General features: G+C 44.9%; 2 protein-coding genes across 2 annotated transcripts; both read left to right on the top strand.

Moving 5' to 3' along the window:
* The first annotated feature begins 35026 nt into the window (after positions 1–35026).
* LOC141049578 (aquaporin-2-like) lies at positions 35027–42243 on the top strand. The gene is made up of 4 exons (XM_073546143.1): positions 35027–35399; positions 35799–35963; positions 39922–40002; positions 41194–42243. The coding sequence occupies exons 1-4, from the start codon at positions 35031–35033 to the stop codon at positions 41413–41415; spliced, it is 837 nt and encodes a 278-aa protein (XP_073402244.1). The 5' UTR covers positions 35027–35030; the 3' UTR covers positions 41416–42243.
* Positions 42244–67653: 25410 nt separating this feature from the next.
* LOC141049577 (aquaporin-2-like) lies at positions 67654–125071 on the top strand. Its single transcript, XM_073546141.1, has 4 exons — positions 67654–68187; positions 94224–94388; positions 115851–115931; positions 124682–125071. Exons 1-4 carry the CDS (start codon positions 67825–67827, stop codon positions 124880–124882), a joined length of 810 nt encoding a protein of 269 aa, XP_073402242.1. The 5' UTR covers positions 67654–67824; the 3' UTR covers positions 124883–125071.
* The last annotated feature ends 19108 nt before the right edge of the window (positions 125072–144179 follow it).

Raw genomic sequence — 144179 nt, 5'->3', positions numbered from 1 at the left:
CTTTTTAAAATCATCCAAATAACCCTGATCAAAAGTTCACATACCATGGTAATTTAGGCCTGATGACATGCACAGAAGTTGATACAAATGGGTTTGATTGGCTACTAAAGGTAACATCCTCACCTGTGACGTGTTTGCTTGTAATCAGTGTGTGTGCATAAAAGCTCAGTGAGTTTCTGGGATCCAGACAGACGCTTGCATCTTTCATCCAGCCACTGGCATTTCTGGATTGTGAGTCATGGGGAAAGCAAAAGAATTGTCAATGGATCTTTGGGAAAAGGTCGTTGAACTGTATAAAACAGGAAAGGGATACAAAAAGATATCCAAGGAATTGACAATGCCAGTCAGCAATGTTCAAATTTTGATTAACAAATGGAAAATCAGAGGCTCTGTAAAAATAAAACCATGGTCAGGTAAACCAACAAAAATTTTGTCCACAACTGCCAGAAAAATTGTTTGGGATGCAAATAAAAATCCACAAATAACACCAGCTGAAATACTGGACTCTCTGAAAACTAGCAGTGTGGCTGTTTCAAGATTCACAATAAGGAGGCTCTTGAAGAAAAATGGAATATATGGTCAAGTCGCCAGAAGAAAGCCATTACTGCACAAATGCCAAAAGGTATCTAGCCTACCATATGCAAAACAGCACATAGACAAGTCTCAAAACTTCTAGAACAAGGTAATTTGGAGTGATGAGACCAAAATTGAACTTTTTGGCCACAACCATAAACGATACATTTGGAGAGTGAACAAGGCCTATGATGAAAGGAAGACCATTCCTACTGTAAAGCATAGAGGTGGATTGCTGATGTTTTGGGGATGTGTAAGCTGCAAGGGCACAGGAAACTTGGTCAAAGTTGAAGGAAAAATGAATGCAGCATGCTATCAGCAAATACTGGAGGCAAATTTGCAATCATCAGCCCAGAAGCCACGCACTTGAATGTTCCAACATGACAACACAAGGCCAAGTCGACCTGTCATTGGCTACAGCAGAACAAAGTGAAGGTTCTGGAATGGCCAGCTCAGTCTTTTGACCTCAATATCATTGAATCACTCTGGGGAGATCTCAAGTGCTCAGTGTTAAGCGTTGGGTTCTTGCCTCTGCACAGCAGGAATCCCGAGCCTTGCCATCTGCAGTCTCCCTTTCCTCTCCAGCCGCAGAGGAGCCTGCTCAGCAAAAATGTCGTTATCGGCGTCTTGCTCAGTCTACTACTGTTGGCTTGGTTATTGCTGCTAATCAAGGTTCAGCTATAGTAACCTGCAATAGCCAGCATCGAGCAGCTCCTGGAGCTAAAGTCCTTCTTTCGGTCCACTGAGCATGCCCGTGGGAAGTCCTCTCATTGGAGTTCTGAGGTCAAATGCTCAGGTCCTATTGCTGCTCCCATTGGACCACTAGGAAGGTCCGGGAAGGATGCTGCTATAAAAGAGCCGCATGGCCATGCGCTAGTATAGACTCTTATGGTATTGTGTGTGAGTGATGATGGATGCATGTATCTGGTGACTGACTCATTAGGACTCCCCTCCCTTAGATATGTATGGTTTAGGGTTTTTAGAGTCAGAGACAGTGCCTTGTAGTGGCTGAGTCTAGTGCCACAGTGCTCTCAGGTCACAGCACCTCTCTGAGCGCCATATGGTGCTATCCTACCTAAGGCACTACCGCACCACGTGTACAGCAGCTCCCGTTTGAGCGGCGCCGTGCGCAACTAAAGCGCTTTCCTGTCCTAAGTTTAGGCTGGCTAGTGGCGTCCGCCAGAGCTGCGCTGTACATACCTAGTGCGGTACGCGTCTTTCTGCTGCAGCCTGTGACAGCTAACAGGGCACAGCGTCCATAGTGTCTTTCCCTGGCGCCACATTAGTGGCTCAGTGCGCAAGTGGGTCTTGGAGGACTCAATCCCCGTGTCCTTGGGGCTGAGTCCTGTGACCGCATCACTTGCGCTCATCTTAGGTTACAGTGGCCCTGTGAAGTAACAGGGTTCACCTCTTTACACCGGGTCAGTGGTCACCCGCCAGTGTTCATTTAGTTCTCCTCCATTACCGAGCAGCAGTATTCCATCTCTGCACTGTGGATTCCGGGTTGCGATCGCACTTTATTATATTTTATATTTATTGCGATCTGCAACCCTAACAGTATACTAGCACCAGAGTCTGGCTCTAATGGCAGACAAGCAGCGACTTGATGCGTGCATCTGACAGCTGGAGGGCAGGTTGGCGCCTCTTGAGCGTCCAGCCTCAGCTGCGGATCTTACCGCGGTCACACTCCAGGCAGCCACTCTCCCGTGTGTCCACTGCCATCCCTGTCCTGACTTTGTCTCACCTCCCACTGCCCGAGAAGTTCTCGGGCGATAGTGCGTCATGTAGGGTTTCGTGAGCCAGTGCACTATACAGTTAGAGTTGCTGGCTGCACGATTCCCCTCCGAGCGGGCTAAAGTGGGATTTATCATTTCCCTCTTGTCGGGCAGGGCTTTGGAGTGGGCCACACTGCTGTGGGAGCATGGTGATCATGTGGTGCAGAGTGCCACTCAGTTCTTGGCCACTCTGAAGCAGGTCTTCTTGGGACCGCGAGTCATCCATGACACTCCGCTCCGGCTGCTGGCATTATCGCAGGGCTCGTCCTTGGTCAGCCACTTCGCCATCCAGTTCAGGACGCTGGCCTCTGACTTAGAGTGGCCAGATAAGGTCCTCATTCCGGCATTCTGGAGAGGTTTGGCTGACCATGTGAAGGACGCCCTAGCCACCAGGAAGGTTCCCGACATACTGGGGAAGCTCATCACTGTCTCCACCCGTATTGACCTTCGCTTTACCGAGCGAAGGCTGGAACGGTCCCAGTGTAGGCAGAGGTTTAGGTTAACACCTAGTTTTGCTAAACCTCTTCCGATCGGGTGTCTGAGCCTCAGGGGGCCATGGGGTCTTCTTGTGCAGGATCCAGGTCCCAGTCCGCTCGAGTACCTGTGGTCTGTCCGGTTTGCCAGCAGTCTGGTCACCTTGCCAACCGGTGCCCACATCGGCCGGGAAACCGCTCGCCTCTAGTGGTCATAGGAGGGGGCTCACTAGAATCAGCAGCGTTTTCCTCCAAGCTGACCTTTAAAGGAACGCTTGAGGCTGGTTCTTCCACTATGGCGGTGGAAGTTTGCGTGGACTCCGGAGCGGAAGGCAATTTCATGTCTTCAGCATTCACTCAACGGCACGCAATACCCCTGGTTATGATGGCCAAACCAGTTATCGTCAGGGTGGTGAACGGCGCGACTTTACCCTCGCAAATTACCCACCAGACCACCCCGTTGAGACTCTCGGTGTCTCCGTCTCATCAGGAGATGATAGCCCTCCTCGTCATGCCCGATGGTATCGATCAGGTCCTCTTAGGGGTTCCCTGGTTGAGGTTCCATTCTCCCCATATAGAGTGGTCCTTGGGGAGGATTCTCGGTTGGGGTAAAGCTTGTGAGGGTAGATGTCAGAGGCAGTGCGTTCAGGTTGCTTCCACCGAAGTCCCAGCAGATCTTTCCTCCCTCCCCAAACACTATCAACAGTATGCAGATGTGTTCTCCAAAAGAGCAGCGGACATTCTTCCGCCCCATCGCCCCTACGACTGTCCCATTGACCTCTTGCCTGGTGCTGAGCCTCCTCATGGTCGAGTATATCCCCTTTCTCTCCCGGAGACAGAGGTCATGTCTTAATATATCAGGGAGAATCTGGAAAGGGGGTTCATTAGGAAGTCGGTGTAACCTGCTGGGGCAGGATTCTTCTTAGTCCAGAAGAAGAACGGAGAACTATGTCCCTGCATCGATTACAGGGGTCTTAACGCCATCACCGTTAAGAATAAATACCTTCTACCCCTGATGTCGGAGCTGTTTGATAGGCTAAGGGGAGCGAGAGTGTTTACCAAACTCGATCTGCGGGGGGCTTACAACCTGATTCACATCCGTGAGGGGGACGAATGGAAGACAGCATTTAATATCAGGGATGGGCACTATGAATACCTGGTGATGCCCTTCGGGCTCTGTAATGCTCCGGCTGTCTTCCAAGACTTTGTGAATAATATCTCCTGGGATTTGCTCACCACCTTGGTAGTAGTCTATCTGGATGATATTCTCATCTACTCTCCAGATATCGTCTCCCACCAGAGAGATGTTCGCAAAGTTTTCGACCTCCTGCGGGCAAACTCCCTCTATGCCAAGTTGGAGAAGTGTGTGTTTGAGCAGGAGTCCTTGCCTTTTCTGGGCTATATTATCTCCACCCAGGGATTGGCTATGGATCCTGCCAAGCTACAGGCAGTGATGGGTTGACAGGAGCCCCATTCTCTCAATGCGATACAGCGCTTTATGGGGTTCATAAACTACTATCGCCAATTCATCCCCCACTTCTCGACTTTGGTAGCCCCCTTGGTGGCCCTCACCAAGAAGGGCGCAAATCCCAAGTTGTGGTCGGTGCCTGTCTCCAAGGTCTTCTCCTCCATTAAGTCCCATTTCGCTAGCGCTCCCATTCTACATTGCCCCGATGTAGAGAAGCCCTTCATACTGGAGGTGGACGCCTCTTCCGTAGGTGCTGTAGCGGTCCTTTTCCAGAAAGATACGCAAGGTCGGAAGCAGCCATGCTTCTTTTTCTCCAAGACCTTCACACCGGCAAAGAGGAATTATTCCATCGGGGACAGGGAGTTGCTAGCGATGAAGCCTTTTCGGAGTGGAGACACCTCCTGGAGGGGGCTCGCCACCCTTTCCAGGTGTTCACCGACCACAAGAACTTGGTGTATTTGCAAACGGCCCAGCGGCTGAACTCTCACCAGGCCAGATGGTCCCTGTTCTTCTCCCAGTTTCACTTTACCATACATTTTCTCTGCGGGGAGAAGAACGTCCGCACCGATGCTCTTTCTCACTCCGTGGTGTCATCGGAGGAGGAGCCTCCGCTGATTGTCCCATCCGAGAGCCTGAGGATCGTGGCTCCGGTCGCCCTTGAGTCAGTTCCTCTGGTCAAGAAATTTGTCCCTGCCCATCTGCGACCGGAGGTCCTCTCTTGGGCTCACTCATCCAGGATGAGTGGACATTTTGGGACAAAACGGACCTCTGATCTTCTGGCGAGGACGTACTGGTGGCCGCATATGGTCCGTGACTTTAGGGACTATATTCAGGCATGCGTCTCTTGCGCCCAGAATAAGTCTCCTCGGCAGCGGCCCGCTGGGCTACTTTACCCGCTGCCGGTAGCAGACAGGCCCTGGGAGATGGTCGGTATGGACTTTGTGGTGGGACTGCCCAAGTCCAGGGGCAGCACCGTCATTTGGGTTGTCACCGACCATTTCTCCAAGATGGTGCACCTGATACCACTCTCTCGGTTACCTTCTGCACGGGGCCCGGCAGCTTTGTTCATTAAGCACGTTTTCCGCCTGCATGATATGCCTGTTAGGGCTGGTGGAACGCACCAAATAATAAAATAATAGTAAGGTGCATTCGCAGCCCGGGGTCCACCGTGCAGGGGTGGTAAACTGTTGCTTAGTAATGGCGGAAGTATAAAGCGGTATACAAAAGGTCACACATGGGTTAACGTCACCCAGTGTGACCAAGGCGAACTCTGCTACCTCACAGAGCTGCACTACCTCAGAACATAAATGCCGGAGCCTGTTTAGCTTACAGAGCTTGGTAATGGAGCGCACAGAATGCGGTTACAGAACTCTGCCCCAAGGACACAGGGTCAGAGTCCCTCTAGACCATCTGAGCATGCGGCGTCACACCCGCAGACGCCACTATAGACGCTGACTATGGTGGAGTGTCGAACACGTGCACCATGGCGTGCAGAGCTACCGGTGGACACTGATGCCAGTCACCTAAGCCTGGGCGCTTAACAGGCTAGGCTGCACAACACATGCGTACCAAGGGTAGGGGTTTCTTAATGAGTCATTCACCAGAGACATTCATACATGCATACAACACTCACTCCTCATAGTCTGGTAATGCAGTCTATAGTAGTGCATGGCCGAGCGGCCATGCGAACCTTTTATAGCAGCATCCTTACTGGACCTTTCTGACCTTCCTGATGGTTCAATCCGAGCTAGAGAAGGACATGAGCATGTGACCTCCGATCTCTAATGAGAGATCGTCCCACGGGCATGCTCAGTGGACCGAAAGGAGGACTTAGTCCCTGGAGTAGCTCGCTGCTGACCAGCATGCGTTGCTATAGTTGGACCAGAGGTGACAGCAGCAACCAAACCCACAGAGCTGGTCTGAGCAGAGTGCCGGGATCGACGAGTCTGCTGAGCAGCCTCCTCTGCGGCCGGAGAGGAATGGGAGACTGCCGAATGCAAGGCTCGGGATTCCTGCTGTGCAGCTACAGGAACCCGACGCCTAACAATGCCAGACAAGATTGTCAGTGACTGGGATCCTCAGTTTGGGTCTCAGTTCTGGAGAGAGCTCTGTAGCCTGCTCAGCATTGAGCTAAATCTCTCTTCGGCCTATTATCCCTAGACGAACAGGTTGGTAGAGGGGGCCAACCAGTCCCTGATCACATATCTGCAACATTTTGTCTAAGCCAGGCAGGATGACTTGGCATCCTTGCTGCCGTGGGCGGAGTTCACTTTGAACAATGCTGTGGCCGACTCCACCGGTCAGACCCCATTCCTCCTTAATTACGGCCAGCATCCGCGCGTTCCTGTGCCCATGCCCGTGTCGTCCACCGACTCTAGGGAGGCAGATTGGGTGGTGGAGGCACGTGACATTTGGGACCGCGCTCAGGATGCCATCCAGGCCTCCAAGGAGAGAAAGAGGTCCTCCGCTGATGCACACCGTCGCCCGCTCCCACCTTTGCTCCCTGCGACTTGGTGAGGCTCTCCTCTCGTAACATCAGTCTGAGGGTTGAGTCCACTAAGTTTGCGCCTCGCTTTATAGGTCCCATCAAGGACCTGGAGCAGGTGAACCCTGTAGTCTAACGTCTGGTCCTTCCTCCACACCTGGGTATCTCTGACACCTTCCATGTGTCCCTCCTTAAGCCAGTTCACATGTCCCGGTTTTAGGAGTCATCTACCGGGACATCAAGCTTGTCCTCAGATGAGTATGAGGTGAACGCCATCATGGCATCATGGGATGTAAGGTGGTGCAGGGCAAAAAATATTATCTAGTGGACTGGAAGGGTCATGGTCCAGAGGATAGGACCTGGGACCTATGGAGAATATTCGTGCTCCCTTGCTCATTGCAGCCTTTGAGCATAGCAAGGCACAGGGGGAGGGGGCACTAGGAAGGGGGGTTATGTTAGGCATCGGGTTCCTGCCTCTGTACAGCAGGAATCCCGAGCTTTGCCGTCTGCTTTCTCCCATTCCTCTCCGGCCGCAGAGGAGCCTGCTCAGCAAAGACGTCGTTATCGGCGTCTTGCTCAGTCTACTACTGTTGACTTGGTTAATGCTGCTAATCAAGGTTCAGCTATAGTAACCTGCAATAACCAGCATCGAGCATCTCCTGGGACTAAGTCCTTCCTTCGGTCCACTGAGCATGCCCGTGGGAAGTCCTCTCATTGGGGGTCTGAGGTTACATGCTCAGGTCCTATTGCTTCTCCCATTGGACCACTAGGATGGTCCCGGAAGGACGCTGCTATAAAAGAGCCACATGGTGGCATGGCCATGCGCAAGTATAGACTCTTATGGTATTGTGTGTGAGTGATGATGGATGCATGTATCTGGTGACTGACTCATTAAGACTCCCCTCCCTTGGATATGTATGGTTTAGGGTTTTTAGAGTCAGAGTCAGCGCTTTGTAGTGGCTGAGTCTAGTGCCACAGTGCTCCCAGGTCACAGCACCTCTCTGAGCGCCAGATGGTGCCATCCTACCTAAGGTACTACCGTACTGCGTGTATAGCAGCTCCCGTTTGAGTGGCACCGTGTGCAACTAAAGCGCTTTCCTGTCCTAAGTTTAGGCTGGCTAGTGGCGTCCGCCAGAGCTGCGCTGTACATACCTAATGTGGTACGCATCTTTCTGCTGCACCCTGTGACAGCTAACAGGGCACAGCGTCCATAGTGTCTTTCCCTGGCACCACTTTAGTGGCTCAGTGCGCAAGTGGATCTAGAAGAACTCAATCCCCATGTCCTTGGGGCTGAGTCCTGTGACCGCATTACTTGCGCTCATCTTAGGTTACAGCAGCCCTATGAAGTAACAGGGCTTCGCCTCTTATACACCGGGTCAGTGTTCATTTAGTTCTCCGCCATTACCGAGCAGCAGCATTCCATCTCTGCACGGTGGACTCCGGGTTGCAATCGCACTTTATTATATTTTATATTTAGTGCGATCCGCAACCCTAACACGCAGTTCATGCTAGACAGCCCAGGAATTTAAAGGAACTGGAGGCTTTTTTGCCAAGAAGAATGGGCAGCTTTACCATTAACAAAATAAAGAACCTCATCCACAAGTGCCACAAAAGACATGTTAGAGGGGCCAATACACAGTATTTAGAAATGGGGTATGTAAACTTTTGATCAGTGTCATTTGGATGTTTTGGGTTGTTATTATGATTTAAAAAGAGAAAACATTTAACAATAAATGGCTTCACCCAACCACTAACCATGAGTGGAGATAAAGTTTTGGTGTTATCATTTATATTCTCTGGAAAAAAGGCCAAAAAAGCAAAAATTCTGCCGGGGTATATAAACTTTTGAGCACAACTGTAGATACATCACTCGAACCACTAGCAGGAAATGAATAATCACCAGAACTATAAACAGTACATGAATAATTCACAAGAACCATTATCAGTACTTGAATACTGTAGTCACTAAAACCATTATACAGTGGCATGGAAAAGTTTGGGCACCACTGGTCAAAATTACTGTTATTGTGAACAGTTAAGCAAGTTGAAGGTGAGATGATCTCTAAAAGGCCTAAAGTTAAAGATGACACATTTCCTTTGTATTTTAGGCAAAAATATATATATGTTCATTTTTTACATTTTAAAAATTACAAAAAGGAAACTGGGCCAATGCAAAAGTTGGGCACCCTGCATGATTAGTACATAGTAACACCCCCTCTTGAAAGTATCACAGCTTGTAAATGCTTTTTTGTAATCAGACAAGAGTCTTTCAATTATTTTTTGAGGGATTGTCATCCATTCACCCTTGGAAGATTCTTCCAGTTCTGTGAGATTCCTGGGTCGTCTTGCATGCACTGCTATTTTGAGGTCTAACCAAAGATTTTCGGTGATGTTCAGATCATAAGACTGTGATGGACACTGTAAAACCTTCAACTTGTGCCTTTTAAGGTAGTCTATTGTGAATTTTGACATGTGTTTAGGATCTATAGAAGCCATCCTCTTTTCAACTGAAACTTTTTTACAGATGGGGTTATATTTGCATCAAGAATTTGTTGAAATTTTGCTTAATTTATTTTTCCTTCTACCCATGAAATGTCCTCCCATTGACTGCAACACAGCCCTAAAGCATGATTGATCCACCCCCATGCTTAGACTCTTAACGACCAGAGTTATTTTTTTTTCTTTTGCATTGTCATTTTTTGCTCCCCTTCTTCACAGACTTTTTTATTTTTTGGTCAAAATGGCCACGTGAGGGATTTCTTTTTGCGGGACGAGTTGTACTTTTGAACAACACCATTGGTTTTAACATATCATGTACTGGAAAACGGGAAACAAATTCTAAGTGCGGTGAAATTGCAAAAATGTGCAATCCCACAGTTGTTTTTTGATTTACGTTTTTATTATGTTCACTAAATGCTAAATCTGACCTGCCATTATGATTCTTCAAGTCATTACGAGTTCTTAGACATCAAACATGTCTAGGTTCCTTTTTATCTAAGTGGTGAAAAGAATTCCAAACTTTGTTAAAAAAAAGAAAAATTGCACCATTTCCCAATACCCATAGCATCTCTATTTTTCTTGATCTCGGATTGGTTGAGGGCTTATTTTTGCGCACTGTGCTGATGTTTTTAATGATACCATTTTGGTGCAGATATGACCTTTTGATCGTCCATTATTGCATCTTGATGCAATGTCGCGGCGACCCAAAAAAAAAATAATTCTGGCATTTTTACTTTTTTCTCACTACACCGTTTAGAGATCAGGTTAATCCTTTTTTTATTGATAGAGCGGGCGATTCTGTATGCGAAAATACCGAATACCGAATATGTGTATGTTTGATTTTTTTTAATTGCTTTATTTTGAATGGGGTGATTTCAATTTTTATATTTTATCTTTTTTATATTTTTTTAAACTTTTTTTTACTTTTGGCATGCTTCAATAGTCTCCATGGGAGACTAGAAGCAGCCATAACCCAATCGGCTCTGCTACATACAAGCGATAATCATATCGTGTGTATATAGCAGAATTACTCACTTGTTACACGCACCGACCACCGGGCGGCGCTCTCAGAAAGCCGACAATGACAACCATAGAAGTCTCCAGGAGACCTCTGGTAGTCATGCCAACCCATCGGTAACCTGAGATCACATGACAGGGATCATCGATGGGAGGATTTCTGGCGCGATTGCCAGAAGCGCATGTTAAATGCCGCTGTCAGCGTTTGATAGTGGCATTTAACGGGTTAATATCCACGGGTAGATCGCGATTCCACCCACGCCAGAGTCCACATCAAAGGGAGGGTGTCCGACATCGGCATACTATTACACCCGATTTCGGAAAGGGGTTAATGGTTGGCAACATGTTGTTTTCCTGAAATTCTGTGCATTTTTTTCTCCACACATACTTTTGATCATTGTGGCCAAAAAGTTGTATTTTAACTTCATCAGTCCATAGAACTTGTTTCCAAAATGCTTCAAGATTGTTTAGATGTTCTTTTTCATACTTCTGATGCTGAGTTTTATGGTGGGAGCCAGGAGAGGTTTTCTCCTGATGACTCTTCCATGAAGGCCATATTTTGCAGGTGTCTCGGAACAGTAGAACAATGTACCACAACTCCAGAGTCTGCTAAATCTTTCTGAAGGTCTTTTGCAGTCAAGCAGGGGTACTCTGGCAATCCTACGAGCAGCTCTCACTGAAATTTTGCTTGGTCTTCCAGATCGTATCTTGACATCCACTGATTCTGTTAACTACCATTTCATAATCACATTTTTAACTTAGGAAAGGGCATTTTGAAAACACTTTGCTATTTTATAGCTTTCTGTTGCTTTGTAGGCCTCCACCATTTTCATTTTCAGAATGCTAGGCAGCTGCTTAGAAGAACCCATGGCTGGTATTTTTTTAGGACAAGGTTAGAGGAGGCTGAGTTATAATTTAGTTGGGAATTTTGCATCACCTGGCATTTCCTAACGATGATAGTGAACAAGCTATAACCCTAACAGGATAATTAAGGTCTGAAACCTTAGTCAAAGTTATCTGAGCACACAAATCTCCCAGGGTGCCCATACTTTTTCTTTTGCCCATCTTCCTTTTTTGCAATTTTTAAAATGTAAAAAATGACAATATGTCAAATGGAGATTGTCACCAAGGACATGGCCTGTATTAAACAAGAGCTGCGAGGGGTGACTGCCAGGGTGGGGGAACTGGAGGAGCGTGTTGGTGCGACGGAGGATAAATTGCCACCAATAACACGGGAGCTGGGAAAAGCCACGCAAAATATTACAATACTGCTGAACAAGGTGGATGATTTAGAGAACCGCTCCCGTAGAAGTAATCTGCGACTGGTGGGGGTTCCGGAGAGGACGGAGGGGACTGACTCACTTGGCTTTTTTGAAAAATGGCTAATGGACACCTTTGGTAAAGATGTTTTGTCCCCATTCTTTACTATTGAGAGAGCACACAGGGTCCCTACGCGTGCCCCCCCGCCGGGAGCACCCCCGCGTCCCATCTTGCTTAAGCTCCTACACTTTAAAGATAGAGATGCTATCCTGCGCAGATCCAGAGACATTAAGGAACTTGCTATTAATGGGAGGAAAGTCTCCATTTTCCCTGATTTTTCCCTGGAGGTGCAGCGTAAAAGGGCGCAATTTATTGAGATTAAAAAACGCCTACGTGACTTACAGGTGACATATTCCATGATGTACCCTGCTAGACTGCGGATTGATGTGAATGGAGAAACGCACTTTTTTGATACGGCGGGAATGGCGCTGTCCTGGCTGGATATTAATGAGAGGTCCATGAGGAGGAAGAATACTTGAAGTTCTCCCTTTTTTCGCCACCAGGTGTTGTTACTCCTTTTTGTCTAGGACGCTATGCTGGTATAATTACTACTGTTCATTCCATTTCGGATTCAGGGCGGGAGCTGACCGGATTGCTGTGGACACTCGTTACAGTGACAAGCTGTGGACCCTTCTCCCTGCATGGACTCTGGGCGAGTTTTCTAGCCCTGATTCTCTCTATTTGAGAGAAATGTGCAAGTTACACTTGTGTTTGGGGGTAGGGGCGCTGTGCACTGGTGTGCAGTGCTCCCTCTCCCTCCTTTGTTTTTTTCGTTTGTTGTTGTATTCCCTAATTGTTCTGTGGGATGTGATGTGCGTCAGCCGTGTCGCCCAATTCATTGTACTGAGGGATGGTGGAGATTGCCTCTCTCCCTCGGGAGTGGAGTATGTTCCGATTTCTCATTTTTTAGTCTGCTCTTATGGCGATATCACTTAATATTGTAGCGTGGAATGTTAGGGGGCTCGGGGATGCAAATAAGAGATGTGCTATATTTACTAATATGCAGAAATTTCTCCCGGCTATCCTGTGTATGTCTGAGACCCACATGGTGAAAGATAATATTCATTGGCTAAGAAAGGGATGGGTTTCACATGAATATCATTCCACGTACTCGACCCATGCGCGGGGTGTCAGTGTGCTGGTGCACAGGTCCATCCCCTTCTCATGTACTAAATCAGTGGTTGACCCTGGGGGCAGATTTGTATGTTTGCTTTGCACGTTATACGGTATACAATTTATTTTGGTTGCCATATACTTCCCCCCTCCCTATTCAGTCGAACCAGTAAAAAGAATCTTGTCTATTTTGGGTTCCTTTCCCCCTGCGCCGACTCTTCTAATAGGAGATTTTAATACATATTTGCATCCCTATTTGGATAAGTTGCATTCGGGAAACATATCAGAGGATGCAGCCTCAACCTCATTTGCTAGAACGTTAGTGGAGCTGGGTATGGTAGATCTTTGGCGTGTCCAAAACCCCACAGCCAGACAGTTTTCCTGCTACTCTAGCTCCCACCACGCTATGTCACGGATAGACCTGGCCATTGGGAATACACTCATGACCCCATATGTACGAGGGGTGGCCTACCTGCCTAGAAGTGTATCTGATCACTCGCCGCTACATGTCACACTTTCATGGGGACACCCCCTCACCCTATCTAGACCTATCTGGAAGCTTAATCCCTTCTGGATCCAGCTTATAGGGGGATCTTTGCATGATGCCATTCTAGAATATTTTCAACTTAATGAGTACTCTGCATCATCACACATAGTCTGGGATTCCATGAAAGCCTATGTCAGGGGCTTATATATTAGAGAAATATGCACACGGAAAAGCCAAAATAGACGCTACACCCAGAGTCTGATCCAGGAGGTGTCTGTTGCGGAGGCTGCGGTGATACTCAACCCGACAGAGGAAACTAAAAAAGCTTTGGAGAAGGCACAGGGGTCGCTCAGGGAAAACCTCATGTCGGCGGCAGCAAATAAACGTTATTTCCTCAAACAAAAATATTTTATAGAGGGGGAGGGAGTAGGACATTTATTGGCCACGGTCATTAGAGCACAGGACGGATCTTCATATATCAATAGGCTAAAAACGGACTCGGGTGGTCCTGTGACAGACAGTGCGGACATAGTGAGTGAGATAAGGAGGTATTATATGCGACTATACACATCAGATTGCAGTCTCACGGAGACTGAGATTGAGCAGTACCTGGATGCTCTCTCTCTCCCTGCATTGGCTGATAGCGATAGGGATTCATTGGATCGGGACATCCTGTTGGAGGAGTTGGAGGAGGCGCTTGGTCAGATGCAAAATGAAAAGGCTCCAGGAATGGATGGCCTGCCTGGCGAGTTTTACAAAACCTATGCACCCTTACTGCTACCTAAGCTACTTAAGGTATTTGAAGAGGCTGAAAGGCAGAGGGTCCTCCCGCCATCTATGAGGGAAGCTTTGATAGTTTTAATATTAAAGCCCGGAAAGGATCCAGAGGTTCCGGATTCATATCGCCCGATTTCCCTATTATCAACAGATGTTAAATTATTGGCCAAGGTACTCGCCAATAGGATGTCCCGAGTTATCTCATCTGTTATACAGAAGGATCAGACGGGATTTATCCCAGGCAGAGCCACATCTATGAACCTTAGGAAACTATACTTGGGGATTCAACATAGTTCTGGGGAGTTGGGGGGAAGAGCAATTTTGTCCTTAGACGCCGCTAAGGCGTTCGATAGTTTGGAGTGGGGTTTTTTGTGGGCGGTACTTCGGAAAATGGGCTTTGGACACAGATTTATAAATTGGGTGAGGCTGTTGTATGGCTCGCCGGTGGCGAAGGTTGGGGCTAATGGCAGGGTCTCTGAGTCTTTTCCTCTTGGGAGAGGTACTAGACAGGGGTGCCCGCTCTCGCCCTTGCTATTTGCTACTGCGGTGGAGCCATTGGCAGTTGCAATTCGGAAGTCCAGAGAAATAATGGGATTCAGATGTGGAACTGTGGAGTTGAGGATATCATTGTACGCGGATGATTTACTTCTATATTTAGATAAGGTACATTCCTCGATTTTGCCGGCAATGGAGGTCATTCGAGAATTTGGGCTGAGGTCTGGTCTTTGGATTAATTGGTCCAAATCAGCTTTAATGCCGATAGACCCTCTCCCGGTGGATTTCTCAGATTTGCAGATACCGGTCCCTGTAGTTCGGAGGTTTAGGTATCTGGGTATAATTGTTAGTCCTGCCCCGAAGGATTTTCGGGCTCTGAATCTGGAGCCCCTGTTGCAGCGATTTAGAGCAAAAGTACATACTTGGTGTCGCCTGCCGTTGTCGAATATTGGTAGATCTAACTTAATCAAAATGGTAATGATGCCACAATTATTATATTTGATACATAATTCTCCGGTGTGGATCTGTAGGGACTTTTTTGCAAAAATAAATACATTATTCCGGGAATTAATTTGGAAGAAAAAACAGGCTAGGATTCGCTTGGAGATACTGCAGCGAGGGAAGGAGGAGGGAGGATTGGCGGTGCCAAATCCATTCATATACTTTATAGCCTCCCAGATGCAACATCTTAAGGGTTGGGGTAGAGACGGGGCGTGTGACAATGGTGGTGATATTGTGAGGGAAGGATAGGTATGGAAATATCCAGGGTGCCGGTTGGAGGTGGGAAGACGGCAGATAAATGGGGCACGATACCCCACGTTGGCTATGATTTTCAAGGTGTGGGATAGGGGTAAGTCTCTTTTGAAGATAAATGGGCCTACGGAATTGTGGCCATTGTGGCGAAATCCGGATTTGCAAGAGATCAAAAAGCTGGTGGGGTTCGGAAGATGGGAAGATAAAGGGATTTATCTGGTGTCACAAATTTTGCAAAATAATACTCTTAAGAGTTTTGAACAATTGAGAACAGAATTTCACCTCCCGCACGTCTTCTTTTATCAGTACTTACAGCTAAGACATGCATTGGAAAAACAGAGAAGGACAAATCCGGTGATAGTGACACATAATCAAACACTACATATGCTACTTACATCTGAGTCTTCTAGGGGACTTATCTCTGAATTATATAAAAGATTATTACCTGCCCATCTGGAGACATATCCACTGACTGCTGCTAAGAATAAGTGGGAACGGGACGTTGGCCCCCTGACGGAGGACCAGTGGTCCGATATTCTAGAACAGGTCCCTAAAATGGCGGTTTCTGAGTGCCAGCGGCTTTCGCAAATATATCTCATTCACAGGGTATATAAAACACCCAGCTTATTATTTAAAATGGGACTTAGGCCCAATACACAATGTGTTAGGTGTGGGCAGGATGATGCCCACTTGATGCATGTTATGTGGGAGTGCGGGCACATTGGGGATTTCTGGAGGCAGACCCTGGGACTCATAGCCCAAGTATACCATATCACAATACGACCGTCACCTCGTCTATGTTTGTTGAATTTGTGGGAGGAGGGGGTTGACCCGGACTCTGCAGTGGCCCTGGGAATAGCACGCATCCTGTATCAGGCAAGAAAGATACTTGCATATCATTGGTTGGATCCTATGCCACCAACATTGTCAGAGCTTAAAAATAAACTAAATAATGTCATCAGATTGGAAAGGGGGGCTTATTTAAAAACAAATGCATTAAGAAAGTTTTACAAAATTTGGCAGCCATGGATGGAGTCACCGGGTCTCCCCTCGGGCGCACTGGTACGGGATGCGATGTTGGACCAGTTGCTGTTGTGCTTGCGATGAGGGGATGCTTGGGGGGTGAAAATAAAGTCTAGTGCCCTTTGTGGCGAAGTAGATTTTGAGTGGCGCGGTGTGAGGGAGCTGGGGTGGATTGGACCTGATATCCGTGGGGGGCGGGGGGGGGGCGAAATATGATGCGGAGTGGCGCGGCTGGCGGGTATGGTTTTCCCGCTGAAATGAGGCACTGATGTATAATTTTGATTTTTGTTTATTTGTGGAGCCATGTTGTTTATAGGCTCAATTTTATGCAAATATCTGTGTTTTGAGATTTCTTCTTTTTATTTATTCTTACACAGGAAGAGTTTTACCCTTTAAATAATATTTGCTCTCAATGTAAATTTTACTAGCTATATAAGATGTCATATTCTTTCTGTATTGATTCCTGAATGTTTAATAAAAAAGATCTGATTCAAAAAAAAAAAAAAAATGACAATATGTATGCTTTTTTTTTTTTTTTACATAAAGTACAAAATAAATGTGTCATCTTTAAAGGGAACCTGTTACGTGTTTGGCCGCTATAAGATACAGTCACTGCATTTCAGGGCTTATCTACAGCGTCCTGTAGTGCTGTAGATAAGCCCCCCCCCCGATCCAACCTACAAGATAAGAAAAATAAGTCTTATTATTCTCACAGGTGTTAGGATTCTACCGCTGCACAGGGTATATCCCAAGCCTTGTTTGCCTCTGCAGTCTCACATTCTGCTCCAGCCACAGTGGAGGCTGCTCAGCAAAGATGTCAGTCTCAGTGTCTTGCTCAGACACGTGCTGTTCGCTTGGTTGCTGCTGGCCTCCTAGCCAAGTCTATGGTAAGCAGCGATAGGCAGCGGCAAACAGGTGCTCTGGAGGCTAAGTTCAGAAATCACCCTACTGAGCATGCTCTCATTGGTGGTCGGTCATCAGCTGCTCTGGTGGTGTGGCTGTTCTGGATTGGTCTACGAGCAAGGTCCTGTCTGACTGGACAAGACTTGAACCTATAAAGGTCCTTCGAGGTGCACACTGGCGCGCTAATGTCATTTCGGTCGTGTCTGTGTGGGTGGAGACTTCGCCGCACTGTCGGCTGTGCAAGGGCCTAGCTTTCCTTAGAGAGGCAGGTTTTTCTTTTGGCTTGGCCTAGCAGCTGTCTCAACAACATGTGCGGTTAGCATGGGTCAATTACGGGGCACAGTCAAACCCATGTGTTTAAACCCTTTTGGTTTCAACTGGGTATTGCACACACCTCATTTAGTACCACTAGGCACCTAGCTGAGCTTGGTGCTCATATTTTTGCACCACTAGGTGGTCAGCTGTATTAGGCTGGTTTCACACTTGCAGATGGAGGTGCTGCGGAGGGCTGAGTACTTCCTCTGTGAAGCTCCGCCCACCGCCACACCTCCTTCGGTCAGCTCCGCCTATGTCTGCATGCGTTCTGCATGTGGCCTAAATACCTACATTTAACATGGGTATGCGTCATTTTGACGGTGCAGCGCCGAACGCAACATGTTGCGCACAGAGAGAACGATCATTGTTTTCATCATTGCTTTCAGCTGTACCTGCATCCAGAATGCAGATAAAGTTGCAAGGCTTATTCTTCCTGACAGGACTGATATAACTGAGTTGAAATTGTTTTCAAAAGTAAGATCTTTGTTCCAATGTGCAGTTGCATACAGTAGTCTCCCAAGATTTTTTATAGCATTCTGGAGAAGAAGCTTCTCCCTTGCGACTGGCATTTCATGTCATGTCGATATAAGACAGGTTTTACTGTTGATATTCATACTTTTGGAACTGTTTCTTTCAACATCTTCAACTAGATCTTTTCCTGTTGTTTTTGTAGTGATTTGTAGTTTTTACATCAAAGTGAATCCAACTCTAAGAGACAAAACACGTCTCCTTCCTGATTGTTATGATTACTGTGTGGTCCCATGATATTTAAATTTGCATATTATCATTTAAACAGATGAATGTGAGACTTTTAGGCATTTGGAAATTACTACCAAGGATGTACCAGATTTCTCGTGGGTCACAGTTCTTTCTTTTTTCACCCCCATGTTCTATGGATAAAGTTTGTCAGCTGCTAATGTAGGGGTAATGTGCCCCATGATCTGTGGGTGAAAATTTTAACTGGACTGGAAGTAGTAAGCCTCAGTCAGTGAGGGCACTGTTACATTTTTCGTTATTCATTTACTTCTTATTTTACCACTAGATGGAGGCCCAAGGTTGTCGCATCGGGAGGGAGGTAATGTCTCGATGGGGGCAGGCTTTGCAGCGCTGAGAATCTCTCCTCTCATGTGCTCACCCACCTGTCCACTCTCTCCTTCCTCATGTGCTGACTTCTCCTATCTGTGCTCTCTACTTTGACCTGTCTACCTCATGTGCCATCCCCCTTGTCTGCTGTCTCTCTCCTTCCTGTACTGTGTTTTCCAATCATGTGCTGTCCCGTTTGAGCTGTCTCCCCCCTGTGCTCTGTCTCTCTCACCCCTGTGTCTGACCGTGTACAGAAAATACCACAGCTCCTGGGCATGGGAGGAAGCAAAAGACAATACTGACATTACAGCAGGACATCGCAGAGGATACATTTTGTGAGATGAAATTGTTTAAAAACAGTCAGTGAAATATTTTACCTCCCGAAATGAATCCTCTGTGATCCCCTGCTGTAATGTCAGTATTGTCTTCTGCTTCCTCCCCTGTCCAGCAGATGTGGTATGCTCCTTACACGGTCAGACACAGACAATTTTTAAAATGAACTTTTGTTCGTGGGAAACCCCTTTAATATGACTGGCTTCCTCTGCCTGTAGACACGTCGCGCATCTGCCGCTGGGATCAGCCGAATGATTCACTGCGCCCGCACGAAATTCCCGCAGGCGCAGTGTGACGGTGTTACGCTGGTAGTACCGCGCAGGAGGCTGCGTGAGTGTGTGAGTATGAATGTGGTGCGTACGGCGTATAGAGTGTCCCAATATGGTGGTCGGTGAACTTCCTCCGCTGGGAATTCTGGGATACGGTGACATCTGGACAGAACAGGAAATGAAAACATTACAAGGCAATTATATAAATAGATATTGCTATGGGGAGAGGAAGGTCCTACCAATAGGGAATGAGGGATGGTCACCACCCTAGCTCAAACCTGAGCCTGTCCCTGCACTGACCTAACACCCTAAGTGGGTCCTTCCCCCCATCACTGTCAAGAACCTTGTCCCTCGCTGTCACCTAGCCTGCCCTGACTAGTGCACTGGCTGGTAAGGGCGCTAGCATCACCACTGCAAATGGTACAACACAGCGGAAAGTGACAAACACGAGAAAGACAAAGAGAAAATACCAAACTTAACTTAATAGCCTACTCTGCTGCAAAGCACAGCAGAAGAAAGGCACTTAGACCAGTAATCCAAGAAACCAGCAGATTCACCACTGCACCAAGAGAGCTCCTTACTCCAGGCTTGGTCAACATACAGTAGATTGCTCTATCACCAACAGTCAGCTGATGCATCATGTGACTATTTAAAGTATGGTGGTGTGGGGAGGAGGACTCCCATAGGGTGACTGGGCCGGAACTAAGGGGACCGCCATCAGGGTTCCTGAAGAAATGACATCGGGGGGGCAACAAAGGGAGAGAGACGACTGAAGGTTGCCGGGCGACTGAGGGCGGGAATAAAAGGAGCAGGGGGCGTGCTCAGGAGGCAGTTGGCAGAGAGGCTGACAAGAGACAAGATTCCATGCTTGACAGAGGAAAACAGTGTAACGGGCGTAGTGGTGTTGAGAGGCCAGCAGGGGTCTGTGAAGAGTAGGCGACCGACTGACCATCAAGTTACGTGTGCCCGACCCCCACCAGGAGCCGCCCGCCATTCACGTTCAGAAACAGCCGAGCTCGCTCTCCCTCACCACGTCACGGCTGGTCCGCGACCCTGAGCCACTACTGTAACTGCGCACCGACAGGCGTCGGCGGCCTGGACACTACCCCCGTGTCTCCACCCACGTCTGCGGCTCTTCCTTCACCGGCCTCAGTGGACACCTTCTCACCGTCGGTACAGCAGAGGCCCACGCCCATCAACAAAGGGACCCTGAGCAAAGGCTGGTCAACGGTCACCTGAGCGACTGCGACATTCCTGCGCACTGGGGCGAGAGCCGACTCAGATTCCTTCAGGGCCTTCCTTCCTGTTGAGCCCCAATGGCACAGATCCCCCAGGGCCTGCTGCACCCCAACAGCACAGATTCTTCAGGGCCTGTTGCACCCCAACAGCACAGATTCTTCAGGGCCTGTTGCGCCCCAACAGCACAGATCCTCCAGGGCCTGTTGTGCCCCAACAGCACAGATTCTTCAGGGCCTGTTGCGCCCCAACAGCACAGATCCTTCAGGACCTGTTGCGCCCCAACAGCACAGATTCTTCAGGGCCTATTGTGCCCCAATGGCAACGATCCTTCAGGGCCTGTCGAGCCCAATCATCCCTGGATATCGAGGCACCAGGGCAGCTGCATCAGCGACCTCTACTCGGCCACGTTTATGTTCCTGAAAGACCCCGGGAAGGATAAGTTTACTATAGGAAATAAGGACCCATAGGTTGGCCATACGTGGCCTATATCACCCGGACAAACCGGGTTAGTTGCATTTATAATAGGAAAATGTTAATATTGTTGGGTCCCTGCGTGGACCGGTTGTTTTTGACCCCTTTTTGTTTGCTCAATATAGCCCAGCGGCTACAATTTATAAAAGTTAATTTTACAAACCACACTTAGTCTCGTGTCTCGTCACTGCATCCTGAGAACCTGCTGTACCCTACACTTGGCGTAGTTGGCAGGATGCAGTCTCTGAGCACAGACAGTGGTGCCCCAGAGCAGGGTAGGGCTGTAAACTCTACAAATAATGAGGGTCCTCATTCCAGCCTTTCATTGGGGGCCATGCTGAACAACCTGCCTAGATTTTCTGGCTCCAATACTATGCTATGGAGCTGGACAGAGCGGATGCGGGGGCTCTTTCGAATGCACCCAATGACCCCTGATCTGGATGCCGAAGTGGCTCTCATGGCACTGAACGGGGAGGTGAGGAGGTCAGTGATGTTAAAACCTCTGGGGCACCGTAATACTTTTGATAAAGTTTTACAGATAGTAGAACAGACCCATGGGGATCCAACTAATGTGGGAGAGTTGAGGACCCGTTTGTTCAGTTGGATGCAGGGAGAGGGGGAGACAATCACTCAGTATATGAATGTCCTCCAGGAATTGCATACAGCCATTGAAAGAAAGGACGGGGTAGGGGTAGGACTTGTTGACATTACCCTACGCGACCTACTGGTGACTGGACTGTGAGATCCATTAATAAAGCAGGCATTATGGGAACAGATCAGAATGAATCCCTGAATAGACTTTTCAGAGGTGGGAAGTCAGGCCCGGGCTCGAGAGCAAGAGCAGGGGATGGCGGTCCCTGTGGGAAAGATACGAGGCGTGGAGGCCTCCGTGAACGCAGTCGAGGAACCTCAGTGGGTGGAGGAGATGAAGCAAGAGTTGAAGAATATTAAGGGCGAGTTGGCCGAAGTAAAGAGAAGAACTGAGACCGGGACTGGACGACCTAGTTTTAGCCCCGGTCCATGGGGATCACGCCCCCCCTACGGGGTGGCCAGTCTGCACAGGCCCGGTGTTATGAGTGTGGAGAACCAGGCCACTTCGCCCGAGAGTGTCCACGGCGTGGGAGATACCCACCCTGGCAGCCATTAAACTAAAGGGCTCTGGGCTGGGGGGACACCGCTCTCAGCCGAAAACCACAGCTAGGGATGGTGGAAGTCCTGAAGGTTTGGCAGCAAAATGTCCGGTGGCTTGGGCAGAAGTGGAGGGCCGGGCTGTCCGGTGCTTGGTGGATACGGGGTCGCAAGTAACCACGATGCCCATAACATACTTTCAACAACATTTCCCGGAGGCAGCAAGACCTCAATGGGGGCCCATGATCAGACTAGTAGCCGCCAATCAACTGCCGATCCCAGTTGCCGGGGTGGTGTGGGTGCTGGTGACGTTGTGCGGTAAATCCCTTGGTCGCAGAGGGGTGGTACTGACTCAAGGACAGACTCATAAACAGCACCCCGTCACCCTAGGCATGAATATTCTGCGAGAGTTTGGCAACCTACTGCTCAAAGATCCTACACAGAAGATTCTGAAGCAGTGGGGTTCTCGCACAGCTCAGGGACAGGTATTTCAGCAGCTGGTGCGAAGAGCGCGGGTACATCAGGACTGCCAGGAAGGCGAGGCTCTGGGCAAGGTCATCGCACCAGCGACTCTCCTGCTTGTGTTACCTCCGGGGCAGACTGTGGTGGCCCTACCAATTCGAGCCCCGATACCCTTGGAGGGCGTGGAAGTACAGGTGGAGCCATGCCATTTGGAGCGCTTACCTCCTGGCATACTGGTGGCCCGTTCCCTGACTATCGTGCAAAAAGGGACCATCCTGGTGCGCTGCGTCAACCTTGAAGACCGAGACACCGTTCTGAAAGCAAGGACTGAACTGGCCAAATTAGAGGAAGTGCTGACAGCTCCTGTGGTTCAATTGCGAGTACACTCTGAGGATCCTTGGGAAGTAACGATTCGAACCCTACAGGCCACCGAAGTCTCGGCTCAGGAGAAGGGTCGAAATATTCTGGAGCAGATGCGAGCTGAGCTTTCCGGGTTAAATTCTGCCCAGCTCTCACAGATAGAAACATTGCTTGGACAGTACCATGAAGTATTTGCTAGTCATGAGGAAGATTTTGGGTGTACTACAGCCATCACTCATGAAATTCCCACAGCAGGAGCGGCCCCTATCCGGGAGCGATACCGACAGATCCCTCCACAACTCTACCAAGAGGTGAAAACTTTGTTGGCCCAGATGTTGCGAAAAGGGGTGATACGGGAAAGCCAAAGCCCCTGGGCGGCTCCAATCGTGTTGGTCCGGAAGAAAGATGGTACATTACGATTCTGTGTGGATTATCGGAAACTGAATGCTTGCACTATTAAAGACTCATACCCACTGCCCCGCATAGAAGAATCCTTGTCCGCCTTGGGGAAGGCAACATATTTTTCGACACTGGACTTGGCCAGTGAGTACTGGCAGGTGCCCATGTCGCAAGAAGATAGAGCCAAGACGGCGTTCATATTGCCTATGGGACTATTTGAGTTCAATCGAATGCCGTTTGGGCTGGCCAACGCCCCCTGGACCTTTCAGCGGTTGATGGAACGGTGTCTGGGAGATCTCAATTTTGAGGCCACGTTTGTTGTGAGCTCATTTTCGGGTTTGCCTCTGGCTTCTGGTGAGGGTTATGGAGCTGCCTGTGCTGACAGAGGAGTAGTGAGTTCTCTATCTGGACTCCCTCTGTTGGTGAACGGAGGCAATGAAGCTGATCTAAATGGCAGAGACCGGCCACCTGAGGAAGAGGACTGCGATTGGACATCAGGAGTTTCTGATTGGATTTAAGGCAGCCGACTCCCTAGTTTCTTGCTGGTGATTTTTCCTGACTATGGCTTCTGGTTTCCAGTTTGGTTCCTGCCTTCCTAAAGCTAAGTTTTCTCTGCTATTATTCATATGAGTTTTGTCTGGTTTACTTAGTTTTTGTGCTCAGCCAGCCCTGGCTGGGACTGGGCTGAATCCCCTTTTTGTCTCTGATCAGTTGATCTCTTTTGCTCTGTCTTCAGAATATACCTGAGTGCTCATATAGTGATTTGAAGTCTAGCGACTTCAGGGCCTTTTTCTATCAGACGTGTTGGACATTTTTTTTTGGCAGGGTTTTTTGCGTGATTGCAGACAGCAGCTTTTCTTTCCTGTCCTTTCTAGTTAGTGAAGGCCCCATCGTTTGCTCAGCCTATCTTTCTATCTGTGTGTGTGTTTTCATCTTGTTTCACCAACAATACATGTTGGGGGCTGTCTATTGCTTTGGGGTCTGCTCTGGGGCAGTTTAGATTTTCCTTTTCTTTATGCTTATTTAGTTCTCCGGCCATGACGAGGCGTCTCGGACCACCGTAGGCACGCTCCATGGCTACTGCTAGTTGTTGTGGATAGGATCAGGGGTCTGCAATCTGCTAGTTACCAACCTCTCCGGTTGTCTGGGCTTAGCTTGCTTTTTGTTTTTTCCTCCTCGGTGACTCATTCATAACACACGTTGATCTACCTGGATGATATAATTTATGCCGCCACATTCGAGGACCACCTAAAGCGGTTGGGGCAGGTACTCAGCCGATTGCAAAAGTACGGGTTGAATGTAGAGCCTCAGACATGCCACCTGTTTCGCTCCCAGATTGAGTATCTGGGTCATGTCGTTTTGGCACAGGGTGTGAGGCCATCCCGGGAATAGGTTGCTGCTATCCAGGAATGGCCGACCCCCGAGACAGTAAAAGATGTGCGGGCTTTTCTGGGGTTGGCCGGATATTACCGTCGCTTCGTAAAGAATTTTGCAAGTCGAGCTCGAGCCCTGCACGACCTGCTAAAGGGGGCTCCCACTGGGGCCAATGGACGAATAATCCAGTGGCAACACCCTCAGGAAGAGGCCTTCCGAGACCTCAAAGCTGCACTCTCGGATGCCCCAGTGTTGGCTTATGCGGAATTCTCACAGCCGTTCATCCTGCACACTGACGGGAGTCTTCACGGGCTGGGGGCTGTGTTGTCACAGGTTAAAGACGGCCGGGAGAGAGTGATCATGTATGGAAGCCGCTCACTCCATGACTCCGAGTGCAACCTGGACAATTACAGCTCCTTCAAGCTCGAGCTCCTTGTGGTGGTGTGGGCCATGACGGAGAGATTCGCAGAGTACCTAGCGGGCTCCGAGGTGGTGGTGCGGACCGACAATAACCCGCTGGCCCATTTGGAAAACGCCAAATTGGGGGCTCTGGAACAGTGGTGGGTGGCCCGGATGGCGAAGTTCAATTATAAGATCATTTACAAAAGAGGGGCCAAAAATGTCCATGCTAACGCCCTCTCCAGGATCCGACATATGACTCCAGGGAAGAATCGATACAAAGAATTAGAAGGAGAGGAGATAGCATTCGCCCTCACGGCTACCATACTTACAACTGCCAATCAAAAAATACCTTCCCCTGAGACCCCAAGGGGCATACTGGAACAATCGTGGGATAAGTGGATACAACAGCAACAAGAAGATAAAGAAGTAGGACTCCTCCGGACGTGGGTCGCTGTGACGGGAGTATTCTCCAGAGCAAGGAGGGACAACAGGCCTGGGAACTATCCAACAGATTTATTGACCAGAAAACAGGAACAACACGAAGGTAATTTGCAGAGTCCCAAAATAAGTCTACAGGAAACTGATTCGGGGGAAGCTCCCGACAATCCTTGTGCCAGATCACAAGACCATAGTCCTTTAAGAGTCCCAGAAATCCACCACGATCACACAGAGGCCGAGGCTTCCTCAGACAGGCTCGTCCTTCTCTTTCAGCATCCAACTCACATCTGACTGAGTTGCTCTGAGTTGCTCTGCTCCTGGATCAGCCCATGTGTGTAGTGGAGGAGGGATCCACTCCTCCTATGCAATGGTTTGGCCCACAGCAAGGCACTTCTGTGTCTAAGAGGATTTGCACTGAAAGTAGTCCTCTGCTTACTAAACAATAGCTAATCTCTCCCAATCTGTTGACCAAGTTAATTACATTATAGTCTCAGGAATGAAGTCAGGTTAGTTACAGCTATTAGAACCAGAGAACAATTACACACATCACATGGCATTGCAAAGCATTGGGGGGAAGGGAAACATGGCTAACACAGCAAATGCAAGCAGAGAACAGTTACGTGGCATATTATACAAATACAGGACAGGGAAAAATATATACATCATGACAATCCCTTCCCCTCCCAATTTGTGTACGTACTAGGGACCTCTACAGGTCACTGGTTAAGTACACACAGGCATGGCTGACAGGACTCAGGGCTCCTCTTGCCTGGACAGTCCATCTGCATTTTGGTGTTGGCTGCCTCTTCTATACTGTATGGTAAAGTTATAGGGCTGCAGAGCCAGGCTCCATCGTAGTAAGCGTCCATTGTTCCCAGAGACTCGGTTCAGCCAGGTGAGGGGATTGTGATCAGTAATGACAGTGAATTCTCGTCCATACAGATACGGCCTTAGTTTCCTAAGGGCCCACACTACAGCCAGACATTCTTTTTCAACAGTTGCATAGGCCACTTCTTGGTCCAGCAGCTTCCTGCTAAGGTAGGCGATGGGGTGTTCGTCCCCAGCTGCATTCACCTGGCTGAGGACAGCTCCCAGTCCATAAGCAGAGGCGTCCGTCTGCACAATGAATCTTCTCTTGTAATCTGGAGCAGCCAGAACAGGGTCACAGACCAGAGCGTCCTTCAGCTGGTGAAAAGCCTCATCACAGGCTGGAGTCCAGATCACCAGCCGGGGCATTGTTTTCTTGGTCAGGTCGGTAAGAGGCTTGGCCACAGTGCTGAAATGAGAAACAAATTTTCGGTAATAACTGGCAGTGCCCAAAAAAGCCATAACTTGTTTCTTAGTTTGGGGTACAGGCCAGTCTCTAATAGCCTGGACTTTGGCAGGTTCAGGACGGAGCTTCCCTCCTCCTACTCTATGCCCTAGGTACTGGACTTCACCCATCCCCAATTGGCATTTATCTGGTCGAATGGTTAGGCCTGCTGCAAGAAGCAGGTCAAGAATAACGGCTACTTGGTTCAGATGTTCCTCCCACGTCTGGCTGAAGATGGCAATATCATCCAAGTAGGCACAAGCAAAGTCACCACATCCCCGGAGGATCTGGTCCACCATTCTCTGGAAGGTGGCCGGGGCATTCTTCATTCCAAAGGGCATATTTAGGAATTCATACAGACCAAAGGGGGTTATAAAAGCGGACCGTTCTCTCCCCTCCTCCGTCAGAGGGATTTGCCAGTATCCCTTACTGAGATCCAAGGTAGTGACATATCGGGATCCAGCCAGTCGGTCTAGAAGTTCGTCAATACGAGGCACTGGGTAAGGATCACTTATGGTATGGTCGTTTAGTCGTCGATAGTCCACACAAAATCGAGTACTCCCATCCTTCTTGGGTACTAACACTACAGGAGAGGCCCAAGGGCTATGGGAGACCTGGATTACCCCAAGCTGTAACATCTCCTCCAGTTCATGCTGCATGGTGTTTCGAACTGATTCTGGTACCCGGTAAGGAGCCTGTTGTATGGGACGGATGCCCTGAGTGTCCACATGATGTTGGGTGGTTCGACCTGGTTGGGATGAGAAAGCAGCACGTCTCTGTTGAAGCACTCCCAGCATCTGGTTTTTCTGTAAGGAATCCAGGTGATCTCCCAGAGGAACCTGTTCCACAGTGGATGGGGCTCTCGCTGCTTCCACGAGATCAGGTAGGGAGTCCTCATCCTCTTGACCGTCCTCTGAAGCTAGCCGACAGCTTGCTATCATTGGAAGGGTCCGGTCATGGTACTCCTTAATCATATTCACATGGACAGTCTTTTGTCTTAGCCCCTGATCATCTAAAGCAAAAGGTAATTGGTGTCATTCAGTTTTCTGAGAACCCGGAAGGGACCCTCCCATGTTGTCTGCATTTATTCTGCCGATGGGGAACAATCATTAAGACCTGTTGTCCTTCTACAAACTCCCGGTAGCGTGCTTTACGGTCATACCATGTCTTCTGTCTGGTTTGAGTCATCCGCTCATGACTCTGGGCAAAACTAGCAAGTTGGGCCAGGGTTTCTCGCAGCTTTAGGACATAAGGGACAACAGGGGCCCCTGTATCGTCAACTTGCCCCTCCCAGTATTCCAGGAGCAGGGTTAAGGGTCCTCGGACCTTTTTTCCATAGAGTAGTTCAAAGGGGGAGAACCCAGTGGACTCCTGGGGAACTTCCCGATAGGCAAACAAGAGATGGGGTAGGTACTTCTCCCAGTTTGAATCTCTGTCAGTGAAGGCCCTCAGCATATTCTTCAGAGTGCCATTGAATCGTTCACAAAGTCCATTTGTTTGGGGATGATACGGGGTCGTGCGGATCGCTCGTACTCCACAGGTGCGCCACAGACACTGGACCAGCTCTGACATGAACTGGGAGCCTTGGTCCGACAAGATCTCACTGGGAAATCCTACTCTGGTGAAAATGGTAACCAGGGCCTCGGCCACCTTGGCTGCAGAAATACTTGACAAGGCCACCGCTTCTGGATATCGGGTGGCATAGTCCACAACAGTGAGAATGTACTGCTTTCCAGATTTACTTGGTTTAGCCAGAGGTCCAATGATATCAACAGCTACTCTTTGAAAGGGTTCTTCTATTATAGGGAGCGGTTGCAGGGGTGCCTTTGGGTGATCTCCGGGTCACCCTCTACGCTGACATATGTCGCAAGTTCGGCAGAAATGCGCCACTGCTTGAGAAATCCCAGGCCAATAGAAAGATTGAGTCAATCGTCTCTCGGTGCAGGTTTTGCCTTGATGGCCAGCAGTAGGAATATCATGAGCAAGGTGTAATAGGGGAATTCTGTATTTCTGAGGAACAATCAGCTGTTTGCTATAAGTCCAGGGCTTATCTAGGGAGTCGGCATTGGTAACCCGATACAGAAGTCCATTTTCTCTGATAATTCTTTCCCCATTCTCCCCTAGCTGCCCTATTTCAGCTCGAGCTCTAAAACTAGCTAGGGTGGGGTCAGTCTCCACTTCTTGTCTAAACTGAACTTTATCCCAGGTAACATTCATATTATCCCCACAAGAAGAATCACTCACCGGCTGTGACGGCGGTTCTGGTGGCCTCATTTCCATGGATGGGTTGTACACGTCCACATTTGCTGCTCTCTTGGCTTGACTTCGGGTTACCGCACCGACAAAGTGGCAATGAAGATTCCCCACATCATTTCCTAGAAGAACGTCTGCAGGGAGGCCGCTCATCACACCGACCACGCATTGTTTGGCCCCAAAGCCATAATCCAGGGTCACACTCGCTCTTGGAATATATCTCTGGGTACCTCCAGCCAATTCAATGGCAATTCCTGGTCCCTTTTGAATTGCTTCTGGTTGAATTACTCGGGGATCGGCTATGGTGAGAAAAGCCCCAGTGTCACGGAAGCCAACAACTTTTTGACCATCCAGCACGACCTCCTGTAGATGTTTGTGCTGAAGATCAGAAGAACAGGTGGCTGGGGCTCGCACCCCATAGACTCCTGGTAGGGGAGCCAAGATATCAGAGTCACTTGGCAAGTCATCAGGCACTGAATCCAGCTCTTCTCCAGGTGAGGGGGTCTGTAGACAATGAACAGGCAAAGGTGGTCTGTAAGTGTTCTGCCTCCATACACCTGGACATTGGAATTGCATATGCCCAGGCTGCCCACATCCATAGCATCTGCGCTCTGGGATTCTTCCTCCACGTCGTAGTCCCGAAGGTGGAGCAGGAGTAATGCAAGGCACAGTCGTCACACGAAGGTCACCATGAGTTGATGGTCTAGTGGGATGGTGAATATTGGAGGCAGAAGGACCAGGGGCCGCCATCGTTGGGGGGCTGGTAGTGTTTTTCTCCCTGAGTAGTAATTTTTTCCACTGAGGTTTGATGGTGAGAGCCTCATCAGCTAGAGCTGCAGCTTCCTCCACTGTTGCTGGTCTCCTTTCACGCACCCATTCCCGGATCTCAGCGGGGCACTTAAAATAAAACTGCTCTTTTAGGATGACCTGCAGGAACGTCTCCCAGGTTATGGCCTCCTCTGCCTCCAGCCAGCGATGACATATATATTTGAGTTTGTGAGCATACATCTTGAAGGACACTTCCTCATCACAGGCTAAAGTACGGAACTGAGTCCTGTAAGTGTCTGGGGTCACAGCATAATGTTCTAGAATAGTCTGTTTAATCTCCGCATACTCACAGTTCCACCGAGGGTCCATAGCTCTATAGGCTGCGGCAGCTCCACCCTCTAAGAGCCCCACAAGATGTCGGACGCGCTCCCTTTCCGGGACTTCCATTAATCGACACTGATGCTCAAAGTCCTGGAAGAAGCCCTCAATGTCATCGGAAGCCTCATTAAACGGCTTGAAGTCTTTGCGGGACACTCTGGGGAGTTCCCTCATGGTGGGTGCTGTGGGTACAGTCTGTCTGGAGCTTCTCGCTGCCTCCAAAGCGTTCTCCCTCTCCAGCATTGCCCTCTCCTCCATCCTGTGCTGCCTCTCCTCGGCTCTGCGCATGACCTCCATCTTATATTCTATGGAGACCTCTTCTCCCAGCAAGGCCATCTCCTCCTCGTACCACACAACCCACTGACTTTTTTGGGCATTTACCTCCGGCTGCCGTCTTTCCTCTCTTTGCTGTGAGGATCCTTCCTCAGCATCATCTTGCAGGCAAACTGCTTCCAAAGCCTCAATCAGCTGCTCCTTGGAGAGTCCCTTGTAGCTGACTCCCAGTTCACGGGCCTTTGTTTGTAGGTTCACCGCAGTCCAGTTCTTGTACTCTGCGGTGCTGGTTCCTGATGTTGATGGGCCGTTCTCCTCCATTCCTTCTGCTCCGATCTCACCGCTGCCAACCAGTTTGTGATGGGAGTATTCTCCAGAGCAAGGAGAGACAACAGGCCTGGGAACTATCCAACAGATTTATTGACCAGAAAACAGGAACAACACGAAGGTAATTTGCAGAGTCCCAAAATAAGTCTACAGGAAACTGATTCGGGGGAAGCTCCCGACAATCCTTGTGCCAGATCACAAGACCATAGTCCTTTAAGAGCCCCAGAAATCCACCACGATCACACAGAGGCCGAGGCTTCCTCAGACAGGCTCGTCCTTCTCTTTCAGCATCCAACTCACATCTGACTGAGTTGCTCTGAGTTGCTCTGCTCCTGGATCAGCCCATGTGTGTAGTGGAGGAGGGTTCCACTCCTCCTATGCAATGGTTTGGCCCACAGCAAGGCACCACTGTGTCTACTAGGATTTGCACTGAAAGTAGTCCTCTGCTTACTAAACAATAGCTAATCTCTCCCAATCTGTTGACCAAGTTAATTACATTATAGTCTCAGGAATGAAGTCAGGTTAGTTACAGCTATTAGAACCAGAGAACAATTACACACATCACATGGCATTGCAAAGCATTGGGGGGAAGGGAAACATGGCTAACACAGCAAATGCAAGCAGAGAACAGTTACGTGGCATATTATACAAATACAGGACAGGGAAACATATATACATCATGACAGTCGCCACTGGCAAATTACCCACTGACTCCCAACAACAAACTTTGACTCCAGACCTTTCACTGATGCTACGACAATGGGAGAGGTTGGTTATACGAAGGGGACTATTGTACTGTAAAATAACATTGAAAACAACCTCAGCGACGGTTTGGCAGGTGGTTACGCCCGGAACCCAACTCCACGAACTGGCTCGAGAGGCCCACGAAAAGGGGCCCACTTCGGGGCTAAAAAGACCTTACAATGGTTGCAACAGAAAGCTTATCACCCACGCTTGCCGGCTGTAGTGGGCGAAATTTGCTGGGACTGCCGCTTATGCGAATTAGCCAAACCGCCCGCTCAGCGAACCTCACCACAGACAATTGTGACCTCAGCGCCCCTTGAGCTCCTGACGGTGGATTACCTGACCATTGGTCCTGCATTCCAGGGATACCAACACTGTCTCGTCATGGTGGATCATTTCACCAAGTTCGCTGTGGTCACACCCACTCGAGATCAGACTGCGGAGTCGGCTGCCTCCGCAATTTGCAGAAACTTCATACAAGTCTACAGCTGTCCACAGCGAATACATTCTGATCAGGGAGCATGCTTTTTAGGAAAAGTTATGGAGGAACTACATCACCTCTTTGGGATTGACAATCTCGGACTACGCCATATCACCCGCAAGGAAATGGGGCCTGTGAACGATTTAATCGGACATTGATTCAAATGTTGCCTACTCTGGAGAGTGACAAGAAAGCCTGTTGGCCCGAATATGTTCCTGAATTAGTATGGGTCTATAACAACCGGGCGCACCGAGTTACTGGCTATACCCCTTACTCCCTGTTGTTTGGATGAGAGGGTAAGGGAATCACGGAGGTGGAGTTGGACCCTGAAGAACCTCAGCCCTGGACCGGAGTGTCGTCTTGGGTCCGAAACCATCGCCACCGGCTGCAAACTCTTCACCGAATCGTACACACAAAGCTCTGAGACTGGGAACACCCAGGAAAGAAGACAACTCCACCTCCCCACCTCCAAAGCGGGGACCGTGTGCTTGTACTAGATCAATGCCCCAAGAACAAACTGGAGCCACGCTGGGAAGAGGGTCCTTATCGGGTTCTACGCCGTATCCATCCGGAAGGACCCATGTACGAAATACGACCCGAGGAGGATGAAACACTGCCCACCCGCATTGTGCATCGTAATATGTTACGCCTATGTATTTCCACCGACCCAAAGCAATCGGAGCCTGGTCCTTCAACCTCTGAACCATCGCCCATGTTTTGGGACCCGGACGACGATGAAGATTTTCCTCCAGAACCCAGAGACCTTCCACTCAATAATGAGCCAGCTGACACAATTATCCCGCCTGCACCAATCAACCCAACACTATCCACCACCCCAGAAGACTCCACCCCAGTCGAACTAAAACTCTCCGAGCGGTCAACAGCCGGCAAACCCCCCGAACGATACGAACAGGACCAGTTCGTATGGCAACGAACATTGATACCCCTACAGACCAATCTCAATAGACTAAGACCCTCGCCCGAGGACTGGCGAGCTTGCAGGGTGGGGGAATGTGGGGAGGAGGACTCCCATAGGGTGACTGGGCCGGAACTAAGGGGACCACCATCAGGGTTGCTGAAGAAACGACATCGGGAGGCAACAAGGGGAGAGAGATGACTGATGGTTGCCAGGCGACTGAGGGTGGGGCAGGGATGAAAGGAGCAGGGGGCGCGCTCAGGAGGCAGTTGGCAGAGAGGCTGACAAGAGACAAGACTCCGTGCTTGACAGAGGAAAACAGTGTAACGGGCGTAGTGGTGTCGAGAGGCCAGCAGAGGTCTGTGAAAGGTAAGCGACCGACTGACCATCAAGTTACGTGTGCCCGACCCCCACCGGGAGCCGCCCGCCATTCACGTTCAGAAACAGCCGGGCTCACTCTCCCTCACCACGTCGCGGCTGGTCCGCAACCCCGAGCCGCTGCTGTAACTGCGCACCGACAGGCGTCGGAGGCCTGGACACTACCCCCCTGTCTCCGCCCACGTCTGCGGCCCTTCCATCACCGTTCTCAGTGGACACCTTCTCACCATCGGCGACAGCAGAGGCCCTCACCCGTCCACAAAGGGACCCTGAGCAAAGGCTGGTCAACGGTCACCTGAGCGACTGCAACATTCCTGCGCACTGGGGACGAGAGCCGACTCAGATTCCTTCAGGGCCTGTTGAGCCCCAACGGCACTGATCCCCCAGGGCCTGCTGCGCCCCAACAGCACAGATTCTTCAGGGCCTGTTGTGCCCCAACAGCACAGATTCTTCAGGGCCTGCTGCGCCCCAACAGCACAGATCCTCCAGGGCCTATTGTGCCCAAACAGCACAGATTCTTCAGGGCCTGTTGCGCCCCAACAGCACAGATCCTTCAGGGCCTGTTGTGCCCCAACAGCACAGATTCTTCAGGGCCTGTGGTGCCCCAACGGCAATGATCCTTCAGGGCCTGTCGAGCCCAATCATCCCTGGATATCGAGGCGCCAGGGCAGCCGCATCAGCGACCTCTACTCGGCCACGTTTATGTTCCTGAAAGACCCCGGGAAGGATAAGTTTACTATAGGAAATAAGGACCCATAAGTTGGCCATACGTGGCCTATATCACCCGGACAAACCGGGTTAGTTGCATTTATAATAGCAAAATGTTAATATTGTTGGGTCCCTGCGTGGACCGGTTGTTTTTGACCCCTTTTTGTTTGCTCAATATAGCCCGGCGGCTACAATTTATAAATGTTAATTTTACAAACCACACTCAGTCTCGTGTCTCGTCACTGCATCCTGAGAACCTGCGGTACCCTACAGTGGGAGTGGTCACCACCACATCAGCTGACCTAGCAACTCTGCAGTTGCAGCAAGGGAGACTAACATTAACCCCTGCTGACCTGAAAGCAAAAAAGCTACATTTAAAATAGTGGAACCAGAGCTGCCACGAATCCAAAAATGAATCGCAACAATCAAGTTCGAGGCCAAGTTCGAACCTAAACCAAGCTTTTTACCCAAGGCTCCTTGAACTCAGAGAACCCGAACAGCCATGGGTCCACTCATGTCTAAACCCCACCATTGTAAAATATATATGATCTATTTTAAAGATACGCCATCTATACTGAAGTGCTGGAATACATTTTTAGCTTCCATTAGGATTTAAAAAAAACACTTTAATTGAAAATTATTGAAAAGTTTGCTGAAAATGGAGATCATATCAAAGTTTAAGTCATTAAAGAATAACTAAATGCAAATTGTAAGGATGATAGAAATCTTCATGTTGCATAGATTAAATGATTACCTTAGTTTTATGCTTGAAGTAGCAGATAGCTGTAATGAGCTTTACTAATGATTGGGAAACTGCTTTCATATTGCAAATTTTAGCATTTCTGATGCTTGATACGCATCTACTCTCAAAAGGACTCAAGGCAAAAGGATATTATGGAGGTCTATTTTTTTTCTTGAATCTGTCTTTATGAAACATAAAGCTCCACCTTCAATTCTTTTTACATTTTAATTGAACTATATAAGCAAAGTTACAACAGCCAGACTTTCTTTTCAGAAGCGAAGGAAACAATTACAAAACATTTTCTTTTTTTTAAGAAATGCTTAGACTTTGGGAGCTTCGTTCCGTGGCCTTTACAAGGGCAGTTTTTGTGGAATTTTTTGCAACCCTTTTATTTGTTATGTTTGGTTTAGGCACATCTTTAAACTGGCCGGGAGCACCTCCGAGTGTTCTTCAAGTGGCCTTAGCTTTTGGCCTTGGCATAGGCACTCTAGTTCAGGCTTTTGGCCATGTAAGTGGTGCCCACATTAACCCAGCTGTCACTCTAGCATTCATGGTGGGCTCTCAGATTTCTTTCCTGCGAGCCGTGTTTTATGTGGGAGCTCAGTTATTGGGTGCCGTGTCTGGGGCAGCGATAATTCAAGGACTCACTCCCATTGAAATCAGAGGGAACCTATCAGTAAATGGGGTAAGAAAGTGAATTTGATGTCCTGGTTTGTGGTGGGGTCAGGAAAAATTTTTGAAAGAGCATACTACAAGCTTGGGGCAACCATAGTGCCTACCACTGACTGTCATGATAACTGTGTATTAGATGACTTGTTGCATTTATGAATTACACTTAGAATGTCGAAAAATAATATCTATGTATTACTATGAACAAAAATTGTAGACAACAAATTATACTTGATTACAAAGACAGTTCTTTGTGAATGATTGTGGTTTCCCTCTTTAGTTTTGATTTGTTGGAAAGTAAAAACCATAGTCATTGCCATTGTCAAAAAACCTAAATGACAACTCATGTTTCCTTTGCTATAATGGGGATATTTTATATTTAAATAAATCTTCTAAATCTTCTGTTCTTTTGCAGTTATTCAACAATACTGATGCTGGGAAAGCTTTTGTTGTTGAGCTTTTTCTAACACTTCAACTAATTCTTTGTATATTTGCATCCACCGACGATCGGAGGACAGATATTGTGGGTTCACCAGCTTTATCTATTGGACTGTCAGTGACATTTGGACACCTCCTTGGTGTAGGTATCGGAGATTGCACATAAGTTGTCTTGCAGGAATTGCTATAAATAATATTGACCTTGGTGAGACACATGTAACGTGTATGCATAAATCTGGAGGTTTTGTAAGAAGTGTCGTAATGCACCAAAATAGAAAACAAAAAAAAAAAATCATTTTTATTATACACGCTTACATCGATTCCTTGCCAAGTTGCAGGGAATAGTCACCTGTGAAATGGTTAAAACCTGTACATTTTCACAATTTCTAAATTTAGAGGGAGTGAAGATCCACTGTGGATAGACTCTGTGTCAAATTTTCTGAAATTTGCAAGTCCTTGTGAATTTCAATAATTTGCAATTTGATCTCCAGACAAAAAAAAAGGTTGGGCGCCATTTCATGCACTGAAGAAAACTGTAGCAGCCAGAGAGCAGGCCAATGCCATCAGGCGTGGCCATACGGGATTTCCCGAAATGCCTTATAGCTATCACATCACATCTAGTGCAGCTAATCAGGGAGGACTATCACAGCCACTATAAAAGGTTAAGACCGGCCAAGCAACACAATTTTAGGACTTCACAGCATAGGGATAGGTTGGACAAAGTGCACAGCTCATTCCACATAGGGATATAAAAAAAATACATTTGATTGTGTACTGCTCTGGCAAAAAAAAGACCACTGAAAAATTTTCTATTTGTCTGATTTTTCACTTTATAGGATATTTTTGAGTAAAATGTAATTTGCTCTTTTATTCTATAAACTACTGACATGTCTTCAAATTTCCAAGCACTATATTTTGCATTTATTTTCAGAAAATGAGAAATGGTCAAAATAACGAAAAAATGCAGTGCTTGCAGACCTCAAATAATGCTAAGAAGACTAGTTCTTAATCATTTAGAAACAACAATACTAATGTTTTAACTCAGGAAGAGTTCAGAAATCAATATTTTGTGGAATAACCATGATTTTTAATTACAGCTTTCATGCGTTTTGGCATGCTTTCCATCAGTGTTTCACACTGCTTCTGGGTGACCTTATGCCACTTCTGGTACAAAAATTTAAGCAGTTCCTCTTTGATGACTTGTGACTATCCATCTTACTCTTGTTTACATTGCAGAGGTTTTCAATGGGGTTCAGGTCTGGAGATTGGGCTGGCAATGACAGGGATTTAATGTGGTGGTACTTCATCCACACAGTGATTGAACTAGCTGTGTGGCATGGTGCATTGTCCTGCTGGGAAAGCCAGTCCTCGGAGTTGGGGAACATTGCCTGAGCAGAAGGAATCAACTGTTTTTCCAGGATAACCTTGTATGCGGCTTGATTCATACGTCCTTCACAAAGATTAACCTTCCCATTCCAGCCTTGCTGAAGCATCTCCAGATCACCACCGATCCTCCACCAAATTTCACGGTGGGTGCAAGACACTGTGCCTTGTATGCCTCTCCAGGTCTCCATCTAACCATTAGATGACCAGGTGTTGGGCAAAGCTGAAAATTAGACTCATCAAAAAAGATTACCTTACTCCAGTCCTCTATGGTCCAATCCTTATGATTTTTGGCAAACTTCAGCCTGGCTCTCCTTTGCTTCTCATTGATGAAAGGCTTTTTCTAGCTTTACATGACTTCATCCCTGCCTCTAGGAGACTGTTATGAACTGTTCTTGCCGTGCACTTCACCCCAGCTGCCATTTGCCATTCCATTTGTAGTTCACTTGATGTCATCCTGCGGTTGCTGACTGACATTCGAAAAAGATGATGTTATCCCAGTCAGTGGAGAGTTGTTTTTGACCTCTGCCAGTCTGTAGCTTCGTTGTCCCCAATGTCTGCTGCTTGACATTGTTGTAATGGACTTCGATCTTAGAAATTTTAAGGATGGAGGTAACATTACGCTCTCTGTGTCACTCTGCTAGTAAAGCCAGAATTGAGCCTTTCTTTTCTGCACTCACTTTTCTTTTCAACTCCTTTGGCATGGTTAAAAGTTATTTTTTCATTCCTACTACTTTTGGGATATTACTAGCACTTATTTTGACATCCAGCTTGTCCTATTGCAAGAGGATTGTGAACACCACAGCTGGGTTATTTATATTTTTCTTCATTAAATAAGATTTGCTTCCTGTGATCACCTAATCAGAAGCACATTAAGTAGAATGAGGTGTACTCTGGTTGGAATTCAGCTGACACTGGAATGGAATGGCTGTCAGACATTTAAAGAAGCTTATTTTTATAAAACTGCACAATGGTCTCTTAATTTTTGCCAGATTTGTATATTACTGCTGTGCTGAAGCACATTGAACGTGGCAGTAATAGCCTTAGTCATAATAAATAAGATTCACATAATAGGGAGGTGATGCACCTGCATAGTCAGTGTGGCTATGATCTGTGATGTGCTGCAGTGACAACACCTTAATAACAACACTTATTTCTATTCTTCACACACAACAAACAAGGAGGAGAGTTTAATACCCCTCTGTCCTAATTTTACTTCTGAAGAAAAATTTGAAAACCTAGGCCTGTGAGACATACAAGCCATAATTTATTTGTATTTTTTAAATACAAAAGAAAAATTTCCTCATTCCAGAAATTGAAATGCAACTTTCTACCTTACAGAATGTATTTTGCTAAAAAAAAACAATACTTTTTTGCACACATCCTTGTTGTAATAGTCCAATAATAGACCAGTACACAACACCAGAGAAGCAGGCAACTGCCCTCCCAAAGGATAATTTTTACTCCTTTTTTAGATTTTAAGAAGCCTAAAAAGTTTGTTAATGCAATGTGCTGTTAAATAAGCTGTTGGTTATCTTCGATTACCATCTGGTTTCCCATTCCCATATAGGTTGAGATCACTTGGACAATAATAAAGCTAAACAGCTCAAAATGGCTTAAGTACAGTCCTACAGACTTCCAATGTGTTGTACACTTATCTTTGGGCAATTAGAGGTTTTACAGTATTGAGATTCATGGCAAATTTATTCATCGCAAATTTAGGCAAAATTCATAGAATCTGGCAAATTTGAATTTTAAAAAAATCTACATATGTTTTTGCACTTAAGTTTTGAAATTTTTGGCCTCTAGAGGGTTGTTGCCTTCCTGCAAATTGCTAGCTGCATAATGATATAAAATCTATCAGTGAGCTTATGTTGACGTGAATTTTGTAACTTTGATATGGTGGGTAGCCATACATCAGCAGAATTTAGATTTATGATATAGATAAAAGAGCTAGAATCTCTCTGTCAGAATGTGCTCACTGACAGATTATCAATTAACTCTATGCAGCCAACAATGTGCAATAAAACAAAAAGCGTGCAAAAGCCAAACGGTGCAATATTTTATTGGAACCCAACTGAGAAAATTGATATTAGCCTAAAATATTTGCATTTAGGTAAAAAAAAAATCGACTCTCAATGTGTCCATATCCACTAAGCTATGGAAGGTAGAATGAGGTGCACATCTTCCTACCTGTGATTCTTTTTCCTTAGCTGGCATCTGTCTGATAGATAAACTTGATGGAAGCAACCTATTACATCTTTTAAGATGAGTTACAAGCAAACTTCACATATATTTCGAGAGGGGGGCTCAGTGGCTGAAACACTGTGGATGATTTTTGTATGGCGTTTTTGTGTAGTAAGGTATAGATGCAGTTTGAAGTGCAGAGGAATTTAAATCAACATTAAAAAATCAGCTATTCCCATTCTTTCACTTTGAAGATCAATCACTTTATCCAACAAAATCTTGATTAAAGAGAGGAATCAATTAAGGAAGATGAGATGTCATGGTCAGTGCAAAAGGGTCAGTTGGGTGAAGTTAACCATTACAAAAAAATCGAATTTCCTAAAAAAAAATTTAAATATTGCAAAGATGAAACCAAAGATAAAGAAATTATGATATTGTTCAAGGTTGCCACATATTATTCTTGGTATATTGTTTTTTATTTGAGTCACACTTTCCATGAATATTTTTAATATGTAATATTATTGTCTTAGATCTATTATACAGGCTGCTCTATGAACCCGGCAAGATCTTTTGCACCAGCAGTAGTTACAGGGATTTTCACTGCCCATTGGGTAAGTTTGCTTTTTTGATTGCTCCATTATGAGACTGAAAGTCTTTTCTGAGTTCCATGCCATGACTATGTACACATGAGATGGGCTGGGTTGTGGGTTTATCCAAATTGATAATTGTTAGGTTATTAATTTTGTAATTATTATGTAACTAAGTAATTACATGTATTAGCCTCTTGCATGATTGCGTAAAGACGGTATTGGCCAAAAGTGTTACCTTCTGGATCAATGTTTGTTTTACCTGTGACGTTTTCCCAGGCCTGTTTCAAGAACAGTTTATTAAGGGAATCATATCATATTTTCATGGTGGCTCATTTATTTATGTTTATCATGGCTTTGTGCCTTGAAAAACGTAAAATAAAGAGCCTATCTTTTTAGTGCAGTTCTTGGAAAGAACAAAATTTGGATGGAATGCTGGGATACTCGATTGAAGCGACATTAGAACAGGAGGCAGAGGTTGCGGTCACTATCAGAGCCTCTGCCCCTCTCTGAAAGGAAGCATAATTATTGACGCTTGTTTCAGGGGCTGGGCTGGACCCTGCGCACTGTCATTGTGCGAAGTGCACAGTCACAGCGCACTCTGTGTTACCGACTCAGATCAGGAGTTATGAGCCAGCAACACAGAGAAGAGTGATGGTCTCTGAACACTAGGTACCCTGACACGGTTCTCTGACAGTGCGCTCTCCTGTGCGCTCGCTGTTGTGGTGATCTGAGCTGGCAACACAGACTGCATTGTGATTGTGCACATTGCACAATGACAGTGTGCAGGGACACAGCAGGGACTAGCCTCGCCCCTGAAACACACGTCACTGCTTCTACATAGAGTAGAGAAAAGAGAAGAATTAACTTGGTAGTAAGGCAAAATGAGCAATTGTAAGTACACAGTGCTATATAATATGATGATTGCAATACATTAAGAGGATACAAACTTTGATGGAAGTGCTTCTTTAATGGAGGTTCAATTAGTGAAGGTGGAAGTAAAAAAAAGATAAACATGTAAGGGGAGATTAGACAAGACTTGAGCAATTGCCCAGAATTAGAAATAAATTATTTTTGTGCAGAAGGACAGAGATGTGGCATTCATTTACATCCCATAGTTATTGCTGCTTCATTACTACAGTTATGTTTACTGCCAACAAAATGCTGGGTTTTTCCTTTCCTTTCCGTAGTTTTTATCATCTATTCTTTTCTCAGGTCTTCTGGCTAGGTCCAATGTTTGGAGCCACCTTAGGATCCTTGATGTATCACTTTATACTGATTCCCAACACTAAGACTTTCTCGGAAAGAATAGCAATCCTCCGAGGAGAGCTTGAACCTGCGGAAGATTGGGAAGAAAGAGATATGCGTAGAAGACAATCAGTAGAATTACACTCACCCCAGACAATAACAAGAAGTGGGATGACTGAAAAAGTCTGACTCACAGTAAAGTGGAAAGAAGAAACTCGAAAGTGGCTAGTTACATTGCTTGAGTGGAAGACATTTGAATTTGTGTCCCATCTGGCCATAAGTATGTTTGACCAGAGTTTGTCATAACATATATAATACATCATTCTGTAGGACATGAAAGCAAGTGCAATGTAGACATCAATTGTATTTCTAGCCGTATTCTAGCAAACACAATGGCCTCAATTTATAATATATTCAACTTACTACCACATGAACTTACAATGTTACAGACAGTGCCTACCTATGGTGTGTGATTGGGGGAAGACCTACCCAATCAGCATGTACGCATCTTGTTAATTATATGCATTGAAGGTATATGTCTGAAATATACCCAGTGCGTATCTCTGAGCTATACCCCTATCTAGCCATATTTCCACCATTGGCCACACTGCTAGATAATTTAAAAAAGTATATTCTGTGGTTTATGTTTTTTGTGGGGACAACAGTATTTGAAAGCACAATCTTCTACGTAAAAATAAAATAAAAAGCCAATGCACCAGGCAACTGTGGCCAAGAATGAAAGAACATTCTTAAGAATGGTGTCCTATGGCTAAATGTGGTATAAACTCTGGTAGCTATTAAAGAGAATAAGTCAGCAGGATTTGCTCAAACTATATATGCAATATATGCACATGTAGCTCTTTCAAAAACAAGTCCAACAATACCTTTGCATGGCCAGTCTGTTCTTCAGTTACTGCTAAATTAGAATTAGAATGGACATAAAAATGAGGCTTATGTGCTTTTGAAAAGTGAAACCTGTTTTCCAGCCTCTGTCACTCCGGCTCTATTTTCCATGCAGCGCTGCCTTCTCCAACTTGCCTGATGGTTCCTTTACTGTAATGTATGACATCATGTAAAGGTACTGGGTGGGGAAAATAAAGCGCATGATGGAGAACAGAACAACAGATCCTTGGAAGGAGCTTCAATGCACCAAAAGAACTTCAGCCTTATTGATATATTTCTTGTAGCACTGATTTCTCAGTAATGGATGAACGGACAAGTCATGTAATGTTGGGCTTTTCTTTCAAAGAGCTACATGCCCAAAAAAATAGTTTGGAGAGTGAACTGCTGCTGACAGATTCCCCTGAAGTTCAGTACAAGTTAACCTGTAGTGTTGGAAAATCAATTCTGCCATAACTAATGTTTAGATTTGTTGACCAGGAGAATTATGGTAGATCCACATTGACTCTCGAAGCATATACCTACTGAACATAAGAATCTTTATATCAGGGAAAACCAAAAAAGTGAGAAATCGCTTCACCATACACAGTAGTCTTACGTGCAGGATAATTGGACAATCAAACCAACAGTAAATACCATGATGAAATCCTGAAATTGATGTGAGAGAATCAATTAAGAGAGTCTCCCTTAGGCTGGTTTCACATTTCCTAAATGAATATATGACTATGGCTGTGGAGTTTGGGTCAGGAGACTCATGGCCAGTCAGAACATTGTGGTCCCTATTTAGACCATGAATGTAGGATGTTTGATACTGGGATTAATATAAGCATAGGGCTGGTTCAGCTGGATAATGCAAAAATGGGGAAAAAAAAGCTTTTAACACCGATCTTGATGAGGGGATGTGCTGCAGTAACATGCTCCTGGTACATTAAGAGGTGCATTAAGAGGTTCTTAAATCTTATTCCAGATGGAGACATCATGAATTTGGTGAGTGGGGGCTGCTACGTTCCCATCATTCCCCAGTTCCACCCAGTTTATTGTAGCTTGGTGAAGATGTGAGAAAATAAAAAATAGCAAAATTTAAGCGCAGTCTTGCATTGTGTCAAAATTTGGCGATTTTTCAAAGGTTCTTATTCTGGCATAAAACCTTTGATGAATTTGGGACAATGTGTTTCAGGACTGGAGGTGTCCCTTTGACAGAAATTTCTAAACGTTACGCAGATTGTAAATGGCTGACAACATGTATTGAGATATTCAGTCCCTCTTTTTAAGTAGCACAATAAAATGTAACCAAATTCTTTACTTTCAACTATTCCTTCTTTTTAAGCATCTTTTATATTCCCTAAAAACACTATTGGATGCAATAAAACACACACTGATCTTCTACGCTGACTTGAAGGTCAATTAAGGTATGCAAACTTGCCGATTTTTCTGATGAACTAAGGCTGGTTTCACATTTGCGTTTTTTAGCGCTGGAAAAAAACGCATATGTGTGCATGCGTTTTTTCCCCTATATTTAACATGGGTGCGCATACCTGCGCGCTGGTAAGCGCATGTATGCGATTTTCATGCGCTGCGTTTTTTTGGGGTGTGCGTTTGTATTTTCCAGACGCAGCATGTTGCATTTTTTGGCCCTGCAAAAAAGCGCATGCGCACATATGCGCACGTTTTGCGCTAAAAATGGCCATTATAGCCTATGGATGCGCATATGTGCGCACTGGCATGCTCATGTATGCGTTTTTTTGCACATGCGTTTTTTTTTGTTAACCATGGAATTTAGGGGTTTGGGTTAAAGTTAGGGTTAGTTAAGGGGGTTTAGGGTTAGGGTTAGGGTCAGGGTCAGGGTTAGGGTTGGGGTTTGGGTCAGGGTTAGGGTTAAGTATGGTTTGGTTATGGGTTAGGGTCAGGGTTAGGGTTAGGGTCAGGGTTAGGGTTAAGTATGGTTTTGTTAAGGGTTAGGGTCAGGGTTAGGGTTAGGGTTAGGGTCAGGGTCAGGGTTAGGGTTAAGTATGGTTTGGTTAAGGGTTAGGGTCAGGGTTAGGGTTAGGGTTAGGGTCAGGGTTAGGGTTAAGTATGGTTTTGTTAAGGGTTAGGGTCAGGGTTAGGGTTAGGGTCAGGGTTAGGGTTAAGTATGGTTTGGTTAAGGGTTAGGGTCAGGGTTAGGGTTAGGGTTAGGGTCAGGGTTAGGGTTAAGTATGGTTTGGTTAAGGGTTAGGGTCAGGGTTAGGGTTAGGGTTAGGGTTAGGGTCAGGGTTAGGGTTAGGGTCAGGGTTAGTGTTAAGTATGGTTTGGTTAAGGGTTAGGGTCAGGGTTAGGGTTAGGGTTAGGGTCAGGGTTAGGGTTAGGGTTAGGGTCAGGGTTAGGGTTAGGGTCAGGGTTAGGGTTAAGTATGGTTTGGTTAAGGGTTAGGGTCAGGGTTAGGGTTAGGGTCAGGGTTAGGGTTAGGGTTAGGGTCAGGGTTAGGGTTAGGGTTAGGGTCAGGGTTAGGGTTAGGGTTAGTTAGGGTTTAGGGTTTGGGTTAGGGTTAAGTATGATTTGGTTAAGGGTTAGGGTCAGGGTTAGGGTTAGGGTTAGGGTCAGGGTTAGGGTTAGTAAAGTCATGGTTTGGGTTAGTGTGAGGGGCCACCTAATGTTGGAAAAAAACGCAAACGCGGTAAAAACGCACTAAAAACGCATACAAACGCATAAAAACGCTGCGTTTTTTTCATGCATGCTCATAAAAATGCTTGAAAAAAACGCAGCAGTTGTATGCTTTTGTATGCGTTTTTTCAATGCGTTTTTTTGCGGGAAAAACGCGCTGCAAAAAAAAGCAAGTGTGAAACTAGCCTAAGAAGGATAATCTGTGCGGCTCTTCACCGTTCTTTTAAAGGCTTTATCCTCCAGATGATCCTTTCAGTCTAGAAGAGCAGATCATTTACATACATGTGTGCTTACTTAAAGCCTGCGCTGTCATTGCTCTGTGAAAACTGTCGTACCCACAATCTTAGTTCTAATTGATTGAAGTCCTATTTTGAAGGGAGTTTTCCAGGATTTAAATACTGAAGGCCTATCATTATATCTTTGCAATACGTCATTAATATTTCATTGATGGTTGTTCAGCCTTCTAAACCCCAGCCTGTCAGCAGAATAAAAATGTATGTAGTTCTGTAGCTCTTGCACTGTATAAATAGTCATATCCCATATTACATATTCTGTAATGCTGTAGATAAGCCCCCGATGTAACCTGAAAGATAAGAAAAACCAGTTAGATTATACACACCCCGGGGTCCGGTCCAATGGGTGTCGCGGTCCGGCGTCTTCCATCTTCTAGCAATGACATCCTCCTTCTTGCTTCTGCTGCAGCTCCTGCGCAGGTGTACTATATCTGCCCTATTGAGGGCAGAGTAAAGTACTGCAGTGAGCAGGCGCCGGACCTCTCTGACCTTTCCCGAGGCCTGCGCACTGCAGGACTTTACTCTGCCCTCAATAGGACAGATATAGTACACCTGCGCAGGAGCAAGAAGGAGGATGTCATCGCTAGAAGATGGGAGGCAACGGACCGGATCGCGACACCCACCGCACCAGACCGCGCCCCCGGTGAGTATAATCTAACTTGTTTTTCTTATCTTTCAGGTTACATCGGGGGCTTATCTACAGCATTACAGAATGCTGTAGATAAGCCCCTTATGGCTGTGGCCGTATCTTGCAGGCCAAAAATGGGGCGACAGATTCCCCTTAACGAGAGCTCCTGCGTGTGGGAGAGCCAGCTGAGATGACTGCTGGCTGAGCAGTTGGCCAAACCATCGTTCGTCCGTAAGATATCTGATGTGTATGGCTTTTGGATGGGCCAACAGGGTTGATTTGGTGGCAAAGCACATTTAGCAACATCTGTCTCAGTCACATGTTCCTTGTTATAATTATATTCAGGAGCAAATACTAACATTTAAGAATTACATGGTTAGAAAATACTAAAATAAATAGGGCTGAATGTATTTCATCAGGTGTGAAATGAGGGAATGATGAGAAGGAGATGGCTTCACTAAATCCTTAATCAAAGTAGTGAGGCAGATTTAGCACAAATGCAATATTTTATGTTTGTTCCACAAACAGATTAAATAGGGGCAATAATATTCCTGTTCAGCTAAAACATCATATTGCTAAATCTTTTCACTGTATTATAAACTGCTAATAAAAATTATCTGAAGAGAAACGATCTCTCCATGGAATGTTCTTGGAGTCATTCCAAAATTCATGGCGGTGATGAAATATAGAAAGAAATGTCTTATCATGATTATGTTTTTATAGCTTACGTTTTATGGCTGTGTAAACTGAAAATCCTCTTATCTTTATTTTATTTATTAATATTACAGGAATAACAAAGTTGTCTTGTTAAGGGGAACCTCATACCGGTTGTAACCCCAGCAACAATTTTATCAATAAGCAATATAGAGAACTATCACCTTAAATTGGTATTAGAAACCTTGATGGTCTCTAATGATGTTTTATATTTGCCTTTTTTCTTTGCATTTTTTTTTAATTTGACTTCTCTATGGTGGAGATATTAGCAATCATTGTATTCAGCACCTAAACAGTTAAATTTCTTTTAAGTTTTTGTCCTTGACTTTAACTTTGATGGCCTTGAAGTGTGAAGTGCTGCAGAATATGTTAGCACTATATATATAAAGATTATTATTATGGCTTATCCTTAGGATAGGTCATCAATCTCTGATCGATAGGGGGTGCACCTATGCCAATCAGCTGTTCCCGGTGTCAGTTACGGAGTTGTACAGAACAGCTCCATCGAGAAAATAGTGGTTGTGGTCGGTTACTGCACATTTACTCACTATGGATTTAAATAATGGGCAGATATGCAGTTCCTAGCTTCAAGCACTATAAGTTAGCTGAGCTATGCGGGGCAGCTCTGGAGCTGAGCAGTTATGCCTACCTCTGACATCGGGAACAGCTGATCATCTAAGGATAGGCCATCAATGGTAAATTCCCAGACAACCCCTTTAAGGCCAAGTCTGCTTTAGCAGAGAGATTTCACTGGGGGCGTGTACTATTTTCTACTTCGGATAAAGAGCTAGCAAATTGTTGTTCATTTTTTGAGTTCTTTCTGCTATCTGAATCTTTCTCTTATAGTTATCTTCTTTAATTTTTGTTAACTGCGGTATCAATATTACAGATAGATAATTATTAAATGCGAGAATGACCTAAAACTTACATACAATTACAATTGTATCCACTACTTGTTAATGTTCAGGTCCAGCCAAATCTTGAATGGAACACCTTTCACTTTTTATATCCATGTACCTCGGTGTGTCTCCTTAAATTTTAGCTCCATCTGGGAACCTCATTTACTACTATTTTGTGGAATTATTCCTATAAACACTAAGTAATTTGTTTGTATGGCATTTTTATTGTGTCCTTTGTGGTTTTTCTAACAAAAAATGATTTTTATTGATGCATTGGAGGTCGTTGTGACTTTATAGTTTTTGTAGGTCATATTTTGTTTTGAGTTCTCTCCTTTCTAAATGATTATTTTGGTCAGAAATATCTTATTTTTTAAGTTTAAAGAGTAACAGTGGTTTTAATTTGTCGTTCATGAATCAATAATACAAGTAAAGATAAGGAACTTTATAATATACAATATCAGAGATTCTGGGCAGATTCTCAGAACACTGAGAAGTAAGATAACAGTTACTTCCCATCAAAGTCTATGAAAAAGGGAGGGGTGAGTAGGGGAGGAGCTAGAAGCAGACAGAGGCAGACACAGAAGCAGACACGGAAGCAGACACAGAGGCAGACACAGAAGAAGACAAAGAAGAAGACACAGAAGCAGACACAGAGGAAGATGTAGAGGAAGACACAGAGGCAGACACACAGTAGACACAGAAGCAGACATAGAAAAAACAGAAGAAGAAAAAGAAGCAGACACAAGCATATACAGACGGGGACAATTCTGGGATGTATTAATAGAAGCATATAGTCTAGATCATGTGAAGTCATTATCCCCCTTTACTCCTCTTTGGTCAGACCTCATCTGGAATACTGTGTCCAATTTTGGGCACCACATTTTAAAAAAAGACATCAACAAACTGGAGCAAGTTGAGAGAAGAGCGACCAGAATGGGGACCGGTCTGCAAACCATGTACTATGTGGAACAGTTACAGAATTTGTGAATGCTTAGCTTGCAAAAAAGAAGACTGAGAGGAGACTTAATAGCTGTCTCCAAATATCTCAAGGGCTGTCACATTGTAGAAGGATTATATTTATTCTAATTTGCACAAGGAAAGACTAGATGCAATAGGATGAAACTGAATGGGAGGAGAAACAGATTAGATATTAGAAAAACTTTTTGGCAGTGGGGGTGATCAATGAGTGGAACAGGCAGCCACCAGAGGTGGTGATTTTTCCTTCAATGGAAGTCTTCAAACAGAGGCTGGACAGTCATCTATCTAGGATGATTTAATGAATCCTGCTTTGAGCAGGGGGTTGGACCAGATGACCTAGGAGGTCCCTTCCAACTCTACCATTCTATGATTCTATGACTTCCCTGTCCCCACAAGGAGGAGGACTCTCCACCTACTCCTTCCTCTCCTCCTTCTCCTAACATTTCAGCATTGTTGATGGTCAAAATTTTAAAACATTTGGCAAAAATCCTGGGAAGCAGATAATGATTGCAACACTGTGAACTGCTGATATGCCAGAAAATGATTCCTGCAGTTATTGCAAACTTTTTAAAACATTTTAAAACAAATAGTGAGGTTGCCTGAAGGCCCTCCCAAATATATCAGAGAGGGCTGCCTGAAGGCCCTTCTAAATGTATGAGTCTGGGATGCCACAGAGGCCTCCCAAATTAATGGTAGAGGGCTGCCTGAAGGCCTGCTCGAATATGTAATATAGGCCACCTATTGGGACAGGCAGGGACAAATCAGAGTCAGTTTTAGGATTCTCTTAGGCTGTTTAGCGTCAATTGGTTATATCTCCTCTGCTCTGTCCATCCTTGTGTGTATAAGGATGCAGTCATAAAAGAAACGTAGCATCCCTGGCCACATGCACTTGTCCAGATGTCTGTCGTAAGGTGGATATTCATGGTGATTGGGTTGGTCCGGGCATGCGTCTTGTTATGAGACACGTGCTGGTGTAAGGCGGGGATGGAACACTGTAAAAAATTGTCTTGGATGTTGACCGATTACTGAGGGACATATGCTGCCATGAAGTTGCAGAAATCCAAAGTGTCCACAAGCCTAATCAGCAAGATTTCAATGGCATTCAGCCTGGAAATGTGCCCATTCAGGGTTTGGGCCTGTGGCTGGGTGGATGGCTGGCTGGTATTTTCTTTGCGTTTCAAGGCCTGGGGCAAGAACAGCTGAATGCTGCACTGGGACAAGGAAGTGGATGTGGTTACTGATGGTGCTTGTGAATGTGTAACGACAGTTGCAGGGCTGTACACATCCACACCTGCATCTTGGACAGGGAATTGGCAAGCACATAGCAGCCTGTGTACTTTCTCCCTCCATCTTCGCCTGATCTACATGCAAACCTTATTTTTTAATTTTAAACAGGGAGCATTTGAGTAGACACAGAAGTGGGATGGTTTACGCTGTTTTTGGCAACATCGCCGTCCACCATCTTTGTTGAATCCTCACAAATGTCATACCTCCATGGCCACTCATCACTTGTTATGTATGGAGGCTGAGCAGAATCCACACTTGCATGTTAGAGCTGGTATTGCTACTACCCACTGCTGTTTACAAAGCCTTTCCAAGTGCATATGTAATGTTTAGTTCCAGCGTGTGGGAAGGTCGCAAACCAGTCACTAAGTTGGCACTTGCAAATGCCAGACAAGTGACAGCTGTAGCTGACCTGTGGAAATGGGCACAACAGTTGGTTGCCTTCTCCATCTACACACCCCACAGCCTCTGATAGCCCTCTAAACATTGAATAAGGGCCTCATGATGACTCTGTGAATATGGTGGAAGAGAAGGAGAAAAAGGAGAAAAAAAAACATGAACCTTAACTGCACAGCAGAGTATCAGATCAGCGATCTGACAGGAGGAAAGGAAGCATGCTGGCACAAGCCACCTTCCCTGTAGGACCTGGAAAGACCCACCAGCCATATGGGTGCTGAGGGTATTCTTGGAGATCATCAGACCAACACAATCTCATCGCGATGTCCTGATGGAAGTACAAAAAAAACTGGAGTCTGAACTGAGAAAGTAAGTTAATGTGTATGCACAATGTAAGTGCATATTAACACATGACCATTACACAGAGAAAACAAAAACAAAAAACACAAATATCCTAAAATAAAATTTTTTAAAATAAACTGAAAATAATGCATAAAGCTAATAATAATAATAAGGGTATTTAGTAAACATAATTTTGATCAAAATAATGTACAAGCCGTCCCGCCACGTCAAGGCAACCCTTGTGGGACAGTCCTAACTCTAGTATTTAAAACCTTTCCACTTGCCAAGTAACGTGAATGCATTATGCATTATTTACAGTTCATTTTTTAATTTTCTATTTAGGTTATTTGTGTTTTTTGTTTTTGTTTTCCCTGATGGAAGTGTGCAGGATGCAACATCAGAGGGGCTAAATGCCTACGATCGGTGCTAGCACCGATCGTGGGCATTGCTGCGAGGTGTCAGCTGTCACAGCTGGCACTCGCACCCGATCGCCATTGTTCTCAGCATGAGGCCGCTTAATCGGTGCGCCATAGAGTACTGCTGTTTGCGGAACGCACCTCCCACAGAGTGTGCTGCATGTTAGCAAGGGGTTGAATTAATCATAGAATCATAGAATGGTAGAGTTGGAAGGGACCTCCTAGGTCATCTGGTCCAACCCCCTGCTCAAAGCAGGATTCACTAAATGTAAGCATCGTTCCTATTCTGCTGTGTTCCGGACTTTGCCCTTACTGTTGCCCTTAAGCCTGGCTTCATTCGGCCATACTGGTTCCTGTGACATCACCGCCTGTTGGTCCCGCCCGCCGGGTTTAAATAGCTTTCCTGGACGTGACTACCTTGCTTGTATATCTCGTCCTGTACCTGATCTGCTAGCTGGGAGTTGCACGCTGTGCTACCTCCTTCCTTCCTTATGAATCCACCTGGATTACCTGCTGCCTAACCGCCGCCTCCTGGACCTTCTGACGGTGTCTGCCTGAAGGCTCCTTCCAGCCCTGCCTCCACCGCTCACCGCTCCTACAGCACTCACGGTATGCGCTGAAGATCTTGACTGCTGTGTGCGTTTCACCTGAGAGACTTATCCCTGCTACCTTTACACATTCAGTATCAATTACCTAGTGACTTTCTCTGCCACTGCACTGTGCTCGAAGATTCCCCTCCCGCAAGGGAGAGGGCTAAGTGACTGTCCTTGCCTGCATTCTTAAGACTGTGTCTGCTTACATCTACATAGTGCTGGTGTGCAACTTGCTATCTACTGGACTGAGTTCTGCTGCTGTTACCACTGCTGTCATTGTCTGGCTCCGCCAGCACCTGTGCTGTTCTGTGCTGCTTGTTTAATACAAACTACTTTCACGTATACCTGTGTCTGTGACTCTATCATCTAGCCACTGTCTTCATAGAAACCTACTATACATCATTACAGGATATACAAGCCACCAATATGGAGACCGCAGGTGTAGAGTCCCTGGAGAAACGTGTAAGCAAGCAGCTTGCTTTGATACGGCAGGATGTGGCAGGCATTAGGACCCAGCTGGACACGCTGGAGCAACGTATCGAACACAACGCCGGGGCAGCAGAGGCACAGTTGCAACGACTGGCAAATCGGATTACGGCGCTGGAACAAGCAGCTCCTCTTCAGGGTGATCGTGTTCTGGCGTTGGAGCAAGCGATTCCTATGCAGCTCGATCGGATTGCTGCTCTGGAACAGGCCCCAGCCGCGCAGGTAGCAGGTGCTGCCCGGGATACTACACCGACCTTCCCGAAGCTTCCACCCTTCCGGTTCGCTGGTGAGAGGGATAAATTCCGAGGATTTTTGAACCAGTGCCGGATCTTCTTTGCTGCTCATGCCCCACAGTTCACTACTGAATGCTCCAAAGTTCTGACTATAGTCATGCTGCTGTCTGGTAAGGCGCTCGCATGGGCCAACCCTTTGATTGAGACCGACGACCCCCTGCTTAACTCTATGGACAATTTCATTGCCGCAATGACGCAGATGTTTGATGACCCGAACCGAGCTAATACTGCTGAGATGACGCTGCTGACCCTTCGGCAGGGGAAGCGTTCGGTGCTGGAGTATGCATTGGACTTCCGTAGATGGGCTTTAGACACCACCTAGAACGGGGCAGCCAAGCAGGCCATCTTCCGCAGGGGATTGTCTACGGCAGTTAAGGATGAACTGGCACGCGGGGACTCGCCCGTGCTTCTTGGGGACTTCATCAATCACTGCATCCGCATTGACAATCGACTCTCCGAGCGCAGACAGGAGCGCTGGTCTGATCTACGGTTTAATAACACTGTTCCGTTCTCTTCTCCCTCCAGAGATGTCACCAGCAGGAGGAATCCCGAGCCCGAACCGATGCAGGTGGATGCCGTACGTAGAAATCCTCCTGATGCCCGCAAGGAGCATCGCTTTAAGGAAAACCTGTGCTTCTACTGCGGGGGGACCGGTCACTTCATCTCCGAGTGTCCAGTCAGGAGACGTAAGACGGCTGCAGCTATCATTGATTGTAACTCCGAGGCGGGGGAGTCCTGCGTCCTAGATCTGAACAATTCGGGGGGCAGAGACAATCAGAGAGACCTGGACTTTGCCGATATGAATTCGCTGGCATCTCTTCCATTGAACGCAGTGGTGATCTCGATGACATCCGTCGTTTCCTCCTACTCCGCTACTAAGAAGAATTCCCACTATTACCTATCCTTGAGGGTCTGCTTCCAGGGTCGGTGTGTCGAGAGCGCCGCCATGTTGGACTCCGGGGCCAGTGGGAACTTCATGGATATCGCGTTTGCAAGGAAGCATGGAATCAGGGCAGTGAAGAGGGAGTCGTCAGTCTTGATGGAGACAGTAGACGGGTCGCCACTTACATCTGGACCGGTAACCATGGAGACTGAGTCGGTGAAGGTATGCATTGGAGAGGAACATGTGGAACATTTGTCCTTTTTACTAATATCTTCTCCTCACTTCCCTATTATCCTGGGGTTACCTTGGCTCCAGGTTCAGAATCCTCGCATCAACTGGGAGACCAGGGAAGTGCAGTTCCCTCCAAGTTCTAACAGCAACCCCGCTATTCCTAAGGTCGCTGCTATCCCCAAGGTAGTAGCTACGACTGAGGGACAATTACCACCGGAGTATCAGGATCTGGCAGAGGTATGTGACAAGAAGAGGGCAGATATGTTACCTCCCCACCGGCCTTATGATTGCCCGATAGAACTGGTATCTGGGGCGGAGATCCCATTCGGGCGTATTTACCCTTTGTCTGGTCCTGAATTAAAGGCCTTGAAGGACTTCATCGACGAGAATCTCGCCAAGGGCTTCATCCGACCGTCTACTTCTCCTGCAGGTGCACCAATCTTCTTCGTGAAGAAAAAGGACGGGGGTCTGCGTCCTTGCATGGACTACCGTGATTTAAACAAGGTAACGGTCATGAATCGGCACCCGCTACCCTTAATCTCTGAACTACTGGAGAGGGTGAAGCAGGCTAAGATATTCACCAAACTGGATCTTCGGGGAGCCTACAATCTCGTGAGAATTCGGTCTGGAGATGAGTGGAAGACGGCCTTCCGCTGTCGTTATGGACACTTCGAGTCACGGGTCATGCCGTTCGGACTACGAAATGCTCCTGCAACCTTTCAGCATTTTGTTAATGACATTTTCCGAGATGTGCTTGATGTATTTATGGTTGTGTATCTCGATGACATTTTAATCTTTTCCAGTGATCTCGAGGAACATCGGCTCCACGTGAGGACAGTGCTGCAACGCCTGCTGCATAACCATCTTTACATCAAATTGGAGAAAAGCGAGTTCCACAGGGCAACAGTGCAGTTCCTCGGTTATGTCATCTCTCCACAGGGTCTCCAGATGGACGATCAAAAGACCAGAGCGATCCAGGAGTGGCCAGCGCCAGGATCGGTGAAAGAAGTTCAGAGGTTTGTGGGATTCGCCAACCTCTATAGGCGCTTCATCCGTAACTTCTCTGAGATTGTGGCACCCATCACCCAACTGACTAAGAAGGGGGTACCGTTCCGGTGGACTCCGCAAGCCCAGGAGGCGTTCACACGGCTGAAGGACAAATTTGTGTCGGCTCCCATCTTAAGACATCCAGACCCAGACCTGAGCTTTACTCTTGAGGTGGACGCATCGGATGTCGCCATCGGCGCAGTATTGTCACAGAGAGGAGGTGAGAAGGCAGTTCTTCATCCTTGTGCCTTTCTTTCTCAGAAGCTATCCCCGGCGCAGAAGAACTATGACGTAGGGAACAAGGAGTTACTGGCGATTGTGACGGCATTCAAGGAGTGGAGACACTTGCTGCTGGGGTCCTCAACTCCGATTACAGTTCTTACCGACCACCGAAACTTGGAATTCATGGAGTCCGTAAGATGTTTGAACCCACGTCAGGCACGTTGGAGCTTGTTTCTAAACCAATTCAACTTCATCATCTCCTACAGGTCGGGGGCACGGAATGGTAAGGCAGATGCGCTATCTAGGATTGCTGCTCCTGAGGAAGTGATTGAGTCGTCTCCTAGTACTGTTGTGTCTCCCGCTCATTTCATCTCTGCAATCCATCATCAGGATCTTCTGTCTGAGATCAAAGCAGCATACGCAGCAGATCCGTTGCTAAGACAACCTACCCCCGAAGTAAGCCTAAAATTCAGTGGAGGAGTGTGGTTACAGGAGAATCGGCTGTATGTACCAGAAGTGACAAGACTTGAAGTCCTCCGACTGATCCATGATTCTAAGATTGGGGGACATCGTGGAATAACGAAGACCCAAGAGTTCCTGGCTCGGTACTTCTGGTGGCCTTCGTACCGGAAGGACGTGGAGGGATACGTGTCATCCTGCGAGGTATGTGCTCGGTTCAAGACGCCTCGTGCGTCACCTTCCGGGTTGTTACAACCCTTGCCTATACCATCTCGTCCCTGGAGATCCATCTCAATGGACTTTATTGTTGAACTACCGGTCTCCAAGGGTAAGAACACCATTCTAGTGGTCGTGGACCGCCTCACTAAGGCAGCACACTTTATCCCTTGCGCTGGATTACCCACAGCAAAACAGACTGCAGACTTGTTGATTCAAGAGGTGGTCCGTCTGCACGGGGTCCCGGATGAGGTGATCTCGGATCGTGGGGTGCAGTTCACGTCTAGGTTCTGGAGGTGTTTCTGCGCGGCTCTGGATATTAGAGTAAGTCTGTCTTCGGCTTACCATCCACAGACCAATGGACAGACGGAACGTACGAATCAGACCCTGGAGCAGTACCTCCGTTGCTACTTAAGTCATCTGCAGGACGATTGGGTAGATCTGCTTCCCCTGGCAGAGTTCACATATAACAACTCGCAGCACTCCTCGACTAAGCAGTCACCGTTCTTTGCTAATCAGGGTTACCACCCAAGCATCTTGCCGCAGTTCCCCAAGGAGGCTGCAGTGCCTGCTGTGTCTGACCATCTTTCCTTCTTACAGCAGAATTTGGAAGCTCTAAAGACCACCTTGACGACAGCGCAGGAGAGGTATAAGAAAGCAGCAGATCGTACCAGGAGGCCGGCTCCGGTGTATAGGGTGGGAGATACGGTCTGGTTGTCTACCAAGAATCTGAGGGGGAGGGCACCGACTGTCAAGCTTGGACAGAAGTTTGTAGGGCCATACAAGATCGTGGCTCTAGTGAATTCGGTAGCGGTGCGTCTGAAATTGCCCCCTGCCTGGAAGGTTCACCTGGTGTTCCATGTTTCCCTACTAAAGCCAGTTGTACCAAATTCCTTCCCAGGGCGTACTTCCTCTCCTCCAGCTCCAGTGCTCGTTGATGGACATGAACAATATGTCATGGAGAAGATTCTGGATTCACGGATCTTCAGAAGGAAGCTGCAATACCTGGTCAAGTGGCAAGGATACTCTGTCGAGGAGAATTCCTGGGAACCGGTGGAGAATATCTGTGCTCCGCGGCTGCTGGAGCAGTTTCATCTAAGGTACCCGGACAAGCCTGGTCGAAGATTGTCCGGAGGACATTCTTTAAGGGGGGAATAATGTAAGCATCGTTCCTATTCTGCTGTGTTCCGGACTTTGCCCTTACTGTTGCCCTTAAGCCTGGCTTCATTCGGCCATACTGGTTCCTGTGACATCACCGCCTGTTGGTCCCGCCCGCCGGGTTTAAATAGCTTTCCTGGACGTGACTACCTTGCTTGTATATCTCGTCCTGTACCTGATCTGCTAGCTGGGAGTTGCACGCTGTGCTACCTCCTTCCTTCCTTCTGAATCCACCTGGATTACCTGCTGCCTAACCGCCGCCTCCTGGACCTTCTGACGGTGTCTGCCTGAAGGCTCCTTCCAGCCCTGCCTCCACCGCTCACCGCTCCTACAGCACTCACGGTATGCGCTGAAGATCTTGACTGCTGTGTGCGTTTCACCTGAGAGACTTATCCCTGCTACCTTTACACATTCAGTATCAATTACCTAGTGACTTTCTCTGCCACTGCACTGTGCTCGAAGATTCCCCTCCCGCAAGGGAGAGGGCTAAGTGACTGTCCTTGCCTGCATTCTTAAGACTGTGTCTGCTTACATCTACATAGTGCTGGTGTGCAACTTGCTATCTACTGGACTGAGTTCTGCTGCTGTTACCACTGCTGTCATTGTCTGGCTCCGCCAGCACCTGTGCTGTTCTGTGCTGCTTGTTTAATACAAACTACTTTCACGTATACCTGTGTCTGTGACTCTATCATCTAGCCACTGTCTTCATAGAAACCTACTATACATCATTACACTAAATCATATCAGACAGATGTCTGTCCAGCCTCTGTTTGAAGACTTCCATTAAAGGAGAACACACCACCTCTGGTGGCAGCCTGTTCCACTCACTGATCACCCTAACTGTCAAAAAGTGCCAGATTTTGATCTGAGGCCTACTCGAGTAGCGGAGAACAAACACACACAGAGACAGGGTATGTATCTGCAGGATGTTCCCCCTTTCCTGATTTAATTAGGTAGCTTATATGCTCATTTGAGTAGGCGGTAACATTACATCATCACATTTCATTGGACAATTGATCATTCAACAGTAAGCATAAATGGTTCCAACCAATCATATTCATATTCGTTAACCAATCAGATTGTACTCGGCTGTTAATTATTAGTATTTGTGTAGACGTGCTGAAAGCTTTAATAGGTCTTGGGTAAATTACACAAGACCCCAATATTATTCTCATTAATCTAGCCTCATGACAGTTATAGCTCCATTAGCCTCATTAACCTGTCTTACTAAGTATTCATGGCCCCAGTATCTACCTAGCATGTGGACGTGTAGTTTCAATGTCCAACTGGGTGCAGTAAACAGTTTATCCATCACGTACAATTTCTTATGAAGAATAAGGTTATAGGTAATCATTATCATGAGACAGCATTTTCATATACAGAGTATGCATGTAAGACCCCAGAAATACATTGATATTAAAAGGACATACAGAATTCCCTGTCAGTCCCCCCTTTTGAGAACAGATATGACTCTACCATTCACATATAGGTACATTCAAAGGCCTAATGCCAGTGTCGGACTTCCTAACCCTTCTTCTGCCGAATTCCCCATAGGGAAAGGGAGATCATATCTAATTCTCAACCTCAAACCATTTGCTCATAATCATTATTGTAAGGTTTCATTGTAATATACATAGTTTTAGTAATAGACGCATCAATCAATCTTTGAAGTAGTCCTCTGATACATGGTATGCAGCAGCATCCACAGGTCACAAGTACTGCTGCTACTACTGCCAGAGAGATGAGGAGGCTGGACACAAGATGACTCCATCTACCGAACCAGGATTCCAACCAGTCCATGAAGGGATTGTTGATACCCGAATTTTCTGCCAATTCTTCGGACAGGGATGTAAGACCCTCCAACGCCTTGGTGATACTCCCATCTGGACTTGTATTATTGGGGATGAAGGTACAGCAAAACGTTCCAAACATCTTGCACACGCCCCCTTTTTCCGCTAGCAACATATCCAAAGCCATCCTATTCTGATGTGTCATTAAAGAAGTTGGGCCTAATTGTTCAGCTATCCCTTTTACTGCATCCCTTGTGTAATTTATAAACCTTTGCTGATTATAATAAATATAATTTATCCAATCCACATTTTTATTAATTGTCACCCACCAAAAGAAAATTGATTCAAAACCTGCTGCTATCTGGTTCCTGGCCTTGTACTCATCCGGTACCCCTCTGGGTACCCCTATATTGTCTATATAAACTCTAGGATCAAAGGACCCAGCAGGTACTGACCTTCTATTTCTGTGTAGGGTTTCAACATTCATTCCACCTCCTTTAATCTCTTCTGATGAAATTATTTTAAATGGCATGAGCACTTGAACTAGAGCACAGCTGCCAACCCAACCTGGTGGCAACCTAGGCCTCAATTTCATATCTCCACATAACCACCATATGTCACTCCTTGCTATAGTTTGGTTTTGAAACCAACTGGCTTTAAAACCTCCTGTATCTGTATTTATTGGGATGGTGTTGTGACAAAACTCTGAAGTTAGATTTCCTACCCATCTTCCTGGTCCTGTTCTCAGGAAGCAAGTGTAGTCACCTGGATATGCATAAACTCTAGGTGGTACCTGATCAATTTTTGCTATTGGATACCGGACTGATAGAGATTGACACAGAACATTATCACTAGGGTCATATGTGGCATTATACAAAGCTAGAATACACTGTAAGTCTACTTGATCCTGTTCTGAATATCTGAGGGGAATAGTCCCTAAATGGGGCCTAGCGGTTGCACATGCAATACAATCAGTTTTGTTATTTTGCTCTGTAGTATACTTCATCCATAGCAACCATTCATTCCTCTCTGTGTAGCCTGTTTCTACGGCTAACTTCTCCTCATAGCCTAATTCTCCAATTCCATCAACATCCAACATTTCTCCTGACCTTTGGGGTTTGTCCTCCTCTTGTTCCTTGTCCTGTGCAGGAACAGCTTTTAACCAAAATGTTCCCTGCTGAACCTGTCTACCTGGGGTATACAGTCCCAATACATAGAGACCTTCATCTCCAAGAGAGGGTTCATCCAGTGTTATAAGGAGAGGATTGCAAGAGAATCTCCAGTCCAAAACCTCTGGATCACAACCCCATTTTGGAATGGGTACAGCAATATTCATCCTCTTGAGGAGAGGCTTTCCTGATGAACTAACACGAGTCATGGCTTCCTCTGGCTTATACCCCCATGAAGTTCCCGTGTTCCAAGCTGCATCTGACCAAGAATTACAGTTCTCATTTCCAGGTCTAGTTACACAGATATATACCACCGCCCCTTCAACTCCTGTTAGATATTTATAATTGGGGTTGCTACTCTTCTTCCCAAATTTAAGATTCCATTGACACTTCACTATCCGACACAAGTCCACCCTAAATGTAGCTGTTGCTGCCTTGGTGTCAAACCACAAGGTTACTGATGTGCTATTCTGAAGTGTCTCGTCCAGTTGTCCTTCTTGCAGTAGAGCTGCCAACATCATCAGGGACAGGACCCATATTCTTCCACTCTAGGACCTCATAGTAGCTTGTGTAGACCGGTCTTCCGTTTAACTCTACGGATGTGGCTTAGCGGGGACCATCAACCAGTGGCTCCAGTGGTCTTCGTGTCTTTTGGTCAGCAACCAATGTCTGGATTAACTAAAATAGAATCAAAAACTTATTTGTACACAAATGGGAGTCCCTTTTGGACTCCGGACCTGCTGCAGGGGTTGTCAAATAGTTACAACATCTATGTGGACAAGAGAGTACCTCAGTTGTGGTAGCTTCTGACATCAGGAAGGCTTCCAGTCCCCTGAAAAGAGATCAACACACACGAGCACATACTTCATACATCTTACCTTGGGCAGCCTGTATGAAGTCAATCTGCAGTCATTGAAACGGATAGGAGGGCCCAGGCGCACGTGTATGTCTATGGCATCTTTCTAGTCTATCTGTGTTGTGCGCATATAATCTATGTTAATGTAAAGCTAAACAGGTGGACCCAGCATCTTTCTTCAGAGCACATAGTTTTTGTCTTCACTCACGTGCGTTGAGTCATGAGCCATCACATGGTGCAAGGATTTTGGCAAACATACCCACTGTCCCACCATCCACGGTTCTGAGCTCCAGCTTCCGACCAGACTTCAGTCTCTTCCCCGGTTGGTGACCGAGTCAGAGCCTGTAAGATACTTAAGTCTAACTGGTTATCTTTAATGCTCACCATGACCAGTGGAGGCGCCTCAGGGGTCTCCCAGTACCTTGGTCTTCTGGCTGATTCCCAGCCACTTTGTTTGCTTCGTGCTCCACGGGTTCCTTCTCATATGTACCCTCACTTCCACTATGGCAACCTCTTCCAGGGCCTGTTGATGTAAGAAAAGACCTTTTCTCCCCATATGGGGCTGCAGTTGTGGGTTCACCTGAAAACAATGACTTGTATATGTGGTGTCTTGCTTACCTTAAAGCCCCCTAAACGCCTCAATGAGTGCCGTCAACTCCACCTCCCCTGTAGAGTTATGAGGGAGGAGTGGTTCTGCTTTCTACTATCTCATGCTGTGTGATCGCCATACAACCAGGTTCTTGGACCTTCCGGAAAGAAAAACTCAAAATCCAGATTAATGAGAGATACCTTTATGGATTAAAAATATTTAAAAATAGCTGACTCTCCTCTCTTCTCCCCCCCTTTGGAAATCACCATATTAATACCGAATAGGGGGCAGAGTGGTGGATTTCCATTACACATATAACGGGATTTCCTCTTTTTTTTTTCTTCTCTCTAACACATACTAAAAGCATTCCTTATCTTTGCTACCTGACAATTGCCTTCCATGGATATCTAACACTGCTTCAAGTCAAAGGCAACGTTGTACCTTGAACCATCTGCCTCTCCTTTTTCTTCTTATCAACATGCATTCTAAAAAAAAAACTTGACATTATGAAAAACTAGCTGTATACCTTCTACAAATACGTATTATGCTATAATGTGAATCCAGTGAGCAAAGCTGCAAGCTGCGCTTCAACCAGGTACGTCTCTGGTTGCCCATTATTTAATGGACATCTGACAAGATTATAATTTTCTATGTCACTTAATGAAATTCCGTCGACCCAGGGAGTTGCAGGAATACCATGCACATTGAGCCTAAACACTTTATACTCTGGAAATCTGTCTGACAGAAATCCAAAACCAGTGAGCTGTTGGATATACCCTCCTGGTATAATTTTGACAATTCTCCAACCTTCAGGAGATATAATCAACATTAATCCAAATGTGCAATTAGGGCACGACATTTTCTCATGGAATATCTGGCACACACACACACGGCAAGCAATACAACAGAATTTCACACATGAGATCATGCACTTCCACTTATCAGCAGAGAGTCTCAAAGGTCATTCACATTCCTTCACACAGATTCAGTAAACTGTTAACTCCTTAAGCTTATTACCTCCTGGTGCTCCTGCTAAAAATCCTATCTATGTTTTCTGGTTGATACTTGACTGTATTGGGGCGAAAAATTCTCCTGGCTTGTCCTAAAATGTAAAATGCCTATGGCTTGCGGACCCGTACTGACTGCACTTCGCTAACTCAATGTACAGGCCGCACCTAGACCATATCTCTCTATCTGCCTCTTTCTCTGGTTGCTATTCACTTATTCTCTTAATATACGCTATTACTGTGTGCCCACATCTCAACAAGTCTACTTCATTATCACTCCTGCTTAGCAATATCTATGCCGACTGTACTACACCAATTCGATACATAGACTGCGTCCCGTTGTTATAAGAGATTCCCGCTCACTGTTTGAACTTGCGTGTCCTAAACTGAAACTGATCAGTTGATAGGCATCAAACCCATGGGAACCTTGATAAGAAGGCTAACTATTTAGTGGTCCGGCCAGACCTCGTGACCCACCTGGTCACCTAACACTAAATCTCTACGTACTCAGTATGAGATGGCACTTCTCTATAGTTATAATAAACCTATATATACCAGAGAGCAAATCCAATTAACTATAGGCAGACTAATATGACCCAAATTTTCTTATTAGCCCAGTAAAAATCTTTTCCCTCAACTAAACCTGCTGAGCCTTGTATACTCAGAGATCTTATTTATCAACCAGAAGACTAAAGCTATCATTAGTATGCAGGCTAATGTAATCCCTACTACCTCAAAGTTCTTTAGCACCATTAGAGGGCAGTTTGTGCGTATCAGACAGAATAGAAGGTGGATAGACCTATCCTGTCTGTAACCGGCGTTTTAATAGTACCTCTAGCACTCTCCAAGAGGACGTACGCAGCCTTCTTTATGCGTATGCCGCCAGAGACGTGTCCTCACATGAATCCTGGCAAGCCAGTTACCATGGAGAGACGCTCCCAAGGGGCAAAAACACAGTAAAGAATTCCTAGTACCCTCAAGGTTGGTTCAATCATTCATGCGCAATCATACGTAGCAGCTTTTAGGTTTCTCCCTCCAGCATACGTATTATGTATCACAAGGATATTCTACGGTTCTTAGCGCTGGTATTTAAGAAGACAGACTATACTGTACCCCAAAAGCCGGTTCAGAGCATGTAGCAGAGGGGAGACACAGAATTTGAAAGAATCAATGGTTCTTACCTTCACCGGTGATTTTGATCTGTGTGTCCTCTAGGCCTTCAGTCTGCGGGTGCCGGATTTCAGGATACTGGGGTCTTCTGTTGTAACCAGCCCACCCAATGAGACGCCAACTGATGAGTTTGTGATTTGATGTTTATCTCTCAATGGGAGATCGATATGCTGGAAGGTTGCCAGATTTTGATCTGAGGCCTACTCGAGTAGCGGAGAACAAACACACACAGAGACAGGGTATGTATCTGCAGGATGTTCCCCCTTTCCTGATTTAATTAGGTAGCTTATATGCTCATTTGAGTAGGCGGTAACATTACATCATCACATTTCATTGGACAATTGATCATTCAACAGTAAGCATAAATGGTTCCAACCAATCATATTCATATTCGTTAACCAATCAGATTGTACTCGGCTGTTAATTATTAGTATTTGTGTAGACGTGCTGAAAGCTTTAATAGGTCTTGGGTAAATTACACAAGACCCCAATATTATTCTCATTAATCTAGCCTCATGACAGTTATAGCTCCATTAGCCTCATTAACCTGTCTTACTAAGTATTCATGGCCCCAGTATCTACCTAGCATGTGGACGTGTAGTTTCAATGTCCAACTGGGTGCAGTAAACAGTTTATCCATCACGTACAATTTCTTATGAAGAATAAGGTTATAGGTAATCATTATCATGAGACAGCATTTTCATATACAGAGTATGCATGTAAGACCCCAGAAATACATTGATATTAAAAGGACATACAGAATTCCGTCAAAAGTTTTTTCTAATATCTAATCTGTGTCTCCTCCCATTCAGTTTCATCCCATTGCTTCTAGTTTTTCCTTGTGCAAATGAGAATAAAGATGATCCTTCTACAATGTGACAGCCCTTGAGATATTTATAGACAGTTATTATGTCTCCTCTCAGTCTTCTTTCATTGCAAGCTAAACATTCCAAAATTCTGTAACCTTTCCTCATAAAGGTACTGTCACACTTAGCGATGTACCAGCGATCCCGACCAGCGATATGACGCGGTCAGGATCGCTGGTACATCGCTAAGTGGTCGCTAGTGAGCTGCCACATAGGCAGATCTCACTAGCGACATCGCTGGGGACGGGGGTCGCTACTTACCTGTCACACCAGGCGATCCTGCGTCCTCCGGCCCGGCTCCACGCGTCGCTCGTCCTCACAGCAGGAAGCGCCGCAGGAAGCTGACGACGAGAAACGGTCCTGAACGTTCTCGCGCGATCAGCGATAACCAGCGGGGGAGCGGGTCGTAGGTAAGTATCAGACACAGAGATATCGCTAGCAATATCGCTATAACGTCACTAGTTATAGCGATATTGCTAGCGATATCTCTTAGTGTGACATGCCCTTAAGACAGGGTTTGCAGACCAGTCACCTTTCTGATCGCTCTTCTCTGAACTTGCTCCAGTTTGTTGATGTCTTTTTTAAAATGTGGTGCCCAAAACTGGACACAGTATTCCAGATGTGGTCTGACCAAAGAGGAGTAGAGGGCAATAATGACTTCATGTAATCTAGACTGTCTGCTTCTGTTAATACATCCCAGAATTGTATATGCCATTTTTACTGCTGAATCACACTGTTGACTCATGTTCAGTCTGTGAGCTATTAGTATACCCAAGTCTTTTTCACATGTGCTATTGCTCACATTACTTATTTATGTAAATATGCAGTCAGAGTAGACCTTTGTTCTCAACTCACTACTCATGGTTTTTCTGCTACAATAACAAGTCTCTTACCGGAGACATTAGCAATAAAGCATTAAATTGTCCATTACTAGGACAACCCATTCTCCATCTTAATGTTTGGTGCTGATAAAATAGAAATTCTTATACTCACCTCCCATGCTGGAGCTGTTCCAGAGGTGACAACACTCAGGTTTCCGGGGCTCTCATGCAGAGTTTATGAAACGTTAGCCCTGTGCCCAATCAGCGCTTGCGTCACTCTCCCCGACTTTGAACAACTCGAACATCAAGAGGAAGTGAGAGAGTGACTGCTGTTTCACTTCCTCTTGATGTTCGATTTGCCCGTAGGCAGGGATAGTAACACCACTGATGATTGGGCGCCGAACTCACGTGTCATAACAGAACTGTAGATAATAAGACATGGACTGCACATCCAAAAATCATATGCTGATCTAATGCCGTGAGGCAAAAAGTTTACAAAACTGAACATGAGGTTCTTATTTTAACATTCTGATCTGACCTTATGAAATCCACTGCCACATCAACACGTGAACCTCTCAATGGTTTCCTAGCCCAAAACATGCAGCGCCGTGCACAAAACACCACCGCAGCATCAATGCACCAGCAGGGTTGGCGACCTGGTGCCTCACAGCACCCATGAGGTCATGAGTCCCCATGACTCACAGGCCAAATCACCCCACAGGAACAACACCATAGCAATAATGGCCACCACACAGCACCAAGAACAGGTGAATAGATGTAAAAAAAAAAAAAAAAAACTTGCGTCATAACAACAGCACAAGAGCCCCGGGAATGCAAATGCCAACACCGCTGGAAAGACACCACTGGAACGGCGCCGGCACAGAAGGTGAGCATACAGTCGGTACAGAAAGTATTGAGACCACTTTAAATTTTTCATTCTTTGCTTCATTGCAGCCATTTGGTAAATTCAAAAAAGTTCATTTTTTTTCTCATTAATGTGTACTCTGCACCCCATCATGACTGAAAAAAAAACAGAAATGTAGAAATTTTTGCAAATTTATTAAAAAAGAAAAACTGAAATATCACATGGTCATAAGTATTCAGATCCTTTGCTCAGACACTCATATTTAAGTCACATGCTGTCCATTTCCTTGTGATCCTCCTTGAGATGGTTCTACTCCTTCATTGGAGTCCAGCTGTGATTAATTAAACTGATAGGACTTGATATGTAAAGGCACACACCTGTCTATATAAGACCTCACAGCTCACAGTGCATGACAGACCAAATGAGAATCATAGTAACATAGCATACGTTAACTTAACCATCGCAACACTTACTGTGCTGGTGGAAATAAAACTCTGGATTTTATATCACTGACACCATTAGGCATAGTGAAACATATCTCCCCTCTATTACATTACCAGTGACTCTGTCAAATATTCCCCCCTCTGCCAAAAGCCGTGGGTTTTGGCATTTTCACTGGCTAAGCATGGGACTCTGGACAGGGCATCTGCGTTCCCATGCAACCTCCCTGGCCTGTGCTCCACATGGTAAATGAATCCTGGAGTGTCAGAAACCACCTAGTTACCTGGGAATTCTTCCCCTTCTTTTACCGCATCCATCTCAGGGGCACATGATCTGATACTAGCCTGAACTTATGGCCTAGCAGGTAGTACCTCAGGGTTTCAATCGTCCATTTCATGGCCAAGCACTCTTTCTCCACGATGGCATAGTTCTTCTCACAGGAGGAGAGTTTCCTACTTAGGTACAGAACTGGAAGTTTCCTGGGACAGCACAGCTCCTAAACACAGCTCCAAACCATGCCCCATTGAGGAGCATAAATAAAAAAAAAACACGTGAATACATGAAATAGAAGATATTGGCGCTAATCAAAATTAGGCTTAAAATACAAAAAATAGACAAAGAATAGGCGCAAATGCAATATCGTATCGATCCCATAGTATTTACACTCATGCTGTTAGCCCATTTCACCATGGTAATCCATTGGCATTGTGCAATAGCTTCTTATGGTGCTGATGAGTGGACAGATGACACAAGCTCACTCTCTCTGTCAAACACTTTAGATGCCACAGCCAATATTGACAGAGGCATCCAAGGAAAAAAATTGCAAGAATTGGATGTAATTCCAACCCTTTACAGTCAGTGAGAACGTTTGTGGCTACAATCTCGTTATCTTATGGGTCAGTAACCATGAGTTATTATGAAGGTTACTGTCAGTGTCAGACTGGGGTGCCAAAGGCCCTCCAGTAACATTGATTTTGAGCGGCCCACTTTTCACCTGCATACAAATATTACCCTTTCCTCATTCACAAATGTACTTATATCTCTAAATAATAATAAGCTAGGTAGTTTAGTTAATGAATGATGATATGCTGATTTTTTTCTGTACAGAGTAAATCAAGTGAATTATGCCAAATGCTATCCATATTGTGGGGTTGGGAGCACAGATCTGCACAGGGGCTCACCGGGGGATTCCCCTGTTACCCTGTGGGCCAGTCCGAGCCTGATTACTGTATTTTTTTTATTTTGAAAGCACCTATGGGGGGGTCAAAAATATAGTGAGTAAACCTCAATGGCCTAAAGGCTTCACAACTGAACCAATTTATCAACTGACAGCATTGAGCTGTCATACATTTACAATTATACAAGTCATTTCCAAAATGCAGACGGTATGAGAACATCTTGATAGTTTGTATATATTGCTGTACTTCCTAACTGGACATTTATTAGTCAGATCCATATTGTAATTGGCTGTAATTGTCACGCTCGTGCTGTCACTCAGCTCATGTCTCATATGAAATAAAATAGAAAATTGAATGGTAACATGGATGAATCACGTAACAACAACAACATTCACTCTGTGGATAATGTCATATTCTGAGAAATCTGCGGCTGCCATTCACTGTAACACTAGTCATCGCAGAATAGCGTAAGGAGAGGATGTAGTTGTATAACGTGGATGTAAGTATTCATTTCTGCGTCTAGCAGAAGAAGAGGTGAGTTATTAGAGCCATATTAATAAAAGAGGAGTGACTGCTGCCTGAAGCTGGAAACTTTTCTGCCTGCAGTAGATGGCAGCTATCATTTTCTGAGGACTGGGTGCCACCCCTCGTAACACTGCAATCTCCCTGCCTTGTATATAATTTGTGCTGGATTCGTGCACCTATCATTTATTGAAATCACAAGAAGACAAACATTTCTTATCTCTCCTGTTTGCACGTTAACCACCCATGATGAAGGAGATGTGCACTGGGCCCTTCACAAGGGCATTTGCCGGAGAACTTATTGGTACTTCCATATTCGTCTTTTTCGGCCTAGGTTCTGCAATGAATTGGCAGTCAGCGCTTCCAACAGTTCTGCAGATCGCCTTCACTTTTGGCCTGGGTATAGGGACCCTTGTTCAAACCTTAGGGCACATTAGTGGTGCCCATCTTAATCCGGCTGTGACGGTGGCTTTCCTGGTATCATCACAAATCTCGCTCTTCCGTGCTGTTTGCTACGTTTGCGCCCAGATGTTAGGAGCAGTGATTGGAGCTGCTTTACTATATGAATTCACCCCTCAAGAAGTCCATGGTAGCTTTGGAGTCAATATGGTAAGTTTTTATATTGATTTTTAACATTAGGGTGACCAAGGTTGGGTAAATATAGCATCATCAAATCTGACATTGGCTAAAAAAGCAGTCATTATTACCGTATCGTCTTTGGTAAATCTTACCTTTATATATATAAGGGCTCCATTAGTGTTAGTAGATAAGACTTGTGTAGTACATTCATTTATTAATATGGATTGATAATATACACATCATTTTGTCTCAATGTTGCTCCCAGGGCATTGGATACTGTTATTTGAATAAATATGACTCTTATATTAAGACTAGTGATGAGCGAGTATACTCGTTGCTCGGGTTTTTCCGAGCATGCTCGGGTGTCCTCCAAGTATTTTGGCGTGCTCGGAGATTTAGTTTTTGGCGTTTCATCTGCATGATTTGCGGCTGCTGGACAGGCTGAATACATGTGAGGAATGCCTGTTTGTTAGGGAATCTCCACATGTATTCAGGATGTCCAGCAGCCACAAATCATGCAGCTGCAGCGACGAAAACTAAATCTCCGAGCACGCCAAAATACTCGGAGGACACCCGAGCAACGAGTATACTCGCTCATCACTAATTAAGACCTGACTCACATCATGCTGTGTTCACACATTCATCACTCCATCAGGTGTTTAGTCTGAATCCCCAAAAAACAGGATTTGGACATGTCCACAAGAGAACAGTAGGCTTCAATTGTGAAATAGAGGTCAAAATATGCAATCTTAGACTCCATTTGAGCTTTTTTGGTCTTTGAAGCCATAAACAGTATAGAGTAGTCTACTGCATTATTGTATCATACTTCAAAGAAGGAAACAGACTAAAAAAAATCTCAGAGTCCAAAGCTACTTGTTCTGGACTTAGTTTGATAATTGAAGGCTATAACTCCGTAATAGGAATGTCGAAATTCTGGTTTACAGAAAGTGAGATGGATCCTCCGACTTAGTAAAGAACATATGGCTAAATCTGACCTATGGATATCCCATGGATAAGATGTTTCTGAATGCATTCTCCATCCAGAATAACCTACATAAATGATGTATGTGTCAATCCACCAGGCGGCTGCAGATCCAGATTGAGGACCAGATTATGATGCATTTTAGGAAGAACACTTGTGGCTAATTACATTTTAGATAGGTGTTGGCTAAAAGCTTGTTTGGCTGAAGGCTATTTCTCCTGACCCCCACACACATACATTCTTGATTGATCAAATCATGCACTTGCTCAGAATGGAGAAAACCCCCGACCAGACGTCTTCCACTATCTGAAAACATAAGTATCTGACATTTTGAAAACCAACCGGCCAATTTGTTTCTTCCCCATTCCAAATCCCATTAGGTTAGGGGAAAGTTGGGGCAGCGGAACACATTAGAAGGTCCTTTGTTCATGCCAAAATTAACAGGTTTGACCAACATTATTCTAACACGCTTGCATACACACTGGTAAAAGTTTGTTTCAGAGTGGCTGCATGGGCATTGAGTCTTATTTTGGTGTACATCTGTCTTATCTATACAACCTGTACAGCTGGGAAATGAGTAGACAAGCAAAACCACAATGAGACACAACAAGAAAACAGATTTGCAAAAATACTCTGCAGTAAAATATATGACAGTAATCAGCAAGTGCTGGATAACAAATACAGGGTATTTAGTCGATACTTTTTTTGCAAAAAAATGTATACCAAGCTGCTTCACCGCATCAAGGTAACCCGTATTGAAACAGTCCCTATCTAATGTATTTAAAACCTGAACATCTGAACAGTGTCTATAATGAACAGGATTCGGACAGGCGCTTCTTAGTATGGGCTTGTGGTGCAAGACAGCTCTTTTGTGCATGCCACACAAGAGAGGGGTGGGGTCTCTCAAACCATGCTAGGCAAGGAAAAAACGGATTAAAAACACATGTAACATGCACATTCTTACCAACTTGTTCACACTTGTGCATGTTACATGTGTTTTTAAGCAAAACCACAATGTAGCCATAGTTCCAAGAATGAGGAGCATATTAGTGTATGGCAGGTACTTGTCTACTTATTAGAAAAATAATAACATTTATTTAGGTAGCATGTTTTAGAGATGCATATATGTTGCAAGTATGGGGTTTAAGAGTCACTTTTGTTAGGGTGCTGAATCAGACAAAATGATTGTCCACATCTACAAGGATTAGCGCATCTGTGAAAATCGGCTTTACTGCAACTCTGTCGTTGTGCAATTCCCTCTACAGGATGTATTTCATTTGCATTGGACATGGGGTCTGATGTGTTAATAGAGATCCCTATATCAGCCTCCATTGCTCTATATGAGGGAAATACGACACTATAAGACAAGGGTCACACCAACGTATTTTTTCCCATCCAAGAGAATCAGGCAAACAATGCTAATCACACTCTGATCATAGTTTAATCTGAGTGTGATCTGTTTTTCTCAGATAAGGAGAAGATGGAATAAAATCACAATCTTCTCCATTCTGTCAGTCTGTGAAAATTGATCTGTGCTCCGATGTCATTCGAGTGCAGTCCGATGTTTTCGGTGGACCCATTAAATTGCATGGCTAAGTGCGATCCGATAATTGGATGTAAATTGAACATACTGCGAGGAAAAAATCAGACATATACACGACCCCATACAGCAACATTGGTCTGAGTGTGATCTGATGGTTTGTCGGATTGCATTTGGACCAAAAAGTTGGTCATGTGCACGAGGGACAAATATTGGTTGAGAGACTGGTGAACAATTTTCAATATTCTTATCAAGTCTGAAGTCTCATTGACTATGTAAAAGGCAAATTTAAAATATATTTCTCAGCATAAAATAGTGATGATATTTTATATTTAGTAGTAAACCTGTGTGTAGAGGAACATTACACTGTATGCTTTTACCAGAATTTGACAAATGTATTTTTAGCCTAGTTAATAATCCCAGCCCATGTACCTCTGATGTGTGTCTGGAGGTTAGAAATAATGTGATTTGCTTCATAACTTAATGTCTGTGAAAATATTGTTAGACTAAGAAAAAAAATAATAAAAAGCTTCACTATAAAAGATAGAAAAGAAACATTGCCAAGAGCACAGTCTGATTATATCTCACGGATTGTAAGACAACACAATTAAATCTTATGTTGCTGCGGAGGATGAAAGACCATTGTTAAATGCTGAAATAAAACGTGAACTATTTAACCATTTTTACAGAAAAGAAGCAAAAATGTCCCTGTACCTAGAAATTCATTCATATTTATCCAAAGGAAGGTGAATCAATACTTTAAGAAAATTGAGAACTAACTGTTTTAATAATTATATAGATTAAAGAGTTTTTATGATTTCAGAAACCCCCGTCCTCTGGCTGCAGTTTTTAAAAAATAATAAAAATGTATATTCGCCCTTAGACCTCAAGTCCTAGTGGGATATGGTGTTCCTTATGAGAACCCTGTTGTCCGGTGTGCAGATGTCCAGGCAAAAAATGTCCCCGTGATGATTTATGCAAAATCCTGGTGTGGGACTTCTAGTATGAACATTGCAGGCAGATTATACCTGAACAGTGTGACCGGCATACCGTGTATTGCTGGAGAGGGAGCCCGTAGTTGCTTTCACCGGCCAGGACAGCGCTCCATTTTATCATACTAGAAGTCCCAGACCAGGATTTTACATAAATCACCAAAGGGACATTTTTTGCCTGGACATCTACTACAGACCAGACGACAGGGTTTCCGTAAGGAACACCATATCCCACTAGGACTTGAGGTCTAAGCGCGAATATACATTTTTATTATCTTTCTTGTCTAATGACAAGTGGGTGGCTATTGCCTTTATTCAGCTGCTAAGACCCTTGTGCTGATTAGCGCTACCGTATATAACTATTTAACACTAGTTTTTAAAAAATCCTTTATTCACCTCTCTCAGGTCCAGAGCTGAGTCTCAGACGTTGAACGCAGTGTCTGTAATTGTCTGCAGCGTTGATGTCACATTGAATGGGGTGCAGCCAATCTGTGAGCTCAGAGGTTCTTAGTGGCCTGTACTGCCTACTCAAGCTGCTGAGCTCACTGATTGGTTGCAGTCCTGTCAAAGTGACATCAGTACTGCGGACAATAATAGACAACAGGAGCGGTGGCAGAGACTCATAACTGGAACGGAAGGGTAAAGATCATTTTAGGTTTTTTTTTTTAATAAATACTGAAACCGAGGGTCAGGACTTTTCTGAAATTGGAGAACTTCTTTAATTATGTGAACATTGATTTGTAGGGCTCTATTACATCTGTAATATAAATCCAGCATAGCACTTACAGACAAATATGTTCACGTATTAGCTTAGCGTAACGGTATCCATTTGGTAAGCAATAGGACACAATACATTGGCATACTTTATTTTCTTTTATTTAAAAAGGCACTGAACACCTTTTTCACTACACCATATGACACTTTACATTGAGCATGGTGATGAAAGACTTGTAGACAGCTGTACGGCCATAAAAACCTTTGCCATGAAGCTTCGGGAGCACAGTTTTGTGCTGAAGCAAAAGGGGGTGGTCAACTACTCCAGCAACCCCTTCTCAATTGCTATATTACACTTTGTAAAATAAAAACAGCCTACATTTACCTTCAGTACCGTGATGTTCTGGTGTAAATGACATCCAGAGGAAGTCAGGGAGCAGCATCAGCTCTGTCCATGACAGAGAGCATAAGGAGCATTGCCTCCTGAGATTCTTTCCACACCTAGCAATATCCTCTTTAGGGCTCATGCAGACGGCCATAGAGTCTTTGATCCGAATGAATCTGGCCGATTAGGCCAATGGCACTCTAATGAAACTGATCAGAGTTTCAACATAGTGTGATCCAGTTCTCTTGGGTGAGAGAATCGAAGAACACTGTGAGAAGGTGGAGAACAAAATTTTGTGGGTGACATGGTGAATCCCTTCTTGTTGCAGCTTTCTATATTTTGATGTGGACTAAAAAGTCCTTTCTACCCTTTCACCATTTTAGTCTGTAGTCTTTCTTGGTAGACTCTCCTCAACAGCCAAAGTTTTCTGTGGAGTCAAAGAGAAACTAATAAACCCAGAGGCTAAATACCTAATAAACCTAAAGACATAATACCTACTACATGTCAGCCTCAAAATTTCAGGTAAAGCCTAGCTGCTTTCTGTTAGCTTCTCTGTGATACCAAATTGAAAAGCATGACAGACAAAAGATAATGGAAGAGTTGAGAAACTGAGAAGGAGAAGTTGAGTAGAATCTCTACCTATCTGGTATCTACCTATTATATCTATCTCTGCAAACACAGTCATATAGTGAAGACTTTCAAATACTGAATATGACTGCCCGCTGGACTCATCTACATACAAATACCAGAGATTTCGATTAATAATATGAAAGGTTTACTGAACATTTTCCCACAAATCCTACAGCTCCATCGACTCTTTAAAGGGAATCTGTCACCACTTTTTTGAGATATCATATAATGATATCATTCAATTGTGTGTCACTTAAGGATTCTCTTAGTACTTTTGCTTCCCCCTGACCCCACACCTTTCATGCATAAATCCCTTTTTTGTATCGGTTCAGATGTATGTAAACTGCCGCTGTCCGGTCCGCTGGGCGGGGCTTATTCAACTGCTCCCCCTCCCTGTGTTGCTCTACGCATTTCTTCTTGTGTAGAGCAAGACAGGGAGGGGGGAGCAGGTGAATAAGCCCCGCCCAGTGGACCGGACAACGGCAGTTTACATACATCTGAACCGATACAAAAAAAAGGGATTTATGCATGAAAGGTGCGGGGTCAGGGGGAAGCAAAAGTACTAAGAGAATCCTTATGTGACACACAATTGAATGATATCATTATATGATATCTCAAAAAAGGTGTGACAGATTCCCTTTAACATCCTGCCTGCAGATCAGACACATGTGTCTTATATGAGATGGCAACCGCAGTAAGTGCCATGGAACACATAAGAAAAACGGAACCAATGAGGGAAAGAATAATGACTCATAGGAAGAGGAATGGTCACGGTATTGCAGCAACACAATTCAGCACAGAAAAGCCTGATGAAGGCACCTGTTATTTGCCGAAGCGCATAGTCTCAATAAAGCGACCATAACTCTACCTATGAGCCGTCATGCTTTTCAGCAGCGCCCAGGGGATCAAAGTTTTTCTTCTATACTCTATTCCAGGTTCCATTTAAGAGAACTTTTGTTCATTATATCCCCTTACCTCTTTATTAAATTTAAAGAGGTATTCCCATCTACAAGATCCTATCCCAATATGTAGTAGGTGTAATAATGATAATTTTAGCAAATACCTCAAATTAGAAATGTAGTATAGTTTTTATGATTCACTATGTCTTATTCCTCATGTGCAGGTATTGGCGGATTTGAGGTATCCATGGTTACAACCACTGTTCTATTGACAGTTAGTTGCGAGTGGTCGTTAGTAACCGTCGATACCTAAGGTCCTGAAATGACTGCACATGAGGAAAGAGACACAACGAATCATAAAAATCATATACTACATTTCTAATGGTAGGCATTTGCCAAAATTATTATTATTAGATCTACTGCATATTGGAATAGTATCTTGGAGATGTAAATACCACTTTAACACAGCATACTGGGATTTCCCAAATTGTTTTCCTGGTCCTGTCATACTTTTCCTTTCATGGATTTGGAGTCCCATACTTTACAAATATAAATGCTCCCTCTGCTTTAATTATGACTTTAGTTCTTCCTAAATTTTTGCTGCAATAGAAATTGGAAAATATGGAAATTATGATTCAATAATTGATATACCTGAAGGTACACCAGAAAGAATTTAAAGATCATAACTACTTTTAATCTTCAGTTTTAACCTAAAACTTTATTTTTACTTCCTTATTGTAGGGTGATTTTCCACATTTGCATCATGACCTCATTCATAACTTTTGCCATGTCACATGTGGAATATTAATTATAGATCTTAATGGGCTGATGCTCGGTATTTAATGATATCTTTGATTTAACTTACTGCAACAACTCCCATTGATGATCACTTAAGTGATAATTGGTTGAATGCAAGAGGGCAATTACCCTTGGAATGATATTCTTACGTACAATTTAACGCATGGACATCATTTGTCACATCAAAGAAAATTACTACTCGTAAATGAGCTTCTATGCTTGTAATACTGAACAAATATGGGTAGATTTGTTATATCTTCCATGAAGGTGCAAATAAACCTGTCTAGAATAGAAAGTAGATCAAGCAAGAATATTGTCCCTTGATTGAAAGGGATTTAGAAACCAAAATATGCAGCCTCATAATCATGCAAGTGTTTAGTAGTAGCATGTTTTCTTTTTTTAACTCTGAATTCTGACATTTTTGGCTTAGAATTTCGATTCTGAGATAGTCACTTTGTTTTTATTTGACCTCAGTTTTAGAATTGTCATCCTTTTTGAGTCATTCATAAAAATATGGTCACCACATTTTTTGTGTCCACCTCAAAAGGAGGACAATACCGAAAGTGAGGTCAGGCAATGCACAAATGACTCCATCTGTTTATTAAATTCAATTGTTTCACCGGTAGATATGCCTGAATCCCATTTTTTATCTGAAGTCCAGACTGAGTCACTGCCATTGGCAAAAATGTGATATAAACTAAGCCTTTTGCTTAGTTTACAAACTCGTGAATATTGGGTTCCAGCGGGTTCTGCCAAACAGTTAAAAAAAGGTTGGCTTGGGTACCAGAACAGTACCCAAACCCCCAACCCAGACCTGCAGCCCCCAGCTGTCTGCTTTAGTTTGGCTAGTTGTCAAAATTTTGGGGGAAACCATGCCATTTTTTATTAATTATTTCTTTAAATAACTTAAAAAAAAATCGGAGTGGGGAACCCTCTATTCTTGATAACAAGCCATGATAAAGTTAACAGCTGAGGGTTGCAGCCTGCAGCTGTCAGTTTTGCCATGCTGGTTATCAAAAATAGAACAGACCCCACATCAGGTGTAGGCTGATTGGAGTCGTACTCTCATCAGCTGAAGCCTCTGTGACCAGTTCATTTCAGCGCTCTGACCGGCGGTAATGCTTTTACCAACAATCAGAGCTGCTGGTTTTTCTTTCTTGTGGGAAACATCAGAAGTTCGTGGTGCCGAACCCAGACAGTAACATGGAGTTCCTGGAGCTATCAGTGTTTGGGGTCTGTGCTTGAACAGTAGTTGTTCAGTTCGGACCCTGAACTTTACTGTTTGGGTGTGGCCATCACTACTGATAACAGAAGCTACTTCTCTAACCTTGACCAAAGTAAGTCGAACAAAGTGATCTTGGCTAATGCTCAGTATATGAATTTAGAAGGAAAAATCAAAGATGAGTTGTACCAGCTAAAATGCAAGCAAAGTGTATGCACTGATAATCTTGAACAGCTCAAGAATTGTACCCGTGTACGGCACAGGCATCTTGCACATAGGGAGCTAGAAGCAATAAAAAAGTTAGTTCAAAAACAACTTTGTGATGGTATTACAGTTGATTTGTGTAATTAGACAATGAAAAGTACTAGCTGACTAAAAGGGAAAATATCCAAAAAATCCTTTCCTAAGAAAAGAACTACAAAATCAGAACAGATTCTGTACTTAATACACACAAATGTTTGTGGATCAATGAGTACTCAAACTGGTGGAAAAAAGAGATGATTATTTTTGATGATTATTCAAGATAATCTAGAAGGTTGGAGGAGTGTTTAAACTAGAGACTGGGGGGAGGGTATTCCTTTTATAGGAGGGGAAGACAGTGCAGATAGAGACCTGGGCACAAACAATGAAATTGGGGGTGGGGGAGGCATTGGGGGTGGGGTTAGAACAGTTAATAATTTCAGAAAGAATAGAGGTACAGAGAGAAACATAAAGTGCATGTATACTAATGCCAGAAGCCTCGCCAACAAAATGGAGGAATTAGAATTAATTTTGTTGGAACATAATTATGACATGGTGGGGATATCTGAGACATGGCTGGACGAGAACCATGACTGGGTGGTTAATTTGCAGGGCTATAGTCTGTTCAGAAATGACCGTACAAATTAGCAAGGGGGAGGCGTGTGTTTATATGCAAAATCATCCTTAAAACCCATCCTGCGTGATAATATATATGAATCTAATGAAAATATAGAGTCCCTGTGGGTGGAGATAAGGGAAGGGGGAAAAATAATAAATTACTGATAGGGGTTTGTTATAAGTCTCCAAAAATAATGGAAGCAACGGAGAATATTCTCGTAAAGCAAATAAAAGAAGCAGCGTCTCAAGGAGAAGTCATTATTATGGGGGACTTCAACTACCCTGAAATACATTGGGGAAACGAAACCTGCAGTTCCAGCAAAGGTAATGGGTTTTTGACAACTATGAGAGACAATTACCTATCACAACTGGTTCAGGACCCAACAAGAGGGGGGGCACTGCTAGACCTAATATTAACCAACAGGCCAGACCGCATATCAAATATAAGGGTTGAGGGTCACTTGGGTAATAGTGATCACAAAATAATAAGTTTTCATGTATCCTTTAATAAGATGTGTGGTTGAGGGGTTACAAGGACACTAAACTTCAGGAAAGCAAATTTCCAATGCATGAGAGATGATCTTGGTGCAATTACAGTAACTGGGACGATATCCTGGGACATAAAAATACACAAAGAAAATGGGAGATGTTTATTAGCATCCTGAATAGGACCTGTGCACAATATAACCAGGGGAAGAGTCTTGAGGAGATCATTTGCATATTCCCAGTGCCTTCTGGGATAAGTGAAGAGTCTCCGCGAGCTCAACGATCACTGGGTTTTGGCCGTTGCAGCTGAAAAGAGAAAATCGGAAAAACCGCGTGCCGATAGGCGCGCGAATTTTGGCTCATCTTTCATCGTTTTTAAGAAATCTCAAGATGGAAGAGGCCAGGAGCCATTTGGTGAGCTGCATTTCTTGCTACATGTTCACAGATTTACCAGTGGAAAAGCCAAACTTCACATGCCACAAATGCAAGCTTGTGTCCCTGTTGGAGGAAAAGTTGCAAAATCTCGAAGAAAGGTTAGCTACGTTGAAGATCATTAAAGAAGGTGAAGAGTTCTTGGACAGAGCAGAATTATCTCTTCATGTTACAGAAAGAGAAGAAATTCGAAGTGCACCTGAAGAAACAGAGGAATGGAGACATGTGACCCAGAGAAGCAGGAGGATCAGGAGGCAGTCAGCACCCATACTGCTCAGGAACCAGTACCAGGCTCTCACGCAGGAAAACGATGAAGAAATACATCAGGATAAGACTTTGCCCACAAACAGCAACCTTGTACGCCCTCAGAGTCCTCCTGGATGGAGAAAGAAAAATGTTGTGAAGAAGAAACGGAGAGTGGTGGTCATGGGGGATTCCCTGTTGAGAGGAACAGAGGCCGCTATCTGCAGACCGGATATAACTTCAAGAGAAATGTGCTGTCTTCCAGGTGCAAAAATTAAAGATGTGTCTGACAGGATATCAGGACTCTTCAGACCTACAGATAACTACCCATTCCTGCTACTACATGTGGGGACAAATGACACCGCAAGGAATGACCTGGAAACCATCTGCAGAGACTTTGAAGACTTAGGCAAGAAAGTGAAAGAACTGGGAGCGCAGGTGGTCTTCTCTTCCATCCTCCCAGTGGATGGCCATGGAACAAGGAGGTGGAATAAGATTCTGCAGGTGAACAACTGGCTACGTCGATGGTGCCGTCAGCAACGATTTGGATTTCTGGATCACGGAGTGAACTACTTATACGATGGACTACTTGCTAGAGATGGGGTGCACCTTACGAAGACTGGAAAACATGTATTTGGAAGTCGCCTTGCTACACTTGTAAGGAGAGCTTTAAACTAGAACAACATGGGAAGGGAAGCAAAAGACCAGAAAAAGCCATACACCTGACAAATGCTATTGAGAACTCTGCTATTAGAAGTGGAAAGGAAGAACAAAGATGAAAGAATCTAATTAATAAAAATATTGGAGAAAGAGAAACCAATCACAAACTAAAATGTTTCTATACTAATGCACAAAGCATGGGCAACAAACAAGGAGAATTGGAACTGCTAACACAGGAAAAGAAATATGATGTCATTGGAATCACTGAAACTTGGTGGGATGATACACATGATTGGAATACAAGACTAGAAGGATACAACTTATTTGCAAGAAACAGACTTGATAAACGAGGAGGGGGTGTCGCATTGTATGTTAGAAACGCATATATCTGCACAGAGATTGAAGATTCAGAGACTGGGAGTTCTGTGGAAACTGTTTGGGTAAGAATACAAGGACAGAACAATGGAAAGGACACCATTGTAGGCATTTACTACAGGCCGCCTGTGCAAGCTGAAGATATGGATGAACTCTTTATGCATCAAATGGCCAAGTTCTCCAAAAAATATGACATAGTTGTCATGGGAGATTTCAACTATCCAGACATTTGTTGGGAATCTCTCTCAGGCAAAACTAACAGGTCAAGGAAATTCTTATCCTCTCTTGCTGACAACTTTATCTTCCAAAAGGTAAGGGAGAAAACAAGGGGAACTGCTACCTTGGATCTAATCCTTATAAACGGAGGAAATGGTTGAGGAGGTAAAAGTGGCTGGGACTCTAGGAGGTAGCGACCATGCTATTTTAGAATTTTGGATAACTAGAGACGGAAGACCTGTGAAGACTCAGACGTCAAGGTTAGATTTCAGAAAGGCAGATTTTAAGGGATTCAGAAAGAGAATTGGAGGGATCCAATTGCTTGATATCCTTAAAGACAAAAATGTCCAGGAAGGATGGGAAATCTTGAAAAATGAAATTCTCAAAGCACAGTTGTTAACAATTCCGAAAAGAGGGAAGAATAGGAAGCATTTAAGGAAACCAGGATGGATGAACACAGAACTTAAGCACATGCTAAAAAGGAAGAAAAAAATGTTTATAAAATGGAAAGAGAGAGGCATATCTAAAGAAGAATATAATGCTGTCTGCAGAACCTGCAGGGCACAAATCAGATTATCTAAAGCTGAAAATGAATTGAGGCTTGCAAGAGATGTCAAAAGCAATAATAAAGGATTTTGGGGATATGTCAAAAGTAAAAGAAAAGTCAAAGATGTTATAGGATTTTTACAGTATGAAAATGATGAAATGGTAAGACAGGATGTTGAGAAGGCCGAACTTTTAAATTCCTATTTTGCATCTGTTTTCTCTCAGAAAGGAAATGTAACATCAACTGTTATTCACTGTCCTATTAAGGGAATAGAAGAATCCAGGATATCTATAAACAGAAAGATAGTGAGGAAACACTTAGCTAACCTAAATGAATTCAAGTCTCCAGGTCCAGATGAATTACACCCCAGAGTACTGAAGGAGATAGCAGAAGAAATTTTTGAACCCCTCTCCATAATCTTTGAAAATTCTTGGAGAACAGGAGAAGTGCCAGAAGACTGGAGAAGAGCAAATGTTGTTCCTATCTTCAAAAAGGGGAAGAAGGTGGACCCAGGCAACTGTAGGCTGGTGAGTCTGACTTCTATACCAGGAAAGATCTTTGAACAAATTATTAAACAACATGTATGTCAATACCTGGATAAGAATGAAGTGATTAAACAGAGTCAGCATGGGTTTGTAACTAATAAGTCATGTCAGACTAACTTAATTTCCTTCTATGACGGTATCACTGATTGGGTGGATCAAGGAAATGCTGTAGATATAGTATATCTTGACTTCAGCAAAGCATTTGACAAAGTCTCTCATACAATCCTTATTGAAAAAATGACTAAGTATGGAATGGACAAGGCAACTGTTAGGTGGATTCATAACTGGCTTAGTGATCGGACCCAAAGAGTGGTCGTAAATGGCTGCACATCCAGTTGGAAGAATGTCTCAAGTGGGGTACCACAGGGCTCTGTCCTGGGCCCTGTATTGTTCAACATCTTTATCAACGATTTAGATGAAGGAATTGAGGGTAAACTGATTAAATTTGCTGATGACACAAAGCTAGGAGGGCTAGCTAATACTAGAGAAGAGAGAGAGAGGATTCAAAAAGATTTAAATAAACTGGAGAAGTGGGCAGCAACTAACAGAATGGTTTTTAACAGGGAGAAATGCAAAGTACTACATCTGGGCAATAAAAATGAAAAAAGCATATATAGAATGGGAGGAATAGGGCTAAGTGACAGCACATGTGAAAAAGACTTGGGTATACTAATAGATCACAGACTGAATATGAGTCAACAGTGTGATGCAGCAGCAAAAAAGGCAAATGCAATTCTAGGATGTATTAACAGAAGCATACAGTCTAGATCACATGGTCATTATTGCCCTCTACTCCTCTTTGGTCAGACCTCATCTGGAATATTGTGTCCAGTTTTGGGCACCACATTTTAAAAAAGACATCAACAAACTGGAGCAAGTTCAGAGAAGAGCGACCAGAATGGTGACCGGTCTGCAAACCCTGTCTTATGAGGAAAGGTTGCAGGATTTGGGAATGTTTAGTTTGCAAAAGAGAAGACTGAGAGGAGACTTAATAGCTGTCTGCAAATATCTAAAGGGCTGTCACATTGTAGAAGGATCAACTTTATTCTCATTTGCACAAGGAAAGACTAGAAGCAATGGGATGAAACTGAATGGGAGGAGACACAGATTAGATATTAGAAAAAACTTTTTGACAGTTAGAGTGATCAATGAGTGGAACAGGCTGCCACGAGAAGTGGTGAGTTCTCCTTCAATGGAAGTCTTCAAACAGAGGCTGGACAGACATCTGACTGGGATGATTTAGCGAATCCTGCTTTGAGCAGGGGGTTGGACCAGATGGCCCAGGAGGTCCCTTCCAACTCTACGATTCTATGATTCTATGATTCTATATACCATATGGGAATAAACATGCTGGAAATAGGAGGAAACCACTATGGCTAAATAGAGCTGTAAGGGGCGCAATAAGTGACAAAAAGAAAGCATTTAGAGAATTAAAGCAAGTAGGTAGTGATGAGGCATTAACTAAATACAGAAGATTAAATAAATTCTGTAAAAAGCAAATCAAGGCAGCAAAGATTGAGACAGAGAGACTCATTGCCAGAGAAAGTAAAAATAATCCCAAAATATTCTTTAACTACATAAATAGTAAGAAACTAAAAAATAATAGTGTAGGCCCTCTTAAAAATAGTCTGGGTGAAATGTGGATGAGGATGAGGAAAAAGCCAATATGCTAAATGACTCCACTTCCAAGAGCCAAATTTGAAGAATTCAGAACCATTATGGGACTAACAGGATAAGTAGCTGTTGAGTGGGGGTGTTGAAATAATTCTTATTATTGTATATATTACAACAGCTACTGTTTGCTATTGTTTGGTAGTGCATGAGTTTCTGTCTCCAGCAATAATGTTATAATGCCAGTAAAGCACTGTTAAAAAAACAAAACAAAACAGGAAGATCCTGCTCACTGTGTGTGTAGCTGAAGCATATTTTACTTTCACTTCGCAATCTGACAGACAAGATGCTGAAATCCTAAGCTATAAGAAGCTGTGTTATCTTTGTTCCTGAATAAATATATATCACTGTTAAACGGCTGAACAGTACAGAGATTAATCTGCTGCCAACAAAACTAAAGTATATTTTTGAGACAAATTTTCAGAATTTTGAATTGTGGATTCACAATCGCAAATGTTTTTTTTTTTTTTTTAAGTCTTAATGTATTTTGGCGGGGGGCAAAATCCAGGAACAGGTTTAAAAAAATTAAAATGAAGATAAAGTAATAACTTATTGCTGGATTCATTTTAATTTTTCCTTTCAAAAGCTGCACCAAAACTGTATAATAAGCAAGTACTGGGATGCAGTAACACAAATGCTGCAGAGCAGGGATTGACTATATTTAATTAATTATCCAAATAGCACTAAACTCATTGCAGGGAGATAGCAGGGAAAAAGGGGTGCAAAAACTAAACTGAATAACGGTTGTTAAACTAAACAGTCTTTTGATAACAGTTCACTTACCGTGGCTCCGCAGCCCGTCACTCTCTGAAGGTCCCATGGGTAGTAGAGTGCTGAAGGTGGTCGGTGTATTGTCTTCAGGCATCCCTGCCTAACACACGGTCCTGCTTCTGGCAGCAGCGGGCAGTCTCCGATTTTGCCCACTGAGCCCCTAGTCCATGTAACTGTGAAGCAATAGGATCAAGCTCTCCACAAGTTTCCACTTGGCGTGTGTCTCTCTGGGTAGCAGCTGTCACCGGAGTGGCTGTGCTGCAATGCTCTGCCCGGCATGCACCTCCCTGGATGTCAGCCGACAAATGGACATCCATACCGCGATGCTCTGTCCATTGCACGCTCCCCTGCGCATCCGCTGGTATGGGTGAGTCTCTCATTCTACCTCCCTGTCTCTGCATGCTGCGGCCTATCGCTCTCCACACTTCAGCTGCGATCCGCCCCTGCTCAGCATTCTGGCAGGAATCCCCCTCCTTTCCTGCGCAGCCCCTTTTAGCTTACTGACCCTGGCCATGCCCCCTTCATCCAGGTTACCGGCTCGCTCCGGCTGTAATTGCATTCCCTCCAGTAACAGGAGGTGCGGCCCCAGCAGTTCCGGACTTCAGCAGCTCGGTTCTCCCTTCTACACTAGCATGGGTGAACGTAGCCCAATAGCTTATGTAGGAAGATGAACTGGGCCAGTGGTACCACTTTCACGTCGGTTAGGGAACTATTGGGGCTGTCACCAGTGTTGCCAGAGGGAAAGATTTCTGACCTGACCCGGACAGACCTTTGCACTTAATTGTAGGGGCATGACAGGGATAAAAAGAGACTGTGTGTGGGAAAGCGGGACACTTGGCGGAAAGACAGAGTGCGCAGCAGGAAAAGGTTGATTCATTCTCCGTGGAGCTACGCAATAATCCAGGCCCACGCTACAGCTCCCCAACCCTTGCACACACTGACCTTGAGTAACTCCTACCCATGTGCCCGCTCACCCCTGTCACAAAGAATTTGTTCTGCACCTTCCCGCTGACTACCGCGGGCGCGCGGCCTAAGTCTGACCAGGTGAATCAGATAGAGCAGGGTCGCTTCACCCCCGCTTCCGCAACTGAACTGAGTCATACTCTGGTGGTGCCACAGACTACTTCCCATCACGTACATTGCCCCAGGAAGGCAAGACTTCGCCTAGGAGAACCAGGATACGCTGCTTCCATCAGGAGAATGTGCCTCAACTCTCTTCAGGATTAGGCCAGAGACTTCATGTGTCACTTGCGGCGCCACCGTAGGCTTACAAGTTTCCCCTGCCTGGAACCACCAGACTGATAAGTTTTACATGTTACATAAGCATTAGTTCTTACCCTGTTACAATACTCAGTTTGTACTCCCCTCTTAATTCTTTCTCTCCCTGCATGGAGCATCCCCTGTAATAAACCCTTTAACTCTTGCTCTGCCTCCTGCTCGTCACTGCATCCCACGTTCTTGAAATTTCTACACTTACCTCTAGTGATCTACTTGAAATAAGATGTACTTCAAACTGTAAATTTTAGCATCAAATCTAAAATAATATAATTTGCAAGAACAGATAGCTTAGGTGACTTGAATATTTTACAGAAATGGAATTACGTGCTCTTTTTCTAACTAACAGTGTCTTGTGATTACAGCAGCAATTACTCTGAGCCAAGGATTCACAGACTTTCATCAGACAAATATTAAAATTGAGAGTCCTCAGTGGTTGATACCTTTTATTGGCTTACTGAAAAGTTGGTAAGAAATGACAAGTTTTTGAGACTACTCAGGTCTCTTCATTAAGCATCATGTAAAGCAAAATCTGAAGAGTCACATATGTATGCACAAAAGTACATAAAATTGTGCAGTTTGACGACTCGAGTTTTAATAATTTTATATCTAAGATATGTTTTATCAGTCTTTTCCTGCTCTCTGCTGTGTAATTGGGGTGTGATCTCAGCAGGGTACTAATAGACAAGAAGGCATGGCAACTATATTATGAGTTAGTTGGCTTGAGACTGATTTTGACTGGACTGAAACTCAAGTAAAAAAGCTTTTAAGGAAATCCTGCCACGAAGTTCCTATGGAAACGGAACTGAGAACCCTTCTTGAACCCTAAAGTCTCACCCTCTTAGCTCAGAATTTTGATCATTAATTAAAAAGCTTTTCAAGGGTTCTGGTAAAATTTTTGAAAAATCTCCTTATTATGCAGAACGTCAGACTATGAATATTATTCAAATATACTCACAGTTTAAAATAGACTGTTTTTCAGTGCCGCGATTAGCCGTGACCACCACTATTTTTCTGCATGGTTGCAGTAGCATGCTCAATCTAATTGTATAGCATGAAATGGGAAAGATGGGGATAGGTGGGAAAGTGTTGAAAGTGCTATGATACAGCAAACTAAAATAAGGTGTCGGCAGTATAGTTTAGTAGGCTCCATTAGCCATACAGCATTATATTTTATGCTAATAGTCCAGTAGACTGAAATAGAAGCAGTATGGCATAATAATCACATATCTGTAATAACTTTAATTCCATAGAAGGGCAATAATATGGCTGTTACGGTAGGTTTTAAGTACTGGAGCTATCTGTTTTATATCCCAAGCATTGTCCACATTGGAGCAACTGTTAGGCTACGTGCACACGCTGCGGATGGGGGTGCGGATTTGGCCACGCGGATTTTGTAAAATCCGCAGGTCAAAAGACCTGCGGTTTATCTGCGGATTATCCTGCGGTTTGGCCCTGCGGTTTCACCATCTCCACAATGGAGGAGATAGGAAACCGCTGCGGAATCCGCAGAAAGAATTGACGTGTCATGTCAATTTAGGTAATCAAAACCGCAGGAAAACCAAGCGGAAAAATCCGCACCGTCTGCACTGCGTTTTTTTATTCCCATAAGGAATAATGGTACTGTATACACCACAGCAAAAACTGCTGCGGACCCGCAGCGGCCAAATCCGCTGCGGAACCACAGCAGAATCCGCAGCGTGTGCACACACCCTTATATGTGGGAATTAATGTCACTAGACAAAAACAGTCTCCAGGAAGAAATACTGTAGATTACAGCTCTCTTCCCCAGAGAGCAATATTTGTGTGTATACCCAATCTAATTTAGGTCATCAGCAGTGGAATAAAGTTGTCATGTATCACTAAATCCTCTAACGATAATGAGATTGCTCTGCTCACCCTATTCCTGGCGATGGCCATTATATTATGGGCAGTTTAAGCCCAATGCTCTAGATCCATCTTAAAGCTTATCTGTCAACAGTTTTTTCCTACCCCAATAAGAAAGCAGCAGAAACCCTTTATTCTAATGATGTGTAATTTACCGGTTTCTTTAGAGAAATTTTTATAAAATCACTGTTTTATCAGCAGGAGATTATCACTAAAGGACTCCTTGACTTGCAGCCATGTAGTCCAATCACACCCCTAACCACTGATTGGCAGCTTTCTGCTTATGCGCAGTGTAACAAACAAATATACTGCTCAAAAAAAATAAAGGGGACAAATTACAGGCTGATCCAACTTTGAATGTTTCCTTTATTTTTTGAGCAGTATATCTATAAAGCATGCATATATATTAGTATTGGCTAGAGACATACTCATATCAGTCTCCCCTTCGATACTTAGAAACAATCAATGGAGTGGATTCCTCCAGTATTAATGCCTAATATGAAAACCAAAGTATTCACAAACTACTCACACTTATATGAAATATATTCAAAACATTTATTGCACCAGTTTAAAATTATATAAAATAACTAAAATAAATGTAAAATCAAGGTCAAACAGACACGAATCAAGGTGGCTCTAGTAAACGGCAGTTCATATATATATATAGAATGGCTGCGATTCCTTGAGAAGCATTTCTTGCAGAAAGCACATTGGGGTGGCTGAGGTGATCTCAGCAGTATGGGTATGCAGTAGCAGTACTCTGTGACACATATACAGTGGGGAAAAAAAGTATTTAGTCAGTCAGCAATAGTGCAAGTTCCACCACTTAAAAAGATGAGAGGCGTCTGTAATTTACATCATAGGTAGACCTCAACTATGGGAGACAAACTGAGAAAAAAAAATCCAGAAAATCACATTGTCTGTTTTTTTTTCATTTTATTTGCATATTATGGTGGAAAATAAGTATTTGGTCAGAAACAAGCAATCAAGATTTCTGGCTCTCACAGACCTGTAACTTCTTCTTTAAGAGTCTCCTCTTTCCTCCACTCATTACCTGTAGTAATGGCACCTGTTTAAACTTGTTATCAGTATAAAAAGACACCTGTGCACACCCTCAAACAGTCTGACTCCAAACTCCACTATGGTGAAGACCAAAGAGCTGTCAAAGGACACCAGAAACAAAATTGTAGCCCTGCACCAGGCTGGGAAGACTGAATCTGCAATAGCCAACCAGCTTGGAGTGAAGAAATCAACTGTGGGAGCAATAATTAGAAAATGGAAGACATACAAGACCACTGATAATCTCACTCGATCTGGTGCTCCACTCAAAATCCCACCTCGTGGGGTCAGAATGATCACAAGAACGGTGAGCAAAAATCCCAGAACCACGCGGGGGGACCTAGTGAATGAACTGCAGAGAGCTGGGACCAATGTAACAAGGCCTACCATAAGTAACACACTACGCCACCATGGACTCAGATCCTGCAGTGCCAGACGTGTCCCACTGCTTAAGCCTGTACATGTCCGGGCCTGTCTGAAGTTTGCTAGAGAGCATTTGGATGATCCAGAGGAGTTTTGGGAGAATGTCCTATGGTCTGATGAAACCAAACTGGAACTGTTTGGTAGAAACACAACTTGTCGTGTTTGGAGGAAAAAGAATACTGAGTTGCATCCATCAAACACCATACCTACTGTAAAGCATGGTGGTGGAAACATCATGCTTTGGGGCTGTTTCTCTGCAAAGGGGCCAGGACGACTGATCCGGGTACATGAAAGAATGAATGGGGCCATGTATCGTGAGATTTTGAGTGCAAACCTCCTTCCATCAGCAAAGGCATTGAAGATGAAACGTGGCTGGGTCTTTAAACATGACAATGATCCAAAGCACACCGCCAGGGCAACGAAGGAGTGGCTTCGTAAGAAGCATTTCAAGGTCCTGGAGTGGCCTAGCCAGTCTCCAGATCTCAACCCTATAGAAAACCTTTGGAGGGAGTTGAAAGTCCGTGTTGCCAAGCGAAAAGCCAAAAACATCACTGCTCTAGAGGAGATCTGCATGGAGGAATGGGCCAACATACCAACAACAGTGTGTGGCAACCTTGTGAAGACTTACAGAAAACGTTTGACCTCTGTCATTGCCAACAAAGGATATATCACAAAGTATTGAGATGAAATTTTGTTTCTGACCAAATACTTATTTTCCACCATAATATGCAAATAAAATGAAAAAAAAAACCAGACAATGTGATTTTCTGGATTTTTTTTTCTCAGTTTGTCTCCCATAGTTGAGGTCTACCTATGATGTAAATTACAGACGCCTCTCATCTTTTTAAGTGGTGGAACTTGCACTATTGCTGACTGACTAAATACTTTTTTTCCCCACTGTATATATATATATATATATATATATATATATATATTGATGCCCCTATGTCTGTAGGCAATTGTGCAGGATTGTTCATTTATATATAGGAGCTATTCTTATCATATGCCAACTGCTAACCTTTCCCTGTACTATAGCCTTCCTCATTACTCGATTCGTCTCTTTTTAAACTTTATTTTTACATTTCTTTTTGTTTTTGTGATGGAGTCAGCTATCACTGAGTCAATTTCTAGAGTGGACCCTCTGGGTCGTGGCACCCACCCACCGAGGGCGAGCTGACCTTGTGAGGAACCACCCCCTATACAGGGAGTGTCAGGGGCAAGACCAAGGGGGTGAGCCACCACGACTGCTGGAACCAGACGGCCGGCTCAAGGAAGACATGAGTGTCTGACGACAAAGGACGTGCAGGAAATAAGACAAGACAAGACGTGGGTTCAAGGTATCTTCATTAAGGCGAACTCAGGGTAACAACAGGTGCAAACGGTGACAACAGACACAGCAAGGTGCGTGCATGGCACGCCAAGGTCCATGGCATGGTACGTGCTAGATGGTATGCCTAGGCACAAGCAAGGCTCAATGGCATCAGACTCCGGACAGCAGGCAACAATCGACAAGATCAGAGCATCAGGCTGTGGACATCAGCTCCGGACATCAGGCCGAAGTCGTCAGGCTTACGATCTCTGGCAGCAATCGGCAGGTTCTGGGCATCCGGCAGGCAAAGCAGGGATCAGGCAAGGAGGCACGACAGAGCTCCAGACATGGTGCATGTTAGGTAACACGCCAAGGTCCAAGGCAAGGTTCCAGGCAGGGTGTGTGCTAGGGGCACACCAGGGTCCAGGGCAAGGTGCAAGGCAAGGTGCATGTGTAGGGGACACGCCAGGTTCAAAGTACAAAACACGGTGCATGTGTAGGGGACACGCCAGGGTTCAAAGTTCAAAGTACAAGACATGGTGCGTATGTAGGGACACGCCAGGGTTCAAAGTTCAAAGTAAAAGACATGGTGCGTGTGTAGGGACACGCCAGGGTACAAGGTCCTGGGCATGCTGGAGGAGCTGCCAGGGTTCAGGCTAAGGTCCTGCACGTGCAGAGGGGTACACCAAGGGTTAGGCTAAAGCAAGGGCCTGCACGTGCTACGAGGCACACCAGGGTTCAGGCTAAGGCAAGAGCCTGTGTGTGCTAGGAGACACGCCAGGGTTCAGGCTAAGGCAAGGGCCTGCGTGTGCTAGGAGACACGCCAGGGTTCAGGCTAAGGTCCTGCGCGTGCTAGAGGCGCACGCCAGGGTTCAGGCTAGGGCAAGGGCCTGTGCGTGCTAGGAAACACGCCAGGATTCAGGCAAGGGCCTGTGCGTGCAAGAGGGCACGACAGGGTACATGGCAAGACCTGCACGTGCAGAGAAGCACGGGGAGGTATGCTAAGGGGAAGGCTAGGGCCTGCACGTGCTATTAGAGAAGCATGCAATGCACAGTGCGGGGCAGCGTGGGTGTAAGGAAGCACAGAGAGCACGGCTGGGGCACTGGCTAGCTGGTCGGGCTGAGGCAAAGACAGACGGGCAAGACTGAGGCGAACCCGGCTGAGGCATAACAGGCGACACAGCTGTCACTGGCCGACGAGCACAGCTGAAGCACAAGCAGGCGGGCATGACTAGGGCGGGCACGGCTGAGGCACAGACAGGAGGCTAGGAAGGCCAGGCACGTGCAAAGGCACGTGCGACCGAGCAGGCCAAGCAGCCATGCAGCGAAGCAACACGATACTCAGGCCCCGACCACAGGAAGGGGCGGTCTGATATAGGGCATTAACACCTGCACTAACGGGTCAGGACCAGGGGAGGACTTCCGGTTCAGATCCTCCAGGATCATAGAGAGGATCACATGGTCGAGTCCTCCAAGACCATAGAGAGGAACATAGGAACATAGGAAAGGTCACATGGTCAGGGTCTCCAGTATCACAGAGAGGATAGCTGGATCAGACTGTGCTGGAACATAGGAAAGGTCACATGATCAGGGTCTCCAGGAACACAGAGAGGACCGCTGCAGGCAGAGCAGAGATGGTTGGTCACACAGCAACGGCGTGTAGCCATGAGGTAAAACACACATGCACACTGGCAATGGCAGGCAGCCATGAGATGAGGCGCGCGTGCACACTGCTCCAGGCATCTTGCAGCACAACAGTCATGAAGTGCGTGTGCACACTGCTGCCAGGGATCTTGCAGCATAAGGCATAACTGGCATGATAGTTCAGTGCACGTGCACACTGCTCCAGGAATCATGCGGCATACCAGACATGTCGGGAATGATAGTTCGGTGCGCGTGCACACTGCTCCAGGGGTCATGCAGCATAACAGACATGGCGGGCATGATAGTTCGGTGCGCGTGCACACTGCTCCAGGGGTCATGCGGCATAACAGACATGGTGGGCATGACAGTCTTTTTTATATCCTTAACCTTGTACAATAATAATGTAGGATATGTTTTATATATGTGTGAGCGGTTTGCGAATAACTTTGATATTCATATATAGGCATTAATTATGCAGAGTGTACACAGAAACCTGCCAAATGCCAATCAGTGGGGTGGGCGGGGTTATACAGAGCTCAGCATTCAGGGAACTGCTAGATCTGTAGCAGAGAATACAGTTTTTTAAATAAAAACTGCAGCACACAGTTGATTTTTTTTTATCAAATCTGCACCAAGTAGACATGTAAGTGATACATCGCTGGAATCAGGATTTCTCCACCTACATCATACTGCTTTGGGTTAGTCAAAACCTGGTGACACTTCCTTTTAAACATGGCTAGTCACATTGTACCCCACATGAATCATATTATCCCACTAGTGTTAGGCTAGTTTCACACTAGCGTTTTGGAGCGCAGCGACGGCCTGCGCACGGCCGCCGCTAAGCACCACCCCTGCCACGCCCCCGCCGGTAGCTCCGCCCACCGGCGCATGACGCTGCATGCGCCCTGCGTCCCCTATCTTTATCACAGGGGGTGCAGGCCGTGCACAGTATGCGTTTGGCGGCGCATGCGTCCTTTTGACGGTGCGCCGACCTGCGCCAAACGCAACCTGCTGCAGTTTGGTTGCGTCGGCGCACCGTCAAAAAGGCACATGCGCCGCCAAACGCATACTGCGCACGGCCTGCGCCCCCTGTGATAAAGATAGGGGACGCAGGGCGCATGCAGCGTCATGCGCCGGTGGGCGGAGCTACCGGCGGGGGCGCGGCAGGGGCGGGGCTTAGCGGCGGCCGTGCGCAGGCCGTCGCTGCGCTCCAAAACGCTAGTGTGAAACTAGCCTTAGCTCTCTAGCTGTTATAGCTCTACCCACAGCTTGTAGCTCTGTTGACTGAAACTGCCCTGATCCTTTAACCCATGATTGGTAGTATGGTCCTGCTGACTCCTTTATTGGGATAAAGACTATGGTGCAACAGAACCTAGTGCATGCAGCTACACAGTATCGACGCAGCTGGTGACGTGACACATTTCCCAATTTTGTTCGTGAACTTTACTAAAAAGCAGATTAATTTATGGAGTCTTTATGCACCCAAACTATGTTTCTCCCTGTCCTTCCCATCGCCATACACTTGGTTCCACACTGTACTTCTTGTCTCCCTGCTCTAGGTGCAGCACTGTTTCTGTTACCCCCTCTGCAGGCAAAACAAATTCTTCTGGCTGCCCCCTGCAGCAAGTGCCTCAGGCTTCTTGTTGTCCCTTTCAAGGTGGAGCAAACCTGTCTGAGGTACAGAATTAAAGGCTAACTGCACTTTTGAGTAGCCTTTCAGAATAAGCTGTACTGTGTGCATACATAAAGAATAACACTATATCTGGCCAGTATATGACTCAAATCTTACATTATAACTAGTTTTCCACTCTGCATGCTCCATTTTTTTAAGTTGCAATCCATGTGCAGCAGTGATCTCTCCCACAACAGCATAGCATACAGAGATGGATTTTTCCTCATCCCTCACTTTTTAGCACAGAGAGACAAGCAACAACAACATAGAGGGCAAAATACTGCAATGTTCAGCTGTCAAGATGTGAATCAGCTATGGGAAGAGGTGAAAGACTTGCTAGAATTTCACCATAATCTTTCTATGTTTCCCTCTACTTGTTTCCTGTCCCTGCTCCTCACTTTTCTTCCTTCCTGTTGTAACGTGCTGCTGCAGTGTAATACAGGGGGTGATGGTGAGGGAAAGAGGTTGCGCACGTGCGCACACACGCACGAGCGCACACACAGCAACAGCACAGGTGTCGCAGGTAATGAAATAGTAGTCGGACTAGCCGAAGTCAGCAACTGTCAGGAGCAGAATACCAAGGGAGAAAGCAAGTGCGTAGTCAGGGACAAGCGAGAAGTCAGGACCTATCGAGAACGTGGTATCAGAAACGTAAGACATAAGACATGGTCAGGGTATAAGCCAGAGTCAAAACCGGTCAGAGAGCGAGGTATCAGAGACGGAAAACAAAAGGCAGAGTCCAGAGATCAGGCCAAGTCATACACAAGTCGGGAAGTCAGAGGCAGAAGGATAACCAGTATAGGGTCAGAGGTTCTAGCCAAGAAGCATGAACTATAGCTGACACTGGCCCGCAGGCTGCAGAGGACAGAAATAGCCCCGCCAGCTCCAGAACGAGGCAGAAGGGATTAACCCCCACATGACCAGTCCAAAGAGAAGACAGCAGAAAACAAACTTTGGACTGGATCATGACACCTGTCCTCTCCATTGAGTGTAATAGGCTAAGTCACATGACTTCTGCAGTCTGTATTTTCGGAACAAGAAGGATTAGAGCTGTTTTTCACAGTGGATGATAGGTTCAGGAGGCAGTGGGGAGAGGTAGAAATGGCTGATAAGTGGAAGAGGATTTCTCTGATAATATATATTACAAAGGTTCTTATATCCTCCTGTTCTATTGACTTATGCAATGTTTGTTGAAAGTGTATTTCCAATTTAACTCATTAAAGAAGTCATCATGCTGATATGAACTGAATATGGATGAAAAGGAAAGTGAATCACTACAATCAGAGAAAACACCACCTGTGAGTCATGGGATTTAATAGCTGTTTAGTCTGCTTCTGACTGCATTGGAACAGAAATGCACTGCAAGTCAAATTATGTCTGCCCAGTCTTACTATAGAACTAGCTGGGCATAGGGGGGAAGCCTAAATTTTGTAAGGAACTTGTGGTAAATTTAATTTGCCACTGGTCTCATTCTACACAGCAAAGCTAAAAAGTAGCTTTGCTGTGTAGATATTTTTTTTTTACATGGAAAAACATAAAATCAGCACTTTTTTTCATATCCAGAAAAGATTAATTTTTAAAAAATGTCAGTCACCTGGAAATGATATTTGCAGTGGAGAATGTATCACTTTACAATGCTAATAAATTATTCCATTTCCATGTAAGAATCAGATACTGCTCTGTCGCGGATAATACAGTAAAAGTTATTAAATAAAAATAATATCTTAATGAAGCTCATTTCTCAAAGAGAAACAGTAAGTAATTTCATCATATCTGACTGCATTTGGGAATTTGAAATGTCATTAAGTTCTTTTTCTGTCTGTTTTCCCAGCCTAGTAATAATGCAACGGAAGGACAGGCTGTGACTGTGGAAATCATCCTGACACTGCAACTAGTGCTCTGCATTTATGCCTCTACTGACGACAGACGGGATGACAATGTGGGGTCACCATCACTTTCCATTGGTCTTTCTGTGGTGGTGGGTCACTTAGTTGGGGTAAGTGCTTTCATTTCATTTGAGTTATCCCCATATTTGTCTTATGCGTTTTCGATAGTAAATAGCTGTGTAGCGCAGCAAAGCTTAGCTACTATAAAGATCTTCAAATCTTATATCTATAGAGCCAGGAGGACATACAGATTTTTTTAAAAAAATGCCTTTTATGAATCTTATAAACTGCAGTAAGAGTCACTGCTGAAGCCTAAACCTCCTTGAATTTTGTTGATAAGTTAATGTGATTTTTAGCGCAATATCGGCGCTTTGAAGTGCTGTCTGGCCTGAAATCCCGGGAATGCTCAGAATCGGGAGAATATAGACCCAAGGAGTGTCTGTTCTGCCCCTGCCCAGATACTGAGCATAACAGAAGCCCTTGCTGTCTTTAAGGGGATGGGAAGTGGATTAGCAAATTGATTGAGAAAACTGTATCAGACCGCTCCCCCCCAGTGCCCCCCCCATGTTTTCTGGGAAAGTAAACCACGTGTTTTGACAATACATGTAAAAATCTTATCAGGACAAGCTGTCCAGCAAGATGACGTGCTTAGTTCAGACCCGGTTTATGATCTAACAAACTCCCTTTAATTCGATTTAATTGTATCTTGTAATTTAAGGGTTTTTTCAAGTGGTCAATACCCCAAAATAAATGTGCTTCATAATAAAAAAGTTAAAAACATGGTTATTTTGTACTATTATGAGGGCAGCCAGCTGTTTTTAGTGCTACCAATAAAAATAATATCAAAACCATCACATGATTTTGTATACATACATTAACATGTTTAAATAAATGTATATGGGTCGCCCTTCCAGGGCTGTGGGGTACTCGGTACCGGGCCCGATGAGCTTCAATAGGAGATGTCACGGCAGCTGTAACCTGGCCCGTGACCCTGGGCGCCCATTGTAAAAGGGGTTGTTTCAGTGTGCTTGTGGTGATGAAAGTTTATAAGTGATTCGTGATGCCGCCTGTGGTGTTCGGCAATGAAGATGTAAGCCGACGCTGCAGACAAATCCTCTGGGACAGATGGTGTGGTGCAGCAGTGATGTTATAGCCCTCCACAGGCAGGGCTGTAGTCCCAGGGCAGAGTAAATGAAGTGACACGTAGATGGTGTCGTGTCAGGTGCAAGGGATGTAGCAGTGCTGGGCAGGTTTGCGCAGGAAAAAGTGGAGGACACCTGGGCATGTAGTTCCAAAGCTTTACTCACAGTCTGTTGTACAAACAGGTGCCTGCCTCCGTGCCGTGTCCTCCGGGTCAGGGACTCAGTCAACCTCCAGGCCAGATGGAATACTCCTTTCCAACACTCCACCAATATGTACCTTTCTGAACGTCTCCTCTTGTAGCGCCTTTAGGTGAAGTACTCCTAGTACTGAGTTACACTGGAGTTCCTCCTCTCTGATGTTCCTATGAACTCTACTTGTACGGCAGACAGCTGTAGCCTGCTTCGGGGACTCCTTGCTACTAAGTCCTGGCTCACTATCCAATTGCTGTTGTGCCCCCAAGTCTTGTGTGGGAATAAACTGGTCTCTACTTCTATTCCTCCGGTGTCTGCTGCAGGACCATTAGTATCCATACAACCTCGGGGGACCGGGCCCCGGCCTTGCGCTTAGAACTTCTAGGAAGGGTTCTCTTCTAACCCACGTCCTCTGTTCTCTTTTACTCCTCACGTTCCGTACTGATCTTCCTCTCTATGGAGAGTCAGGCTTCCAGTCTATGTTGCTCTCTCTCTCTTCCTTTCCCGTGCCAGCACACCCAGGTCACTGGGATCTGCTGCAGCATTTCCATCCATCTATCCCTCTCTCCGGGGATCTTCTCTCCAACTCTCTAACCAACTGACTGACTGACTAATCCTCAACTCTTCCCGCTCTTTGAAATGTAATCTAACTCCACCCACCTCCCAGCACATTTCGTGTTCCAAGCAGGGAGCCACCAATGGGTGCTTTGCTATACTCCAAGCAGGGAGCTGCCGAAGGTGCTTTACTACACTACTTTGTGGTGTGGGGTGCAGGTGTTGGAGCGTGGTCAGGAGTCTCCACCTTACCTGGATGGTGGGATACCACACCTCAGGAGGAGGTGCAGTACCTCTGTGGCGACTGAGCCTCAGGGGCGCCACATATACCTTCTAATGCAAAATCTGTTATAGTAACCATTTTCACCAGCATCTTCTTCTAATATCTACTCCAATTGCTGCTGTTAATTAACATACATGCTATTTGTCAGTCTCTGACAGCAGAGTTTAATTGGCACAATCCTGGCACAATCTAAATTCTGGTGCCCACTGCTTCCCAAGGAGATTGCAAGCTACCGATCAGTGGCCATGGCAGCCATAAGCATGTTGTATATAGAACAAGTGATCAAACGATCAAATTCAAGTCTCCTGAGGGCAATAAAAAAAAAAGTGAAAGGAAAAAAAAAGCTTATAAAAAATGTAAAAAAATAAAAAGTTTGAATCCCACTATTCTTGCCAGTGTAAAAATAACAAAAGAAAATAATAAATAAATATATTTGACTAGATGGTGTCCCGATTCCATCGCAATGGGCATTCTAGAGTCTCTGTTAAAATAAAAAATAGTTATGGGTTGCCCTCCCAGGGCTGTGGGGGTACTCGGTACCAGGCCAGTCTCTCAGAGGGGAATGTCACAGCAGCAGTGACCCGGTCCGTGGCCCTGGGCGCCCATGTAAAAGGGATTAAGTGTTGGAATAAAGTTTATGAGTGAATGATTCGTGACGCCACCTGTGGTGTTCGGCAATGAAGATGTTAAGCCGACGCTGCGGACAGACCCCCTGGAACAGATGGTGTGGTGCAGCTATGATGTTGTGGCCCTCCACAGGTAGGGCAGTAATCCCAGGGCAGTGAGGATAGGTGTTGAAAAAGAGGGTGCAGTGCCTGGCACAGTGATGAAGCAGTGCTGATGGGGTTGCAGGAAGAAGGCAAGGACACAACAGGGTGCAGTTTCTTTACCATTACTTTGCTTGGCAAATGCAGTCCAGGGTCCAGATTACAGATGGCACAGGAGCTGGCTAGCCTGGAAGAAACTTAGGAATCTCTCTATGCAGATGGGTCGTGTAGTCTCCTTCCTAGCGCTTATTTTAAGGTACTTGCAGTACTAAGTTACAATGAAGTTCCACTTGCTTATTCTCTTTAGAACTCCCTCGTATGGCAGACAGCTGTAGCCTTCCTCTTCTGGCTCACACGTCGCTGTTGTGCCTCCGAGTCTTATGTGGGATTAGAGCATTTACAGCTTCCTATTCCTCCGGTTTCTGTTGCAGGACCATCAGTGTCCGTACCTTGGAGACCGGGCTCCAGATCATGCGCTATAGCTGGGAATGAGCCTGAACTCTCTGCTCAATCTCCCATTTCTTCTCCTCCACATCCACACACGTTTCCCTCCTCACACGAACTCCTTCTCTCCCCTCCTGGCCCCCAGAGAGTAGATCCTCTCCCAGGTTTGGTTCAGAGCTCCCTCTGCTGACCTGGAATGGAAAACTGTGCTGTGTGTTGTGGTTAACTGCCAGAGAGATCCTTAATTGCTTCCGAGCATGACATCACACTCCCTAGGAGGAAGGCAATGCCACTGTGGCGACCATGCTCCTGGGGGTGCCACATTCCCCCCTAGTGCAATTCAGTACTCCCAGACTGTAGAGAAAACATGTAAACATATAAACAATTATAAATAAAGCAAGACTTCAAAAATTGAAAAATATTACAAAAACCAAAGCTCAAAAATAGTCCTGATGACGATTAGTCCAAGCGTCAATGTCCATGGTCCAATTCCTGAGCAAGTAGGTAAACTATTTACAAGTAGAGTTTTGACTACACATAGTCCTGTGGTCCAACTGTCCATTGAAACAAAAGAAAATATCCAACAAGTCTTACAGAGTCTCTGTAGGCACAAAACTTGAAACGTTGCATATTTACAGATTAACATTTACAAAACTTATCTATATGCGGAACCTTAGGGGTGGAATACCTTGGGTACTACGGACAGACCTACGTAGCACTGGTGTGGGTAAACTAGGTAGCAACCGTCTGTGAACTCTTAGACTCACCATGGGCATGACAGATTTACCACTGGCAGGACAAAGGTTCTCTAGCTCCACTGCTGGTGTAACATCCGCTGCCTGAACTTCCTGATTTTCAGAGTTCTCTTGAGTCTCTGCTACTTCTCTTGCAGTAGTCTGGGGAAAGATTAGGACAGATACTACAACGGCTTGATCCATTCTTGACCAATTTTCAGGGAATTCTCCGAGTACAGTGCTGACCTTTTCTTCTTTTTCTTCCTCTATGCGTTGAAGGTTGTTTTGTTCTTCCATCTTTTCCTTTAGCTGTTCAGGGCACAGTTTCAGATGATCTCTCGACACTGCTGATGAGGTTTCTCCTCCTTCCTTACTGATAAGGCACACTTTGGTGTTGTCAAAATTTGATGGTAGGACGGTGTAGGGTTCAGCTTCCCATTGGTCATCCAATTTATGCATCCTTCTTTTGCTCTTTAGGACTTGTTCTCCTGGTGACAAGGGAACTGCAGGTGCATGTTGATTGTAGTTCTTCTCTTGTTTTTGTCTTGCCTGCGCTAGACTCTTTTCTACGCACTCTTGTACTCTACGGTACTGCTGCTGCCGCTCTGTATCCCAGTCAGCATCTGGTGATGTTACCTCAGGTGTCAGGACTCCCATATCCAAATCAATAGGCAGCTTGCCAGGCCTCGCTCTCATTAGGTAGGCTGGAGTGCAGTTGGTGGAATTCACAGGAAAGTGATTGTAGAGGTCGACCAGATCTGGCAACTTTTCTGGCCACAGATTCCTCTCTTCCAAAGGCAAGGTCTTCAGTAGATCGATCACAACCTGATTCATCTTTTCACACATGCCATTGGTCTGTGGATGGTACGGTGTTGTCCTGATCTTCTTGCAACCGTACAAGTTACAGAATTCCTGGAACACTTCTGCCTCAAAGGCTGGACCATGATCTGTAAGCACACGCTCGGGATATCCGTGTGGTCGACAAAAGTGCTGTTGGTATGCTCTGGCTGCTGTCCTGGCTGTTAGATCCTTGACAGGCATGACTACCAGGAACCTCGAGTAGTGGTCAATGATGGTAAGAGCATAAACATAGCCTGAACGGCTTGGAACCAGCTTCACATGGTCCAGGGCGACCAACTCGAGTGGTTGTTTGGTTATTATTGGCTGCAAAGGAGCTCGCTGGCTGTTACAGTCCTTTCTGCACAGGTTGCATTGTCCACACTCCCGAAACCAATTTTCAATGGCCTTCCTCATACCAGCCCAGTAGAATCTCTCCCGGAGCAAGGCCTCCAACTTCTTCCATCCAAAGTGTCCAGCTCCATTGTGGTATGCCTCCAATACAATTGATGCCTCCCTCTTTGGGACTACCACTTGCCAGACCAACTCATGAGTGCGGACATTGATACTCCTCCGATACAGCTTTCCCTCATAGATGAACAGCCGGCCTCTCTCCTTCCACAGCTGCTGGGTTTCTTCAGGAGCATCTGGAGCTGGGCGTGAGTCAGCTTGTGACAGTAGCTCCTTTACCAGGCGGACTACGGGGTCGCTATCCTGGGTTTCTGCCCAGTCATGATGAGGCAATGGATTTAGGGTGGCCTCTTTCACGATAGACCGTCTGTTTCTCACTCCTTTGGCACGTTGGGCCGCCATTGGCCGGTGGAAGGCAGGTAACTCTATTTCTTCGAGTGCCTCAGGGTCTTCTCCTGCATATGGCAGATTGGGCATTCTGGATAGCGCATCAGCATTGGCATTCTTGTGCCCCGCTCGGTACTTGATGGTGAATTCATAGTTAGGCAGCCGGGCCATCCATCGCTGCTCCAGTGCGCCTAGTTTTGCAGTTTCCAATTGAGTCAACGGGTTGTTATCCGTGAAGATGGTAAACTTGGCTGAAGCCAGGTAATGCTTGAATCGTTCAGTCACAGCCCAGACTATGGTGAGGAACTCCAGTTTGAAGGAACTGTAGTTTTCAGGGTTCCTTTCAGCGGGACGAAGCTTCCTGCAGGCGTAGGAGATCACTCTTTCTTTGCAATTCTGTACCTGTGACAGTACTGCTCCCAGTCCCACTTTGCTGGCATCAGTATACAGAACAAATGGTTGGTCATAATCTGGGTAGGCCAGAACTTCATTTCCTGTGAGAGCCATCTTCAGTCGAGTGAAAGACCTCTCCAGTTCCTCATTCCATTCAAATGTAGGACTCTTCTTCCTGGCTTTCTTGGGTTGGCCCACCAGAAGATTTTGCATAGGCGTGGCAATTTCAGTGAAGCCTTTGATGAACCTTCGGTAGTAGCCTACCAACCCGAGGAATTGACGTACTTCATGGAGGTTGCTGGGCTTCTGCCAGTCTCGGATGACAGTGACTTTGTCTGGATCCAGTGCCACACCTTCTGCACTCACTACATGACCGAGGTACTGTACCTTGGGCTTCAGGAGGTGGCATTTGGAAGGCTTCACTTTCAGGCCAAAGTTGGACATGGCCTGAAACACCTCAGCCAGGTGCTTCAGATAGTCTTCATGAGTCTTGGAGAAAACAATGACATCATCAAGGTACAACAGGACTGTCTCGAAGTTCTTGTGTCCAAGACAGCACTCCATTAGCCATTGAAATGTCCCAGGGGCGGTGCAGAGCCCGAACAGCATGTACTTGAACTCGCAGAGACCCATTGGGGTAGTAAACGCTGTTTTCTCCTTGTCTGCCTCTGCCACGGGAACCTGCCAATACCCACTAGTGAGATCTAAAGTGGAAAAATAGTTAGCAGTTTTAAGTGCAGCTAGTGACTCCTCAATTCTGGGTAATGGGTAGGCATCCTTATGTGTAATGCTGTTAATTTTTCTGTAATCAACACACATTCTCATGGTACCATCTTTCTTTTTCACAAAGACTATTGGAGCTGCCCAGGGGCTACAACTGTCTCGGATCACCCCAGCTTCCTTCATTTCTCGCAACATACTTTTGGCACATTGATATTGTGTTGGGGGTATAGGCCAGTACCTTTCTTTAACGGGTGGATGATCTCCAGTGGGGATATGGTGTTGAACCCCTTTTGCCTTCCCAAAGTCTAGAGGGTGTTTACTGAATACCCGCTCATACTCCTGAGTCACTCGGTAAACCCCACTCTTTTGGTATGAAGGGGTGGAGTCAGTTCCCACTTGCAGCTGCTGACACCACTCCTCCAGCTGCTTTACAGAGCCATTGTCCTCCACCTGGTCGGATGAGACCAAGGGCTCTGCTGCCTGTATTGCGTTGTTACTGACAGTAAGCAGCTTAGCAACTGTGGCATACCGAGGTATTGTAGCCTTCTCCTCCCCACAATTCAAGAGGAGTACAGGTACTCTCCCTTTGCGAACGTCAACTACCCCTCTGGCTGTCAGGACAGTGGGCCCACTATCAGAGTACACTGGCTCTACCAATGCTTGGTAATCTTTTCCTCTGAGGCCGATGGCTGCCCGACACCAAATTAACATTTCACATCTGGGGGGTATCGCAATGGGGAAAGAATCACTCACTCTGATGGTGCCAATTTCTCCGCCAGACAGTTCTACTTGCTGTCTTTGCATCAGGGCCTTGATCTCCTTCAGGACTCGTTCACTGGAACCAGCAGTCTCAGCCACCTGTTGCAACAAAACAATAACCTCGGCAAGACAATTTTCAATCACATTAGTACCTAAGGTCATCATTGGGTTACATTCTCATCGATCAATGTCTACAACTATCAGACCTTGAGATTTTAACTCTCCTCTCCCCACTTTAATAGTAATCTCTTTACATCCTACTTGCGGCAAAGACTGACCATTGCTGGCAACTACTGTGGGTTCATCACTTGGGCCGTGAGTAAGTTTAGTGTCAGCCCAATACTGCTTGTAAAGGATATATGGCATAGTTGTCACCTCAGAGCCAGTGTCCAGCAAAGTGTTCATGGGGATGCCGTCAATCACCACTGGGAGGACCGGTCGCCCTCCAACATACTTGGCTCGCCAGTTACTTGGGCCTTGTGGTCCTACTCCTGGGGGTTGGCCCTCTGCCCCAGGGGTTGCTCGTTTAAATAACAGAACCTTGCAATGTGGCCTGCCTTGTGGCAGTGATCATAGCGATCATTGTCTCTCCCTCGGCGTGGCGGGATCCTCTTCTTCCTTAGCCATGGGACATCCTCTGGACTGGAGGCCAGCTGGATCTTCTCCTTGGATGACACCTGCAGGGACTGCACAGTTTTTGCAAGTGCAGCCATATTTTTGGTCAGCTCCTGGACCTGAAGATGCAGTTCGGCAGAAGGGTCTTTGTCCAGAGTCTGTGCATCAGCCTCCACCGGGCTGAGAGGGAAAGATGCTGCTTCTTGATGGTATGTGATCGCTGGGCGCCTAGGGGGCGCTGGACGGCTGACATTTGGTTCAAGCAGCACCCGGATAGCCCTGTCTTTGAAGTCTGCAGTCTAGGTCAGGATTCTGTAGGGCTATGATGCGCAGCTGTGCTCTGTGGGTACTGGATAAGAGGCCCTCAATAAATTGCTCCTTTAACAGTCGGTCTCCATCTTTCACACTGTCTGGATCAATCTGCTTGATGGCTCGCAGCGCCTCCTGCAGGTTAAGAGTATAGTCCCGTATACTGTCCTGCACTCCTTGCTTACACCCAAAGAATCTCATCTTTATTTCAGCTGCAATGCGAGTGTCAAAGGTGCTTCTTAGCTTAGCCAGGATCTTTTTAACAGTCTCTTTATCAGTGTCCTGCCAGGCTTTTACTTCCCTTTGCGCTGCACCAGTTAGCTGCCCAATAAGGATGTACACTTTCTGGCTTTCAGACAGAGGATACACCTCAAACAAACTGCACAGTCTCTCTTTAAATTCACTCAGGGTATGTGACTCCCCTGAGTACTGCGGTAGCCAGGCCGCTCCCGGTACATAGGGCATGGACTGCGGCATTATGGGGACTGCTGCGGTGGGCGCTGATTCTTGCGGTGCTCTGGAGGCAGCGCTGGCTGCTGGATGCAGCGGCGCTATGGGTGCCACAGGTGCGCTGGGCCCTGCAGCTTGTGGTGTTGAGGTAGCTATTTAGGGAGGGCTAAATTAACCCTTCACGATTGAGCCAGTGATGTCCAAATTAATCCACAGAGTGTTGCTAGCAACTCAAATGACCACACGGAGACGGGGGTCTCTGTACAGGAGGATCGAGACAGATCACTAAGCCACTTTATTTTAGTCACTTCTTTTATAACATTTTGCTTAATTATGCAAAGTTCTCAACTACCAATAACTTAATTTCTCTTTGTAAGCCAATAATATTGCAAGAAAACCGAAAACTACATATATGTCCGTATCCAAATAGAAAGTAGTATAATGGCATATTCTTCAGAGTTTTACACCCCGCCTCCCTTATCTTGCACCTGATGGGAACAGTCTGGTTTCATGACAGTTTGAACTTTTACCTAATTACAAAATTTATCATACTGTACAGCAACAAAAATGGAGAAACGAAACCTTCAGAGAATGGATAAAACAAAACTTCAGCGTTGACTTTAGTATTAACCCTTCACAGTGGCACTGAGAGGTTTGCAGTGGCGTCCGCCGCTGCGTCTGCTCTTGCTTCAGACATTCTCTTCCCCCCTAGCTAACGGTTGGCCAGGCCCTGGGTTGCGTTGACTTACCGGCTGCCGCTCTGCAGGCTGGATGATCGGGGGATGCTGGGACTGCAAGCCTCACTTCTCACTTCCCACGCACCACTTCACTTTTTCAGCGCTTTTCGGCTGGCTCCGCCCATGACGGCCTGTCCCTTTGGTTTCCCACGCGCGCCAAACAGTGGGATAATGGCGGCGATGGTGACGACAGTCTGTGGCACACAACACAGTCTCTGGCACACAGGACCCAGGGACACCGGGCTCCGTTAATCCTGTTTGTGACGCCAAAATGGGTCTCCCTCCCAGGGCTGTGGGGTACTCGGTACCGAGCCTGTCTCTCAGAGGGGAATGTCACAGCAGCGGTGACCCGGTCTGTGGCCCTGGGCACCCATGTAAAAGGGATTAAGTGATGGAATAAAGTTTATGAGTGAATGATTCGTGACGCCACCTGTGGTGTTCGGCAATGAAGATGTTAAGCCGACGCTGTGGACAGATCCCCTGGGACAGATGGTGTGGTGCAGCTATGATGTTGTGGCCCTTCACAGGTAGGGCAGTAATCCCAGGGCCGTGAGGATAGATGTTGAGGAAGAGGGTGCAGTGCCTGGCACAGGGATGAAGCAGTGCTGACGGGGTTGCAGGAAGAAGGCAAGGACACAACAGGGTGCAGTTTCTTTACCTTTACTTTGCTTGGCAAATGCAGTCCAGGGTCCAGATTACAGATGGCACAGGAGCTGGCTAGCCTGGAAGCAACTTAGGAATCTCTCTATGCAGATGGGTGTAGTCTCCTTCCTAGCGCTTATTTTTAGGTACTTGCAGTACTGTGTTACACTGAAGTTCCACTTGCTTATTCTCTTTAGTACTCCCTCATATGGCAGACAGCTGTAGTCTTCCTCTTCTGGTACACACGTCGCTTACCGTTACAAACAGATGCGCCTGTCACTGATTGGTCGCAGCCTGGTGGCCGCGACAAATTGGAGGCACAGGATTTCAGTTACAGAAACACAGACAGAATAAGACAATTATATAGTAGATAATGCCACACCTGTAAAAGTTCATATATTAATGAATAAAATGAATTAATCCATATGGTGAACAAAGTAAGAATAAAAAAATTGAAACGCCAGAATTGGCGTCGCAGGTCCTGGTCCTGCACCTCCCATCTTCGTACGGCGCCGCCCTCCAGCTTTCTTCATCACTCCCCGGCATTGCGCTCCTGCGCAGGCGTACTTATCTGTCCTGTTGAGGGCAGAGCAAATTGCTGCAGTGCGCAGGCGCTGGGCCTCTCTGACCTTTCCCGGTGCCTGCACACTGCAGTACTTTACTCTTCCCTCAACAAGGCAGAGAAGTATGCCTGCACAGTAGTGCGATGCTGGGGAGCTTTGAAGCAAGCAGGAGGGCATCGTTGCAAGAAATGGGAAGCGCCGGACCCGAATCTGCGACACTCATCGAACCGGACCGTCACCCCCCCTGGTGAGTAAAATAAAAGTTATTTTTCTTATCTTTCATGTCGGAATACTGTAGATAAGCCCTGAAAGGCAGTGGCTGCATCTTATAGCGGCCAGAACAGATGACAGGTTCCCTTTAATTTCTCCATTTTCTCCATAGTCTGAGTCCGCTGACATCTGAGTGCTGTCCAGTGTTTCATGTGCACCAATAGACTTGTATTGGTGCGTTTGATCCAAATTTCAGAGCCACTCATAGAATAGAATGCTGCAATTTTTTCTCTTGAGAAAAAGTAGCAAATCTGCACTGCCCCATAGTATAATATTGTGCCGAGTACTATCTAAGAAAACATAGCAATCGGCCGTGTTCTACGTTCATGTGAGTGAACCCTAAGGTGAAGTCTCTTACGAAATCTTGCTTTTGCTTCAATTTTTCAACTCTTTTTCCTGTAAATTCAAGAGAAACTCCTAGTACTGTGCAATACAATGTGTCAAGTCCTACTGTAATTTTTCAGCTGAATAGCGCGTCCTAATAGCTCAGACTGTGATGTCAGTAACCAAGTATTGACATCAGTAATGGTAAATCACGCACGTCCTAGGAGACCTCGGGCATGCTATTAAACATTCATTAATATTGTGTAATTATTTCTGCATGTCATTGATGACTACATAAAGTATTCTGTCCATGATACATCACACAGTAGGAGATCTGAGCAGATGGATTCCTGGAAGAGAGATGAAAATGTACATGTCAGATCTTCTTTGAAACTGCCATTAACTTTTACAGCCCGTCATAACTTTACATTACGATGCCCAATATTTCTTGCTATTGATGGTATTATTCTAATAAATGCTACTATATTTCTATTTTATGAAGGGGAAACTTAAAAATGTCAGTGTGTAGCTGAGCGTTTGTAATACTTATACTTAGTTAATGATCTTGTTTGTTACCAATCTTTCAAAGAGAATTGAAAAGTAGGCAACCATTAATCCCCCATGCAATTGTCAATTTTTGGTTTTGCAGTTCCTTTTTTTTTCCTGCCCTTTCACCAAGAGTCGAAATTTTTCTACTTTTCCATTGACATAGCCACATGAGGGTTAATTTACATAAAGAAAGCTGTAGTTTTGAATGATGCCTTTCACTTTACCATATAATGTACTGCAAAAGTAGAAAACAATTCCTTGTGCAGTAAAATAGTCAAAAACTACTTATTTCCATTAATTTTTTAAATTTAGAAATACCATCATGACCAGCACGGGGGACCTTGCAATCATGGAAAACCCACGATCCCCTTATGGGGCTCTGGTGGGAGGTTAGAATACCTTGTACTCCTGCATCACACTATAAAAGGCTGCTGTCACAGACTGACAGCGGCATTTAACAGGTTAACGGCAGCATGCTCCACTCCGCTCCATCATAGCTGTTAGTGGCAGAAGATGGCTGAAATGCACAGCCATCATCTACCAGCAAAAATGAAGGTTCAGTTCATGAGCCCACATGAAAGCAAGGGAGCCGACATTGGACGTAGTAATATGTCTAACGTCGGTAAGGAGTTCATTAGTTTTATGCTTTCAAATACCAGACTTTTATGGATGCAGCAATAGCAAATATCTTTATTTTATTTTTTTTCTTTATTTTTAATAGGGTGATTCAAATTTTTATATATTTTTTATATATATTTATTTTTTTGTATTTACTACAGTTTTTTTACTGATCAAGACTAAAGGGGGTTTTACACATAGCGATATCGCTAGCAATATCGTTAAAGCATCACCGCTATGTGTGATACTTACCTCCGACCGACTCCCCCCCGCTGTCTGTCGCTGATCGCGCGAGATCGTGCAGCTCCATTTCTCATCGGGCGCTTCCTGCTGGGCTTCCTGCTGGCGCCGACGAGCGACGCGTGGACGTGGACGGGAGGACGTCAGGATCGCCTCGTCTGAAAGGTAAGTAACGACCGCTGTATCGCTGCTGCATCGCTGTGAGATCTGCCTGTGTGACAGCTCACTAGCGACCATTTAGCGATGTCGTATCGTGGTGCATCGCTAAATGTAAAGGGGGCTTTAGTCACTTGACTAATATACTGCAATACTTTTGTATTGCAGTATTTACAGAAAATAATGTTCTGTGGCTGAGCGTCACAGTAGGACTAAGATGGCAGCTGCAGGAGGCTCTCGACTACTACTATGACAACCCATCACCACCCTGTGATTGCATTGCATCAATGATTGACAGCAACATTTAATGTAAATCTTTAAAGGGAATCTGTCACCCCTTTTTTGAGATATCATATAATGATATCATTCAATTGTGTGTCACATAAGGATTCTCTTAGTACTTTTGCTTCCCCCTGACCCCGCACCTTTCATGCATAAATACCTTTTTTATATCGGTTCAGATGTATGTAAACTGCCGCTGTCCGGTCCGCTGGGCGGGGCTTATTCAACTGCTCCCAATAATACATTAGGTAAATGGGTTTAGGGTTAATACATTGGTTAAAGGAGTTGGCCATTTTATTTTAACAAATATTAACAGGATCTCACTAACAAGTGCAGGAGGTAAGCCTGCCATACTCATATGCAGTGGGGGAAATAAGTATTTGATCCCTTGCTGATTTTGTAAGTTTGCCCACTGACAAAGACATGAACAGTAGGGATGAGCGAGTATACTTGTTAGGATTCGGTACTCGGCGAGTAATGCGGTACTCGCGGTACTCGAATTCTGGCGAGTATTTCACTACTTGCCTCGCAATATTCGGCACAGCCCGCACAGTCCCCGCACAGTACCTGCGCAGCCCAGCACAGTCCCGCACAGGCCAGCACAGTCCCCTCACATCCCAGCACAGTCCCCGCACAGCCCGTCACAGTCTCCGCACAGTGCCTGCACAGCCCAGCACAGTCCCTCACAGGCCAGCACTGTCCCGCACAGGCTGGCACAGTCCCCGCACAGCCCGGCACAGTACCCGCAGAGTACCTGCACAGCCCAGCACAGTCCCGCACAGTACCTGCACAGCCCAGCACAGTCCCGAACAGTCCCCGCACAGCCCAGCACAGTCCAGCTCAGACCAGCACAGTCCCGCACAGACCAGCACAGTCCCGCACAGCCCAGCACAGTCCCACACATCCCGGCACAATTTCCGCACAGCCCAGCACAGTCCCGCACAGCCCAGCACAGTCCCGCACAGCCCGGCACCGTCCCCGCACAGTACCTGCAAAGCCCAGCACAGTCACGCATAGCCAAGCACAGTCCCGCACAGTATTCGCACAGTCCCCGCCCATTACTTGCATTCCCCATAGACTTACATTGGACTCATTACGAGTACCCGAGTATTAGGAGGTACTCGTAACGTGTACAGCGAGTCCAAATACTTCACTACTCGCTCATCCCTAATGAACAGTCTATAATTTTAAGGGTAGGTTAATTTTAACATTGAGAGAATATCAAAAATAAAATCCAAAATATCATATTGTATAAATTATATAAATTTATTTGCATTTTGCAGTGAGAAATTAGTATTTGATCCCCTACCAACCAATAAGAGTTCTGGCTCCTACAGACAAGTTAGACGTTCCTAATCAACTTGTTACCTGCATTTAAGACAGCTGTCTTACATAGTCACCTTTATAAAAGACTCCTGTCCACAGACTCAATTAATCAGTCAGACTCTAACCTCTACAACATGGGCAGGACCAAAGAGCTTTCTAAGGATGTCAGGGACAAAATCATAAAGCTGGAATGGGCTACAAACCCATAAGTAAGACGCTGGTTTTGAAGGAGACAACTGTTGGTGCAATAGTAAGAAAATGGAAGAAATACAAAATGACTGTCAATTGACATCGATCTGAAGCACCTTGTGGGATATTCTTGTTCATGAAGAAGGTGAGAGATTAGCCTAAAACTACATGGGGGAACTTGGTAATGATCTCAAGGCAACTGGGACCACAGTCACTAAGAAAACCATTGCTAACATATTACGCTGTAAAGGTTTAAAATCCTGCAGTGCCCGCAAGGTCCCCCTGCTCAATAAGGTGCATGTGCAGGCCCGTTTGAAGTTTGCAAATGAACACCTGGATGATTCTGTGAGTGATTGATGTGGTCAGATGAGACAAAAATTGAGCTCTTTGGCATTAACTCGCCATGTTTGGAGGAAGAGAAATGCTGCCTATGACCCAAAGAACATCGTCCCCACTGTCAAGCATGGAGATGGAAACATTATGTTTTGGGGGTGTTTCTCTGCTAAGGGCACAGGACTACTTCACTGCATCAATGGGAGAATGGATAGAGCCATGTACCGTAAAATCCTGAGTGACAGTCTCCTTCCCTCCGCCAGGACATTGAAAATGGGTCGTGGCTGGGTCTTCCAGCAAGACAATGACTCAAAACATACAGGCGAGGCAACAAAGGAGTGGCTCAAGAAGAAGCACATTAAGGTCATGGAGTTACCTAGCCAGTTTCCAGACCTTAATCTCATAGAAAACTTATGGAGGGAGTTGAAGCTCCGAGTTGTCAAGCGACAGCCTCAAAATCTTAATAATTTAGAGATGATCTGCAAAGAGGAGTGGAGCAAAATTCCTCCTGACATGTGCGCAAACCTCATCATCAACTACAAAAAACGGCTGACTGCTGTTCTTGCCAATAAGGGTTTTGCAACCAACTATTAAGTCTTGTTTGCAAGAGGGATCAAATACTTATTTCTCACTGCAAAATGCAAATAAATTTATAGAATTTATGCTATGTGATTTTCTGGATTTTATTTTTGATATTATATCTCTCAATGTTAAAATTAACCTGCCCTTAAAAATATAGACTGTTGATGTCTTTGCCAGTGGGCAAACTTACAAAATCAGCAATGGATCAAATAATTATTTTCCCCACTGTATTAGTAAGTGCCCCAAATCATGTCCCCACCTTTTTTTTAAAAATAAAGAAAAACCCTTTAAAGATCATATAATGGTTGATATAACAATTGGATGTACCATCACTTTCTGAATAATGGAGGGTCTACCTAGGAACTCTTTTGTAATGTACACCTTGTCACTAGAGATGAGCGAGTATACTCATTAGCATTCGGTACTCGGGCGAGTAATGCGGTACTCGCGGTACTCGAATCTTAGCGAGTAAATTTCACTACTCGCCTCGCAATATTCGGATCTCCTGCCAGCATGTGTTAGCCAATCACAGTAAAGCCACAGCCTTCTTTGTTGTGGCATTACTGTGATTGGCTGGCCGTGCAGCATTACTGTATCGCTGGAGCCCATGGAGAGCGGTCGCATCAGCTGATGTGGCTGCTCTCCATGGGAGATCGACGTGGGACCCTCGTTATTAATGGGATTACGGCAGAAAGGTGAGTATAGGTTGCTTTTTTATTTTATGATTATTACAGGTGATCGATAGCTTCGGGGAATTAGGTGTGTGCGGTGAGTACGTACTCTATGTTATGTGTTGCATGTTGTGTATGTACTGTATGTTATATATTGTATGTTCTGTATGTCTTTTGGGTTTTTTTTTACATTCACCACATTAGCCAGATGATGGGAATACTACTTTCCCATCATCCGCTAATGCTGTCACTGCAGCGGGCATAGCCGGATTAGACAAGTAGTCCCATCGGACGATGCCCGCACAGGACCCGCACAGCCCCGCACACACACACACAGCCCGACAGACCCCCGCACACATTTTTCACACACACATAGTCTCCGCCCACACACATTCGCTGCCCATTACTCACATTTCCCATAGACTTACATTGGACTTCCTACTTGTTACGAGTACCCGAGTATTAGAAGCTACTCGTAACGAGTACAGCGAGTCTGAGTATTTCACTACTCGCTCATCCCTACTTGTCACCCACTGTGCAGATAATTGTAATATAGCGTGGGGCTGTGTTCCTTTTCCTTACACATCTGGTGGTTGGGATGGCTGACTGGAAATTGGACCACCCTTAAGGGGAAGGGGAATCTTGACTTAGTTTGCGATTAGATAACTACTGTTAAAAACAGATTGGTTAGACAATGTCGGCCTCAGATCTTTGTTTTCCATCATAGAATAGCATCCAATCACAGCACAGCTTATAGCTTATTAAGGCTATGTTCACACTAGGCGTTTTTCCAGCATTTTTAGTCTCCAAAATAACCTGCTCTCTTGGCAGTAAGAAGCTGTAGAAAAAAAGTAGGTTTTGCTTGTTTTTTCTTGCAACTTTGCTGCATCTTTTGCTGTGTTTTGTTCATGCTACATTTGTCTCTTGTGCACACTGATAATGTTTAGTGCAAAAAAATATGATTGTACTTCGCCAGGTTTGGGCACAAAAACCCTGTAAAACCTGATAACTTTGTTTTTTGCATCATTTTTCTACGTTTTTTCACCACCCATTACTTTCAATGGGTGAACAAAGTTGAAAAAAAAACACTGAAAGAAGTGAGCTGCAAAAGCCAGAAAATAATGAGGACAAAAAAAAAACCCAAGCAGTGTGCATGAGATTTCTGAAATCTCATAGACTTTACTTCTGCTGTAAAATGCAGTTGAAAATTTGTATAAAAAAAGCCTAGTGTGGACATAGTCTAAAGCTGTTTTACAAATGAAAGCTGAGCTCTGATTGGTTGCTGTAGGCAGCAAAGACAGTATTTTGTCCAAGAATATGATCAACTGCTTCCTTATATATATCATATTTAGAATAGTTTAGCCAGTAAGTTCGGAAAAAAACATTTTTTTCATAAGGACATCACATGTAGATATATTACAAAAACAGCTTATTAAAGGGAACCTGACAGCTGATATATGGTGCCCGAGCATGTATCAAACACTAGCTGTATAATTTCAGTCTTTGCACAGGGAGAGGCGACCTGTCACTCTCGGGCACAAGACAGGGAGAAGCTCCTTGGGACTCACCTGTCCAGCTAGTCTCCCGTACAGCTCAGTCCCCGGCTGCCATTAATCTATATTTTCTATGAAACTATGAAGTGCTTCAGAGTTAGGCCGGGGTCACACTTGCAACTGCAATGCGAGAAACTGACGCAAGTCTCTCGTATGAATACCCAGCACTGCCGCCAGCACTCGGGACCGGAGTGTGTGGCTGCATGTATTTCTATGCATCTGAACACTCCGGTCCCAAGTGCCAGCGGCAGTGCCGGACATTCATGCGAGATTGTGTGAGCATGCCGGGTAAGGGTGTGTGCACATGGGTCGCCCTCCCAGGGCTGCGGGGTTACTCGGTACCGGACCGGTATCAGCGGGTGGTGTGTCACAGCAGCGGTGACCCGGTCCGTGGCCCTGGGTGCCCAAGTAATGGCGGGGTAATGCTTATGGTGGAATGTAGTTAATGGAATAGTTTGTGACGCCACCTGTGGTGTTCGGCAAGTGAGATGTTAGGCCGACGCTGCAGACAGATCCTCTGGGACAGATGGTGTGGTGCAGCAGTGATGTTATAGCCCTCCACAGGCAGGGCTGTTGTCCCAGGGCAGAATAGGTGAAGTGACATGTGTTGTGGTGGTGTAGTGTCACATGTAGTGTACACGTGGTGTAGTGTCCGGCGCAGGGGATGCAGCAGTGCCAAGCATGCAGATGCAGGAAGGAATGGAGGACACCAGGGCATGTAGTTCCAAAGCTTTACTCACAGTCTGTAGTGCCCGCTTCCGTGCCTTGTCCTCCGGGTCAGGGACTCAGTCAACCTCCAGGCAAGATGGAATGCTCCCTTCCAACACTCCACCAACTTATATACCTTTTCTGAACGTCTCCTCTATAGCGCCTTTAAGTGTGAAGATCTCCTAGTACAGGGCGGCACGGTGGCTCAGTGGTTAGCGCAAGGCTGGGGTCCTGGGTTCGAATCCCACCAAGGACAACATCTGCAAGGAGTTTGTATGTTCTCCTCGTGTTTGCGTGGGTTTCCTCCGGGTACTCCGGTTTCCTCCCACATTCTAAAGACATACTGATAGGGAATTTAGATTGTGAGCCCCATCGGGGACAGTGATGATAATATGTGCAAATTGCAAAGCGCTGCGGAATATGTTAGCGCTATATAAAAATAAAGATTATTATTATTAGTACAGAGTTACACTGGAGTTCCACCTATCAGATGTTCCCAAGAACTCTACTTGTACGGCAGACAGCTGTAGCCTGCTTCGGGGACTCCTTACTCCTGAGTCCCGACTCTCTATCCGTGTTGCTATTGTGCCCCCAAGTCTTAGATGGGAGTAGTGCATTTACAGCCCACTACTCTACTGGTGTCTGCTGCAGGACCATTAGTGTCCATACAACCTCGGGGACCGAGCCCCGGCCTTGCGCTTAGAACTTCTAGGCAGGGTTCTCGCCTAACCCACGTCCTCTGTGCTCCCTCTTCTCCTAGTTCCGTACTTGTCTTTCTTTCCTATGGAAGCTCAGGCTTCAGTTCAATGTCTTTCTCTTTCTTTCCTTTCCTGTGCCAGCAGACCCGGGTCACTCAGGCCTGCTGCAGCACTCCTTCCTCCATCCCTTTTCCAGGGATCTCCTTCCCTCACTCCTCTCCGAGTGACTTTCTCTGACTCTCCTTCAGACTGACCTCTAATCCTAAGCCTTCCCACTCTTTTATGTATTCTCATCTCCACCCACCTCCCAGCACGTTTAGTGTTCCGAGCAGGGAACCACCAAAGGTGCTCTACTTCTCTCTAAGCAAGGAGTCGCAATGTGGTTTTGCTGAACTACTCTATTGTGTGGGGTGCGAGTGTTGGAGTGTGGTCAGGAGTTCCCACCTTACCTGGATGGTGGGGCACCACACCTTAGGAGAAGGTGCAGTACCTCTGTGGCGACTGAGCCTCAGGGGCGCCACACACACTTTGCGGATTCTGCTGCGGATCCGCAGAAGTTTTGGCATTGCGGATCCACAGCAGTTTCTGCTGCGTTGTACAGTAGCATTGTAATTAATGCAAAACAAAAAGCGCTGTGGATATGCTGCGGATTTTTCCGCGTGGAGTTGCAGCGGTTTTAAATCCGCAGCATGTCACTTCTTTGTGCGGAATCCGCAGCAGTATGACACCTGCCCCATGATCAGGTGTCAAAACGCAGGGGAAAACTGAAGGCTAATCTGCAGGTAAAACACAGGTCTTTTGACCTGCGGATATAACTGCGGATTTAACCAAATCCGCAGCAGAATCCGCAATGTGTGCACGCACCCAAACTCGCTGCCAATTTTTCGCACATATTACAGCTGATCATAGGAGATCATCACTGTGGAGCACTTTATACTGCTTTTGACTACCAACATCCTAAATCATTGGGCCAGCCTGCACATTTATGGAGATTGTGCAGCTGCTGGTGTGTAGGGCTGCATAGAGAAGGCTGAGATGGTTTATTACCATTTCTGCCCTCCTGATTACTTTTTACATCACAATAAGCTCTGTGTAGACAGATTAGGAATCAGAAACCATGTTTCCTCCTCCCATTCCAGCAATCATGTAATCACTGGGCGCCAGCTGAGAGTTGCTTGATTTGAGAAGATCCAGATCAGCTCAGCAGTGCACTCAATGGGCTGAATGTGCCCTTTAATTGTAGATAAAATGCCAGGCCCAACTACAGAGGAAAATGGCAATGACAAAATGTATTTAACTCATGAACTGCCCCCAAAGATCTTTTATAACCTTATGGGAAAGGAGATGAAATGTGTAAAATAACTGAAAAAAAATAAATGAATGAAAAATCTGAATTTTTTTTTAGCAGAATTAAAAAAAACACAAGTTAGTCCGAATTGTTATTTCTAGCCTCGCTCCCATCACAAAAAAATAAGTGTCCCATAGATTAAAATGATTGCTTTGGAAAAGGGAGCACAATTTAAATTGTATGTTGTATTTTAGGGATCAGTTGGGTCGCAAATAAAAATATGAAATAGAAACGTATTTCCATTGTTTCTTTACTTTCATCCCCCTCCGAAAAAAATGTAAAAATATAACCACACAAATGGGGGGGGGGGGAATAAGAAAAGAAAATTATATATATACACACACACACACTAAATGTCATTTGACTATCCGAATGTGAGAAATCTTTAAAACTCTTGAAAAATATGACAATGTGCTTGGTCATCAATAGGGAAAAAATGTCCAGATTTTAAACTAGTTAATCCACTTATTGTTGGGGGATTCTTGTATTAATTTAGTGCAAAAGCAGAAAATGCCTTTACGAATTTTGTTAGTCTTAATAACATAAAAGATTTGATTGATATCGGCTTATAAAAGTAAACCATATAACTTTCATCTACTTGCATCACATTATCATGCCATGGGTTACATGTTTATCTATGTGAGTGATGGTAATGGGCTGTTTGTGATAATCTGTTGTAATGATTGAATTGCCACCAACACTTGAAGATAATAACATTAATATATTTCTCACTAGATGATATAATATCCCAATATAAACTGTTCTTTCGTCCTTGACTTTAGATTTACTTCACCGGCTGTTCAATGAATCCCGCTCGCTCATTTGGACCAGCTCTGGTAGTTGGAAATTTCAACACACACTGGGTAAGACAAATAAAGAGACCTCTAAATTGCAGTAAAAACCCTAAAAAGATGACAATAAGTTAAAATTATTGTGTTATTTATGATTATGGATGAAAAAAATGGCGACTGTATTACGTATTTCTCCAATTTGTTGGATATTTCTAAAAAAATAGATGTAAATGATAAAGTAAAGCAAGTTTCTTTTTATTTCTTGCTTTATGTGTTCCAACTCTGTAACAGAACATCAAAATTATTCCACAAATTTATGGTAATGACAGAGAAGTAGTCTGTGTATATTAGTGTATATTAGAGTAAAGCAAAAAGATTCACAAGAGTCTTGTCCCGTGTCCATATCTTACTCCGTTGCAGTTAGACCAGGGCAATGCTCACTTAGCTGATACTTGAATGCTGGCATCCTAAGTGCCTCATTATTACTTAATGATGGCTCGGCTCCACAACATCATGATGTCACAGGAGGTCTATTCACTAACATACTCAGACCCAATCACTATGCCTCATGCGGTATCATGATGATGCAGGTTCTAGTAATCACAAGAGGTGCCTAGGATGCCTGAATACATGTGTTGGTCAAGAGGACTCTATACTGCAGTGGTCCCGCTGCCATGGAGTACCGACGTGGACCAAGGTCTTGCAAATCTTTTTGGTCAATCCTAATGTATGAAAGTGCCAGTTCATCAACATATAGCAAATCGAACCTTGGAGGACGGCCTTTCAAAGTACACGGAGATTTGTATAATAGAGCTGCTGTCAGCTTTTCTTCAGCTCCTTTTGTGCACAGCGCCGCTTACTTTGAAAAGCAGTGAATAAGGTCTCCGATGGGCAAATAATGATAGCCCTATAATCATTTAGAACACATATTGTGATATCGGAGATGACCGGACTGAAGGGCAAGAATAGCAGAATGCCAGACACAATTAGCAAAAGCCATCAAGCTTATTCACACCCTTGAGGGTCGGGTCTACTCTTCACCCACTCCCACTCAAAGGAGGGGACTTTGCAGAGCCCTACCCAGGTGCCAATAGCGGGGTGGCTGCTGGCTGGGCACTGTGATGTCACGTCACGCGACCTAGATACACCGCCTCCAGCGCTGGGCGAATTTAGACAATGACACGTGATAATGGGACATCACATATGACTGGATACACCGCCTCCAGCAGGGCGAATTTCTATCACACACGTGACCCTGGATACACCGCCTTCAGCAGGATGAATTTAACAGAGTAAAGGGGAACACCAGGGAACAGTTACAGTGGTGGGCCCTGCAATAGGGAACGGAGACGTGGCAACCTTCTGCACTCCCCTGAGTCAGTGTCTCTACACTCCTAACGGTCCCTATGCAGGTTCTGCACTTGGCGACGAGCAGGATACCTAGAAACCCTAGCTTGCCCTGCACCTAGCCCTTTCTAGTGAAATGGACGGTGCAGAAACTAATCCCATCACTGCACTGAAACACACAAAAGGAAAGGTACAAACAGGGATAACACCACTTAGCTTTGCTCTGATGCTCTTGCTCCCAGCAACAGAGTCCGACACCCGAATTCAGCTTCCACCTGAAGCTACTACACCAGAGCTCTGACTGAACTGCAAGGAACTCTCTCTAGCTCCTTCCTCCACCAAGGATGGTTGAAATGACCAATATCACCAACAGTGATTGCAACACCTGACACTCTTTTATAGGTCAGAGCCAGAGCAATCACACCAGCTTCATAATCACGTGCACTAAACTAAAGTAACCAGAGTGCAATGACCCTAACAACCACCGGGGGCAAAACTAGAACTGAAACCACCACAGTGCAATGACCCTTAAGGCCACCGGGGGCAAAACTAACTTTAAGCACACAGCTTAAGGAAAAAAAAAAGGTTACTTGTGCATTTATCTGTCACAATCCAGCATGGATCATGACAGGCACACTGGCCACAGTTAAGTCAAACGTACCTATAAACTATACCGATAATAAACCTAGCAAACCAAACTTGGAAGGTGAGGGAGCATAAGCAGGGATGTAGGAACCAGAGGTTACAATACACCAGAGCCAGAGCCAGACTAAAGGAATACTCTCCAAGAACTAACAACTGTACCACTGAAGTGTAACTTAATAATCAACAGTGAGCAAGAGGATATGGTGAGTTTAAATATCCATCTCATGGATCACCTGACCCGCTGTGGTAATGCCCACTCTCCACCCTCTGCCCAGAGAGACAGAGGAAGGAGCTAGGAGGGCGGTGAGAAAGCATCCTCCCACAACATACCTGGAGACTGTCAGGGGTGCTTCAGCAGCACCGCCACCTCGAGTAATAAGGACACAGATAGAGTGCACGTGGAGGACTCTTACCCGCAGCCACGGGAGTCCTGGCGTCTAATGTGTGTAGGAGCAGAGTAGCTTGAGGACCTGTGGGAGGTGGAGCAACGAAGCAGAGCTAGGTGCGCACAGGACCTACGATCATGTGACCGCAGGAGGCGGGGCTTAGTGTCCTACTACTGCAGATGATATAGTTAACTCGCTACAGGAATACTGAAGTAGAGGAGAGGGGAACTCAGGTCAGGCAAGCCAGGAGGTCATACACAGAGCGGGCAGCGAGGTACAGGAGGGATAATCACAGAAAGGTCTATACGTAGCCAGGGGTCATACACAGAGCGGGCAGTGAGGTACTGGAGGTATAATCACAGAAAGGTCAATATGTAGCCAGGGGTCATACACAGAGCAGGCATAGAGGTACAGAGTCAGAATACAAGAGATGTTAACTGTGACAGGACCGAATCAAACACCAAGCAAGCATACAAAGACAGGCATGAAGCACAGACAGAACAGGGTCAGGCACACTCAGCTAGGAGTATAAACGACAGGGGACGGCTCCTCCATGAGGCTATAAGAACCCTCCCCAGATCCATAGAGAAGCTTCCCAGATTAACCTCTGCACCGCTTAACCTGGAGCCTCAGTAAACCATGACAGTACCCCCCTTTCAACGGGGGGCCTCTGGACCCCCAGGTCTCTCAGGATATCGAGCATGGTATGCCTTAACCAGGTGGTCAGCGTGCACCAATCTGGCTGGTACCACGACCGGTCCTCCGGACTGTACCCCTTCCAGTGCACCAAGTATTGTAAAGACCCGCGAACCCATCGGGAATGTACAATGTGTTGCACTTCAAATTCCATATGTCCATCCACCAGTACCGGGGTTGGAAGGGAACCTGGATCCTCCACCACTGCACCTAAAGGTTTAAGCAGAGACCTATGGAAGACATCATGGAGTTTTAATGATGAAGGAAGACGTAAACGATACGCTACCGGGTTATCCACTTCAGTTATCTCATACGGGCCAATGAATTTTGGCCCTAGTTTGGCGGAGGGTAGCCTTAGGCTTATGTGTCGTGTGGAAAGCCACACCTTATCTCCGCACTGTAACGTCTGACCAGAGTCCCTCTTATTATCTGCAAAATATTTATATTTCCCTTGCGCTCTGGAAATATTTAAGCGAACCTTAGACCACAGATCGCTAATCCAATTGATACAATCCTCGGCCCCTGGACAGTTGGAATCCAGACGCAAAAATTCCCCGAAATGGGGGTTTAATCCGTAATTAATAAAAAACGGTGACCTACCAGTAGATTGATTAATTTGATCGTTGAAGGCGAACTCCGCCAACGGTAAGGCATTGCACCAGTCATCCTGTAAAGTGGAAGTGAAACACCGGAGAATCTGCTCAAGCGACTGGTTGGTGCGCTCCGTCTGTCCATTGCTCTCTGGGTGATAAGCTGAGGAAAAAGACAGAGATATTCCCAGCTTTTTGCAAAAGGCCTGCCAAAACTTAGCTACGAATTGTGCTCCCCTGTCGGACACAATGTTCATGGGCACTCCATGAAGATAAACAATCTGGGACAGGAAGTGTCTAGACAGGATTTCTGCTGATGGTAGCTTAGCCATAGGTACAAAGTGTGCTAGTTTGGAGAACCTGTCTACAATTACCCAAACTACAGTGTTACCCTGGGATGGAGGGAGGTTAGTAATGAAGTCCATGGACAAATGAGTCCACGGTCTTCTCGGAATTGGTAAAGGTACCAATTCCCCGGCCGGCCGGCAATGAGAGCTCTTGGAACGGGCACAAACCCCACATGCTGCGACATATTTCTTGATCTCTGCAGACATTAATGACCACCAAAAAACTCTCTTTACTGCTTCGCATGTGGCTGTAATACCTGGGTGAGCACCTAATTTCGAGTCATGGAACTCCCACAGGAGTTTGGTGCGCAGATACTGTGGAACAAACAATTTATGTACAGGTTTGGAGTTTGGAGCTTAAGATTGAGCCCCCACAATATCCTGCTCCAATTCCGATGCCAGTTCCGCAATCACCACCCCAGGTTGAAGAATGGAGGAGGGTGGGTCAGGGGCGGACAGCGGCTCAAAATTACGTGATAACGCATCTGCTTTTAGACCCTCAATGGAAAGTAATAGAAAATTGGAATCTGGAGAAAAAAAGTGACCAGCGGGCCTGCCTGGGCGTTAGTCTTTTAGCAGTTTTAATATACTCCAAATTTTTGTGGTCAGTGATGACCGTGATAGGGTGAGCTGCCCCTTCCAAAAAATGCCTCCACTCTTCAAACACCAATTTGATCGCCAGGAGCTCTCTATTCCCCACATCGTAATTTCTCTCTGCTGGAGAAAATTTTTTTGAGAAATAGGCACAAGGCCTGAGGTTAGTCAGAGTGGCAGGCCCCTGAGACAACACAGCCTCCACCCCCACCTCTGAAGCATCGACCTCCACAATAAATGGCATAGCTGCTTCTCTCGACGGCATTTCCTCTCTTTCTCTTTGACTGAAGTAGTGCCAATTTCCATGGGTACCGGACTGGCATCGAACTCTTTGCTACTCGAAAACAAGGAGGTTTCGGAGTGCATAGCTCCTCTGGCTCTTAGCCGGCGATCCATCCGCACTGCTTGGGTCATGGCCTCCTCCAGAGTGTCAGGAGGGGGATGCAGGGCTAAGGCATCCTGAAGGCGCTCAGACAGGCCTCTACGGAACAGCCCCCGAAGAGCGGCATCATCCCAGGAGACCTCGGCTGCCCACCGGCGGAACTCTGAGCAGAACCACTCTGCTGAGTGCCGACCCTGACGTGCATTCATCACCATATCCTCAGCCATTCGAACCCTGTCTGGTTCGTCATAAATACGACCCAGGGCCTCAAAGAAAGCATCCACAGTCATTTGTTCTGGGGCCATGGAGGCAAGAGAGAATACCCAGGTTTGTGGGGCACCCCGAAGTAAGGAAATAATGACTCCCACCCTCTGAAATTCATCCCCGGAGGATCGGGGTCTCAGGGAAAAAAACAATTTACATTCTTCCCTGAACGCCCTGAATTCTTTTTATCCCCAGAGAAGGGGTCAGGGAGTTTGACAGGAGATTCAGGGGACATAAGGGACATATCTTTAATCTCAGGACCGTGGGCCCCTGCAGCAACAACCCCCTGCACAGTGTCTACTAGCTGCTGCTGGGTATGGGCCATAGAGCGCTGTTCCACATTCATTTTTTGGAACATTTGAGTCAAATGTTTCACTTGATCTGATAGTGCTTGCATGGGATCCATAACACTAATCAGAAAATACCCCAGACAATCTCCTTCCCTTGCAGCACAACACAGAAAAAAAAACTGTACAGGTTGTTTATAATGTCAGGGGTGCTTCAGCAGCACCGCCACCTTCAGTAATAAGGACACAGATAGAGTGCACGTGGAGGATTCTTACCCGCAGCAACGGGAGTCCTGGCGTCTAACGTGGGTAGGAGCAGAGTAGCTTGAGAACCTGCGGGAGGTGGAGCAACGAAGCAGAGCTAGGTGCGCACAGGACCTTCGATCATGTGACCGCAGGGGGCGGGTCTTAACGTCCTACTACTGCAGATGATATAGTAAACTCGCTACAGGAATACTGAAGTAGAGGAGAGGGGGACTCAGGTCAGGCAAGCCAGGAGGACATACACAGGGTGGGCAGCGAGGTACAGGAGGGATAATCACAGAAAGGTCAATACATAGCCAGGGGGTCATACACAGAGCGGGCAGCGAGGTACAGGAGGGATAATCACAGAAAGGTCAATACGTAGCCAGGGGGTCATACACAGAGCGGGCAGCGAGGTACAGGAGGGATAATCACAGAAAGGTCAATACGTAGCCAGGGGGTCATACACAGAGCGGGCAGTGAGGTACAGGAGGGATAATCACAGAAAGGTCAATACGTAGCCAGGGGGTCATACACAGAGCGGGCAGCGAGGTACAGGAGGGATAATCACAGAAAGGTCAATATGTAGCCTGGGGTCATACACAGAACGGGCAAGAGGTACAGAGTCAGAATACAAGAGATGTTAACCGTGACAGGACCGAATCAATCACCAAGCAAGCATACGAAGACAGGCATGAAACAGAGACAGAACAGGGTCAGGCACACTCAGCTAGGAGTATAAACGACAGGGGACGGCTCCTCCATGAGGCTATAAGAACCCTCCCCAGATCCATAGAGAGGCTTCCCAGATTAACCTCTGCACCGCTTAACCTGGAGCCTCAGTAAACCATGATAGAGACATAGTATCACATGTCTCTTGGCAGCAGCTGATGCTGGGGAGCCTGGCATTCTGGGACCCCCGAATAGAGTTAGTGCTGGGACCAATGGTGTTCAGGCTCCCAACAATACCACACCCCCTAAATAAGGCGGGGCTCTGCGCCGACTCTCCCCCATAGGCAAAACCCTACCCCTTCCCGGCTGTCTGACACATAAGCTGACAATCCTATATAACAATACTTTTGCTATGCCCAAATTTTAGATGTCTTAGTAAGTGGTGTAACTTAAAGCTTGTAAGCCCCAATGCAAAGTCTTTACCAGGAACCTCAGCCTCATGGATTATCAGTTGTATTGATCTTTACCTCTTCTCATGTTGGCCCTTTACCTCAAGTTTGAGGACCCATATGCAACAGCAACCCCTACTACAGTTACGCCCTTGGCTGTAGTTCTCTATGCTATATACAGTAACATTGGCTCTGCCACTATGCACCTATCCAGCCAAACGTGCTGCTGACCATATATCTGCTAGTTAGCTAATCTACGTAGCCACTGCATTGTTAGTTTGGTAATTCGTTATATTAAAATGTCATCACCTGCTTGGTTCAGCTTGCGAAGAAGGATTTTGCTTTCTATTGAAATTTTAGATTATAATTACACAACATTAAAAAATTCTGGCTTCTGCATCTTGAGGCAAGTGATTGACTGCTGTGGCCATATGTGATAGATGGCACATCATCATTTCATCAAAGTAAATAGTGACTGGCTGACAGAACTAGAGCAACAACACTGGAATAACAGGGGTGGATTTAACAGATCAATACTTGTTCTTATAATATTTTATTTAATTCAACCTTTTTTGGCAAGTTTAGCCCAATATGGAAAGACCTATTTAACTGTAGCCAAATTTACCTTTAGACAGAATTCTATGCCTATATACTTCAGTAGAGGAAGGAATTCATCTAAGGGGGTTGTCCACTACTTGGACAACCCTTTCCAAATCACAATGTCAGGTGTATAAGCTGTTTTAGCAGTGTCGTCACTGGTCGCAGGAATTACATGACAATGTCACGTTAGCCCAAGGAGAGCTAGTGCCAATATTACTGGAATGGCGTAGACACCGAAGGTGAGTATGAAGGGAGGAACAAGAACAAGAAGGGGTTGTCCTAAAAGGGGACAACCCTTTCCAAAATCACAATGTTCCCCCATTATAAAATAATAACACTCTGTTCTAGTGGTGTCGTCACAGGCCACAGGGATTACATGACATAACAATGTCATGTTAGCCCAAGGAGAGCCAGTGCTGGAATGGCATAGACACTGGAGGTGAGTGTGGGGAGGTTGAACTGACGGACAGGTCTGCCTGTGGAGAAAGGTAAAGGGATAGCGCAGTATAGGCTGCGATACAGAGAAAGGGGTGTCATGTGGTAGTTTGACCATTAGAGGGCAGTGGGGAGTGTAGGAGAAAGTGACTGTGTAACTGCCATGGGTCAAGGTAACTGTCATTGGTCAAAGGTAACTGTCAGGTGATAGTGGGCGGAGCTACCAGGACTGGGAGTATAAAGGCTGAGGGAAGGTTCTGAAAGGTTCAGTCAGCCAGGGGAGCTCACTAGGGAGGAAGATCTGTAGCGAGAAAGACAGCAAAAGCCTTTAGAGAGTAACTGACGGTGAAGACGGTCACGGGGGTGACCCAAAAGGACAGTAGCCGCAGACGGAGATGGTCTGGGGGTACCAAGTGGACGGTGTACTTTGTAGGGTGAAACGCTGTGGTGGAAGTGCCTAGGGCAGCCACGGTGGGAAGAGCCACAAAGGACGCCACCAAGAAGTGAAGGTACCCGGGTGAGCAGGAGAACAGTGAAATTGCTGTGATGAAGTGTTGTGGTCGTCAGAGAGGCGGCCAATAAAATCAGACCTGTTGATGAATATAATTCCTGTCTCTGTCTTGTGTCTGTCGGCGGCAAGCAGTGGGTTACCCCCCATTCCTGTAGGATCACCTTCTCTCGACCTTACTACATGAGTATGAATGTTATTATCAAGGGAGGAACAACAAGGTGTCATCCAAACAGGGGACAATCCCTTTAATACAACATAATGTTTAGCTTTATTTTTTAATAGATGATGCTCTCACAGACAACATTTTATCTTATACCTACATCAGGATAAATCTATATCCATCTATATATATATATATATTTTTATCTCCGCAGATCTTCTGGATTGGACCAATGGTAGGAGCTATCCTAGCTTCCTTAATCTATAATTATGTGCTATGTCCCCAAGAGCAAAGCTTCTCTGAGAAGTTGTCTATACTCCTAGGAAGAATGCCAACCTTGAGAGAAGTAGAAGAAGATTGGGAAGAAAGACAGGAACAGCCCAGGAGAAAATCAATGGAACTTCAGACATTGTAACATTTACTTTATGGGATTGGTGGAAAAAGAACCTTGATGGAACTCTAACTTTTCATATTCTATAGGAAACTATAAGTAAGATAGAGGATAGGTTAAAAAATCTGAAAAATGAAGGAAATACAGTTTTTAGTATAAAATACAGACTTGTGCCAAATCATTGCATCTTCTATAAAGCTTTTGAAGACAGTGTGTGGTGAGAAGATAAGTATGTGCGGACAATATTACTTGCTTATTATCACAGGAATATCGTGTTCAATTTATTAAATCAAAGTAGTTAATAAGATCACCAGTGCAGCTTTTGCATTACTTAAATGCATCTAAAACAACAAATAACAAAAATGCCGAAAATATTTGTCTTCATAAAAAATCTTTTTATTTTGTCTCTATACTTGCTATGCAAATTAGCGTGTCTCCTTGGTAACAGACTACAAATAGTCATGTGTGGTCTGATCCAGAAGCCACGCTCCCTTCTACATTCCCCATACTTTTTGTTAACCCATCAAATGTACGCTAGGAGGAAAGTAAAATTGTAGTTGCTTCGTTATTCATTTTTTGATGCATTAGAGAAACTGAAGAAATTAGAATCTTTGTGACCAAAGAGTTTTCTTAAAATGGATTTACAGTACAGATGAGTGATTTGATGAGAATCAAATTCATGTCAAATTGTAGAACCTGGCAAATTCAAACAATTTTCTCTTTGTGTCATGCATATTATCAAAAAACGTGCACCAACACTTTACACAAAGCAGAAGATTATATGAACCGGAGAAAGGACAAATAAACTCATGTGGGCTTGACGATAATGCTTTGTAGCTATCACATGGTATAGCACAGCCAATCAGCCATTCATAGCCTGTATAAAAGTAGAAGCAGTGAATACAGCTGTCACTTTCTAGTGAATGTGGGTAGGGAGAGGATGTCACAGTTCACACTTTAGCAATAGACAGGAGGAGAGAGCTTTAAAACAGTGAATAAAAATTGCGGCTAGTGTGTTATACTATAGCAGTGAAAATCAGCTACCATTCATTCATCAATAGCCAGATATGTTGGGGTTACTAAAAGGTTGTGTTTGCAATAAAGATCTTGCAAAATGTCCAATACTTTCCTAGGAGATCACATGTGTATCGGGAAATTGGAGGCTTTGGTAATTTCAAAAACTCGACTAAGGAAGCTAATCAGAATTTCAAAAGATCCCTCTTCTGTAATTCACTGTGCTTAATTTACTGGATGCAGCAGTTTTGACACAATCAGAGCTCTTGAATGTAGCATATAGAAGAGCTGAGAAAGCTTCCCCCGCCCATACCAGGCTCTGTAAGTAAATAGTCTGTAGACCGTGAGCTGCTTATCAGAGGAGGGGGTGGAGTCAGACCAGGAGGCAGCTAGTCCCTGCAATGATAATGTCCTGGTGATAAAACCTTCACTGTAAGTAAACCGCAACACAAAGCCTGAGAAATGACACATCATTGAATTCAGCGTTTTAACCCATGCCTCATGCTCAGATTACATTGCAAATACCTTCTGACAGATCCCCTAGGTTAGTAGACTATCTAATTGCCATGCTGCCATTCAAAACTAGAACAATATGCAATGCAAAAAAAGCTAATCCAATAAACTAAGAAAAGGGTGAGTTTGATGTGTTGTAACGGCAATTTGTTAATAAGTTTTGAAAACATAATTGTTTAACATAGCCCAGAATAAAAGTGGTGACATTCCACATCTGGTATCTTGGAGTAAGATCACTACTTATTAATTTCCTTTCTTAACCATGCATTTTTTAAACTATTTTATACCAGTGTTTTTGCTAGATTTTGTAATAATAATAGTTCCTTAGCTTTAAGTTCTTTGTATTCCTATAGTTTGTGGTTCTCCTGCAAAACTCATTTTCTTTCCTGCTGATGTTAGTGAACAAAATCGAAATATTCTGCTCTAGCATTTGAAATATACAAATCCAAAGTTCCATTAAGGGTCAGCTGCTTTATACTGCCCAAACCACAGGCAACTGAATTAGGGGAAACCATAGTCAAAGGTGGGTCGAAGGAGGAGGTAAGTAGTCCTAAGCACAAGTCCCCCATGCGAAGTTAGACTGACAGGTCTCTCTCTCCCTATTTGTATTTGTGTATAGGGAAATTTTCTTCAATCTAGCTGAATGGGCATGGAGAAGTCAGAGTGGACCTGCATTTTGGCTAACATAGAAAAAAATTCAAAAAACTCACACAACAAGATATGGCCTTACCAAAACCCTGTCTGATGACAAATGCACATACAGTATAGCAGGATGCAGCAGGCCTCCACTAATAAAGGCAAGGGGCAGCTCAGGTGCAAACTACTGATAAAAACAATCACCCCACACCTAACAAACCATGGTGGGGTTGGCTGCCTAGTAGGAAAAATGCACATAGATAAGGCTTGCATAGGATGTCAGTCACACATAAAAGTGTGATGCAAAGTGTCTGGCTTGCAACCTATTAATGATGCCCATAATATTATCAGGCGGGCTGCTACAGCACTATAATATGCAACACACAGTGACAGACGCCCCAATAGACAGAAAGAGGCCCGGCTGCATCCTGCAAAAAATTACATGATAAGTGCAAAAAATTAATGCATACAGTGAGTACATTAAATGAGGTATTGGTTAATATTTTGGCCAAAATAGATAGAGCCTGCAAGCCAACGTCAAGGCTCCTCATAATATTGCAGGTCCCTAACACTAATATCAAAACAGCTAACATAGAAAATTTTTTTTAAAAACTCACACAACAAGATATGGCCTTACCAAAACCCTGTCTGATGACAAATGCACATATAGCAGGATGCAGCGGGTCCTCCTTTTCCTACTAGGTAGTCAACCCCACCATGGTTTGTTAGGTGTGGGGTGGTTGTTTTTATCATTAGTTTGCACCTGAGCTGCCCCTTGCCTTTATTAGTGGAGGCCCGCTGCATCCTGCTATATGTGCATTTGTCATCAGACAGGGTTTTAGTAAGGCCATATCTTGTTGTTGGACCTGCATTTTGGACTACTAACCTCCTTGCATTTGAACCTTCAACAATATTTTTCTGGAAGTGCTTTAGGATGTCAGAGAGAAATGCAGGAGCTGGTCTCTGATTCATGCTGCCAGGGGTTAGGGTAGCATAAATTTGCTGACAGTTTCCTTTCAATGATGACAGGCTGTCCTGGACCCATGGCATCACCATAACCCTAAGTCATGATACTGCCATGATTCTACTTATTCCTTTCAATTGATGCTAGCTACATGACAAATATTGGCAACATTTTACCACTAACCAGAAGATTATAAAGTCAATCATTAGTGAAATATTAGCTACTGAAACCTATATATATATATATATATATATATATATATATATATATATCCACAGGGCAGAGCCGGGATTGCACTGGTGATGCACTGTCCTCATTGCTGTTCTGCATAGGCTTGAACCCTCTCAGTCAGATAATGCAGAGTCTGGCTATGGATACAAGTTCAAGAGTGGAAGCGCCATCAGCCACCTCCTCTACATGGATGACATCAAGCTGTATGCAAAAAACGAACAAGACATTGATTCACTGATCTACCTGACAAGGATCTACAGTGAAGACATCAGGATGTCCTTCAGACTGGAGAAGTGCGGCTGGTTGGTAATAAAGAGAGGCAAGGTAGTCAAGACCGATGGAGTGGAATTACCAGCAGGCCATATAGCAGATGTACAGACATGCTACAAGTACCTCAGCATCCCACAGGGATACGGTAACCATGATGAGGAGGCAAGGAAAGCAGCAAGATCCAACAAATACCATCAAAGGGTAAGACAGGTCCTGAAGAGCCAGCTCAATGGGAAGAATAAAATCCGCTCCATTAATACATATGCCCCGCCAGTTATCAGATACCCTGCTGGCATACTGTGCTGGCCAAAAAAAGAGATGGAAGCTGCAGATCTGAAGACACGAAAGCTCCTCACAATGCATGGAGGTCTCCATCCTAAATCTAACACCCAAAGATTGTATACCAATAGAGAGGAGGGTGGTCAAGGCTTCATAAGTGTTGTGAGTTCATTTTCCCCTTCACCTTTGAGGTCTGATGAACTCCCTCTTCTGGTGAAGGAGGGTAGTGAGGCTGATTACAAAGCACCTGAGCAGAATGATGATGACTGGGTGACTGGGATTGCTGACTGGATATAAGGCAGCCGACGCCCTTCTGCCTTGCGGGTGATTACTCTGAGGGATTCTTGGAGACCAGTCTGATTACTGCTCCTCAAAAGCTAAGTTTTCTGCTCTACCTTTTGGATTTGTGTTTTGGTTTTGTTTTGCCTTGTTTTTCAGGATTTCTGCCTCTCCCTGCTGGGTGAGCTGATTTCCTTTTTGCTCTGTCTTCAGATAATACATGAGTACTGATATAGTCTTTTTGAAGCCTAGCGTCTTCAGGGCCTTTTTCTCTATCAGTCTGTTGGCTCTTGTTTTTGAGAGGGTTTTGGCGGATTGCAGACAGCAGCTTTTCTATTCTGTCCTATTTAGTTAGCTTGGGCCCCATCATTTGCTCAGCCTATCTTTCTATCTGTGTGAGTGTTTTTTCATCTTGCTTCACCATCATTATATGTTGGGGGCTGCCTATTGCTTTGGGGTCTGCTCTGGGGCAGTTTAGATTTCCCTTTCTGTCTTTAGGCTATGTAGTTCTCCGGCTGTGATCGAGGGGTCTAGGGCACCATAGGAACCCCCCACGGCTACTGCTAGTTGTTGTTGTTACGTTCAGGGGTCTGCAATCCGATAGCTGCCAACTTCTCTGGTTTTCTGGACTTAGCTAGTATTTCTGTTTTTGCCTCCTACGGTGACTCATTCATAACACATAAGCATCCAAGCCGCCATCACGAATGAAACAAGGAGTATCCAGGAATACATAAGAAAAATGGCACCAAAAGATGAGATGCTGAGAGAAAGCAACAGATCTGGAAGGAAGAACAGGAGCATGAAGCACCATGGCAAGACAAGCCACTGCATGGGATGTATCATCGATAGATAATGGAAGTGGCTGACATGGAGAAATCCCACCAAGGCTGGAGAAAGCTAGATTCCGAGACAGCACAGAGGCACTAATCATAGCGGCACAAGAGCAAGCACTAAGTACCAGATCCATAGAAGCAGGAATCTACCACACAAGACAAGACTCAAGGTGCAGCCTATGAAAAGAAACCTCAGAAACCGTCCAACACATAGTGTCAGGATGCAAAATGCAAGCAGGAACAGCATAAACCGGACTCCACAACCAAGTAGTGGGAATTGTATACAGGAACATCTGCACAGTATGTGGGCTAAGTCACCCTAAGTCCAAGTGGGAAACCCCAGAAAAAGTGGTAAAAAATGAAAGGGCTAAAATCCTGTGAGACTTCAAGATCCAGACGGATAAGCAGCTGTTGGCATTGTGAAGGTAGACAAGGATCAGAAGATAGCAATGATAATATATGTGGCAGTGCCAAGTGACAACAACATCAGAAAGAAGGAATATGAGAAGCTGGAGAAATACCATGGCCTCAAAGGAGAACTGGAGAAGATGTGGAAGGTGAAGGCAACAGTTATTCTAGTAGTAATAGGAACACTTGGAACAGTGACCCCTAGGTTGGGAAAATGGCTACAAGAGATCCCAGGAGCAACATCTGAGCTCTCTGTCCAGAAAAGTGCAATGCTGGGAACAACTAAGATCCTGCGCAGAACCCTCAAACTCCCAGGCCTCTGGTAGAGAACCCAGAAAAGAGGAAGGACAAAAAAAGACCACCCCCATTGAGGGGTGAGAAGGAAGTTTTTATATATATATATATATTTTTTTACTTTCCAGCTCTTTATTATTTATTGTATTTATGTAGTTAAAATACCACTGTATTTTACTTGCTGCAGATCTACCAGTTCTTTGAATGCTGAGCTCTGCATAACCCCTCCCACACCACCGATTGGCAGTTTTCTGTGTACACTGGGCATAGGCAGAAAGTTACCAATCTTTAGTGGGGGTGGACTACCTGGCAGCAGGTTTACTAGTCCTCTAGTGATAATCTTTTGCTAATAAGACAGTGGTTTTATAAAAACAACACTAACAAGCTTAATAAGTGACACATCGCTGGAAACAGGGTCTCTCAAGGAGCAAAAACCTATTGACAGATTCCCTTTAACCCCTTCCTGACAATGGACGTACTATTCCGTCCATGTGCCCTGGGACTTAATGCCCATGGACAGAATAGTATGTCATCATCGATCAACTGTGCTCACGGGGGGAGCACGCCTGATCGCGGCCAGGTGTCAGCTGATTATCACAGCAGACAGCCAGCACTATGTGCCAGGAGTGGTCACGCACCGCTCCCGGCACATTAACCCCCGGCACACTGCGATCAAACATGATTGCAGTGTTCCAGTGGCATAGGGAAGAATCACGCAGGGGGGCTCCCTGCGTGCTTCCCTGAGACTCTGCAGGCCCCCGGATCCAAGATGGCCACTGGGTTTTTCCGGGTCTTGCAGGGAGGTGGCTTCTCAGTGCCTGCTATGGCTGGAAGAGAGCCATGACTGGGCGGTTAATTTACAGGGCTATAGTCTGTTCAGAAATGACCATACAAATAAGCGAGGGGGAGGCGTGTGTTTATATGTAAAATCATCCTTAAAACCCATCCTTCGTGATAATATATATGAATCTAATGAAAATGTAGAGTCTCTGTGGCTGGAGATAAGGGGAGGGGGAAAAATAATAAACTACTGAGAGGGGTTTGTTATAAGTCTCCAAAAATAATGGAAGCAACAGAGATTATCCTCATAAAGCAAATAGATGAAGCTGCGTTCAAGGAGAAGTCATTATTATGGGGGACTTCAACTACCCTGAAATACATTGGGGAACCGAAACCTGCAGTTCCAGCAAAGGTAATGGGTTTTTGACAACTATGAGAGACAATTACCTTTCACAACTGGTTCAGGACCCAACAAGAGGGGGGGCACTGCTAGACCTAATATTAACCAACAGGCCAGACCGCATATCAAATGTAAGGGTTGGAGGTCACTTGGGTAATAGTGATCACAAATTAATACGTTTTCATGTATCCTTTAATAAGATGTGTAGTAAGAGGGACAAGGACTCTAAACTTCAGGAAGGCAAATTTCCAAGGATGAGAGATGATCTTGGTGCAATTAACTGGGATGATATCCAGAGACATAAAAATACACAAAGAAAATGGGAAACGTTTATTAGCATCCTGAATAGGACCTGTGCACAATATATACCGTATGGGAATTAACATGCGAGAAGTAGGAGGAAACCTCTATGGCTAAACAGAGCTGTAAGGGGTGCAATAAGAGATAGAAAGAAAGCATTTAGAGAATTAAAGCAAGTAGGTAGTGATGAGGCATTAACTAAATACAGAAGATTAAATAAATTCTGTAAAATGCAAATCAAGACAGCAAAGATTGAGACAGAGAGACTCATTGCCAGAGAAAGTAAAAATAATCCCAAAATATTCTTTAACCACATAAATGGTAAGAAACTAAAAAATGATCGTGTTGGCCCCTTAAAAATAGTCTGGGTGAAATGGTGGATGAGGATGAGGAAAAAGACAATATGCTAAATGACTTTTTTTCAACAGTATTTACACAAGAAAATCCCATGACGAATAACATGATCAGGGATAAAAATTCTCCGTTAAATGTCACCTGTTTAACCCAGCAGGAAATACGGCAGCGTCTAAAAATCACTAAAATTGACAAATCCCCGGGCCCGGATGGGATACACCCCCGAGTACTGCAAGAATTAAGCAAAGTCATAGATAGACCATTATTTTTAATCTTTAAAGATTCCATAATACCAGGGTCTGTACCACAGGACTGGCGTATAGCAAATGTGGTGCCAATATTCAAAAAGGGGACAAAAACTGAACTTGGAAATTATAGGCCAGTAAGTTTAACCTCAACTGTGGGTAAAATCCTGGAGGGTTTTCTAAGAGATACTATACTGGAGTATCTGTAGAAGAATAACCTCATGACCCAATATCAACATGGGTTTACAAGGGACCGTTCCTGTCAGACTAATCTGATAAGCTTTTATGAAGAGGTAAGTTCCGGACTGGACCAAGGGAATGCAGTGGACATGGTGTACATGGACTTTTCAAAAGCTTTTGATATGGTGCCACACAAAAGGTTGATACATAAAATGAGAACAATGGGGATAGGGGAAAATAAGTGTAGGTGGGTTAAGAGCTGGCTCAGGGATGGGAAACAAAGGGTGGTTACTAATGGAGCACACTCGGACTGGGTCACGGTTAGCAGTGGGGTACCACAGGGGTCAGTTTTGGGCCCGCTTCTTTTTAACATATTTATTAATGACCTTGTAGGGGGCATAGAGAGTAGAATTTCAATATTTGCAGATGACACTAAACTCTGCAGGGTAATCAATACAGAGGAGGACAATTTTATATTACAGGAGGATTTATGTAAACTAGAAGCTTGGGCTGATAAATGGCAAATGAGCTTTAATGGGGATAAATGTAAGGTCATGCACTTGGGTAGAACGAACAAGATGTATAATTATGTGCTTAATTGTAAAACACTGGGCAAAACAGTCACTGAAAAAGACCTGGGTGTGTGGGTGAACAACAAACTCACATTTAGTGGTCAGTGTCAGGCAGCTGCTGCAAAGGCAAATAAAATAATGGGATGCATTAAAAGAGGCATAGATGCTCATGAGGAGAACATAATTTTACCTCTATATAAGTCACTAGTGCGACCACACTTAGAATACTGTGTACAGTTCTGGTCTCCGGTGTATAAGAAAGACATAGCTGAACTGGAGCGGGTGCAGAGAAGAGCGACCAAGGTTATTAGGGAACTAGGGGGTCTGCAATACCAAGACGGGTTATTTCACTTGGGGTTATTTAGTTTGGAGAATCGAAGGCTTAGGGGTGATATTATTACAATGTATAAATATATGCGGGGACAATACCAAGACCTTTCTAATGATCTTTTTACTCTTAGACCTATGACGGGGACAAGGGGGCATCCTCTACGTCTGGAGGAAAGAAGGTTTAAGCATACTCACAGATGCGGATTCTTTACAGTAAGAGCAGTGAGACTATGGAACTCTCTGCCATATGATGTTGTAATGAGTGATTCCCTACTAAAATTTAAGAAGAGACTGGATGTCTTTCATGAAAAGTATAATATTACAGGGTATATACACTAGTTTCCTTAATATTGCGTTGATACAGGGAGCTAGTCTGATTGCCGTATGTGGAGTCGGGAAGGAATTTTTTTCCCGAATGTGAAGCTTACTGTTTGCCACATGGGTTTTTTTTGCCTTCCTCTGGATCAACATGTTAGGGCAAGTTAGGATAGGATATGGGTTGAACTAGATGGACTTAAAGTCTCCCTTCAACCTTAATAACTATGTTACTATGTTACACTGCCTGTCAAATCGCTGATCTGACACAGTGCACTGCATCAGCGATCTGACTTTGCATAGTAATGTCCCACCCTGGGACAATGTAAAAAAGTTAGAAAAAAAAATTAACATGTGTAAAAATAATTTTTAAAAAATTCCAAAATTTAGAAAAAAAAATATTCCCCAATAAATTCATTTCTTTATGTAAATAAAAAAACAAACAATAAAAGTACACATATTTAGTATCACCACGTCTGTAGCGACCCACCCTATAAAACTGCCCCACTAGTTAACCCCTTTAGTGAACCCCTTAAAAAAAGCAAGGCAAAAAACAATGCTTTATCATCATACTGCTGAACAAAAAGGGCAATAACACGCGATCAAAAAGATGGATATAAATAAATATGGTACAGCTGAAAACGTCATCTTGTCCCGCAAAAAATGAGCCACCATACAGCATCAACAGCGAAAAAATAAAATACTTATAGCTCGCAGAATAAAGTGATGCAAAAATAATTATTTTTTACATAAAATTGTTTTTATTGTATAAAAGCGCCAAAACATAAAAAAGACATAAATGAGGTATTGCTGTAACCGTACTGACCCGAAGACTAAAACTGCTTTATCAATTTTACCACATGCAGAACGGTAGAAACGCCCCCCACAAAAAATTTTCATGAAATGCTGGTTTTTGTTCATTCTGCCTCCCTAAATTGTAATAAAAAGCGATCAGAAAATGTCATGTGACTGAAAATGGTATCAATAAAAACGTCAACTAGTCCCGCAAAAAATAAGACCTCACATGACTCTGTGGGCCAAAATATGAAAAAATTATAGCTCTCAAAATGTGGTGATGCAAAAACTATTTTTTGCAATAAAAAAGCATCTTTTAGCGTGTGACAGCTGCCAAACATAAAAATCCGCCATAAATAGTAAGTCAAACCCCCTTTATCACCCCTTAGTTAGTGGAAAATAATAAAATTTAAAAAATGCATTTCTTTACATTTTCCCATTAAGGTTAGGGTTAGGGCTACGGTTAGGGTTAGGGTTGGGATTAGGGTTAGGGGTGTGTTGGGGTTAGGGTTGGAGTTAGAATTGGGTAGTTTCCACTCAATTCCAGCCAATTCTGCGTTGAAAAAGTAAAATGGTGCTCCTTCTCTTCCAAGCTCTGCCATGCACCAAAAAGTGGTTACCCTTTGGAAAATAAAAAATTGGAGCCGAAAATATCATTTTTGTGGAAAAAATATGATTTTTTATTTTTATGGCTCTACATTATAAACTTCTGTGAAGCACTTGGGGGTTCAAAGTTCTCACCACACATCTATGTAAGTTCCTTAGGGGGTCTAGTTTTCAAAATGGGGTCACTTGTGGGGGGCACATCAGGGGGGCACATCAGGGGCTCTCCAAACGTGACATGGCGTCTAATCTCAATTCCAGCCAATATTGTGTTGAAGAAGTCAAACGGCGCTCCTTCCCTTCTGTGCTCTGCCATGCACCTAAACAGTGGTTCCCCCCACATATGGGGAATCAGCATACTCAGGACAAATTGCACAATAACTTTTGGGGTCCAATTTCTCCTGTTACCCTTGGGAAAATGAAAAAAAATGGACCTGAAATTTTTTTTGTGAAAAAAAGTTAAATGTTCCTTTTTTTAAAACATTCAAAAAATTCCTGTGAAGCGCCTGAAGGGTTAATAAACTTCTTGAATGTCGCTTTGAGCACCTTGAGGGAGCAGTTTTTAGATTGGTGTCACTTTTGGGTATTTTCTATCGTATAGACCCCTCAAAGTGACTTCAAATGTGATGTGGTCCCCCCAAAAAAATGGTGTTGTAAAAATGAAAAATCGCTGGTTAACTTTTAACCCTTATAACTTCCTAACAAAAAAAAATTTGGTTTCAAAATTGTGCTGATGTAAAGTAGACATGTGGGAAATGTTACTTATTAAGTATTTTGTGTGCCGTATCTCTGTGATTTAAGGGCATAAAAATTCAAAGTTGAAAAATTGCAAAATTTTCACCAAATTTCTGTTTTTTTCACAAATAAACGCAAGTCATACCAAAGAAATTTTACCACTAGCATGACGTACAATATGTCATGAGAAAACAATGTCAGAATCAGCAGGATCCATGGAAACGCCATATAGTATCTATCATTACTTAGCTACAGTATTCCATCTATGCACGGTGGACCCCAGGCTGCGAATGCACCTCATTATCATTTTATTATTTGGTGCTTTCCGCCAGCCTAACAAATATGTCACGAGAAAACATTCTCAGAATCAGCAGGATCCGTTGAAACGTTGCAGAGTTATTACCTCATAAAGGGACAGTGGTCAGAATTGTAAAAATTGGCCCAGTCATTAACATGTAAACCACCCTTGGGGGTAAATGGGTTAAAGAAGAACAAAGAAAACTTTCACTATGCTGCATGTCACGCTCTTTCTTATGTATTGTAGATAGCTGAACACTTCTATAACTGTTCTTCAAGTAGACTTTAATTAAAAAATGATACAAACTCATAATGCTCGACAAGTCCGGTTCTTGCTCACCTACTCCCTTATGTCCTCTGATTTCTGGTGCCATCCCCAACCTTGTACTTGTACTTAGTGTCTATTAAATATGGCATGATTTAAAAAGAATGTATAAGACCTTATTCATGATCTGTTGTGGCGGTGCAAAGATAATAAATAAAATTAAGATTGAATTAAAAATGCTATGCATATGGAGGGCGATAACCTTTTTTCCTGAGACCAAGAAATTTCAGAGCAATGCAGGCAAAAGCCGTGACCCTAATAAAACACAACCAAATAATGCCCATCATCATACTTAGAGGAACTTGTTATAAATTGTATACAAAGTGTAACTATTTCCAAAAATTGATCTTATCTAGGAGTAGGAAATGCAATTATTTCACTGCCTGACAAAAATGTTTATACTTACAAAGAAAAACATGAAAGCCTAAAATCCATGTTTGATTTATGTGCAGAAAATTTTTTTAAGCTGTGGTGTAATAATTCATTTGTCTACATCTATATGTATTAGTAGATTGGTGTCATAAAATAAAGGAAAGAAACACTGGTGTGATTTTTCATCTTAAACATGGTATGCATCACTTTGGAATGAAAATCTAAATACAAAAATGTCTCAGTTTTACTTGATGTAGTATATTGTCCAAGGAATGGGCAGGACATGCTCTCTTGGTGCTCGAGGCATATTAATATCAATATGATGGCTATTAGATGGACAATAAAGAATATGATGTCCAATTGGACTAGCTTTTTTTTCATGAAAATAAATTGGTACTACACAGGTACAGTACCAAGCACCATAGCTGCCCTGCATCTCATCTGCCTGTGAAATATCTAGCAGCAGCGGCTCTTGCCTTTCCATTTTGCATTTGCTATGCCACCTATGAGAGTCAAATCAGCACCTTCCCCTTTGTTTTAGGTCCATGTGCTCAAAGTTCCCCTTCTTTATCATTCTAGCAATGCTGGTAAACAAGCTACATATAAGCTACAAGAGTGTACTTGTTCCGAGATGGGAGGTGAAAATCGTTTGATGGCCTGAGCCAAGATCAGTAGTGAGCTTTGCAACAGGCTCCCTTTTTCTCTATGTAAAGCCCTGAATTGAAGATGACTTGTAACGAAATGTTTCATGTTGAAGTGGACCAATCATATAATAATGACTGCAGAGTGGAATAGTTTTTTTTTTGTTTTAATCATTTCCTGTCCATTGTGGCGGTATTATCCAGATATAATACACAGCACAGAACTGAGGAGCTGCTAACTCAAGTAAATATATCCACACTTCTGTGCTGTGTAATTTATATTCAGTGCTTAATTAGGCTGTACACTGTTGCTGGTAGGACCTGTGGACTCGGGTCATGTAGCCCTTAAGATATGATCACAAGTCTTCTGCACCTCTATGTTGCTGCTTGCTTATGATTGGTCAGTGTCATGCAAGAGGCAGAAGTACACACCCACAGTGAAATTATCTAATAACACCTCATTTTATGCTAAACATTTCATGGCTAATAGAGGTGAAATAAAAATAATGTTTTATTCTGCACTACAGTAAGGGTGCTTTCACATTGCATTTTGGCTCCTGTTTAGAGGTCCCGTCGGGATTTACATACGAATCACCCCACAAAATTGGATTTGAACATATGCGCCAATGGGGTCATAGACTATAATGGTGCCGACAGAGCAAACGTGCGCTCCGACATGCATAAAATTATGCATGTCAGGGAGCACGTTTGCTCTCTTGGCACCATTATAGTATATGGCCCTGTCGGCACATAAGTCCAAATCTTGTTTTGTGGGGAGGATTGGACATAAGCCCCCGACAAGGCCACTGAATTGGTGCCTAAATGCAATGTAAAAACACACTAAGAATTACATTGTTTAGTTCAGCATAAAAAATTTGGTGAGGTCAAACTTGGCAACTTTTCATGGCAAACCATGCCTTTTACTCAAGTTACTCTATGTGCCTATTAAAGGCCTTTCCATGCCATGTAAATCACCTCCCTGATTTAGAAAACCTCCTAAAATAAAGAAATATTGTTTTCCGGAAGGTGTCAGACAAGTTCATCAAGGCCCTGGAAATTTATAGACTTTAGTGAAAGACCTTTAGGTCTCCCATCATTCCTGTAGCATCATGGAAGGTCCAGAAAAATTGCCAAGTATGCTTTAGGATACATGGATGTCAGGGTATGGGTTTGAAAGTCATACTTAACGGGTTATTCTCAAGTTATCCATCCTATTCCCCTACTGCGACCTTCACAGATCCTGAGAACTGGGGTTGTAAAAAGTCCCATGTGAATGGAGCGGTAGTCAATTATGTACATTGCCACTCTAGTCTATTGTGAAAAGTATAGAAGTACAGGAACACAATAAAGAAAAAGTGGAATAATGATGTAATATAAACAGCCATACTATCGTTGGACAGAAAATGGTTTACAAGTATCACCACACATATATAGGGCCAAAGTATCCGGAGCCCGACGGCAAGGCTAAAATCAATATGTATAGTGTATATCATGATATACATATCACATAATTGCTGTGGAGTATAGCTGCAGCACATCTTATCATTATGGATAATGTATGGTGTGTGTGCATTTTTAGGGAAAAAGGGGTCTGTTGTTCCCTTTTCTTTTCCTTCTGCCTTCCTGTTCAAAAATCTTCGCAAAACTATGTCTGCAACTGCAGACACTTTATACAGAGGAGTGGGAAACGTAGCTCTATCTTTGGGCTGTGTTTTGAGTGTGGAGAGGGGGCAGTAAGCTCGGCTGGAGCATCACCACAAAGCTGGTCCATTCAACATAGAGAAGAAATGTAAAGAAATCTCCAACTACAGGTGATCACTTTTGCTCTGCCAGCATGATAAGCATCTTCACTTTTATTCTTTACTAGCTGAAGAGCCCGGCGCTGCCCGGGCATAGTAACTAACTGTGGTTAGTTATAGCAAATTACTATTATCCTCCATCCCATAGTCCCGTGCCCATATACCCATCATACATATCCTCCATCCCATAGTCCCATGCCCATATACCCAATATACATATCCTCCATCCCATAGTCCCGTGCCCATATACCCATCACACATCCTCCATCCCATAGTCCCATGCCCATATACCCATCACACATCCTCCATCCCATAGTCCCGTGCCCATATACCCATCACACATCCTCCATCCCATAGTCCCGTGCCCATATACCCATCACACATCCTCCATCCCATAGTCCCGTGCCCATATACCCATCACACATCCTCCATCCCATAGTCCCGTGCCCATATACCCATCATACATATCCTCCATCCCATAGTCCCGTGCCCATATACCCATCACACATCCTCCATCCCATAGTCCCATGCCCATATACCCAACATACATATTCTCCATCCCATAGTCCAGTGTCCATATACCCATCACACATCCTCCATCCCACAGTCAACCATTATGACATCATAATGAGTGGCGGGGCCATGGCAACCATTATGACATCATAATGAGGGGTGGGGCTTGATACACACACACTTTTTCCCCATTATGTAGATAGGGGCAAAATTGTTTGGTGAATTGGAACGCGCGGGGTTAAAATTTCGCCTCACAGCATAGCTTAGGACGCTCTCGGGGTCCAGACGTGTGACTGTGCCAAATTTTGTGGCTGTAGCAGCGACGGTTCGGATGCCAATCCCGGACATACATACATACATACACACACCTGAGCTTCATATATTAGATTGATCTTATATTTAATCAGGGTTTATTAAAGAATTTATAATGTTAAATTCTTAATTAAAAAATCTTTAAGAATCACAAGTACAACAGAATTGAAATAATGTAACACAAACTTAGAGAAAAATACGGTAAGTAATTAATAAAGACTCACTTATCATGACAAGAAGTATACCAGAATGACCCCATTCCCAGAAATGCCCCCTACCCAACAAACCAGAACAAATTCGAGAATATGGGAAAACATGAGAGAGAGTTACTAATAAATGTGTAATTCAATGATGGGTGGGCAGAAACATGACAAACTATGCTATAAGTAGCGTTTAGTAGGTCTGAAAAGACTCACTGGGTCCTAAAAGAAAAACCTTTCAGTCTGAGCGTGTACTAATCTGGCATATATCTCCATGATGTTATGGACCATAGGAAATGTACCAGAGTGCATGGTATATGATTTTATATCTTTAAGGGAAATCTGTCACCTGCTATTTGCCACCTAATCTGAGAGAAGCATAAAAGAGAGACAGAGATCCTGATTCCAGTCATGTATCAATTACTGGGCAGCTTAGTGTAGTTTTGATAAAATCACTGTTTCAGCAATAGATTATCACTAGATAACTAGTAAACCTGCCATGTAGTCAAGCATATTCATGAGCTTTGTATAATCCCACCCCCACCAGTGATTGGCACCTTTCTGCCTATACTCAGTGTACACACAAAGCTGCCAATCAGAGGTGGGGGGGGTTATACAGAGCTCAGCAGTGAAGAGAGAGAGCTAGTAAATCTGCAGCAGATGAAATATTGATTGTATCAAAATAACATCAAGTAGCCCAGTAAGTGATACATCGTTACAATCAGGATCTCTGACCTTCCAATATGCTGCTTCCAGATTAGTTAGCCAAAAGCTGATGACAGATTGCCTTTTACTGAAGCCTTAATTAGTGATTCATGTTCCATCATGTTTGTTGTTCACAGAAATATACATCTCTGGAAAAAATTAAGAGACCACGGCATAGTTTTATAAAAATCAGCTTCTCTACATGTCTGACAGCCATTCCATTCCAGTGTCAGTTGAATTCCAACCAGAGTACACCTCATTCTACTTAATGTGCTTCTGATTAGGTGAACACCTGAACCAAATCTTATTTAATGAAGGAAAGTATAAAAAAAACCCCTGCTGTGGGGTTCACAATCCTCTTGCAATAGGACAAGCTGGATGGCAAAAGAAATGCTAGTAATATCCCAAAAGTAATAGGAATGAAAAAATAACTTTTAGCCATGCCAAAGGAGTTGAAAAGAAAAGTCTGGAGTGAGGAAAAGAAAGACTCAATTCTGGCATTACTAGCAGAGGGATACAGTGAGCGTCATGTTGCCTCCATCCTTAAAATTTCTAAGACGGAAGTCCATTATAACAAGGTCAAGCAGCAGACATTGGGGACAACAAAGCTACAGACCGGCAGAGGGCGAAAACGACTCTCCACTGACCGGGATGACCGTCATCTTATTCGAATGTCACTCAGCAACGACAGGATGACATCAAGAGACCTACAAAAGGAATGGCAAATGGCAGCTGGGGTGAAGTCATGGCAAGAACAGGTCGTAACAGGCTCCTGGAGGCAGGGCTCAAGTCATGTAGAGCTAGAAAAAAGCCTTTCATCAAAGATAAGCAAAGGAGAGACAGGCTAAAGTTTGCCAAAGACCATAAGGATTGGACCATAGAGGACTGGAGTAAGGTAATCTTTTCTGACGAGTCTAATTTTCAGCTTTGCCCACACCTGGTCGTCTAATGGTTAGACGGAGACCTGGAGAGGCGTACAAGCCACAGTGTCTTGCACCCACTGTGAGATTTGGTGGAGGTTTGTTGATGATCTGGGGATGCTTCAGCAAGGCTGGAATTGGGCAGGTTAATCTTTGCGAAGGACGTATGAATCAAGCTGCATACAATGTTATCCTGGAAAAATAGTTGATTCCTTCTGCTCAGGCAATGTTCCCCAACTCTGAGGACTGTTTTTTCCAGCAGGACAATGCACCATGCCACACAGCTAGGTCAATCAATGTGTGGATGAAGGACCACCACATCAAATCCCTGTTATGGCTAGCCCAATCTCCCAACCTGAACCCCAATGAAATAGGCACAAGCCATCAAACAAAGAAGTGTCACGCCACTGCAATGCAGGTAAATGCAAGCTCCACTAGATGGCAACAGAGTGGAGGGATGACTGCACACAACAAGACAAGACCTGCAATGCAGTGGCGATGCCATCACCAGGTAGCAGCAGAAAAGTCAAACAAGCTGGGTCGATATAAGACTGTAGCGCAGTACAAATCAGGGCAAACAGGCTCAGCTACACACTCCATAGGCAGAAACTACAACTGACATGATCTGCAGGATGCAGCGGAGATAAATATCAAACCTGAGACCAGACTGGGGCTGAGAAAGTTAACCCCTGGCATGACCAGACCAGATAGCGGGGAATTCAAAACCCAGTCTGGATCATGACAAATAGAACTGCTCAAATTTTTGTACCAGGAGTGGCATAAGGTCACCCAAAAGCAGTGTGAATGACTGGTGGAAAGCATGCAAAGATGCATGAATGCTGTGATTAAAAGTCATAGTTATTCCACAAAATAATGATTTCTGAACTCTTCCTGAGTTAAAACATTAGTATTGTTGCTTCTAAATGATTATGAACTTGTTTTCTTAGCATTATTTGAAGTCTGCAAGCACTGCAGTTTTTGTTATTTTGACGATTTCTCATTTTCTGAAAATAAATACAAAATTTAGTGCTAGGAAATTCGGAGACATGTTGTCAGTAGTTTATAGAATAAAAGAGCAATTTACATTTTACTCAAAAATATACCTATAAAGAGAAAAATCAGACAAACTGAAAATTTTGCAGTGGTCTCTTAATTTTCGCCAGAGTTGTATTTGAAGCTTTCACTCCCCCAATAATAAATTGGTAAAAAGGTCTTGAATATTTATGTATTTATTAGTAGTGTTGAGCATTCCGATACCGCAAGTATTGGGTATCGGCCGATACTTGCTGTATCGGAATTCCGATACCGACTTCCGATATTTTTTCAATATCGGAAGTCGGCATCGGAATCGGAAGTTCAAAGTTGATTGACAGCCTGACGTCATCATGATGCGCGGTGTGTGCGCATCATGATGCGCCGTCATTTCGGGCCTTCCGGGGGTCTCTGCCGGCCTGCCGGGGGGCTGTGCCGGCCTGCCGGGGGGCTGTGTGGACTGCCCGGGGTCTGTACCGGCCTGCCGGGGGGCTGTGCCGGCCTGCCGGTGGTCTGTGCACCCTGTGGGGGTCTGTACCGGCCTGCCGGGGGGCTGTGCCGGCCTGCCGGTGGTCTGTGCACCCTGTGGGGGTCTGTACCGGCCTGCCGGGGGGCTGTGCCGGCCTGCCGGGGGGCTGTGCTGATGTCCGGGGGTCTGTGCAAGCATCGTCCGATGGGACTACAAGTCCCATCTGGCGATGCCTGCTACCATGACAGTGATTGACACATTAGCCAATGATGGGACAGTAGTAGTCCCATCATCCGGCTAATGTGTTAAATGTTAAAAAAAAAAAAAAAAAATACTACATACATACTACATGCTACATACATACTACATACATACTACATACATACTACATACATACCACATATAT

The sequence above is a fragment of the Dendrobates tinctorius genome, unplaced genomic scaffold (assembly GCF_039654945.1).
Source record: "Dendrobates tinctorius isolate UK_male_01 unplaced genomic scaffold, ASM3965494v1 ptg000145l, whole genome shotgun sequence".
Taxonomy (NCBI): domain Eukaryota; kingdom Metazoa; phylum Chordata; class Amphibia; order Anura; family Dendrobatidae; genus Dendrobates; species Dendrobates tinctorius.
This window is presented reverse-complemented; position numbering and strand designations above follow the sequence as displayed.

Excerpts from the sequence above, each read along its gene's own strand:
- LOC141049577 (XM_073546141.1), top strand. The coding sequence starts at position 67,825 with ATGATGAAGGAGATGTGCACTGGGCCCTTCACAAGGGCATTTGCCGGA. Across the intron at positions 94,389-115,850 it reads TGGTGGGTCACTTAGTTGGG|ATTTACTTCACCGGCTGTTC; the intron begins GTAAGTGCTTTC and ends CCTTGACTTTAG. Across the intron at positions 115,932-124,681 it reads GAAATTTCAACACACACTGG|ATCTTCTGGATTGGACCAAT; the intron begins GTAAGACAAATA and ends TTATCTCCGCAG.
- LOC141049578 (XM_073546143.1), top strand. The coding sequence starts at position 35,031 with ATGCTTAGACTTTGGGAGCTTCGTTCCGTGGCCTTTACAAGGGCAGTT. Across the intron at positions 35,964-39,921 it reads CATTTGGACACCTCCTTGGT|ATCTATTATACAGGCTGCTC; the intron begins GTAGGTATCGGA and ends TTATTGTCTTAG. Across the intron at positions 40,003-41,193 it reads GGATTTTCACTGCCCATTGG|GTCTTCTGGCTAGGTCCAAT; the intron begins GTAAGTTTGCTT and ends TTCTTTTCTCAG.